General features: G+C 60.5%; 14 protein-coding genes across 24 annotated transcripts in view; 8 read left to right on the forward strand and 6 right to left on the reverse strand.

Moving 5' to 3' along the window:
• The window catches only part of SAMD1 (sterile alpha motif domain containing 1), a 4581-nt gene extending 430 nt beyond the window's left edge, over positions 1-4151 (forward strand). Inside the window, exons 1-5 of the mRNA XM_075026832.1 lie at positions 1-316; positions 1285-1558; positions 2204-2297; positions 2415-2526; positions 3416-4151. The exon at positions 1-316 is cut by the window's left edge and continues 430 nt beyond it. Coding sequence (XP_074882933.1) covers positions 1-316; positions 1285-1558; positions 2204-2297; positions 2415-2526; positions 3416-3580 — 961 coding nt within the window. The 3' untranslated portion in view covers positions 3581-4151. The remainder of the gene's footprint in view (positions 317-1284; positions 1559-2203; positions 2298-2414; positions 2527-3415) is intronic.
• Positions 4152-4792: 641 nt separating this feature from the next.
• On the forward strand, positions 4793-16573 carry MAP2K7 (mitogen-activated protein kinase kinase 7). 3 transcript variants are annotated; one of them, XM_075025223.1, is made up of 13 exons: positions 4797-5191; positions 7249-7296; positions 8617-8758; positions 10222-10288; positions 10380-10493; positions 10618-10737; positions 11014-11121; positions 11211-11390; positions 11815-11895; positions 12325-12467; positions 12564-12609; positions 13368-13501; positions 16512-16554. In XM_075025223.1, the coding sequence occupies exons 1-13, from the start codon at positions 5068-5070 to the stop codon at positions 16537-16539; spliced, it is 1335 nt and encodes a 444-aa protein (XP_074881324.1). In that variant the 5' UTR covers positions 4797-5067; the 3' UTR covers positions 16540-16554. The 3 variants fall into 3 exon arrangements, with proteins under 3 accessions (XP_074881326.1, XP_074881324.1, XP_074881325.1); XM_075025225.1 differs by lacking the exon at positions 7249-7296 and having other exon boundaries at positions 4793-5191; positions 16512-16573; XM_075025224.1 differs by lacking the exon at positions 16512-16554 and having other exon boundaries at positions 4800-5191; positions 13368-15458.
• Positions 16574-17004: 431 nt separating this feature from the next.
• TGFBR3L (transforming growth factor beta receptor 3 like) lies at positions 17005-20249 on the forward strand (the record flags this gene model as incomplete). Its single annotated transcript, XM_075025226.1, has 7 exons — positions 17005-17180; positions 17434-17782; positions 18131-18296; positions 18856-18945; positions 19081-19182; positions 19628-19692; positions 20096-20249. Coding segments are annotated over 7 exons (1005 nt in total), but the record flags the coding sequence as incomplete, so codon positions are not given.
• Positions 20250-22373: 2124 nt separating this feature from the next.
• Positions 22374-38868, reverse strand: EVI5L (ecotropic viral integration site 5 like). Of its 3 annotated transcripts, XM_075025227.1 has the most exons (20): positions 38723-38868; positions 34294-34493; positions 33206-33395; positions 32813-33037; positions 32311-32385; positions 31890-32015; positions 31199-31342; positions 30938-31027; positions 30313-30410; positions 30133-30193; positions 29214-29267; positions 28642-28674; positions 27655-27795; positions 27346-27474; positions 26697-26837; positions 25654-25806; positions 25235-25381; positions 24408-24503; positions 24203-24298; positions 22374-22577 (listed from the first exon to the last, which is right to left on the reverse strand). In XM_075025227.1, exons 2-20 carry the CDS (start codon positions 34440-34442, stop codon positions 22377-22379), a joined length of 2349 nt encoding a protein of 782 aa, XP_074881328.1. In that variant the 5' UTR covers positions 34443-34493; positions 38723-38868; the 3' UTR covers positions 22374-22376. The 3 variants fall into 3 exon arrangements, with proteins under 3 accessions (XP_074881328.1, XP_074881329.1, XP_074881330.1); XM_075025228.1 differs by lacking the exon at positions 28642-28674; XM_075025229.1 differs by lacking the exon at positions 24203-24298.
• A 2311-nt stretch (positions 38869-41179) lies between these two features.
• Positions 41180-51122, forward strand: CLEC4G (C-type lectin domain family 4 member G). Of its 4 annotated transcripts, none has more exons than XR_012650060.1 (10): positions 41180-41352; positions 41672-41767; positions 41952-42050; positions 42235-42285; positions 42392-42481; positions 42838-42951; positions 43045-43196; positions 43968-44077; positions 44696-45487; positions 46312-46339. XR_012650060.1 is itself a non-coding variant. In XM_075025231.1 (10 exons), exons 2-10 carry the CDS (start codon positions 46335-46337, stop codon positions 50142-50144), a joined length of 894 nt encoding a protein of 297 aa, XP_074881332.1. In that variant the 5' UTR covers positions 44828-45487; positions 46312-46334; the 3' UTR covers positions 50145-51122. The 4 variants fall into 4 exon arrangements, 3 of the variants coding, with proteins under 3 accessions (XP_074881332.1, XP_074881333.1, XP_074881331.1); XM_075025231.1 differs by lacking the exons at positions 41180-41352; positions 41672-41767; positions 41952-42050; ... (3 more) ...; positions 43045-43196; positions 43968-44077 and adding exons at positions 46937-47056; positions 47175-47225; positions 47334-47459; ... (3 more) ...; positions 49586-49695; positions 50009-51122 and having other exon boundaries at positions 44828-45487; positions 46312-46362; XM_075025230.1 differs by lacking the exons at positions 41180-41352; positions 41672-41767; positions 41952-42050; ... (4 more) ...; positions 43968-44077; positions 44696-45487 and adding exons at positions 45549-45951; positions 46937-47056; positions 47175-47225; ... (4 more) ...; positions 49586-49695; positions 50009-51122 and having other exon boundaries at positions 46312-46362.
• Positions 51123-52812: 1690 nt separating this feature from the next.
• Positions 52813-61366, reverse strand: LOC142030582 (adhesion G protein-coupled receptor E3-like). The gene is made up of 16 exons (XM_075026833.1): positions 61333-61366; positions 60609-60659; positions 60317-60460; positions 60025-60101; positions 59535-59627; positions 58727-58877; positions 58434-58547; positions 58174-58331; positions 56805-56978; positions 56485-56679; positions 55282-55517; positions 55034-55100; positions 54512-54603; positions 54237-54405; positions 54059-54154; positions 52813-53812 (listed from the first exon to the last, which is right to left on the reverse strand). Exons 1-16 carry the CDS (start codon positions 61364-61366, stop codon positions 53759-53761), a joined length of 1905 nt encoding a protein of 634 aa, XP_074882934.1. The 3' UTR covers positions 52813-53758.
• An 810-nt stretch (positions 61367-62176) lies between these two features.
• Positions 62177-74985, reverse strand: VAV1 (vav guanine nucleotide exchange factor 1). 2 transcript variants are annotated; one of them, XM_075025236.1, is made up of 27 exons: positions 74074-74985; positions 73082-73198; positions 72936-72994; positions 72771-72836; positions 71841-71949; positions 71664-71750; positions 70937-71005; positions 70414-70520; positions 69713-69809; positions 69356-69451; positions 68989-69057; positions 68307-68393; positions 67968-68053; positions 67392-67524; positions 66881-66990; positions 66667-66768; positions 66015-66112; positions 65674-65696; positions 65512-65557; positions 65257-65393; positions 64663-64728; positions 64461-64492; positions 63578-63694; positions 63412-63499; positions 63185-63299; positions 62464-62612; positions 62177-62377 (listed from the first exon to the last, which is right to left on the reverse strand). In XM_075025236.1, the coding sequence occupies exons 1-27, from the start codon at positions 74275-74277 to the stop codon at positions 62324-62326; spliced, it is 2523 nt and encodes an 840-aa protein (XP_074881337.1). In that variant the 5' UTR covers positions 74278-74985; the 3' UTR covers positions 62177-62323. The 2 variants fall into 2 exon arrangements, with proteins under 2 accessions (XP_074881337.1, XP_074881336.1); XM_075025235.1 differs by having other exon boundaries at positions 71664-71753.
• Positions 74986-76222: 1237 nt separating this feature from the next.
• On the forward strand, positions 76223-92796 carry C3 (complement C3). Its single transcript, XM_075026834.1, has 40 exons — positions 76223-76293; positions 77065-77257; positions 77793-77952; positions 78248-78318; positions 78399-78493; positions 78575-78657; positions 78742-78832; positions 79229-79331; positions 79531-79651; positions 79987-80102; positions 80372-80518; positions 81241-81453; positions 81550-81744; positions 82160-82321; positions 82398-82527; positions 82738-82809; positions 83545-83745; positions 84002-84113; positions 84446-84531; positions 84879-85018; positions 85101-85313; positions 85600-85666; positions 86026-86112; positions 86201-86404; positions 86656-86731; positions 86809-86968; positions 87123-87218; positions 87362-87512; positions 87625-87788; positions 88315-88473; positions 88991-89141; positions 89285-89336; positions 89567-89654; positions 90103-90192; positions 90682-90787; positions 91098-91187; positions 91449-91535; positions 91671-91754; positions 92110-92245; positions 92553-92796. Exons 1-40 carry the CDS (start codon positions 76223-76225, stop codon positions 92692-92694), a joined length of 4965 nt encoding a protein of 1654 aa, XP_074882935.1. The 3' UTR covers positions 92695-92796.
• A 2742-nt stretch (positions 92797-95538) lies between these two features.
• TNFSF14 (TNF superfamily member 14) lies at positions 95539-98148 on the forward strand. Its single transcript, XM_075026707.1, has 4 exons — positions 95539-95803; positions 96673-96712; positions 96933-96971; positions 97736-98148. The coding sequence occupies exons 1-4, from the start codon at positions 95567-95569 to the stop codon at positions 98146-98148; spliced, it is 729 nt and encodes a 242-aa protein (XP_074882808.1). The 5' UTR covers positions 95539-95566.
• Positions 98149-101416: 3268 nt separating this feature from the next.
• On the reverse strand, positions 101417-104919 carry LOC142030474 (uncharacterized). Its single transcript, XM_075026708.1, has 3 exons — positions 104713-104919; positions 102910-102943; positions 101417-101980 (listed from the first exon to the last, which is right to left on the reverse strand). The coding sequence occupies exons 1-3, from the start codon at positions 104917-104919 to the stop codon at positions 101562-101564; spliced, it is 660 nt and encodes a 219-aa protein (XP_074882809.1). The 3' UTR covers positions 101417-101561.
• Positions 104920-106780: 1861 nt separating this feature from the next.
• HACL2 (2-hydroxyacyl-CoA lyase 2) lies at positions 106781-114879 on the forward strand. Of its 2 annotated transcripts, none has more exons than XM_075025238.1 (17): positions 106781-106887; positions 107762-107799; positions 108801-108936; positions 109068-109269; positions 109763-109890; positions 109980-110118; positions 110332-110443; positions 110539-110638; positions 111254-111351; positions 112109-112245; positions 112321-112455; positions 112542-112656; positions 113390-113559; positions 113650-113720; positions 113809-113880; positions 113985-114090; positions 114545-114879. In XM_075025238.1, the coding sequence occupies exons 3-17, from the start codon at positions 108823-108825 to the stop codon at positions 114721-114723; spliced, it is 1878 nt and encodes a 625-aa protein (XP_074881339.1). In that variant the 5' UTR covers positions 106781-106887; positions 107762-107799; positions 108801-108822; the 3' UTR covers positions 114724-114879. The 2 variants fall into 2 exon arrangements, with proteins under 2 accessions (XP_074881339.1, XP_074881340.1); XM_075025239.1 differs by lacking the exon at positions 106781-106887 and adding an exon at positions 106978-106995.
• An 802-nt stretch (positions 114880-115681) lies between these two features.
• SYDE1 (synapse defective Rho GTPase homolog 1) lies at positions 115682-122287 on the reverse strand. The gene is made up of 8 exons (XM_075025237.1): positions 122169-122287; positions 119904-120584; positions 118487-119230; positions 118197-118411; positions 117983-118109; positions 117724-117881; positions 117062-117311; positions 115682-116640 (listed from the first exon to the last, which is right to left on the reverse strand). The coding sequence occupies exons 1-8, from the start codon at positions 122254-122256 to the stop codon at positions 116213-116215; spliced, it is 2691 nt and encodes an 896-aa protein (XP_074881338.1). The 5' UTR covers positions 122257-122287; the 3' UTR covers positions 115682-116212.
• A 295-nt stretch (positions 122288-122582) lies between these two features.
• The window catches only part of LOC142029960 (uncharacterized), a 10318-nt gene continuing 2440 nt past the window's right edge, over positions 122583-130460 (forward strand). The window contains exons 1-3 of the mRNA XM_075025241.1: positions 122583-122689; positions 124132-124233; positions 127447-127631. The gene's annotated coding sequence lies outside the window, so the exon portion shown is untranslated. The remainder of the gene's footprint in view (positions 122690-124131; positions 124234-127446; positions 127632-130460) is intronic.
• Positions 124153-128601, reverse strand: LOC142029961 (macrophage mannose receptor 1-like). 2 transcript variants are annotated; one of them, XM_075025244.1, is made up of 7 exons: positions 128513-128601; positions 127514-127810; positions 127208-127264; positions 126700-127092; positions 125723-125868; positions 124561-124670; positions 124153-124458 (listed from the first exon to the last, which is right to left on the reverse strand). In XM_075025244.1, exons 1-7 carry the CDS (start codon positions 128583-128585, stop codon positions 124332-124334), a joined length of 1203 nt encoding a protein of 400 aa, XP_074881345.1. In that variant the 5' UTR covers positions 128586-128601; the 3' UTR covers positions 124153-124331. The 2 variants fall into 2 exon arrangements, with proteins under 2 accessions (XP_074881345.1, XP_074881344.1); XM_075025243.1 differs by having other exon boundaries at positions 127514-127834.

Below are 130460 nucleotides of genomic sequence, written 5' to 3' on the forward strand. Positions count from 1 at the left end.
TTCCTCCTCCTCCTCCTCCTCCTCCTCCTCCCGCCGCGCCGAACCCCCCGTCAGCCTCCGCGACGCCGCCCGTTACCTCGGCGGCGACGGGCGATTAACCCGCGGACGCCTTCAAGGATCGGCTTTACCGACCGACGGGGGATTGGGAACAACCGGAGGAGGACCCGGGAGCGGTGGAGGTGGTGGCGGTTCGGGAACCGGCTCGGCGGCGGGAGCCGGCGGGAGCGGCGGGGGGCGGTTGGAACGAACCCGCCTCGCCACCATCGCCATGGCCCGCGCCGAGCGCGGACGTGGGGCCGCCGGCAGGGCCCGAAAGGTGAGGGAACGGGACACAACCGGGGCCCGAGGGGACCGGGGGGGGGGTGGGGGGCACCGGGAGACCGGGGAGGGGGAGAAGGGGGGGGGGGGAGCTGAGGGGAAGGGGAACGGGGCGGGGGGGGGAGCGCTGAGGGGACTGTGAGGGAATGGCGGGAACCGGGAGGGAGGCGGCTGAGGGGATCGGGGGGGCCTGAGGGGATCGGGGGGGGGTGAGGGGACCGGGGGGGGCCTGAGGGGACCGGGGGGGGGGTGAGGGGACCGGGAAGGGGCTGAGGGGACCGGGGCGGGGGCGATGACACACGACAACGGCTTGAGAGACTGGGGGGTTCCTGAGGGGACGAGGCCTGAGGGGACGATGAGGGGCCTGAGGGGATGGGGGGGGGTCATGAGGGAATGGGGGGGCCGGGGATGAGCCCTGAGGGGATTGGCGTGGGGAGGGTGTCACTGAGACCCGGGGGGGGGGGGCCGAAAGGTTGGGAGGGGGCCCCAGAACCTTGGGGGGGGGGCCCAGAACCTTGGCGGGGGGCTAAGGGGTCTTGGTTTTGGGTGGGGGGAATCTTTGGGGTTGTTTTGGGGGGGGGGAACTGGGGGCTAAGATTCCTGTTGGTCTTTTGGGGGGGGTACTGCAAAATTGGGGGGGTTCCTGGGTTTAGGGGGGGGCCCTGCAGGACTGGGGTGGGGGGGTGTTTTGGGGGGGTGGCCTGGGTTTTGGGGGGGGGGGGTCATGCAGCATTGGGGATGAGGTGTGGCTTTGGAGTCCTTGGTCTTTTTTGGGGGGGGCTGTGGGTTTTTAGGGGAGGCTGCAGATTTTGGGGGGGGGGCAGATTTAGGGCGACCCTATGGGATTAGGGTAGGGGTGCAGTTTTTGGATGGGGGGTTGTCTCAGATTTAGGGGGACCCTGTGAATTCATGGTAGGGCTGCATTTTTGGGGACACCCCCCTCTTATTCTATGCCCCCCCCCCCAGCCCCCCTGCAGCGGCACCGAGGCATCAGCAAGAGAGGAAGAGGAGGAAGAGGAGGATGAGGAGGAAGACGGGACGGGCTCGGAGGCCTCGGAGGACGGGGGGGGCCCCCGGCAGCTGAATGGTGATGGTCGGGGGGGCCCCCTGCTTCGCCCCCCTGGGCAGCCCCCCCCTGAGCGGCCCCCCCAGCCCAAGGCCTGCTCGCCGGGGGAGAGCGCCTGCCACCATCTGGCCCCCCTCAAAAAAGAGGGGGCCTTCGGGCAGCCTGACAGAGCAGGTAACCCCCCCGGGGGGGGTATCTTGGGGGGCTGTTTGGGGGAGAAGGTCCTGAGGAAGTTGGGGGGAATAGAGGCTGATGGGGAGGGCAGTTTGGGGGGGTTAAGGGCATTGGGGGGGCGGTTTGGGGCACTTAGGGAGCAGTTTGGGGGGGTCAGAGCACGGGGGGGAAGTTTGGGGGCCAAGGGAGGCAGTTGTGGGGATCACAGTTCTATGGGGTTAGTTTGGGGGAGCTGGGGGCAGTTTTGGAGGGGTCGGGGCAGTGGGAGGGTAGTTATGGGGCACTGGGGGGCAGTTGGAGGGTATCAGGGCTCGGAGGGGGCAGTTATGGGGCACTGGGGACAGCTTGGGAGGGGTCAGGGCTCGGGGGGGCAGTTTGGGGGTGCTGGGGGGGCAGTGGGGGGGTCAGGGTGTGGGGGGCAGTTTGGGGGTGCAAGGCGTGGGGAGGCAGTTAGGTGGCACTGGGGGACAGCTGAGGGGGGTTGTGGGGGCGGTTTGGGGACAGAGGGGGGCAGTTTGGGGGGCCAGGGTGCTGTGGGGGCAGTTTTGGGGGGGTGCAGGGATTTGGGGACAGTTTGGGGGGGCGGGGGGGGCCAGTTAGGGGGCAGCTGCGGGGTGAGGGCCCGACCCCGCTGTGTCCCCACAGTGTCCCCAGCCTTGGCGGGTGCGGAGCCCTCGGTGCCCCTGTCCCCAGGCCGGCCGGGACCCCAGGCCGCTGACGGGGCTCCCTTCAGCTGCACGTGAGTCTGGGGGGGCCCCATGTCCCCCCTCTATATGTCACACCCCCCCCCCCTCGGGGTGACACTGTGTCATCCTCCTCGCCCCCACCCTGGTGACACTGTCCCTTCTGTCCCCAGGGCCGGGAAGAAGGAGAAGGCATCCGACCCGGTGGAGTGGTCCGTGCGGGACGTGGTGGATTACTTCACGGAGGCCGGCTTCCCCGAGCAGGCCACCGCCTTCCAGGAGCAGGTGGGTCCCTGTGTCACCCGCCCTCCCACCCATCACACCCCCGCCCGTGTCACACCCCCCCCAGTGTCCCCTCTGTCCCCCGTGGGTGTCCCCGCAGCGTCCCCAGGAGTGTCCCTGCTTGCTCCATCCCTGTCCCCAGCTGATGCCCCCCATCTCTGGGTGTCCCACTTGCCCCTGTCCACTTGGGGAGGGGGGGTCACTGGAGGGGTCTCCCTGTCCCCACGAGTGTCCCCTTGTCCCCAGGGGTGTCCCCAAGAGCCCCCCCCATGTCTGCAGGGACATCTCCACAGGTGTCCCCACTGATGCCATCCCCAGGCTGGTGTCATATGTGTGTCCCCCCCCAATCTCTGGGTGTTCCTTGTATCCCCTTAGGGACACCCTCCACCCCAATTTCATGGGTCCCCCCCACACCAGGGGTGCCCCCAGGTGTCCCCCCCAGGTGTCCCACTGTCCCCATGAGTGTCCTCATGTCCCTATGTCCCTGGGGTGTCCTAAGAGGCCCCCCCCCCCCCCCCCCCCCCTATTCTTTCCCATCCCACTCACCACCATGCCTTGGTCCATCCTGGGTTAGACACCCCCCCAACCCCAACTCCATGGGCTCCCCCCCACCCCATGGGTGTGCCCCCAATCCAGGGTTGTCCCGCTGTCCCCATGAGTGTCCTCATGTCCCTTTGTCCTGGGGGTGTCCCCAAGAGCCCCCCCCCCCCATGCACCCCCCACTCCCTCCCTATCCCACTTCACCTCCATCCCTTGGGCCACCCTGGCTTTAGACACCGCTCCTCCCAATCCTCCACCCCCCAAACTCCATGGGTGCCCATGGCGTGTGGGGGGGTTCCCCACTCCCCCCCCATCATGTCCCTTTGTGTCCCCCCCCGCCTTCCTCCCCCAGGAGATCGACGGGAAGTCGCTGCTGCTGATGCAGCGGGCGGACGTGCTGACGGGGCTCTCCATCCGCCTCGGCCCCGCGCTCAAGATCTACGAGTACCACGTCAAACTGCTGCAGCGCAGCCACTTCCAGGAGGAGGAACCCCCCCCGGAACCCTTCCCCGCCTAGATGGAACCCCCCCCCCAAATTGGGGAAGGGGTGGGGGAAGAGGTACCACCCTCCCCCCCCCCCCCCAAAAAAAAAAAAAAAAAGAAATTGGGGTGGGGTGAGCACCCCGGTATCCGGGTGGGTTCCACCTTATCCCAAGGTTGGGGTATTGTCGCAACCCCCCCGGCCGCTGCGCACAGAGACTTTGGGGGGGGGGGTTGGGGGTGAGGGGGGCACCCCTCTTTTGGCAGGGGGGGCTGCCCCCTCTTTTGGGGGATCACCTCTTTTTTTTGTGGGGGGGGTACTCTCTTTGAGGGGTCTACCCCTTCTCTAGGGGTCCACCCCCTCTCTTTTGGGGGGGGTCACCCCTCTCTTTTGGGGGGCTACTCTCTTTGGGGGGCTCACCCCATTCTTTTGGAGGGTTCTCTCTTTGAGGGGGGCTCACCCCACTCTTTTGGGTGGCCAGTCTCTCTTTTGGGGGGGCCACCTCTCTTTTGGGAGGGGACCCCTCTCTTTGGGGGTCCACCCCCTTTTTTGGGGGGCCCTCTCTTTGGGGGGGTCACCCCCTCTTTTGGAGGGGGGTACTCTCTTGGGGGGGCACCTCTCTTTAGGGGGTACTCTAGGGGAGTCACCCCTCTCCTGGGGTGGGTACTCACTTTTGGGGGGGCCACCCTCTTGGGGGCACCCCTTTTTAAGGGGGGCCCCCCCTTTTCTTTCAGGGGGGGCGGGATTTTTATCGTGAGGGGATGGGTCGGGTTGGGGGGCGCTGCCCGGAGATGTTTTAACCTGCCCCAGCCTGTGCCCCCCCCTTCCCCCCCCCTTTACCCAAATTGGGGTGCAGCCCCCCCCTCCTTTGCCACGAGGGGGGGGTCTGCCCTCCCCCCACCCCCCCAATCGTGGTCTGTGCCCCTCCCCCCTTCCCCGGGCCTGGCTTGTTTTGGGGTTTTTTAAATAAAAATGGAAAAAAAGCAGAGAAAAAAAAACAAACAAGAAAGGTTATGGGGGGGGTTAAAAAAGGGTTGGGGGGGCTGGGGGCCCTTTGGGGGGGTGATGCCCCCCCCATTTGGAGGGGTCCTGCCTTTTTAGTGCCCACTTCCTCCATAAAGCCCCCTCCGGGGGTGGGGGGGGCCATGGGTGTTGGGGAGGGGGTCTGGGGGGGGGTGCCTAAGGTGTGTGGGGAGTCAGGGTGGTTTTTTTTGTGTGGGGGGGTGTCCTCTATAGGCCCCTGGTGGGGAGGGGGCTCCGTGCGCATGCGCCCCACCACCCCCCGCTAGGTGGCGCCAGCGCCGCCAGTCCCTCGCAGGTACCGCGCATGCGCGGTCTCCCACCCGAAGCGCTCGCCCCTACCCACCCGACGGGCAAGACGGTGGCCGGCGTTGCCCTGAAAGCCGTGAAAAGCGCGCTTCGCGCCGGACGGTAGCCCGGTGGGGTCAGGCCGCGCATGCGCCCTGCGCTGTTTGTGCATTCTGGCTGCGCGGCGGCGGCGGCGGGGCTGGCTGAGGGGGAAGATGGCGGCGTCCTCGCTGGAGCAGAAGCTCTCCCGGTTGGAGGCGAAGCTCAAGCAGGAGAACCGCGAAGCCCGCCGCCGGATCGACCTCAATCTCGACATCAGTCCTGCCCGGGCCCGGCCTAGTAAGGCGACCGCCGGGGGAAAGGCGGGGAGGCGGTGGGGGGTGGAACCAGGCCCAGGCCCGGGCGGGGGCGGCTGAGGCGATTTGAGGGGGGGGGGGGTTGCTGGGTTAGGGGTGCCCGCATTGTTGGTTCTTATTAAGGGGTCTGGGAGCTGCTTTAGGAGCTCGGGGAGGGGGAGCTTGAGGCCGTGCTGTGGGGAGTGGGGGGCTGTATTGGGTGGAGTGAGGGGGGGGGTGAGGCTGTTTGGAGGGTTTTGGGGGGTGGTGGAGGGCGTTTTAGGGGGTGTTGGGGGCGGGTGGGGCTGCTTGAGGAGCGCTGGGGGGCTGTGGAGGCCAAGATTGGAGTATTGGGGGGAGGCTGAGGTCAACTTCGGGGTATTGGGGGGGTGGCTGAGGCGGTCTTAAGATTATGGGTGGTAGTTACAGCATTTTGTTGGCTATTCGGGGGCATTTTAGGGGTGTCGGGGGACAGTTATGGCTGGTTTAGGAGCGCTGGGGTCTCCTGGGGGCAGTTATGGCTGCTTTAGGGGTACTGGGAGGTAGTTGTGTCTGGTTTAGGAACAGTGGGGATAGTTGAGGTGGGTTTTAGGGGTATTGGGGAGCAGTTGAGGCTGGTTTATGGGTATTGGCAGCTCTTGGGACAGTTGAGGTTGTTATAGGGGTCTTGGGGGGCTCTTGGGAGAGTTGAGGCTGGTTTAGGGGTATTGAGGGACAGTTGAGGCTGGTTTAGGGGTATTGGGGGGCTCTTGGGGACAGTCGAGGCTGGTTTATGGGTATTGGGGGGCTCTTGGGACAGTTGAGGCTGGTTTAGGAGTATTGGGGGGTAGTTGAGGCTAGTTTAGGTGTATTGAGGGCTCTTGGGGACAGTTGAGGCTGGTTTAGGGGTACTGGGGACAGTTGAGGCTGATTTATTGGTATTGGGAGGCTCATTGGGACAGTCGAGGCTGGTTTATGGGTACTGGGGGGCTCTTGGGGGAGTTGAGGCTGAGTTTAAGGGTACTGGGGGGCAGCTGAGGCTCTTTTAGGGGTATTGGGGAATGGTTGAGGCCATCTAATGGGTCCTGAGGGCAGTTAAGAACATATTAGGAATATTGGGGGGCAGCTGAGGCTCTTTTAGGGGTATTGGGAGCAGTTGAGGCCATATCGGGAGGATATTGGGGGGCAGTTCGGGCTGCTGTGGGGGTATTTGGGGGGAGCTGAGGCAGCGGGAGGGTTTCTGGGGGGCAGTTGAGGCTGTTTTAGGGGTGTTGGGGGCAGTTGAGGCTGTTTTAGTGGTGTTGGGGGGCAGCTGAGGCGCTGTGAGGGCACTGTGGTGTCATTGAGGGACTGTAGCAACATTGGGGGGCTGTTGAGGCTATATTATGCAAAACATGAGGGTATGGGGGGGCGTGGGGTGTATTTTGGGCTGTATTGGAGTTATATGAGGGCAGCTGAGGTGGGTTTGGGGGCATGAGCGCTTTAGTAGGTGAAATGGGGGGGGCACAAGGGCTTTACTGGGGGCAACAGGGCTGTACTGGGGACTGCTGGAGGCAGTGCAGGAGTTTGGGGGTTACCAGAGGCATTTGGGGTGCTGGGGGGCTTATTTGGGGCGGCAGGGAGGTCACCACCTCAATTAGCACCCTGAGGAGCTGCTTTGGGGGGGACCAACCCCTCCACACCAGGTAGGACCTTTATTTGGGGGGGGACGGGGACGGGACGGACAGACAGACATGGGACCCCTCAGTGCACCACAACTGCCAGGCATAGATTTTCCAGTGTTTCCCTACAATTTCACAAAATTAAAAAAAGGCACTTTTGGGGCCAGGGGGGGGTCTGGAGCCACCTGGCAGCCCCCCCACACCCCTTTTACCCCCCCTCCCACCCCCCTACCCCCTCCACAGTTTAAGTTCATTCTGGTTCTTTTCCCCCTGTTCTCCCCCACGGCGCCTTGAGTTTATTCCTGTTGTGATTTATGGTGTTTTTCTTTCTTTTTATTATTTTCTCCCCCCCCCCTTTTTTCCCCATTTTTTTATTTTCTCCATTCCCCCCCTCCATTCCCCCCGTCCCCCCCCAATCCAGTTATCGTGATCACCCTAAGCCCCGCTCCCGCTCCGTCCCAGCGAGCAGGTACCACCACATCTCGCCGCCGCTTGGGTTTCTCCTGCATCCCCCACTTCTAACGCTCCCCCCCGGCCCCCCCTGCCACCTCGCTGACACTCACCCTGTCCCCCACCTCGGGGACATCCCCGTGTGTTCCCCCCCCTCCCCCCCCCAGCGCCCACCCAAGGCAGGTTGGGCCCCCCGGGCACAACCTAAACCTGCCCGTGCCTCAGTTTCCCCACTCAGTGGAGCAGCTTTTCCCCATCGGCTTCTCCCCGCTCACCCTGTCGTCCCCCCCCTCCTTGAATGTCCCTATCCCCCCCCTCGAATGTCCCTGTGTGTCCCCCCCTCGCCGCGTGGCTGTCCTGCCTGTCGCATGGAGTGTGGCCCCCGGCCCGGCCCCCGCGGGGTGCATGGCCCGGCCCCGCAGCGCATGCGGCCGCGGCACGGCATGAGACGGGGCCGCGATGAAAATTGGGGGGGGGGGGGGGCAGTGGTGTGGGATGGGGGGGAGTGAGGGAACGGACACAAAATGGGTTGAATTGTGGCCAAAACGGGATTGGGAGAGCTGAGGTGGGAGGTGGATGAAACGGGGCAGGAATGGGCAAAACGGGGCTCAGCCAAAATGGGGCAGTAACAGGAAAACGGGCAAAATGGGGCTGAGCCGAAACAGGGCAGGAACGGGCAAAACAGAACTGAACCGAACTGGGGCAGGAGCAGCTGAATTGGGGCAGGAGCAGGCAAAATTGGACTGAGCCCAAACAGGGCAGGAATGGGCAAAACAGGCAGGAACAGGCAAAATAGGGTTGAGCCCAAACAGGGCAGGAACGGGCAAAACGGGGCAGGAATGGGCAAAATGGGGCTGAACCAAAATGGGGGGGCAGAGGCAGGAATGGGCAAAATGGGCAGGAATGGGCAAAATTGGGCTGAGCCCAAACAAGGCAGGAACAGGCAAAATGGGACTGAGCTGAAATGGGGCAGAAACAGACAAAATGGGGCTGAACCAAAATGGGGCAGGAGTGGCTGAAATGGGGCAGGAACGGGCAAAATGGGGTCTGAACTGAAACGGGACCAGAAAGCTCCAAACTGGGGCTGAGCCCACCCAGGGCTGGGCATCTCCCAGCAGACTGGGGGTGCGTGGGCTTGCCCCCCCACCCAACCTGTGTCACCCCGGGGTGCTGTGAGTGGGTTGGGGGGGGACGACACCCCCAGGGTGCTTCCCCTCCCCGGGCGCGAGTTGGGGTGGTGAGGTGGGTGTTTTGGGGGGGGGGGAAGCTGATGGGGTCTCTCTGTTGTGTGTCCCCCCCATGTTTGGGGGGGCTGACGGGGTCTCTCTGTCCCCCCCAGCTCTGCAGCTGCCGCTGGTGAGCGACGGCGGGGGCCGGGCCGTGCTCCCCGAGGGCACCCAGCACCCGCCGCCCCCCTCCCGCCCCCGCAACATGCTGGGGCTGCCCCAGCCGCCCTTCCTGGTGCCCCGCAGCATGGAGAGGTGAGACATCCCCCCCCCCGGGACCCCCCAAACGCTGCAGCTCGTTGGCTGGGTGGGCAAGAACGGGTGCCCTGATTGGCCAGCTGTCTGGGGAACCTCCTGGGCTGGGTGGCTGGTGTGCCATGATTGGACAAATGGGGAGGGGGAGTCTGTGTGCTGATTGGCCAGAGGTTCAAGGGATCACACATTCTCATTGGCCAGAGGTCCAGGGGGATCGTGCGTGCTGATTGGCCAGAGGTCCAGGGGGATCGTGCGTGCTGATTGCCCAGAGGTCCAAGGGATGGTGTGTGCTGATTGGCCAGAGGTCCAGGGGAAATTCTGTGTGCTGATTGGCCAGAGGTCCAGGGGGATCATGTGTGCTGATTGGCCAGAGGTCCAAGGAATCACATGTGCTGATTGGCCAGAGTTTGAGGGGAGATCGTGCGTGCTGATTGGCCAGAGGTCTGGGGCACTGATTGACCAGGCAGGAGAATTATTATGTGCAGATTGGCCAAATGTACAGGAGACTGTGTGTGCTAATTGGCTAGAGATCGAGAGGGAATAACGTGCACTGATTGGCTGGAGGTCTCGGGGGTTCCTGTGTGCCAATTGGCCAGGCAAGAGATTTGTGATACACTGATTGGCTGGTTATACAGGAGCCTGCATGTGCTGATTGGCCAGTTGGGCAGGAGACACATGGATGCTGATTGGCCAGGTGTGCAGGAGCCTGTGGGGGCTCATTGGCAAGAGATCTGGAGGATGCTGGGTGCTGATTGGCCAGGCAGGCAAGGGAGTCATGTGCTGATTGGTAGATGTGCAGTACCTACTGGTTGCTGATTGGTTAGACAGGGAGGAGATGCATGTGCTCATTGGCCAGAGTTGTAGGAGACCGTCGGTGCTGATTGGCCAGGCAGACAGGATTCCCTGTGTGCTGATTGGCTGGATAGCTGTGATTTTGCACATGCTGATTGGCCAGGCAGAGAGGAGAGTTCCTTGTGCTGATTGGTCAGATGACCAGAAGTCCATGGATGTTGATTGGCTAAGTAGGCATGTCCCTCTCAGTGCTGATTGGCTTAGAGACCCTTCCTTCTGTTGGTTGGCCACATGGGCACCCTCCTCACATGTTGATTGGCCAGCTGTCTCTTACAGAGATTGTTGGCCAGATGGGCGGATACCCCCAGCTGCATGCTGATTGGCCATGTGGGCACACCCCTCATTCCCCAGTGTGCTGATTGGTCAGGCTCTCCCCAGCCATGCTGATTGGTCAGGTGCCCCCCCATATTGACTTGGCCAGCCCCCCCCCCCCCCCCCCCCCCTGGTGCTGATTGGCCAGTTGTGTGGGTGAGTCCCCATGTGCTGGTTGGCCAGTCAGCTCCCACCCCTTGTGCTGATTGGCTAGTCACCCCTTGCCTTATGCTGATTGGCCAGACCTCCCCCTTGCCTCATGCTGATTGGCCACGGCCCCCCCCCTTTTTTCTCCCCAGCATCGAGATCGACCAGAAGCTGCAGGAGATCATGAAGCAGACAGGCTACCTCACCGTGGGGGGGCAGGTAAGCACAGAGGGGGGGCGGACAGGGGGGACCCTGACACCCCCCCCACACCCCCACCATGTCTGTGTCCATTCCTGTCCCCCCCTCGCAGCGCTACCAGGCGGAGATCAACGACCTGGAGAACCTGGGGGAGATCGGCAGCGGCACCTGCGGGCAGGTCTGGAAGATGCGCTTCCGCAAGACGGGCCACGTCATCGCCGTCAAGGTGAGGACCCCGCCCACCCCCCCTTAAATACCAGGGTCCTTCCCCTCCCCGCCCCACAGCGAGGCTGGGATCTGGCCCTGAAATCCACCCCCCCACCACCTTATTTTTTCTGTCCCCTCCCCAGCAAATGCGGCGCTCAGGAAACCGGGAGGAGAACAAACGGATCCTGATGGACCTGGATGTGGTGCTCAAGAGCCACGACTGCCCCTACATCGTCCAGTGCTTCGGCACCTTCATCACCAATGTGAGCCCCCCCCGCCCCGGCCCCTCCAGGGTCTGGATACGACCACAGCCACCCCCTCCCCAAAGTCTGGATCCAGCCACAAGGACCGGATCCCCCACCACCACCCCGGGGTGATCCAGCCATCGCCCTCTCTGTCCCCTGTCCCTGCCGGACTCTCTGTGTTGTCCCCATCGCCCCAGCCATGGCGGGAGGTGTTCCCAGTGTCCCTCCCTGGCTCTGTGTCTGCCCCCGCCCCCCCCCCCCCCCCGCCCACTGATCCCTTGTCTTCTTCCTCAGACCGACGTCTTCATCGCCATGGAGCTGATGGGCACCTGTGCCGAGAAGCTCAAGAAACGCATCCAAGGTCCCATCCCTGAGCGCATCCTGGGCAAGATGACAGTGGCGGTGAGTGGGGAGGAGACCCTGGGGGACACTTGGGGACACCACGAGGGTCCTGGTTGGGGGGCCACTGCTGCTGACACCCCTCCCTGTAGATCGTGAAGGCCCTTTTCTACCTGAAAGAGAAGCACGGGGTGATCCACCGTGACGTCAAACCCTCCAACATCTTGTTGGACGAGCGGGGTCAGGTCAAACTCTGCGACTTCGGCATCAGCGGCCGCCTCGTCGACTCCAAGGCCAAGACCCGCAGCGCCGGCTGTGCCGCCTACATGGCCGTAAGCACCCATGGGTGCTGCGGGGGGTGTGGAGGGGGGAATGCCTCGTGGGGGTGTGTTGCTGTGTGGAGGTGGGGGGGTGCCAGTGGGTCGTCCTGGGGTGGAAGTGGCAGGGGGGCTACATGTCATGAAGATGGGTGCTGGGGGTCTCGTTGGGCTGCAGGTCCCCTGGGGCTGTGGGTGCTGCACCGCAGGGGTAGGTGCTGCACCCCAGAGGTGGGTGCTGTGGGTCCTGCTCCCCCTAAGTGGGTTCCCCAGGGCTGTGAGTCTCCAGGATTGTGGGTCCTGCTCCCCAGAATTGGGTCCCCCAGGGTTGTGGGTCCCCCAGGAGCATGGGTGCTGTGGGTCCCCCAGGGCTGTGGGTGCTGTGGGTCCCAGACCCCTCAGTGCCCCCCAGCATCTGCAAGCCTCCCTTGTCCCCCAGCCCGAGCGCATCGACCCCCCCGACCCCACCAAGCCCGACTACGACATCCGCGCCGACGTCTGGAGCCTCGGCATCTCCCTGGTGAGCTGTGCCCCCACTGTGTCCCCAACCCCTCCCTGGGTCCCCACTGTGTCCCCAACCCGTCCCCGGCTCCCCACTGTGTCCACAGCATGTCCCTGGGTCCCCAACATGTCCCTAGCTCATTTCCAGGTCCCCCACCACATCCCCAGTGTGTCTCCAGCATGTCCCTGGGTTCTCACCATGTCCCCAGCACGTCCCTAACCTGTCCCCAGGTCCCACTGTGCCCCTACCATGTCCCCGCTGTGTCCCCACCATGTCCCCGCGATGCCACCGCATCCCCGCAATCCTGTATCTCCTCACCACATCCACCTCCATTGCTGCCACCGTGTCCTGCCACCGTGTCCCAGCCCCATCCCTGTGGCACAGCCACGTCCCTGTCCCATCTCCCCCCACTCTGGTGACAGCGGTGTCCCCATGGTGTCCCTGCAGGTGGAGCTGGCCACGGGGCAGTTCCCCTACCAGAACTGCAAGACGGATTTTGAGGTGCTGACGAAGGTGCTGCAGGAGGACCCCCCGTTGCTGCCCCCCGCCATGGGCTTCTCTGGGGACTTCCAGGCCTTCGTCAGGGACTGGTGGGTGACAAGCCACCCTCCCCGGGCTGGGGACACATCCCTGGGATGTCCCCAGGGTGTCCCTAGGGTGCTGACCCCCCCTTCCCTCTCCCACAGCCTCACCAAGGACCACAGGAAGAGACCAAAGTACAACAAGTTACTGGTGAGTCCCTGGGGCCACCTCCCGCTGGCTGTCCCCATCACACGTGTCCCCAGGGAGGGTCCCCATCTCCATCCCAGGGTCCACACGTGTCACCTGCCTGGGTGGGCACGTGCTGACATCCCTGGGGGGTGGTCCTTAGCCTCCCTGTCCCCGTCCCAAGTACCTGTCCCCATTCATGCCTATGACACTGGCAGGTGTCCTTGTCCCCGTCCCCGTGTCCTTATCTGTGTGTCCATGTCACTGTCCCCATACCCACGCATGTCTCTACTCCAGTGTCCGTGTCCCTGTGTCCGTGTCCCCGTGTCCGTGTCCCCATCCTTGTGTCCTTGCACATCCCCACTTCTGTGTCCTGGTGCCCATGTCCTTGTGTCCCTGTCCCCATGTCCACGTCCCTATGCCTGTGTCCCCATTCCTGTGTCCTGGTGCCCGTGTCCATGTCCTTATGCTTGTGTCCCCATGTCCCTGTCCCCACACCTCTGTCCTGGTGGCCATATCCACGTCCTGATGCTCCGTGTCCATCTCCCTGTGCCCCTGTGTCCCTGTCCTTGTGTCTCTGCACCCCCGTCCCCATACGTGTCCCCCACACCTCTGTCCTGGTGCCCATATCCATGTCCTGATGCTCGCTTCCATCTCCCTGTGCCCCCCGTGTCCCTGTCCTTGCGTTCCCGCCCCTGTCTCCATCTCCCCACGCCCCTGTCTCCCGTCCCTGCGTCCCCATGTCCCCACGTCCCCGCCACTCACCCCCTCCCGCCCCGCAGGAACACAACTTCATCAAGCGCTACGAGACGCTGGAGGTGGACGTGGCCTCCTGGTTCAAGGACGTCATGGCCAAGACAGAGTCCCCTCGCACTGGCGGTGGCCTCAGCCAGCACCACCTGCCCTTCTTCACCAGGTAGCACCCGCCGCCCGCCCCCGCCCGCGCCGGCCGTGACGCCCGCCGTGGCCGTGACGCCCTCCCTGACGCCCGCGGTGGCCGTGACGCCCGCGACGGCCACCGCGTGCCCCGGCAGCCACCGGACGCCCGCGGCACGACGTGTCCTGGCGCGTCCCAGCGTGTCCTGCCGCGTCCTGACGTGGCCCGGTGCGCTCTGGCGTGTCACGGCATGTCCAAGCCTGTCACGGTGTGTCCCAGTGTGTCCCCACGTGTCCCAGCACATCCCAGCGTGTCCTGGTGTGTCCCCCGTGTGTTCTGATGTGTGACAACACGTCTTGGCCTGTCCCAGCACATCCCAGTGTGTCCCAGTACGTCGTGGCACGTCTCAAGTGTGTCCCAGTATGTCCCGGTGCATCCTGGTGGAACCTGGCACGTGTCCTCATGGATTCCAGTGTGTCCCAACATGTCCCAGTGTCTCCTGGTGCATCTTGGCACATCCGCGTGTGTCCCCATGTGTCCCCCCCCAATGTCCCCATCCCCCTTACAATGCTGGGGCAGGGGGACGCCTGTGTCCCTTCCATGTCCCCCCTCTGGGTGGCCTGTGCCTCAGTTTCCCCCGGGGCCAGCAGCTCCTCGGCTTCCGAGCTCGGCTGCCGCTGTCCCTGTCCCCAACCCCGGTGCGGGGTCCCCGAGTAGGGACAGGGATGGGGACAGGACCTGGTGATGGGGCACTGGCAAGGGACGTCACCGGGACGTGGCACCAGGATGTGACACGAGGGTGTGACACGCTGGGACGTGACCCGGGGACGTGGCATGCTGGGATGTGACACGGGGATGCGGCACGCTGGGATGCGACACGGGACACAGCACAGCGGGATGTGGCGTGCAGATGTGGCACGGGGATACGGCATGCGGCACGGGGACGTGGTACACGGCGCAGGGATGTGACACAGGGGCACGGCTTGGGGACGTGACGGGGATGTGACATGGGGATGTGGGCACGGAGATGGCACGGGGATGTGGCACACGGATGTGACGGGACGGAGGACGATAACGGGACACTGGGGACGTGGCACGGAGAGACGGCACAAAGGGACGACGAGATGGCACAGGGACGTGGCACGGAGGTGTGATGTTGGCACGTGGCGTGGAGGTGGCACGGTGACACGGCGCAGAGATGTGACATGGGCACGTGGCACGGGAGATGGCACGGTGACATGGCACGGGAATGTGGCACAAGGACACGGCGCAGAGACGTGGGACGGGACAACATGGAGATCCAGCGTGGGGACGTGACACGGAGGGACAACGTGGGGACACGGCAGAGAGGTGACATGGAGGGATGGCACGGAGATGGCACTGGGATGTGACACGGGGACGCGGCACAGAGATGGCACCGGGATGTGACACGGGGATGCGGCGCTGAAGGATGACATGGAGAGGTGGCCTGGGGACACGGCGTGGGGACGTGGCACGAGGGATGACACGGAGCGGTGGCACAGATGGCTCGGGGACGTGGTGCAGAGGGACGCTGTGGGGACGTGCCGTGGGGACACGGCCCAGGGATACGGCGCGGATGTGGCACGGAGGGATGCCACGGGGCCACGGCCCAGGGACACGTCACGGGGACGTGACACAGAGGGACGACGTGGGGACGCGGCACGGGGACGCCATCCACGGAAGCCACCGGGGCGATGGTGGCGCTTGCGTGACGGTGACACGGGGCCGGCACGAGGCCACGCGGCGACAATCAGGGCTGGGGACAGGGCGTGGGGGCTGCCGCGGGGACACCTTGTGCGTGGTCCCTGCCTGTGTCCCCCTGTCCCCCCCGTGTCCCCCAGGGTGGCAGCAGGTGCAGTTTTAGTGCATTGTGGGCGCGGGCGGCGGCTCCCCCTCGTTATCGTCATTATTATTATTATTATATTATTATTATTATTATAATTATTATTATTATAAATGCGCATGTGGAACCTGAGGGGCCGCGTCGGCGTCAGGCTCTGGGGGACGTTGGGGGTTTGGGGGGGGTCATGGGACATCGAGGGGACGGGGGACACGTTGGGGTGTGGACGCGGGAAGATGGAGGATGGGGACATCACGATGGGGAACACGGGGACGGGATGATGGGCAACAGTGGGATGGGGACGCTGGTATGAGGGATAGTGGGAGGACGGGGATGGGGGACACTGGTGACACAGGGGGGGACAGGGAGATGGGGACACGGCAGAGGAAGACGTGGGAGAACGGGCATGGGGACAGTGGGGACAGGAGGATACAGGGAGTCCGGGGGGGACATTGGGGACGCTGGGGACAGAGGAAGGTGGGGGAGGACAGGGATGGGGACATCGCTGGGGGGGACGGCAGGGGGATAGTGGGGACACTATGGAGGGTTATGGGGGGAAATGGGGACACTGGGGACATGAGGAGTGGGACAGTGGGGATGTGGGGGGACATTGGGGGATAGAGGGGACATGGGGGGGACATCAGGGACACGGGGGGGGGGACACGTCAGGGACAGGCGGGGGTGCCCTCATGCCTGGTCCCTCCCCGGGGTGACGTCCCCGCAGCCCAAGGCCGAGTGGGTGTCACCGGGGAGACGGTGACCTCGGGGGGGGGGGGGTCCTCCCACGCGTGGGTGGGACCTGGGGACAGCACTGGGGACACGGCCGCGACCCGCGGGACCTGCCACCTCCTGGGGAGCCCCGGGGACACGCGTGAGGCCCCCCCGCAGCCCACTCTCCCCGGCATGGCGGCGTGCTGGAGCCCCCCCCTCTTCCTCCTCCTCCTGCTGCTGCCCGGGGGGGGTCCTGCAGGTGGGTGTGAGGGGGCACGGGGGGGTCCCAGGTGTCCTGGGGGGGGGACAGGGGATAGGGAGGTGTCCCAGGTATCTGGGGGAGGGACATGGGGGGGTCCTAAGTGTCTGGGGGTGGGTCACAGGGGGACCCAGGTGTCCTGGGGGGGACATGGGGGGGACCCAGGCGTCCGGGGGGGGGGGGGGGGGGGGAACATCCAGACGTGCCACCATCCGCAGGGCCCCCCCCGGGCTGGCCGTGGGGTGACACTGAGGATCCGGGGGGGCCCCCGAGCCCCCCGAGGCCGCGCTGCAGCGGGGAACGGCCCGGGGTGAGTGGGGTGGGGAGCACTGGGGGGGGGGGGAACTGGGTACTGGGGAGGAACTGGGAGCGCTGGAGAGTCACCGAGGGGGAACTGGGTACTGGGGGGGGGTAGTTGGGAGTACTGGGGGGTTACTGAGAGTACTGGGGGGGTATAACTGGGTACGGGGGGGGTAACTGGGAGCACGGGAGGGTCACCGAGGGGTAACTGGGTACTGGGGGGGGGAGTTGGGAGTACTGGGGGGTTACTGAGAGTACCGGGGGGTGTAACTGGGAGCACCCGGCAGTAACTGGGGGCACTGAGGGGGATAACTGGGAGCCCTGGGGGGGGCCTTGGGTGCATTGGGGGGGTGACTAAGTTCACGGGGAGGGGGGAGTAACTGGGAGCACTGGGAGGGGGAATGGGTGTGAGTGTCACTGGGGGTGACTGGGAGCACTGGGGGGGTCACTGGTGTGCCCGGCCGGTGCCGCAGCCCCGCTGCCCCCCCGGCCCCCCCCGCCTCCGCCTGGACGTTTCGGCCTCCCCCGAGTTCCCGCCCGCCCCGGGGCCGCGCACGGTGCCCGCGGGGGGGCGGGTCTTCGTGCAGGTGCGGGGGGGGCGGGGGGGGGTCCCCCGTGTCGTGTCCCCCCCCAGTGACACCCCCCCCGGTCCCTCCAATGCCCCCCCGACGATGCTCGGTGCCCCCGGTCTGTGCCCCCCCCCCCCCATCCTCCCCGTTACCCCCCGTCCCCCCCGGGACCCCATCACCCCCCCCGGCTCCCTACCCCCCTCCCGGTGCCCCCCCCGCCCCCCCCCGTGACCCCCTTCCCACCGCCTTCTCCCCCCCCCCCCCGTTCCAGGTCTCCCTCTCCCGTGCCCCCCCCGGGCTGGGTTTCTCCCTCCGCCGTTGCTTCGTGTCTCCACGTTCCTCGCCGGGGCCCCCCGACCCCCCATTCCCCGGTGCCGGTGCCGGTGCCGGTCCCAGCCCGCCCCCACGCCCACTCGTGGTGTTGCGGGGGGGGTTGCGCGGCTCCGGGGGCGGCGGCGGTGGTGGCGGGACCGGGGGGATCCGGAGGGGGGGGGAGACGGAGGTTGCTCCTTTCTTTTTTTCTGCCCCCCCGTTTCCCGGAGCCGCTGCAGTTCCTGCACTGCCGCCTCCGCCTCTGCCGCGCCGGGGGGGCCCGAGGCCACGGGGATGGGCTGCCGCCGGTACGGGGCTGGGGGGGGGGGGGGACCGGGGGGGGGACACACCGGGAATAGGGGATACCGCAACACGGGACCGGGGAGCGGGGGGGGGACACCGGACCCGGCCAGTCCCCGGTACCGGGAGGAGGGGGGGGGGCTCGGGAAAAGAACCGGGGGGGGGGGGGCAGTTGTGGGGGGAACTGGGGCCAGGGCGGGCACCGGGAGTGGGGCGGAATGGGTACGGCCAGTCCCAGTATGGGGGGGTTACTGGGAGTGGGGGGGGTGAACGGGGGGGCACCGGGATGGAGGTGAAGCGGTGCCCCCCCCCCCCCCGCCTTCCCCTCGCCTTCCCCTCGCCTTCCCCTCGCCCAGTGCCGGGCGGAGTCCTGTCCCCGCCGGAGGGGCGGGGCCTCCGGGGCAGGCTCCGCCCCCCGGCCCCGCCCGCGGCCCCACCCCGGCCCCGCCCGCGGCCGCTCCCTCCGCACCGTCACCCGCCCCATCGTGGTGACGCTCGGACCCGTCGGCACCGCCGCGCCAGGTCCGGCACCCCCAAACCCCGGGACCCCCAAATCCGGGCACCCCCCACCTCCCCGGACACCCCCAAACCCGCCCCCCCCCCCGGACCCCCAAACCCGGACACCACCCTCCCCGGGACCCCCAAACCCCGGGACCCTCCCCGGGGACCCCCAAACCCGGACACCCCCCCCCCCGGACCCCCAAACCCGGACCCCACCCTCCCCGGGACCCCCAAACCCCGGGACCCCCCCGGGACCCTCCCCAACCCCCAGGTCCCCCCAACCTCGGGACCCCTCGACCAGGACCCCCTGGGAACCACGGGACCCCCCCCCGAGGGAGACCCCCCCTAACCGGGACCCTCCGGGACAGGGACCCCCAAACTGGGACCCCCCCACCCCGGAATCCCCCTGGGAACCTGCAACCGGGACCCCCCCCCCTCGAAGAACCCACAACCAGCGCCCCAAATCGAGTCGCCCCCCCCCAACAGACCCTCCCCCCAATTTGCCCCCCCCAACAGTAGGGACACCCCATCCCCGGTGTCCCTTCCCCGTGACCCCCCCCATAACCGCCTCCCCCCCCAGGTGCCCCCCCGGTGCCGTTCCCACCGCCCCCCCCCCTTCTGCGACTCCCCCCGCCCCCCCAAAGGGACCGGCCCCGGCCCCCGCCCACGGGTGAGTGTTCAACTTATTTTTTTTGGGGGGGGGGGCACCCAGACACCTGGGTGTCCCCCTCCGGGGGGGGGCAGGGAGGTTTGGGGGGGGTGTCCCGGACGCCGGGGTCCCCCTGACCTTGCCCCCCCCCCCCAGAGCCCGCCGTGCCCCCCGGGGCCGTGGCCGCTGTTTCCTTCGGGGCCTTCGTGGTGGGGGCGGCCCTGGCGGGGGGGCTCTGGTTCGTCCACGGCCGCACAGGTGAGGGGACCCCCTCCCCGGTGACTCCCCCCCCCAAATAACCCCTCTCTCCCAATGGACACAATCACCCCCCCCAGACCCCCCCCCAGGGTGATGCCCGGTGGGGATTACCGCCCCCCGGACCCCTCCCACAGGGATGTCCCCCCCAAATGATACCCTACCCCCCCCCCGGGACCTCCATCATTGAGGACCCCCCCAGACACCCCACTGGGACTCCCCCCCCCCAAACATGCTCTTTAACCCCCCCAATCCACCTTGGACTCCCTTACCCCCCCATTCCTAACCAAGGACCCCCCCAATCCACCCAGTACCCCCCCAAAGCCCCCCCGCCCCTAAATCCACCTTGCCCCCCCCCAGCCTGCCCCCCCCCCCAATCCACCCCCCCAACCTGTGCTGCCCCCCCCTCATTGCTGACGGCCCCCCCTCCACCTCTGCCCTTCCTCAGCTGCCCCCCGGCCCCCCCCGGCTCCCCCCAGCTCCAGTGCTGCCCCCCAGCCCGGGGGGGGCCAGGTAGGGGAGGGCTGGGGGATACTGGGAACACTGGGAAGGGAGTACTGGGAGGGATGGGAGGGGGGGCACTGGGAGCTCAAGAGGGGGCGCTGGGGGGGGTGTAACTGGTGATACCGGGGGGCACGGGGGATACCGGGAGTACCAGGGAGGGCACTGGAAAGGGATACTGGGACCACTGCGGAGGGGGGGAACGGGGTAACTGGGAGGATGCTGGGGCACTGGGAGGGATGGGGAGGGGAAGCGGAAACACTGGGGGGGCACCGGGGATGGCACAGGGGATACTGGGAGTACTGGGGGGGCACTGGAAAGGTATACTGGGAGCATTGGGGAGGGGAACAGAGGGTAACTGGGAGCACTGGTGGGGATGGGGGGGGGGCACCAGCCTCTTCCCGCTCCCCCCCAGCTCAGGACCACCGACCCGAAGCCGCCTCCAGCCGGGACCCCCCTGGCAGCACCCTGAGCCTGGGACCCCCCCACCCAGGACACCCCCAATTGCCTGAGTCCCCCCAGGGACCCCCCTCTTTCCCAGGGGCGGGGGGGGGGCAAATAAAGGTGCTGCTGAACCCCCCCGTGTGGTTACTGGGGTCCCCTTGGGGGGGGCAGGCTACTTTGGGGTGAATTCCCGGGGTTTTGGGGTCCCAGGGGGCCATTTGGGGACCAGGCTCAGGGATTTGGGGGTCCTGGTAATTTGGGGGGGGGCAAATTCCAGGGATTTTTGGGGTCCCAGCAGATTTATTTGGGGTGGATTCCTGGGGTTTTGGGGTCCCAGGGGAGCCATTTTGGGGTCAGTCTCAGGGATTTTGGGGTCCCAGGAATTTTTCTGGGGGGAAGTCTTGGGATTCTGGGGCCAAACTCCAGAATTTGGTGGCCCCAGTATACTTTGGGGGGGGGGGCAAGTTTCACAGTTTTTGGGGTCCCAACAGATTTTTTGGGGGTGAATTCCTGGAGTTTTGGGGTCCCAGGGGCCCATTTTGGAGCCAATCTCAGGGACTTGGGGCCCCCAGATTTTTTGGGGGGTGAATTTTAGGGGTTTGGGGGCAAATCTCAGGGATTTTGGGAGTACCAGCTGATTTTTTGGGGTGAATTTGAGGCTTTTTGCTGCCCCATTTTGGGACCAGTCTCAGGGATTTTGGGGTTCCAGTAATTTTTTTGGGGTGGGCAAATTCCAGGGATTTGGGGCTCCCAGTAGATTTTTTGGGGGTAAATTTGAGGCTTTTTGGTGTCCCGTTGTTCCACAGCGTCTGTATTTCTCTGTACAGGATATAAACAGCGATGGGGGGATTACAGGGGGGTGCAGGATCCGGCCCTCTCCTGGGCCAGGCCACGTCAGGGTCGTGTCGTCCCCCCCCAAAATGTCCAGGATCTGGCCCTGCCGCTGGCCGTACCGGGGGTGTCGTCGTTCCCCCCCCATGTCCAGGATCCGGCCGGGGGCTCAGGGTTTTTTTTTGGGGGGGGGGGGGGGGGGGGGCGTGTTGGCTGGATCCAGGATCTGGCCACTGTCTGTGATCGCACCATATCCAGGATCCCTCCGTGTGCAGGATCTGGCCGTGTCCTGGGGATTTGGGGGGGTGGGCTGGGGGTGTGCAGGATCTGGCCGTGTCCTTGGGGGGGTGTCAGGGTTGGAGGGGGTGTCCCACTGCATCCACGGATCCAGGATCCGGCCGTGTCCCAGGATCCGGCTGTATCCAGGATCTGGCCTTGGGCTGTGTCCTGGGGGTCCCATCATGTCCTAGGGTCTGGCTGCGTGCAGGATCCAGCCACTCAGAGATCCAGTGGTGTTCTGGGATCCCTCGGTGCGCAGGATCCGGCCATACAGAGATCCAGCGGTGCCCCAGGATCCAGCAGTGCGCAGGATCTGGCCGTTCAGGAATCCAGTTGTGTCCTGGGATCCCTCTGTGTGCAGGATCCGGCCTTTCAGGGATCCAGTGGTGTCCTGGGATCCCTCTGTGTGCAGGATCCGTCCGTTCAGGGATCCAGCAGTGTCTTGGGATCCATCTCTGCACAGGATCTGGCTCTTCAGGAATCCAGGGGTGTCCTGGGATCCCTGCATGCGCAGGATCCAGCCATTCAGGAATCCAGCGCTGTCCTGGGATCCCCTCTGTGTGCAGGATCCAGCCACTCAGGGATCCAGTGGTGTCCCGGGATCCCTCTACGTGCAGGATCTGGCCGTTCAGGGATCCAGCGGTGTCCTGGGATCCAGCGGTGCCCCGGGATCCCTCCGTGCGCAAAATCCGGCCATGCTTGGACCTTCCCCCCCCCGGCCAGATCCTGCCCTGGGGTGCTGTGGGGCCCACGGGTGTCCCCTGGGTGTTGTGGGTGTCCCTTAGTGTCCTCTGGCTGTCCCCGAGTGTCCCCTGGGTGTCCCTCAGTGTCCCCTGGGACCCACGGGTGTCCCTTAGTGTCCTCTGGGTGTCCCTCAGTCTCTGCTGGGTGCCGTGGGTGTCCTCAGCGTCCCCCGGGGGACCCTCAATGTCCCCCAGGTGTCCCCAGGGTGCCGTGGGGCTGGCGGGTCCCCGATGTCCCCACGGGTCAGGGTCCCCGGGGTGGCCCCTTGGGCTCACCGTCACCGCTGTTCCCCACGTTCCCAACGTTCCCCCAGCGTCCCCGTGGATCAGGGCGCTACAGGTGCCCCCCTCGATCTCGCCGGTCGCTGTTGTCCCCCACGTCCCCGATGTCCCCGTGGGTCACGGTGCCGTAGGCGCCCCCTCGGTCTCGCTGTCGCTGCTGTCCCCCATGTCCCCGAGGTCCCCGAGGTCCCCGATGTCCCCGTGGGTCAGGGCGAAGGGTGGCAGCTCCTCGTCGGAGGAACCCAGCGAGTCCTCGTCCCCCAGGCGTGTCCCCAGCCCCACCGCCCCGAAGGCCAGCGGCCCCCGCAGCAGCCGGATCTGCGGGGACAGGGGACAAGGGGACAGGGGACAAGGGACATGGGAACACGATAGGTGATGGGACAAGGGGATGGGGACAAGGAGAGAGGGACAGGGGACATGGGACATGGGAACACGATAGGTGATGGGACAAGGGGATGGGGGACAAGGGGACAGGGAACAAGGGAATAGGGATGGGGCCGAGGGGACGGGGGACAAGGGGATGGGGACAAAGGGATGGGGACAAGGGGACAGGGACAAGGGGAGAGGGACAAGGGACATGGGATCATGATGGGTGATGAGATAAGAGGATGAGTGACAAGGGGACATGGGATAAGGGGACAGGGAACAAAGGGATAGGGATGGGGTCAAGGGGACAGGGACAAGGGGATGGGGACAAGGGGACATGGGGACAGGGAACAGAGAGATGGGGATAAGGGGACAGGGGATGGGACAGGGGACAAGGAGATGGGGGACAGGGACAAGGGGACAAGGGACGAGGGCATGTGGGGAATGGGACAGGGAAGAAGGGGATGGGCGACAAGGGAACAGGGACAAGGGGACATGGATGGGGGAAGAGGGGACACAGAGAGGGGACGAGGGGATGGGGACAGTGTTGAAGACAAGGGGACAGGGACAAGGGACAAAGAGACAGGGAAGGACCAGGTGACGGGTGGAGGACAAGACAGGCAGAGGGGTGGGGGACAGGAGGGGACAAAGGGACAGGAGAGGGGACAGGAGGGGACAAGGGACAGCAGAGAAGGGGAGGAGGGAGGAGAGATGGGGAGAGACATTGTCACCAGCTGTCCCGGTGCCACGTGGCTCTGCGGGGACGTCGCCAACAGCACCCAGGGGACGTCACCGATGGCACCAGCGCCCAGCACAGCCCTGCTCGGGGACTGTCCCCGATGTGTCCTGGCCTTGGGGACATCGGGGACCCTTCCCCGGGGGTGTGTGTGTGTGGGGGGGGTGACCCCACCATGCCAGGGACAGGGGATGATGTCCTCTGTCCCCAGTAGGCAGGGTGACCCCCCGCCCCAGGGAAGGGTCCCCGAGACATTGTGTGGGTGCTGGACCCTGTATGGGGGACCCACAGCACCCGTGGGTACAGGGTACAGATCCCCCAGCACCCGTGGGTGCAGGGCACGGATCCCCCAGCACTTGTGGGTGCAGGACGTGGGTCCCACAGCACCCGTGAGTGCAGGGTACAGGGTCCTGCGGCACCCGTGGGCGCAGGACATGGGTGCCACAGCACCCACGGGTACAGGGTGTGGGTCATCCCAGAACCCGTGGGTGCAGGGTACAGATCCCACAGCATCTGTGGGTGCAGGATATGGATCCCCCAGCACTCGTGGGTACAGGGTACAGATCCCCCAGCACCCGTGGGTGCAGGGTACGGATCCCCCAGCACTTGTGGGTGCAGGATGTGGGTCCCACAGCACCCACGGGTGCAGGGTACAGGTCTCCCAGCACCCGTGGGTGCAGGACGTGGGTCCCCAAGAACCCATGGGTGCAGCATACAGGATCCTGCAGCACCCGTGGGTGCAGGGTAGGGGGTCCTGCAGCACCCGTGGGTGCAGGGTACAGGGTCCTGCGGCACCCGTGAGCGCAGGACGTGGGTGCCGCAGCACCCATGGGTGCCTTACCTCGGCCTTGAGCTCGTCGATGTGGTCCTTGAGCTGGCGGATGTACTGGGCGGCGTCCGAGTGGTTGAGCTGCCCCTGGATCATGCCCTCCTCCCTCTGCGGGTGCGCGCGGGTCAGCGGGTGCCCGTCCCCCTCCTGTCACCCTGTCACCCCGTTTCCCCCCCCGCCTCGTCCCCCCCCACCCCGTCCCCTCGTCCCCGCTCACCTGGATCTCCAGCTCGGCGACGCGCTGTCGCATCTCGGCCAGGGCTGCCATGCTGTCGGCCTCGCGCAGCCGCACTGCCATCACCTCCTCCTTGCTCTGGGGACATCCGTGTCAGTCGGTGCCACACCAGTGCCACCCCTGTGTCACTCCCCGCAACCAGGGGAGGCTCCAGTCCCCCCCCCAGTCCCCAGGGACAAGGGAAGGCCGTTGGAGGGGACGTTGAGGGTGATGGGAGCCCGTTGGAGGGGACGTGGGGACACTATAGGAGGGGACACTGGCACCCCACAGGAGGGGACATGGGGTTCCTGTTGGAGGGGACATGGGGACCCCAAGGGAGGGGACACTGGCACCCCATTGGAGGGGATATGGGGACACCATGGGAGGGGACATCGAGACCCTCTCAGAGGTGACACATTGACCCCTTTTGAGGGGACGTGGGGACCCTGGTGGAGGAGACAAGGGGACACCATTGGAGGGGGTGATAGGACGCTGCTGGAGGGGACATGGGGACCCTGTGGGAGGTGACATTGGGACCCTCTCAGAGGGGATACACTGACCCCGTTGGAGGGGACATGGTGGCCCTCCAGAAGTGGACACGGTGACCCCAGGAGAAAGGCTGTTGGTGTCCCTGGGGAGGGGACAGCGGTGTCCCCACCAGGAGGGGACAAGGGAGGGTCTGCGGGTGTCCCTGAGGGGGGTCTGTGGGTGCCCCAGGGGAGGGGACAGGGATACCCCTGGGGAGGGGATGGTGAGCACCCACGGCTGCCCCCAGGGAGGTGACAGAAGAGGGCTCGGGGTTGTCCCCGAGGTGTCCCCAAGCGTCCCACCTTGCACTGGGCCTCGGCGTGTTTGCGGTGGCTCTCGCTGAGCTGCGCCTGCAGCCCCTTGCTCTGCGCCGCCGCCAGCCGCAGCTGCTCCCGCAGCCCCGCGCAGGTCTGCTCCGCCCGGCCCAGCACCGTGCGCTGGATCTGGCCCTGCAGGGAGGGGACAGGACTGTCACCACCCTCTCCCCGGTCCCTGTCACCCCCCTTGCCCTGCTCCCACCCCCCAGCTCCCATAGCTCCGCACGGGTCTGCTCTGCCTGGATCTGGCCCTGGGTGTGCAGGCACCCAGCACCCATGGACCCAGCACCCCTAGTCCAGCACCCACAACGCCAGCACCCCCCGGTTCAGCACCCCTAGGCCCCGTACCCCCCAGTTCAGCCCCCACCCCCAGCCCCCCATCAGGATGCGGCCCAGGCTCTGACCTGCGTCTCGAGCTGCAGCACCCGCTGGCGCAGCGCCCGCAGCTCAGCCTGGGCCTGGGCCTCCCGCAGCCGCGCTGCCACCACGGCCTCTTGCAGCGCGTTGGCGTTGCTCCGCCGCGGGGACTCCTTCCAGCGCCCGCCCGCCCGGCCCGCCTGCGCCCCACACCCATCAGGCACCCGCCAGGTGGATGGGGGGACCCGGATGGCCCCCGTGGGGACCCCGGGGTGGCAGGGTGAGGGACCCGGGTGGACGGGAAGGGACAGAGGCGTTGGGATGAGGGATACGGGTGGCAGGGAGGGGACACGGGCGTTGGGACAAGGGACCCAGGTGGACAGGAGGGGACCCAGGTGGACAGGGGGGGACCCAGATGTTGGAACAAGGGACCTAGGTGGCCAGGAGGGGACCCACATGTCTGGGAGGGGACCTGGTGTCAGGACAAGGGACCCAGGTGGCCAGGAAGGGACCTAGATGTTGGAACAAGGGACCTGGGTGGCAGGGTGAGGGACCTAGGCGGATGGGAGGGGATAGAGGCATTAGGATGAGGGACCCAGATGGCCAGGAGGGGACCCAGGCATCAGGACAAGGGATCCAGGTGGCCTGGAGGGGACCCATATGTGGGGACAAGGAACCTAGGTGGCCAGGAGGGGACACAGGTGTCAAGACAAAGGACCCAGGTGGACAGGAGGGGACCCAGATGTTGGAACAAGGGACCTAGGTGGCCAGGAGGAGACCCACGTGTCTAGGAGGAGACCTGGTATCAGGACAAGGGACCCAGGTGGCCAGGAGGGGACCCAGGAGGGACCCGGGTGTCAAGGTGAGGGAACCTGGTGTCCAGGAGGGGTCCCAGTGTCAGGACAAGGGACTCAGGTGACCGGGAAGGGACCCAGGTGGCTGGGAGAGGACCCAGGCATCTGGGGGGTGACCCAGGTGTCTGGGAGGGACCCAGGCATCGAGAAGGGACTCAGGCATCCAGGGGGGCACCCAGGTGTCTGGGGGGGACACCCAGGCATCCAGGAGGGGACCCAGGCATCCAGGTCCTTACCTGCCAGCTGTCACTGAGATCCTTCACCTGCTGCTGCAGCTCCGTCAGTGACTTGACGGCCTCGGCCTCGCGCAGCGCCAGCGCCTGCAGCTCCTCCTGCAGCCGCACCACATTGTCCTCGTCCGGCAGCAGGCTGTTCCTCTGTGGGGACACGGGGGACATCAGTGGGGACACCCAGGGGTGGGGGCAACCGAGGGCAAGGGCATCAGATTATCAGTGGGGGCAGCCCAGGGCAGGGACAATCCCAAGGGAGTGTCACTGGATGTCATCAGGGTCACCTTGGGGTGGTGGCACTGGTCATTGGTAGGGACACCCCAGGGTGGTGGCACTGGGGGCTTGTCCCCCTCTGCCAGGTGGAGGTGGGGACACTCATAAGGTGTTAGGGAGATGACGGAGGACACTGGGGACAAAGGATCCACCAGGGACATGTGGCACAGGGGATCCCCGGGCACAGGGGGAACCCTGGGGACACTTGTGTGGCACAGGGGATCCCCAGGGACAGGGGACACCAGGTCCAGGACCCCCCAAGACCCCTTGTGTGACAGACCCTGTCCCCAAGACCACTTGTGTGACACTCCCCAGGGCCACTCGTGGGACCATCCCTGTCCCTAGGGCCACCAGCATGACACCCGCGAGCTGTCCCCACCACCTTCTCCATGTCGAGGACTTTATCCTGCATCTCCTTGAGGGCGCTGAGGGTCTCGCTCTCCCGCAGCCGTGACTGCTCCAGCTCCGTCTCCAGGTGGGTGACAAACTCCTCGCTGAAGCGTGGATTCCCCTGCCACCGTCCCCAACGTGTCACCCATGGGGCACAACGCCTGTCCCCGCCTTGCCCACGGCGGTGGCACCCACCACCCGCACCCAAATCTGGGCTGCAGCAGGGCGCGAATTGAAAGGGGGATGTGTGGGGGCGATGGGCACGCTTGGGGACATCTGGGGACAATTTGGGGACACCGACCTGCTGGTCCTGCAGCTGCCGGATGGTGGTCTGGGCACGCTGCAGGTTCTCGGTGGCCGAGGTGCAGCGTTGCTTCACCACCGCCAGTTCCCGCTTGATGATGTAGTTCTCCTCTGCCTCCTGTGCCCGTGTCACTTGGCCCTGGGGACAGCGGGGACGTGTCACCACCATGGCATGGCGTGACCGGTTCTCCTCCCCGCAGCGTGTCACTGGGAGGGGTGTGGTGGCAGTGGAGGGGTGGTGGGGACAAGGGGGTGATGCTGGGGACATGAGGGGGTGACACCAGGGATGAGGAGTGACGCCAGTCCCACAGTGGGTGAGGCTGGGGACAAGGGAATGACACTGGGGACAAGGGGGTGATGCCAGCAATGAGGGGGTGACGCCAGCCCCCTCCGCAGAGGGTGACAGCAGGGACGAGGGGGTGACACCAGAGTGATGCTGGCCCTGTGGTGGGTGACACCAGCCTGGTAGTGGGTGACACTGGGGACAAGGGGGGTGACATCGGGGATGAAGGAGGTGACGCCAGCCCTGGGGGTGACACCAGCCCCACAGCAGGTGACATCAAGGACAAGGAGGTGACAGCAGCCCTGTGGGGACCTCCAGGGACATTTTGTCCCCTCTGAGCCTCTTTCACCCCACGACCCACAACCTTCCGCTCAAAATCCACCTATTTTGGTCAAACTCATCAAAATGGCAGCTTTTACCCCATCTTGGCCAAACCCCACCCTCATATGCCACCGCGCCACCCCCCACTTTCCACCGAGGCCCAAAATGGGCCAAACCCCCCAATTTTCACCAACCGCCCCCCATATCCTCCTTCCCCCCCACCCCCCAAAGCGGGGAAGGTGCGCGGGAGCCTCCAGAAAAGCAGGAAAAAGGGCAAATCTTCCCCAAATGAGCCAGACGCAGGCGGGCTGGGAAGCAAAAGGGGGAAGAAAAGGGTTAAAATGCAGCAGAAAAGAGAAAAACAGCTATTTTTGACGCTACCTGGATGAGCCTGTCGGCGAGAGCCGCGCTCTCCTGCGGCCGCCGGCGGAGAAGAGAGAGAAAGAGAGGAGAGACGTAACAAGATAAACGAAGGAGACGGAGGCAGCGAGAGAAGCCACGAAGCAGAGGCACCCGGCAACCTTCCCGCGCATCATCGGTTCCCGTTTTGGAGTGTTTTCCAAGGATTTTTAGCTCTTTTCCCTCCATGCCGGGGGGAAAACACAGCGATGGTGGCGTTTTGCACTAAAATGGAGCATTTCCCACCTCCTGGAGGGAGACTTTGTGTGGAAAAATGATGAAGTAGGCACTCGCTGGACTTAAATGTCCTATTTCTGCACCAAAATGGTGCTGGGAGGGGAGATTTTGGGGGTGTGGCCCATAAAAGGGGTGCTGGAGGTTACAAGGTTGCACCCATGGGTGCCATGATCTCTGGGCAGTGGCGGTATAGGTGCCTCAGGGGAGTTTGGGGTGCTCCGGGGGACATTTTGGGTGCTCCAGGGGGGGTTTGGGTGCCCCCAGCGGGGTTTTGGGGTGCTCCCGGGGGGGTCTGGGGTGCCGGACGTGGGGCTCACCTTCTCCAGGGTTTCAATGCGCTGTTTCAGCAGGCGGTTCTCGGTGCGGAGGCGCTGGGGGGCAAAAATGGGGAGGAATCAGCCCTGGGGTGGGTTTGATGTCCCCAGGGGGGTCACTGAGCCTGGGGACAGCTTGGGGGCAGGGGGACTCAAGGTAAAGTGACCCCGGGCATAGGCTAAGCTGTCCCTGAATGGCTCCAGTGGCCTCAGGTATGGGTCAAGTGGCCCTGGGATGGCTCAAACAACCCTGAAGATAGGACAAAGTGGCCCTGGGATGGCTTACATGGCCCTGGGGACAGCTTAAATGGCCACGGGATGGGTTATGGTGGCCCCAGGATGGCTTAGATGGTCCCAGGGATGGGCTAAACGTCCCCAAGGATGGGTGAAAGTGGCCCTGGGATGGCTCAAACTGCTCTGTGACAGGTCAAGTGGCCTTGGGGACACTTTAAATGGCCCTTGGGATAGGTCAAAGTGGCATCAGGATGACTTAAATGGCCCTGGGGATAGGCTAAGCTGCCCCAGGAGGGCTCAAGCTGCCCCAGGAGGGCTCAAGTGGCCCTAGTGACAAGTCAAGTGGTTCCAGGGAGAGGCTAAGCCACCCTGAGATGGCTCAAGTGGCCCCAGGAATGGGCTACATGGCCCCAGGATGGCTCAAAGTGACCCCAGGGATGAGTCAAAGTGGCCCTGGGATGGCTTAAATGGCCGTGGGGATGGGCTAAGCCATCCCAGGATGGCTCAGACAGCTCTGGGAATGGGTCAAGTGACCCTGGGATGAGCCAAAGTGGTCCTGGGATGGCTTAGATGGCCCCAGGGATGGGCTACACTATGTCAGGAGGGCTCAGCTGGCCCCAGGGATGGGCCAAGCGGCCATGAGGATGGCTCAAGCGGCCCCAGGATGCCAACACTTGACCCATCTCACCTTGATCTCGATCTGCTCCTCCATCTCTTTGTTCTTGATGGCAGCGTACTCCTTCTCCAGCCTGCTCGGGACATGGGGACAGGCTGGGACACGAGGATGGGGAGCAGACCCCCTGGCCCTGCGCCCCATGGTTGCTGGGGGGACCCCATCCAAGCGCAGGAACCCATCTCCCCCTCTTACCTCTTCATCTTCTTGGGGTTGTACTTGACCTGGAAGGCCCTGAGGATGAGCTTGTCGGGGCAACTGTCGAACTGGTGTGGGATCACCTTCTGGAAGTACTACGGGTGCAGAAACCAGCCATGAAACATGGCCCCAAAATACAGGCCATCACGTAAACCAGCCCCAAAGTAGGGTCCGTTGGGTAAAACCAGCCCCAAAATAGGGCCTGTTGGATAAATCTGCCTCAAAACACACCCTTGTTGCGTAAATTCACCCCAAAATACAACTTACTGCATAAACCACCCCCAAAATATGGCCCATCACGTAAACCTAAAATACAACCCATTGCACAAATCCACCACAAAATAAGGCCTCTTGCATAAACTGGTCCACAAACACATCCAGTTGGGAGAAACCTGCCCGGAAATACTAAATGTGGGGGTAAATCTGCCCCAAACTACATCCCCTTGGACAAATCTGCCCCAAAATACATCCCCTTGGATGCCCTGTTGTACAAATCCACCCCAAAATATGTCCTGTTGCCTAAATCCACCCCAAAACATGTCCCATTGGACAAATCTGTCCCCAAATACATCCTGTTGGACAAACCCACCCCCAAACATGTCCCATGTCCATGGGCACGTACCTGGGACATGCCCTCCATGTCGAGCTGGACGAGCTCGGCCTGGTTGAACTGCAGCAGCGCCATCCCCACGCGGAAGACAATCTCCAGCCCCTGTGGGAAGGGTCCACGCTTGACCCCACGCCATCACCTTTCCCACCCGGGGTTTGGGGTTTTTCTCCCCAAAACCAGACCAGCTGGCGCAGGGAGAACATTTCCACATCCAAGTGGAAAACATGGTTGTGGTCCCTTTGTGATTTATGGTGTTGGCCACGGCCCCATTACCTCGTACATGAAGATGTCGAAGACACGTGTGGCCACGGGAAGAGGGAAGGTGGTGAGGAAGAGGGTGAGGAACCAGGACGAGGCGTACATGGAGGTGAGGAAGCTCTGTGAGCGGAAGTGGATGTTCAGCTCCGGTAGCTGCTCCTGGACGTGAGAAATGGGGGAAATGAAGAGAAACAGGGAACAGTGAATGTTTTTAGGGGTCATTCATGGCTGTTGAGGTTTGAACAGGTCCATGAGGTCTTGTGGGGGTCTCATGGAAGGTCTCCTGGTGGGGGGGGGGCTCGTGGATGGTCACCAGGGGCTCATGGATGTCCCTCAGGGCATCTTGTGGATGGTCCCTGGGGTGTCTCATGGCCGGTTCCTTTGGGTGTCTCACTGGTGGGCCCCAGGGTCTCACAGATGGTGCCTGGGGCACCTCATGGAGTTGTCCTGGGGTCTCATGGATGCCCCCAGCATATGTTGTGGACATTCTTGGGGACTCACTGATGTCCCCCTTGAAAAATCATGGATGGTCCTCAGAGCATAGACATCCCCAGGATCTGTATCACTGGACACGAGCTCCACTGGAAGAACCCATTTCTCCCAAGAGCTGCCACCTCACTCCTACCTCTCCCTGTCCTCGTCCCCCAGATCCACCCACCGGTTCTTGCCACCCTGAGAGTTCTGGGGGGCATGGGGTGGTGCCTACCTGCAACATGTACTCAAACTGGTAGATGCAGAGCCCCAGCTCAGCCATACTGGGTTTGAAGAGCTCCCGTAAGCGGTATTCCTGCATCAGCCTCACAAACACGCAGAAGGCCTCCTCCTCAGGCATCTGGAGACCCAAAGGTACATGAATTCCCCCTTGAACCTCTGCTGGCAGCTCCAGATGCGGAGCCTCTTCCCATTAGGTGATGGGATGGGATGTGCCAGAACCCGTCCCTGGGTGAAGGGAAATGCGAATGGGGGATTTTAAACCCATCAGGAGTAAGTGGGATGGTGGAAATGAGCCCATTTTGCTCCTGAGGATCAAGAAAAAGGCTCCCACTTCCCAACCCCATTCTACCATGTCTCTGGAGGGTGTTGAAAACCCATCGGCAGCCCCTCCTCGCCCTGGAGTCATCACAAACCTGCATTAGCAGCAGTCCCACGATGAAGGCGCTACCCTGGCAGTATCCAACCTCCCGATCCACCAGTGAATAGGCCTGGAAGGAGGAAAAAAATTCAAAATAAATATACGTGTGAGCAGGGGGATTCGCGGGGCCACCATCCCTGCTTGCTGTGGGAGGCCAACAGTGGAGGGAAGCCTTGACCATGACATCAAAAATAGCTTTTTTTTGGTTGACAACACCTCCTGTGAGCACAATGTTGCTGCAAACTTGAATTTAGACCCCCAAATACTCAACTATTTGTTTCTTAATTCAGAGTAAAACTCAACAGGAAAAATGAGGTCTGGGGAATGAGGTCGCTTTGCAAGGAAAGACCTGTCACACTGCAAGAAGTGATGGTTCCAGGAGTTTGTGGTGGAAACCAAACCCATCAAAAATTAATATCCACTTAAAACAGCTTCAAAACCCAAAGCAGTGTCTGGGCTATGGCCAAGATCCATTGACGTTCGAGGAAAGACATTACCTTCATGACATTGAAGAGCACCTCCTGGCCCAGACTGTCCTGTCCCTTGAAGAACTCGTGCTCTGGGTAGGTACGGGCGATATCCCGTCGGATGAGCTTCTCACAGGGAGAGGACATCTTGAGCAGCTCCGAGTATTGGTTTTTGACGGGCATGTCGGTGGCACTGCAGAGCAGCTGCCAGACAATGGCACGGAAGTGGTGGGGGATCCCTTTGCGGATGAGCTCCTGTGCAAAAATGGGGCAAAAGCCTGAGAAAATGGGTTTCAAGAAGATGCGGAAACTCCTCGTGGATGGGGAGACATCGTCCTGTCCTGGCACGGGGAAGGTCATGCTGAGGCTGCAGATTTTTGCAGCGGGGTTAAAATAGAGTTAAAAATAAAGCAGTTTCCTCACCTTCAGCAGCTTCTCTTTCTTCTTCCGCCACTCGTCCCACTCGTTGACGATGCGGCCCCAGAGGATCCAGGTGTCCTCCTCGAGGTGGCTGAGGTTGGAGGAGGCTGAGGAGCTGGAGACCAAGGAGGAGCCGCTGTTCCTTCGTGAGCCATTCATGGAGCGCATCGACTTGGAGTCAGCCTCCAGTAGCCTGCGAGAGACCAAGATAGCCCCAAAAAAGCCCCAAAGGAGGAGACAGCCCCCAAAACTGCCCCAAACGAGGAGATATTCCTCCAAAACAGGACCCAAGGAGAAGAGATTCCCCCAAAATGGTCCCGAAAAAGGAGATACTCCCCCCAAACAGCCCCAAACGAGGAGATATTCCACCAAACAGCCACAAAGGAGAAGAGTCCCCCAAAACAGTCCCAAAAAAGAAGATATTCCCCCCCAAAAAAGCGAAAGGAGGAGAGATTCCCCCAAAACCATGCCAAAAGAAGAGAGATTCCCCCCAGAGCACCCCAAATAAGCAGATATTCCCCCAAAACCACCCCGAAGGAGGAGATATTCCCCCAAACCACCCCAGAACAGCACCTGGATGGGCTATTTGCCCCAGCCAGATGCTGACAGTTGCCCGGGAATGGTTTCTTTAATAATTTGCTTAAAAAACAGATTTCCAATGGTTTTTTTCCAAAGTAAATTTGCTTAAAAATGGCTTTGCAAGGAAATTTGCATTTTAGGGCTTGATTTTAACACCAGTTTAATGCCAGGGATGGAGCTTTTTGCCCAGTATTTCGGCAAAGTGAGCCTCAGGGCTCGTTTCCTGTCAAGAGCAGGTTTAAAACCCACCACCGAAGTGGGTGGGTTTATTATTTCCAAACAGCTGCCTCCTTCCAGAAAACCCCTTTGCCTGCCTGAACGAGCAAACCCTGCTGCTTTCAAAGAGAAAAATATAACCTTGAAAATAAGAAACTGGAGTGTTTTTATCCTGGCTGGAGCAATGCTTGGGGGAAATGGCTCGTTGTTGTCCAGTGCCTTTGATTTTAAGGGACATACTTGAAAGAAAAGGATGATAAAAAGGCCAAATGAGGCACATATCTGCTGGCACTCACCGATTTTGCTCCTCCAGCTTCGCCAGCAGCTCCAGTTCGTCGGGGCTGAGGTTTTCCGAGTCGGAGGTGGGAGAACACGCCGGTGCTGAGTTGACGGAGGAGAGGGCTTCGTGGGAGGACGAGTCGGGGCTGATGGCCGGCGACGCCATGGCGGCAGGGGCTGGCAGCGTGCCGAGCCCGCGGGGATTTCGGGGTCTCACCTGGAAAGCCGAGCACCAGCATGGGCGGGATGTGATCCTCCCATCTTTTCCTCCTCACCACATTGCTTCAAAACCCTTAAACCCCCCTGTTTTAGCTAATCTGATAGAAAACAGGATGTGAGCATTGCTCGGTTTGCAGCCTACCAAGATATTCACTTAATTCCCTAAAAGGATCCCATTTAAGCCCAGTTTTCATGTCAAGCTAGTTCTAAGCGCATCGTCCAGTGTTTGCCCTAAATTAGTTGAATTAAATTAGCCTAAAAACTGGAATTAAGCCCAATGTACCCTCATTTTGGGAAGGAACAGGCCAATATGGGAAGAGAGGATTTACAGAAAGCTGTCCTCATTGTGCTTTAGGGGTTGATGTCGCCCAGTTTGCCCACTTTGGTGGTGTTTTATGGAAAAACGCCTCCCTGGGGAAGAATGAGTCCCAGTTTGGGACTGCAGGGACCGGCAGAAATGGGGTAGAAAATGATGGATTGAGGAGTGCTGCAAAAAGAGAAGTTCAAGTGGTGCCTCCGGTGGGGATTTGCTGGAGGATGAACATGGACTGGGATCCCTCAAGGCAGCTCTGGCCTTTTTTGGGCCGAAAAACTTTCCTTTTGGTAAAAAAATGCTGCTGAAGATTGGCAAAATGAACGCTCAGTCGCTGCTGTGGCCAAAGGGGATGAAGAAAGTGGAGGAAAGAAATAAAAAGCAGCAGCGCCTGAAGGATGTGCTGTGACTGTGTGATTTACCTGATCTGGGCTTAGTTTACTCTCTGCGCAGATTAAGCTATAAATTGGGGAGGTTTTAACCAAAAAGCCACATTTCCAACCCCTTTTTTGGGAGGAAAAACTGGCCAGTGGAGCAAAACAAAAATCCCTCGCTGTTTGGTTAACAGTTTTCCAAAACCAGCAAAATTTAACAGAGCGGCTTCGGGGCAAGCGGGGAGAATCAGGTCAATCGTTAACGGGATCAGGCAGATTTGCTTATTAAGCAGGAAATTTTATAAAGGAGGGGAAAAAAAAGCCTCGATTATATTTGATTCAGGCCCATGCTGCTCGTCGTGGGACAGGGCTTGTCCAGCAGTGCCTTCATCTCCAGGAGAGCTGTTAATTTATTTTCTATAATTAATATTTCCCTGCAAGACCTTGCTGGCTGATATCACCCAAAATACTGTTTTAATGAAAAAAAATAGTGAGCGCCATCGGCGGCTTCGCTGCAAAATGCTAAGTTACCAGTCAAACAGTGGCCACAGCACAACCTGTCAGGGTTCAATGGGCTGCGAGAACGTCCTGAAATGGCTTTTTAGGAAAATGCTCATTTCCATGTCAATGTGTGCGGGGGGAATGAAAGCAACAACCACATGTGGATGAGCATGGGATGGCCAAAATGCATGATTTCAACCCAAAAATGAGGTAGGCAGATGGCAATATTGTTTATTAGACCCATAAAAAACAGGTGGAAATGGGAAAAGAGGAGAAAAGGCAAGCTGAAATTTTTCAGTGGGTTTTTTGGGGTGAAATCCTGTTGGTTTTCCAACATGGAGGGAAGGAGCTGGTGGCTGCCATCCTTCAGGGGTTCCTGTCATGCCAAGAGCTTTTTCCAGGGTGATGGGTATTGAATTTGGAGGAAAAAAAAAGTCTAAGGGGTTGTCAATGGTGCTGAGAAAATCTGGCGAAAAAAATGATGGAAATGGCCCTGGAAATGCCACCATGGTGCCTAGACTCTGTTTTTAGGAAACTGGCCCAAAAAGTGGCTCACACAATCCCAATTTCAGCCCATTTGTGATGGTGGGTTAATAAAAAATAACTTTCCAGGTGCAATGGGGCAGTGCAGAGTCCTCAAGGTCCCCATGTGTCCCCAAAGTCCCCACATCTCGCCATCATATCCGCTCATTTTCCCCCAAAATACCATTGCTCAATCAAAATGCTGTAAAAAAAGCCCAATTTCAGCAGGATGTCAAGATGCCGACCTTGAGCCAGAGTGTTTTGGGAGGAAAACGTTAAAATTTCCCCTTTGCACTTAAAATCTGCCAATTCGTAGCTTTTTCAACCCATTTTCGCAGCTTTTCAGTGGAGCTTCATACCGTTTCTGTGGTGTTTCGTGCCTTTTCTGCCCCCTTTTATGCCTTTTCTGTGTCATTTTATGCCTTTTCCACCCATTTTTGTAGTGTCTCTCAGTGCTGTTTTGCACCTTTCCCACCCCGTTTTCACAGTATTTTCTACACTGTTTTCTCAGCGTCTCTCAGTGCCGTTTTGCATCTTTTTTGCACCATTTTTGCCGTGTCTCCAAACTCTTTCTGCGATTTTTCTGTGTTGCTTTCGCCGCCTCTTAAAAGTTCATCAAAGCAGGGATTCACCCCCAGTTTCAGCAGCAATTTTTGGAGGCACCGGCTAGCGACGCTGACTTCACATCGAACACAAACCATCAAAAATCCACCAATTTGCCAGAAACCCCTATTATTAACATGCAAAAGGAACCGGATAAGGAAAAAAAAAATATTAAACCACAAATATTTCAGCGGGACATTCTCAAGCTTCACCAACATCTGCAGTTTGCAGAAAGAGGAGGAAAATGGATAAAAATAGGTTTAAACATCGCGGGTCTTGCCACCAGTGGGGATGAAGCAGGTGCAAATTTTAAGCTAAAATCCCACCAAAATGCCACCAGGTTTAAAACCGACCAAAACCCACACAAAAACAGGTGAAAATTTAATTCAGCACCAAAACAGAGCGAGGAAACTGCCCCCCCCCCCGATGCTGGCCACCAAAATGCATTTCCAAACGTGGCTTTTTGGGGAAAACCTACCCAAAATGCCACTCGGGTGGTGATTTTTATGTTTTGCGCAGTCCTAAAGTGGTTGAAATGCGCCCAAAACTGGGAGGGTTTGGGGTCTTTTGGGATTTTTCACCGAAATATGGTGGGTTTTTTTCCCCCCATCCAGGCTGCTGGTGGCAGCAGGTATTAAACACTGCCAGCAACGCTGCTGGTGAAGCCCCTATTGATGGAAAACCAGCAGAAAAAGGGAAAAAATCAAAAAGGGAGGATGAATCTGGGGGAAAAACCTGTAATTTGATAGGAAACCTGAGTCGTCCCAGCGTAGCTAAAATCTCTAGGTTTGAACCCAAAAGGAGAGGCGCGCCGGGGACGGCACAAAGCCGTGGCTCCAAGGGCTGCGGCCGTGGTTGCTCCATCTTCTAGGCGGCTGCGGGGGGTGTGTGTGTGTTTTGGGGGACATCCAGGGAGCCCCCCAAGCCTCCTCCCCAAGAATGGGGGGCACAGGGATGCTGGTGGAGAGGGTGGTTGTGCATTGACTAGGTGTGGAGGGTGATAAAAGCCTCCCTCCTCCCCAGTAAATGACATTTAGGGACCGCGGCTGTGATAGGGGGGAGCTCAGCTGCCTGCTGCAGACTCCCCCTCTCCTTTTTTTTTTAACCAAAACCTCATTATTTTACGGGGAAAAAGAAGCAAGGGACAACACCCTCTTTGCACACAGGAGCACAGCCCTCGGCAGGCTGCGATGGTGGGGGGCCCCAATAAAGGAGGAGAATAGGGGGACGCCCTCCCCAATGTCCTCCTCTATGGGGGGGAGCACCTCTAATGCCTCCCCATGGCGTGTTGGGGTACCCCCAATGCCCCCCTCCACAATACAGCCCTGAATTCTCCATGCTGTAGCAAGGTGGGGGGCACCCCCGTGGTTTCCTCTGGGGGGGGTAAACCCCCAATTACCCCCGAAAAGTGGGGAGGAACCCCATTTACCTCCTTAGCCTGGGGGGGAGAATCCTCCAGTTACCCTATAGTCCTGGGGGGGGGGTTTACCCCCAGCTACCCCCATAGTCAGGGGGAAGATTATCCCAATGCCCCCCCCATGGAGGGGACACCCCCAAAAGCATGGGAGGTACGCCCAATTACTCCCCAGCTGGGGGGGGGGGGTGGCAACCCCAATTAGTTCCCCCTCCATAGACTGGAGGGGGGGAATATTTACCCCAAATTACCCCCCCCACCATTACCCCCATAGACACCCCCTCCTCATAGCCTAGAGGGGGGCTTTACCCCCAATACCCCCCCCGGGGGGGGTCACCCCGGGGAGGGGGGATTACCCCCAATTCCCCCCCTACCCTTAATGGGGTGATTACCCCCGATCACCCCCCCACAGCCCCCCCGGGGGGGTCACCCCCCCCATTCCTGAGGGAGGGAGCCCCCCCCCCCGAAGGGGGCGGGCCGCTCCTCCCGGCCCCTCCTACCTGCGAAGCGCTGCCATGGCGACCGCCGGCTGCCTCCGAGGGGGGGGCCCGCGGCGTCCCCCCGCCGCCACCGCCGCTTGGAGCCGAGCGGGAGCCGCGGCCGCCGCGGGCCCCGCCGCTGCCATGGAGGGGGGGGGGGACCCGCCGCCGCCGCCGCCGCCGCCCTGACTGACACTGACTGACAGGTGGCCCCGCCCCTCAGCCAATCAACGCGCCGCCTCCGCGCCTTCGCCCGCCTCCCCGCGGCGCCACCACCAATCGCCGAGGTCCGCCCGGGAATGAGCCGCCGCGGGGGACCCGGCTACAAACCGCGCCTGCTGTGCGGTGAACCAATGGGCTGGATCGCCGGTGGTTGATGGGCAAGATGCCCTTCCAATGAGATTCAAGGAGATGCTTCCCCTCCGAGGGGGGGTGGGCACCGCCTTGCTGAGAGGCGAATGGCAGGCGCAGGTGGTGATGATAGATAGGTAGAGCGGCCAATCGGCTGCCACATCTCGCTTGGAGTGGCACCTGGCTGACAGAAGAGGACAACAAGCCCCGCCTGTTAGCTGAAGTGGTTGGATTTGATTGACAGGAAAATCTACCAATCGCTGGCGCAGGAGAAGGTGAGGCAGCCTATAGGGGCGCGGAGACTAAGCGGCATTCACCCCTCCAGCACAGGTGGCTGAACCCGCCTTTCTGGGGAGAGTTGCGGCTCTTATTGGCTAATGGGGATGATAGGCAAACGCCTCCACCTACGGGGCGTCGAATAGCTGATCGCAGGTCTGTGGTAAGGGGTGCAGAGTGGAGTTAACCCTCCGTTACCTCAGGGATGGTGCCCGGGTAGGGGGACTCGGGATGGGGGTCCCCAGTTCCCCAGGGACAAAGGTATCAGGCAACCCTGGTTACCCAAAGATGGGGGTGATGGGGGGGTCGCTCATTCCCACAGGGACCTGGGTATGAGGACCGTGGGGGTCCCCAGTTCCCCGGAGACAACGGTGTCAGGGTGACCAGCATCCCCCGTCCCACAGAGGTCCAGGGATGGGGACACTGGGAGCTCCTGGGATCTCCAGGGATGGGGAGAATAGGGACCCCAGCTCCCCAGAAATGGGGGTAACAGGGGTCCCACGTTTCTCAGGGATTCAGGGCTTGGGGCACTAGGGGTCCCCAGCGATCCCAGGGATGCAGGGACACTAGGGTCCCCAGTTCCCCAGGGATAGGGGTTTGGGGGGCATTGGGGATGTCCCTAAGGACAGGAGTGCTGGTGCACGGGGTATCCCCAGGGACAGGGATATGGGGACACTTAAAGAGCCCAGGGACGGGGGTGTGGGACACTGGGGGTGTCCCCAGGGCCTGGGGGTGCTGAGGTGCCACTGAGGATATTTTTAACAGTGCTGAGAAGTCTTTTTTTAGGAACTTAAAGGGATTTTCAACCACTCCGGCTTCAGTATTGTGCCACTGAGGATATTTTTAACAGTGCTGAGAAGTCTTTTTTTAGGAACTTAAAGGGATTTTCAACCACTCCGGCTTCAGTATTTAAAAAATAAAAAGATAAAAAACCCTAAAAAAAGGTTAAAGAGATAAGGATGGGGGAGGTTGAGGGGTGGGGTTTTGGTCCTCTCTTGACTTTTATCTCAGTTTTCAATTCTTTCAGCTTAAAAAGCACCAGGACAAACTGCATGCTGTCAGCAGAGAGGGGAACCACCATGAGAGCGCGTGGGCCAAATTCACAGCGTTGCAACCCAAACCCAACTCCATTGCCTCTTGGAAAGTGCTGGAGGCCCAAGGGCATGAGCGGCCACCCCAGGGAGAAGTTTGGCCTCGACTTCCCCTAAATTCGGGATCAAAAAAAGGGAAATTGGACAAAAGGAGGAAGCTGCTTGCCCCAAGAGCAGGGGAACCAGAGTGAGGGATGTTCAACTTTTGGCTGTGTTTGCTTTTCCCAGGGTGCCTCTGTGAAACTCAGCTGAAATCGGTCAATGGTGAAGTTATTCATAAGTTCTAACTTTCGTTTACTGTGGTAGCCAGCCCAGCGGACGCCTAGCTCGAAGGCCTGAGGGCATTCAGGCAATGAAAAGAATCTTCTGGAGAAGGAATGAGGGAAACGGTACTCAAAAAAATGAGGATTTTCAGAATGCTAAGTTTCTTGCATTAAAACCACAAGAAATCACAAAAATGCTGAACAAAATGCTAAAGAATTCCCACCAAACCAAAGAAAAAAAGTTAAATTTAGGTGCTCACCTTTGAGAATACCGGTCACCGTTTAGGCATGAAGCCTCCAAAAACTGCCTCCTCAGGCAGGTGCCGGCCTCATTTGAGAAGAGCAGAGTGTGTTTTTTAATGAATTCTTCTGAAAATCAAAAGGGAAATGGGCTGCAACACGTGGCAAGGGGCTGCCCAAGCGTATCAGCCGCTCCAAAGCTCCTGAGTGCGCAGATTTTTTTTTCTAGGAATCAGAATTATGAAACGCAAGCATTTCCTTCCCCTCAGGATGAGATGACATGTGTTCCCCTCCACATAAATTGGGGCGATATCAAAAGAAAAAGGATCAGAGATGTCACAAGGCGAAGATGCCGTTGGCACCTACGAGAAATGGGATTTTGCCGAGGGGACGGAGTTGGAGAAGGAAGAGCAGAGGAAACCTAAAGGAGGTATTGGGGCAAGGGAGTGGCTTTGGGGATCCAGAGACATGAAACTGGAGGGTTTCAGCTCTTCAAATCAGCCTTTTTCTGAAGTTATAGCCAAATTTCAACACCTGGTTCCTCCGTCAGGCCACAATCTAGGAAAAAGAGTTTTGAGCATGGAGAACAGGGGGTGGAGCCACTCAAGAGGTTGTTTTGGGGGGATCTCTCCTCTTTGTGCTCTTCTTTAAGAAAATACCCGTTGGGGGGCAAGAAAATACCCATTGGGGGGCAAGTTATTTGGGGCTGCCTCACCCCATTTCACCCCCGGCAATGCTGTCCATCCTAGCCTTGTCTCCTGAGAGAGCTGTTGTGCTGCTGTACGTGCTTCTGGCCCTCACCTTCGTGCTCTTCATGGCTCTCACCATCGTGAACCTCCAGAGAGGTGAGTCCGCTGTGTGCCCCTTGCTCTGATCGCCAAGCATGGGGCGGGCACAATTTGGGGGAAAACACCAGCAGATGGAGCAAAACGTGCCTCCAAGTTAGGATTGAAGGCTCTTTTGCAGCCTGTGAACTCTCCAGGGCCAGATCTAGAGTGAAAGCAAGTGCTCTCCTCTTCTCCTCTCCAGTATCTGCGGTGTGGGAGGTGTTGGAACAAGCCCGGATACGGAGCGAGAACAGCCACACGACGGCATGGCACAACCTCTCGGAGGTCCAGCGTGCCTTTGGTATGACATCACGCCCCACAATGGCTCCCTGGCACCCGCTGCATCCTTGATACCTGTATGGATTTTCCCCCTGGCGCTTCCCAGGGTGCTTTTTCCGGCAAAAAAAATGAACCGAAGCTGCCTTCCATCAGGACAGAGATGGTCAGGGCTTGTTTTGAGCTTTCTTCTCTTATTTTCCTCTTAGATAAACAGCTCTCTGGTGAGCTCAAGGCGATTCACGGCCAACTTCTGAATGGTACGCCAAGGAAAAGCTGGTTTTGGGGAAATTTGGGCAGAATCCTGAATACTGGGTGCAGGCAGTGGTGAGATGGGGTCAAAAGCAGAGTTTTTCCTCCTTCCAGTGTCGCAAGAAGTGGAGAACATGCGGTGGAAGATGACACAGTGCGAAGAGGAGTGCGGGAAGGAGCTGTTGGATCGCCTCCGTGTCCTGGGTGAGAGCCTGATTTTGATGGAAAACTGTTAAATTCCGTCCTTCTAGATGCTCCAAAGATTCCTAAAATGTGCACCAGGAGTGCATGAAGCCAATCTTAATGAGTCTGAGATAACATTAAGTGTACATTAAAGGAAAAAAAGTCTTTCTCAGCCTGTTGATAATAAAAAGCTCATTTAACGAAAGGGCTTTGAGGTTTTACTGCCTGAATTTGAGAGAACGGTAACTCGCACCAGGAAAACACACAGCTAAAGCCCTGGTGTAAGTTAGGATAGAAAGGAAAAGCGGAAAGGAGACAAAAATGGGTTTTTTAGATCTTTGCGGCAGCTAACTTACCTTTTATTCTCTCCCTGGCAGAGGAAAGGGATGGGCTGGAGCCAGTGCTGCGGCAGCTGGCAGAGGTGAAGCAGGAGCAGAGCCGCGCGTCGGCACTTCTTGACGCGGCGCTGGGGGAGACACGCAACCTCTCAGGTGAGGGGCAGCAGTTGGGCTGAGCCTGTGGGCGTCCCCCTGCGCTTGACTATGCATTCTCCTTTTTCTTTTTTTACCCCCATTTTCCCTCAGAAATTATCTGCACAAGGTGTCCCGCTGGCTGGCAGCAGTTTGACAAAACCTGCTATTTCTTCTCTTCCACCACCACACCTTGGCTGGCCGCTCAAGACTTCTGCGCCAACTTCAATAGCCATCTGGCCATCGTCAACACCGAGCAGGAAAATGTAAGCTGAGAAATCCTGTAAAAAGTGAAAAAAATCCCCAGATTTTATGAGTTTAGAAGAATATTAGACTCCAATTCCCCAAACAGAAAGCTGGAGGTTAAGCACAGGTGACTCAAGACTACCTGTGTAGGGGGGGAAATGTAACTGTTCAAGGTTCCTGCTTGGTTCTGAAGGGATTTGGCCAAATTGCATGAATCTGTCCCTAAAATGGCTGGGGTGATTTAAGGATTTTTTTGGGAAAAGCTGGGGGGAAGCGGCTGCCCTGCTAGGTTCTTGTGTGACTCCAGGGGCCTCCCAGGGTACGAGAGGTGCTCACCTGAGTTTGGGGTGGATACGCCATGGCTCCATGGTGATCCCTTCTTGTGATCATATAGAAATTACAGAAATTATTTAGAAATGACAGAAGTTATAGACTGAATTACAGAAATATAACCCAAACCCTGCACAAATTAGCATTTCTACCCCAATTTAGATGATCACTGGCCCCCATTCAGAGCGGTCCTTTCACCAACCCGGCTTTTAAAAAGCACATTGGGTCTGAAAAAAATCTTCTTTCTCCAGGTATTAGAAATTTCAGTACTTTTTTCCATTTGCAATGGGAAACATTGCATTTTTCGTCACACTTGTGGCACGTTATGGTTGTTCCCTGCAAGAGACGGGCTCCCTGATGTCACTGACTCCTGGTGCTGGCCTAGGTGCCACTGAATCCCTTTGCCGTCGCCTTCCGCTTCCGCTCATGATGCTTCATTTCCCCTCCCTCCCCGTTTGCAGAAATTTCTGGCAAATCACATCATGGACAATCGGGTGTTTTGGCTGGGCCTGACCGACATGCACACAGAAGGCCACTGGCAGTGGGTGGACGGCCGCATCCTCTCTCTCTCGTACGTTTTTAGCCTCATTGGAGGGTAAATTGCCCCCCCAAATCAACTTTGTTCTCCCTTGGCCCCTTTTTTACTCAAAAAAAGGCACCACACTCTGGTTTAGTGCTTGAAAAGCATGGAAATAAGTTTCATGCTGCCGCAGTACCTGAAAATGCCAGGTGGAGGGAAAGGTAAGAGGAGTCACCCTGCTGCAGGCAAGATTTTGGCTTCCCCGCCCCCCCCAAATTCACTTTGGTTTTGGGGCTGAAAACCCAGGTGGGAACATGCAAGGAGCCGCAGCACCTGCTTGGTTCCCCCTCCTCGGGATGGACTGAGACCCTGCACCGAGTCAAAGGGGTTATTTTGAACAGATCTCCTCATTCTTGGGATTTTGGGAAAAACACTGCGATCAAAGTGGAGCCATTGTCCTACATTAAATGGGGTGAAAAGGGGAAAATCACTGAAATTGCATTGCTACATTAAACGGGGGGAGCCTGTTGCCCTCCTCGAAAGATGTTGTGGGGCTGGTGTGTTCTCCACCTGACTCCCCCCTACATAACACCCCCCCCCCCAAAACCCAACAAATTCCCAAATGGAGAGCTTTCCACCCAAACCAGTGTGCCCCCCTGCTCCCCGCAGGTTCTGGAACAGCGGGGAACCCAACAACGTGGGCCACCAGGGCGAGGACTGTGCCACCATCTATTCCAGCGGCCACTGGAACGACGCTACCTGTTCCAACGCCGAGGCCTGGGTCTGTGAGCGCAGCTGCTAGTGGCTCCCCTCCCCGGGCTGCCTGCTTACCTTGCCGGGGCTTAAAAAATGGGAGAAAAAACAGTAAAAACCTGGCAAAACCAAGCACAGGGTGAAAACATGAGACTCTGGGGGGAAAAAGGTATCCAAAAATGGGTACCTCCACTTCCCAAAAGTGAGGTGCACTGCCTGAGGTGGGCACAGCGCTGGGGCGGAAGGGTTAAACGGTTTGAGAGGGTCACTTTTGGGGGGAGGTGAGGGGGTGGGTTTAGAGATTTTTGGGGTATTTGTTAACATTTTTTGAGCCGTTTACCTGTTGTGCTGAGGCTCAACGTATCGCTTGCCTTGTTAATCAGGAAAAACCACCTCATAAATAAAGTGCTTCAATTGTGATTTGAACCAAAACTCATGTCAATCGAGCCGACGTGGCGCCAAGGAGGGTTGGTGCGCACCTTTTTTCCCAGGGTTTACGTAAAAAAAAAACAAACCAAAAAGAGAAGAGAGACCAGTGAAGATGAGGCACAAGCATGTTTTCAGGGCGCGTATGCAAATCTCCAACTCGTGGGTGCTGAAGCGCGACGCCTGTTTTGCTGAAAGGCCTTGCCGCCGGATTCCCCTCCTGGTGCGGGCAGCAGCTCTGCTAGAAGATTTGGGATTTCACTGATGCGGTGTTTAATGCCTGTAAGTGCCACTGTGGCAGTTTTATTTATAATCCCTTAAAAAAACGCGCAAATCCATGTGGGAGCTGTCTTCAAATTCTCATTGGTGGCAGAGCTCTTATGGCGTCACCGTTCCTCCCCCCGAAACAAATCCGTCATCCCCAAAGTCACCAAATCCCACGGTCCACCGAAAAGATGTATTTTTTGCACGGGGAAGAGCGCAGTCTTGCCCTCCTTTCGCCGCTCATTTGCATGTCACCACCGCCCCGTCGCGGAGAAGGAACTGAAAGCTCAGGGCCTAACCACTGGCCAAAATGGGGTGCCGGAGGTGGTGAGGGGTGTGCCAGGACGTGTGCCGAGGGGTTTAGCTCTCCACTGGGCGCCTGCGCGGCTACTCTCCTCGGCAAAGCATGGCCCGGCAGGAGACCTACGGCAACTGGTTGGGTCCCCCACTGGCACCCGCCAAGCGGTTGGTGAGACAAGCAGGTAAAATTGGGGAGACCCCCCCTGCTCTCCATGTCCTCAGTGTGTCCTTGGCGTGTGTTTTCGGGGCTGGCGGGTGTCTCGGAGCAGCACGGCGGTGTCCAAATATGCCGGCGGGGCGCTGCTGTTGTACGGAGCCTTTGGGGCGCTCAGAGTCATGTGGGTCCCGTTCTGCGCTCGAGAGCCTCTAAATCTCCAGGTTTGGCCCCAATTTCAGGTGTAAACTCCACACCAGGCCTTAAAAAAAGTCATCGGCAACTTCCTTGCTGGTGGCAACAGGGTTGAAGAAGCACTAGTGGTGGTTTTGAAGATCCTCCCCTTATCCTCAATGCTCTTTTACTTTCCTTTTCTTTTTTGTGGCAGGAATTTACTCTGTTGCTGGGAAAATGACACCCGTGGGTGACTTCAGACCAGGTAAATCATTATTTTTTCACCTTGTCAGGCTTTTTTGTAGCGTGGATGGAAAGCAGAACTCCCCAAGGTGCGTCCCCAAGGCCGAACTGGGCTTTATTTTCAGCTCGGTTGGTCAAACGTCTCGCTATAACGCAGCATTTCTCTCCAGATTTGGTTCCTTCTGTCAAATGAGATCAAATAGCCCCCAAAATATCCTGAAAGTCCACGCTGGGGGATTGAGAGGGAATTTATCTCTCTATCCTCACTCTTGGAGCCAGTGTTTGCACCTTTGCAGGCTCAAATTCATCCCCTCCCACCATGGAGAGCTTCAGACTTCACCAGAATTGCTTGGGTTTGCAGCCGAGGGGAGAACTCGGCTCTGAAAGAGTGGAGCAATGTTATATACAAAAATGATAAAATCAATATAGATTGAGAAAAGGATGTAAAAATCTTGCCAGAGGTGCTGCAGATTTACCAAAGGGGAAAGGTGAATTGCCTTTTTTTATGCTTTCCAAAGAATCCAGCTGATCATTAAGGGACAGGATTCCCAGTTGGCCTAAAATCCCAATTGTCATCCATTTTTCTTTTTTCATAGCATCCCCAGACAGCTTCGAGGACGATTATGACGATGTGTCCCTGTCAGAGATGGATCGTGGCCACAAGACACCAGTGACTGATGAAGATCTGCAGAGCCAGAGGAGCAAAGGAGGGACAGGTAGCACCCACCTCTTCTCCCCACATCGCCTGTGTGCTTGAGGAATTCCGCAGAGCAGGATTTGGCCATAAAATGCCCCCAAAACATCACCCAGTGACTCCTGCCTTCCTCCCAATAGGGGTTTACATCCTTGCGGGGAAACCGGCGTCTCCAAATCCTTCCCAAAAAGGTGAGTAGCTCTTGACTGATGCTGCTAACCCACATCGGAGGCCTCAGCCAGATCCAGACAAGGGAAACTGGGATTCCTCCCCGATTTCTCCCATGCTGCTCTCCACAGGTCACTCGGACCCCAGAGGTGGCAGGGGACAGAGCCGCAGGGTGACGTCGGTGGCCATCCTCTACGTCCTGGTAGCACTGAGCTTTGCTGCGTGGGTGCTGCTTTTTGCACTGGCCATGGTGAAGCGTAAGTGTCCCCAGAAGGGTCCCCGCTGGGCCGGGAAGCAGCTGGTTTGGTTAAAACACCCCCAAAAAAGCATTTTCACTGTTAAAAATAACATGTGGCTTGTGCCCGTGATGCTTTAAGTGTCCGTCCACGTGGAAACTGGCTAAAGCCTGTCTGTCGTCACAATTTGTTTTTAATTCTACCTTGGTATGTGAATTCTAGGGTTTTATCCCCAAATTGCCCCCAGCGCGCTATATCTGGCTGCCGCCTCCTTCTGCCTGCACCAGCAGCACTCCCTGTTTGCTACAGGGTGTAAATCCAGAGTAAATCCACTCTGGAATTCCCCACTCAGCCCAAAAAAGCCATAAATTGGGCAAATTTAGGTGCCGCTTGAGATTCCTCGGTATGATCCATCCATGTTTTTTCTTTCATTTTCATTTCAGAGATGGAAATCATGGCGGAATTAAAGCTCTTGAGGTTAAACTACTCGGAGAATCAAGCCAACGGTAGGTCCTCGGACTCACATCCCCGCGGTGAAGTTTAACGGTGATTGGGAGACACTGATTTTTTGGTGTTTGGCTCTTTCCTGGCACCGGTTTTGCCTTTTGGTGGAAAATAAGGAAAAACTGAATTGTCTTTTTGAGCGGCTCCTGGTTCTGCTCCATCTCAAGCAACACCGACTTTGCCTTGTTTCTGATTTCTACCGGGAATTACACCGGGGTAACGGTGTGGATTGGACACTGACTGAGCTCATGCCCCAATCCTGAATGAATTAGCCCCAAAAGGGTGCAAGCAGGAGCAAATCAGCCTTTGGGATATCACAGGATTTATCCTGATTAGGATCTTACTGTGGAGAAAATCCACCCTGTTATCTCTCTTAAAGGTTATGGGAAGGGAAGGATGTAAATCCTACAGAAAATTCTGCAAAAGTCAAATATAATGGGCCAAATCCTTAACTGCTGCCAAATGAGTGATTAATTAAATCATATTATGGGTGATATTGCAGCAAAATGTCACCCAAATAGAAAAAAACCACGCAGCAAAGCTGGCAGCTGGTGATGTAAGAGCTTTTACAGCCCTGATTGAGATTTCTCCATGTGGAAAAGTAATAAATCCTGGGGGAAAAAGCTCAAGATTTGGGTAAACTGAACTGGGGAAGCAGGAAAAATCAAGGGGATGGGGCTGGCGGTGGTTGCTCACCCTGCTGCCTTTCCCAGTGCGGCAGGAGCTGTCAGAGATGCAAAGGGAACAGATGCGGATGCGGACTGGGATGCACAAATACTACGAGGAATTGCAGGACATCACAGGTAAAGCCGTGGTCACCGTCTTGATGGTCTCTCGTTGTGCACCAGGAGAGAAACCTCCTGGTTTTAACCCAGAAAGACCACAGTGGTCTTAGGGATGGAAAATTTGGGTGATTTATGCCAATTTTGAGATGTCACCCTACCAGGGAAGCCGTGGAGGTTTCCCCAGCAGAGAAAAACTGATTGTCACCTGCATTTGGGGGGGTTTCTCGTCCCTCCAGCGCTGATCTGCAGATCCGTCCTGGACAACAAGAAGTGCTCGGCCGGCTGGAAGATCTTTGAGAAAAGCTGCTACTCCTTCTCGACAGAGACGATGAGTTGGCTGGACGCAAAGGAGATCTGCGCCGACCAAGGTGCTCACCTGGTCATCATCAACTCGGAGCAGGAGCAGGTCAGTCAGCTGCTAGCAAGTGAAAAATAACCAGTTTCTTGGCTTACACAGTGCCTAAAATACCCCTTTTCTTGGAGAATTTCTACTCCAGCAAACACAGGAACTCTAAACTCTTTTGTTTTTTTGGCTCAAATTCACCAAGATTGGCCATCAGGCTCAGAGTTATTTGGAGGCGGAGAGAAGCACTGATGGCCAAGCTGAGTTCAGTCAACTATGACTTCCCGTTTTTAGGAAAAAGTGCTAAAAACAGAGCAAGAATGTCAACATCTCCTTTCCGGAGTGCTGTGTATGCACTTTTTGCTTCAATACACCCAAATTGTTCAATATTTACCAAAAAATACTGCTCAGGTATCGCAGCGATGACCTTACCTTAATTGCCAAAAGCCTCAAGATTCTCTGTCTTCCCTGGAATTATTGTTCTGGGGCTGTTTTAACTAATTCTGCTTTTTTAGAAGTTCCTGAAGGACAATATTAACAGCAGCAGCACGTACTGGCTGGGAGTGACGGATCAGTTGGAGGAAGGCACCTGGGTCTGGACTAATGGTGAACAAACAAGTATTAGGTAAAAACTCCCTCCAGAGATTCCCGCAAAATGGAAAATAATTAGAAAATAAACGGAAAAAGGTGAAGTTGACCCACTGAAACATTGGGTTTTGGTAGTTTTACATAAGTCAAAGGGTTTATGTTGGAAAAATGGTATTATCAGAGCGTTTTCTTGCTGGTGGTTTAAAAAAAAAAAAAAAAGGGAGTTTTTTAGTCGTTTCCTTCCCTCGAAATACATATTTTGCCTCTTCCTGAGAGAGCTCCACTGCTGTGGGGCTTGTTTTTATTTTTTTTCTTATTTTCTGTTTTCCTTTTTCTCCTTCTTTCTCCAGCTACTGGAACACGTGGTCGGAGAACAAAGACAAGGACCAGAAGGACTGCGGCAGCATCGGACCTGGCGGCATCTGGAACGACGACAGATGCTCCCACACCAACCACTGGATTTGTGAAAAGTCCTGGAACTGCTGACCAGCATTATTTTTTCCCGTTTCCAGACAATTTTCAGTGCGCCCATAAAAAAAAAGTACATTTCAAACTTCCCATGCAGGAGCTGGATGAATTTATGCGGCTTCTGGGGGGGAGCCTATTAATTGCCTATTAATGATGTGCAAATCCCTAAAAATCAGTAGAATCCCTGTGAACCCCAACCTTGCAAGCCTGACCCACAACCTATGAAAAAAGGGGATTTTTCAGTTAAAAATAATCACTGTAAAAAGGTTAAAAATCCACTCAACAGTGCAGAACCAGTCCCATTCCTCAGCGCCACTGAATTTCTTCTTTCCCTCCCAGCTCTGCTGCCATGTCGCGGTTTCTGCTTAACTCTCAGAAAAGACAATTTCAGTAAAATCTTTGTCTTTTTCCCATTTTCCAAATATTTTTTTCTATATTTATCCTTCTCTCCCCCAAATGCCAGCCCCTGTCTGTGTCCCACAGCCAAAAAAACCCCTCCAAATCCCAATTCTGCTCATTTATACATTTCTTAATTCAGCACACCACCACCCAATAAAACTCCCCCCCCAAGAAACGCAGCACGCGCCGTTTGGCCTTTTTTTGCCCCAAATAAATTAAACAGCCCCACCAGACTCATCCTGGTGCCTGAAAATTTCTGGAATCAAAGGAATCCCGTTTAAAATGGTGGTGTGACGTTAACTCTTGTTTTTTAAAGGGTAATAAGCTACAAAAATCAATGTTTTGGGGGAATTTATGCATTATCGATCAGTGGAAACGCAATGATTCATTACGGGTAATGAAATTCCCTCTCTGGGTTGAAAATTAACCATGGGAGCTCCCTTCCCTCCCCAAAATTAGGAAACTTGAGCCGGGCTTAAGAAATTTGCTGTAAAATCAATAAAAAAAGGACCCAGGGCAGAAAAATGAAACTGGTTTTAGGCTAGTTTGGGCTGGTTTTCAACACACAAAAAATCGATTGGTGACAGAACATGCACAGAGAGGCTTCTGTCCTCAATAAAAATTTCTTAATTTAACCAAAATACCCATTTCTAGCAGGGAAAGGGGCTGGGAGGGAGGTGATCCCTGCTGATCCCTGGGGGATCATTGGAGCTGTAGGCTCTGGTGATGGAGACTGGGGGTTACTGGGAGCACTGGGGCTGAGGGGTGCTGGGAGGGCAGTGGAAGCATGGCCTGGGGGTTACTGGGAAGGCACTGGGAGCTCAGGGCCAAGGAGGGTACTGGGAACACAGGAAGCACTGGGCTGGGATGTACTAGGAGGCTACTGGCAGTACTGGGGCAGGGAGATAGCCCAGTCCCAGCACTGGAGGGGTACTGGGAGGGAACTGGGGCAGGGACACAGCCCAGTCCCATCACCAGGAAGGTAGTGGGTGCACTGGGGCAGGGAGACAGCCCAGTCCCAGCACTGGGGGGGTACTGGGAGTACTGGGGCAGGGAGACAGCCCAGTCCCAGCACTGGGGGGGTACTGGGAGGGAACCACAGCAGGGAGACAGCCCAGTCCCAGCACTGGGGGGTACTGGGAGGGAACCACGGCAGGGAGACAGCCCAGTCCCAGCACTGGGGGGTACTGGGAGGGAACCACGGCAGGGAGACAGCCCAGTCCCAGCACTGGGGGGTACTGGGAGGGAACTGGGGCAGGGAGACAACCCAGTCCCAGCACTGGGGGGGCACTGGGAGTACTGGGGCAGGGAGACAGCCCAGTCCCATCACCAGGAAGGTAGTGGGAGCACTGGGGCAGGGAGACAGCCGAGTCCCAGCACTGGGGGGGTACTGGGAGTACTGGGGCAGGGAGACAGCCCAGTCCCAGCACTGGGGGGTACTGGGAGGGAACTGGGGCAGGGACACAGCCCAGTCCCATCACCAGGAAGGTAGTGGGAGTACTGGGGCAGGGAGACAGCCCAGTCCCAGCACTGGGGGGGTACTGGGAGTACTGGGGCAGGGAGACAGCCCAGTCCCAGCACTGCGGGTTACTGGGAGGGCACTGGGGCATGGACACAGCCCAGTCCCAGCACTGGGGGGGCACTGGAAGTGTAGGGGGGCAGTTCCCAGGGCCCCCCAAAGCCGCCATCTCCCCTCAGCTCTCCTCAGGAGCCTCAGAGGCCTTTCTCGACGCCCCATTGGCTGAGCCCTGCTGCCCATCTCAGCTCACAGCCAACCGCCACCTTCTCTGTGTGCTGGCAGGGGGGCGGCTTTTCCCCTTAGCACCACCTCACAGGCCAAGCGCTGCCCATTGGCTGGCACCACCGCCGTTCCGCCCACCCAACCGCACGATAGGCCCCCTTCTGCTCCCACCTCCTGGCACCGCCCAACTCCCTCCTCCCACCAATCAGGCACCTCTCTGGCTCTTGGGGGCGGGAAAGACACCCTCAGCACCCCTTGACTGCCATCCCCTGTCAATCAAGAGCTAGCCAGAAGCTAATTGGCCTCAGGGGGAAGTGAGGCGGGGCTTGACTGGCTCAAGACCCCACCCACTCTTGTCTCTAGGCCTCAGGGTTTGGGGGGTGCCCATGGCCCCTCCTTGGAGGGGACCCAGGGATCTGGGCCCCCCCTTCCCAGACCCCCAAGTGGGCCCATGCGTTCCCCCCACTGGCCGCATCCAGCTTGACTCCTCAGGGATGAGCCACATGCCTTTAATCAGCTTTTTTCAGCCCAAAAATAGCCGCTGGAGTTGCGGGGCGAAGGCAGCCGGAAAAGGCCAAAAAACGGAGCGATCCCATGGGAAAACACACTGGAGATGGGTCTTTCTGCAGGAAAAGGTCAGGACTGGGGCAAGCGTGAAGGGAAGCAGCTGGAAAAATGGGGCAAAACTGCTGGGAAAATGGTGAAAATGCATCGTTCCGTGGAAGAATGCTGGAAAGGGGTCAAGTGTCAGGAGAAGAATGCTGAAAATTAGGTGATCCTTGGAGAAAATGCTGGAAGTGGGTCAAATGTGCAGGAAAAATGCTGGAAACAGGACGTCCCACAGAAAAATGATGGGAATTGGTCGTTTCTTAGAGTAAATGCTGCAAGTGGATTAAAACCAACCAGTGGAACAACTCAGGAAGGGGGTTGTTCTGTGAAAAAATGCTGGAAATGGCTCAGTCGTGAGAGGAAATACTGGAAATTGGTTGTTTCTTTGGAGAAAATGCTGGAAGTGGGTCAAATCTGCAGGAACAATGCTGGAAATCAGTTTTTTCTTTGGAGAAAATGGTGGAAGTGGGTCAAATCTGCAGGAAAAATGCTGGAAAATGGTCATTCCACAGGAAAATGCAGGAAATGGGTTGATCCTGGAGGAGGAAGCAGCTGAATACGGATTGATTCCAGAAGAAAATGCTGGAAATGGGTCATTTCTTGGGGAAAATGCTGGGAAATGGGTTAGATATGTGGAAAGAATACTGTAAATGAGTTGTTCTGCAGGAAAATGCTGAAAACGGGTCGGACCTGTGAGGAAGATGCTAACAACGGGTTGTTCTGCAGGAAAAAAAATGCTGGAAATGGGTCAAATCAGCAGGAAAACTCGGAAAATGGGTTGGATCTGTAGGAAATATGCTGGAAGTGGGTCAGATGTGCTGGAAAATAGCTGGAAATGGGTTGGATGTGCTGGAAATGGGTTGATCCTGGGGGGCACCCGCTGTCACTTCTCCCACGTGCAGCCCTCAGTGCTGTGGCTCTGCGGCCTTTCCCCTTCCTGGGGACAAAAAGGGGCCATGCTGGGGTGAAACGAGGACAAAATGGGGCAGAGGTTCTGGTGGTTTCTTGCCAGACCCCCAAGGACCTTGGGGTCCAGGCAGCCTCCCCTGTGCGACCCCTGGCCCCCACCTCCTTTTGGTGGCAAGCAGAAGACCCAGATGTTTGGGTGCCCACCCAGCACCCCAGAGGGACCCAGGTGGCCACTCAGCACCCTCCAGGGACCCAGGTGATGGGGTGCCCTTACCATGACATAGGTGACATGTATCTCCGTGGTGGGCATCTCCTGGGGGTGTGCTCTTCGCCCCAGCGCCCTAAACCAGCGCTGGTACTGCTCCGTCACCTGTGGACGGGACCCACAGTTGTGTCCTGAGTGTCCCTGTCCCCTCTGATGGATCCCACACCTGGGTCCCCCCCCATGGTACCTGCCGGTTGAGGACGCAGTGCACAAGGAAGATGAAGGCTCCCTGCAGGCTGTTGACGATGGTGAAGATGAAGGGCACTGCTATATTGTCACCCTGTGCCTGCAGGAAGCCCAGACCCCACGTGCAGCCCAGGATACAGATGTGCGCCAGCGCCTTGAACGTCATCAGCCTGATGGAACACTCATTTTGCTCTTTTTTCCACCCCAAACCCATCCCAGATGCTCTTCATCCTCCCCCCAAAACCTGACACGCTTCCCACCAACGCAAAAACCCACCGGGTGTTTTTTAGAGCTGTGACATCAGCATTGAGGGAGGAGAGTTTGTCCCGCAGCGTCCAGAGGGTGGTGAGAAAAAATAGCAAATTAACCTGTGCAGAAAGCAGAAAACCATCATTTTGCAAGACAGGGTCCACGGGGTGTAAATTTGGGGTGGAAAAGGGTCAACGGTGCAAAACCGTGCACCGTGGCATGACCTTCACCGAGCACACCCAGCCCATGGGATGTTTGCTTAATACCGTCCTTAAACAAACACATGCATTTGTTCTTTTTATGCAAATCTTCAAAATTCCTCAATTTGGGGTCTATAGGGGAAGAGCCATGGCCATGATCGTAGATTTGGGGTGGAAAAGGGGCCAATGGTGCAAAAAACCATCATTAACACACTGTGGTGCAAACTCTGCCAAGTGCACCCAGCCCATAGGAGGTTTGCTTAATACTGTTCTTAAAGGTAAGTCTAAATTTGCTCTTTTTTCTCCCAATTTTTCCCCCTCCGCCTCCTTTCAGCAGCAAGACACCCACCAGGATGATGACACAGACAGGGCCGAGGAAACTCCAGAGGAAGCCTCCCTCCGTGCTCAACCAGCAGCTAAAAAAGGGAGAAAACAGGAAGAATAGTCCAAAAACCTGATTTTGGTGGCATGAAAGTACCCACGAGCTGGATGCCATGGCATCTTTTTTTGGGGTGATTTAGGCAAAACGCCCGATGTTCTCCATCTATGATCCCACCCCACTTGGTTGACCCGAGCCTTGGTGCTGGTGGGACTCACTAGCGCTCGGTGCCGTAGCCATCAGGATGGACGGCGGCAGAGACGGCCACCACGATGGCCGGCACGCCGTAGCCCACGGGGTAGATGTATCTTTTCCTGAAGCGATTGGCACTGGTGTAGTTGAGGACACGCAGGTTCCTGACAGTGAGGAAGAGATGCAAACCCTCCAGGAACATCCAGGCGAAGCAGGCAAGGAAGAGGTAATGGAGAAAGCCTGCCGTGATGGCGCACGCCAGCTGGATGGGGGAAATGGAGGCCATGCTGGGCTCCCTAGTGTGACCACAGTGTGGTCCAGGGAGGCGGTGACATCTCCAGCACTTCGAGATATTCCACACACCCCAACATGGCCTCAAGGAACCTCAAGGAGGTGGAGATGCTGAGGGCAGACAAGAGACATTCAAATGTCTCTTGCAAGCTGAGCTATCCTGTAGTTCAGTTGGCTCCACCCACTCAGAGGAAAAAGGGACCCAAGAGCCTTGAGGAACACCAGCTGGGTGGACCTGCTTTGAATTGGGGTTGGTCTGGAGACCTCCAAACATCCTGTTCAACCTTGGTTATCCTGTAATTCAGGTGCTTTCACTCACCTGGAGAGAGATGAGACCCAACAACTCTGAGGAACCTCAACTTGTTGGACCTACTTTGAATGGAGATTGGTCTGGAGACCTCCAAACATCCCATTCAACCTCATTTATCCCATAATTCAGGTGCTGACACCCACCTGGAGCAAGAAGGGGACCAAGAACCTTGAAGAATCTCAACTAATTGGACCTGCTTTGAGTTGGGGTTGGACCAAACCTTCCAAACTCAGTTATCCCATAATTGGGGTGCTTTCACCCACCCAGCATGAGATGGGACTCCCAGCAGAAGGTCTGCTGGAGCTATTAGGACAGAGGCTACAGCCAAGAGCCATGACCCTGGCTTCTTTTCCCCACAAGCTCCCCAAAGACCTTGAGGAGGTCCTGGGGAGCTTGAGGGAGCTCCAAAGATCTCGTGGAGACCCAGAGGAGCAAAGTAAGATGCTGAGGAGCCCCTGATGCCCCCAGATGCTCAAGGAGACCCTGAGGAGCATGTGGAGACCCCAAGGAGTATCAAGGAGCTGCTGAAGGCCCCAAGATGCTCAAGGAGACCCCAAGGAGCATGTGGAGACCCCAGGGAGCCCCTGAAGGCCCCAAGATGCTCAAGGAGACCCCAAGGAACCCATACCCTATTAGCAGTGTGGGGCACGGCCACGAGGAAGAGGAGGTTGGCAGCAAAGAGGCAGATGCTGAGCTGCAGGTGGAGGGTGATGCTGACACTCCAGAGTGAGTGGCACAGGAGGAAGGTGACGATGGCGAGGAAGAGGCAGACCAGCGACACCGACATCCCCACGTAGGTCACCACCGTCAGCGCGAAGCTGTCCTGTGGGTGACGTCACGCTCACGACATCATGCAAGTCCCGTCCGGCACGTGGCTGCGCACAGCCGTTTGGGAAGGAAGAAAACACCTCAAAAATGGGTATTTTAAGGGTGCAAATGGGATCTTACCGTGATGGGGTGGATGGCCATGAGGATGGCGAAGGCGGAGAAGTGGTTGCAGGCGCAGATGGAGTGGAGGTTGTCACCCCCGACACGGGCGCAGCCTGAGGGCGTCCAGTGGCCTTTGGTGCCCATCAGCTGCCAGGACATGCAGCGTGGCTCGTCACCCACCTGGAGCGCCTGCTGAGCACGGCCTGCTCAAGACATGTCCTGCGGCCCCAGGGAGGGGCTGCACCACCCCTTCCCACCATCAGTTTGGATGTGGAATGGGATGGGGATGTGCTGAGCTTGAATTTGCACCAGGATGGGGATGCGCTGACCCCAAAATTGCACAGGATCCAGATTTGCACTGGGATGAAGATGCACCGACCCCAAATTTGCACAGGATCTGGATTTGCACCTCGATAAGGATGCACCAAACCCAGATCTGCACGGGATCCAGATTTGCACCAGGGTTGGGATGCACTGATCCCAAATTTGCATTGTGATGGGGATGTAGTGACCCCAGATTTGCACAGGGTCCAAATTTGCACCAGGATGGAGATGCACCAAACCCAAATTTGCACTGTGATGGGGATGCAGTGACCCCAAATTTACATGGGATCCGGATTTGCACCAGGTTGGGGATGCACCGACCCTGAATTTGCACAGGATATGGATTTTCATGAGGATAGAGATGCAAACCAAATTTACATTAAGACAGGGATGAACCAAGCCCAAATTTGCACGTGATCCAAATTTGTACCAGGACAGAGATGCATCAGATCCAAATTTGCGCTGGGATGGAAATGCACTGAATCCCAGTTTGCACTGGATCCAAATTTGCACCATCATGAGGACGAGCTGAATCTTGCAGTGGGACAGGGATGCACTAAATGCAAATTGGCATCAGGGTTGGGATGTGCGAAATCCAAGTTTGCATCAGGGCAGGGATATATGGACCTGGATTTGCACAGGATCCAGATTTGCACAGGGATGGGGATGCACCAAATCCAAATTTGCATCAGGATGGGGATGCACCAAGTCTGGATTTACACTGCATCCAGATTTGTACCAAGACAGGGATGCACCAAATCCAAATTTGCACCGGAACAGGGATGCACCAACCCCAGATTTGCACAGGAGCCCAATTTGCACCGGAACCGGGATGCACTGACCCCAAATTTGCCCCGGGATGGGGATTCACCCCCAAATTCACCATCACCACACTCCAAATTTGCACCATCACGATGCCCCGTTGCCAGCCCCACCATAATTTGGACCAACGCACTTGATGGAACAAACGCTGTTGTCCTTCCTCGTGCAAATCCCGACCCCGCGCACCCCTCAGCAGACCCCCCCCTCCCCCCAAACCCCAGGGCAGCCCCCCAGCACCCACCGTGCTGTGCTGCAGGGTGATGTTGAAGGTGGTATCGAAGGTGACACCAGTTTTCCCCACGGTGCCGCTGACTACGTGGGAGTTGAGCTTTCCCTGGTGCAGCTCCGTGACGCTGCTCAGCAACTCCTTGTAGACGATGAAGGCCACCACGTGCTTGCCTGCCCAGAGAACTGGGTCAAAAAAACACCCCCAAAATACCAAATCTGTGTGTGTGTGTGTGTTTGAGCTTTTTGTTTCTTGCAGCAGTGTAGTAGCCGTACCTGCCTGGGTATGGCTCACCACCTCACGGCAGCTGATGGTCAGGTTCTCCTCACCCACCGCCAGCACCAGCGTGGTCTGGGGGCAGTTGTCACGCACCACCTCCACTGTGGCCTCTGATTTGGGGTGAAAAAAGGCTTTTTTAGGGTCTTTTGCTTGCCTTGGGTGCCACTTGTGCTCTTGCAGAGCTGCGGGGAAGGGATGCGGTGATGCCACCAGGCTGGTTCTTGGGGTGTTGCAATGCTTTTGGGGGCATTGCAATGCTTTTGGGGGGCACCCATGGGTGCTGGCGTACCCACGGTGGAGGTGTTGAATTTTTGGGTGCTGGAGCCAAGGCCTTTGAGGGCCATCTGCAGCACCACAGCTTCGGTGCTCTGCAGCAGCAGGTCCATGGCTAGGGCGGTGGAGTAGTTTTGCGTGACTCTCTTTATCTGCTCCTGCACGGCCTGGGGAGGGGACAAGGGAGGGCACACGCGTGTGTCAGGGGTGTGCAGGGATGCACACAGGGGAGGGAGATGCAGGGGAAGGATGCATAGGGGTGATGGAGGATGCACATGGGGATAGACACGTGTAGGGGACAGACACGGGACATGCACACATGTAGGGGATGCATATCTGTAGGGGAGGGACACGTGTGCAGGGCGTGCACACAGAGATACACACGAGAAGGGGTGCACATGTGATGGACACACGTAGGGGATGCATGCAGGGCACGGACACATGTAGAGGGTGAACATAGAAGTGCACACATGTAGGGGATGCACGTACAGGACAGACATAGGCCATGCACATATGTAGGAGATAGACACCGGGATGGACACGTGTAGGGGATACACGCTGAGGGGATTCACAGGAGGATGCACGTGTGTAGGGGCTGGACATGGGGTTGCACAGACACGTAGGGGACGGACACGGGATGCACATGTGTAGGGGTTGACACGGTGTTGCACACGTGTAGGTACATGGGAGTGCACACACGTATAGGGGCTGGACACGGGATGCACACATGTAGGGGATGCACACACGTGCAGCGGGTGGACGCACATGGGGACACACAGACACCCCCAGCCCCGGGCACACGCGTGTGCCCACCCCCGTGTCACCTGCAGGTTCTTCTCCGTGGCGTGGGTGCAGGCAGCGTTCAGGTGCTCCTGGGTGGCCTGCAGATGGGCGCAGCGGGTGGCCTCCAGCGGGGTCTGGGGTGTGGGGGTGCCAGCATCAACCCACGCCCCACAGCTGTCTGTCTGTCTGTCCCTCCCTGCCTCCAGCCCACCATCCCTCCCTCTTTCTGTCCGTCCATCCCTCCAAACATCCATATCCCTCCCTCCATTCCTCCACCCCTCGTCCATCTGTCTGTTCCTCAACCCCTCCCTCCATCTGTCCATTTATCTGTCTGTCCCTCCCTCCCCTTTACTATCTATCTGTCCATCCCTCCCTCTGTCCATCCATCCATCCATCCCTCCATCCCTCCCTCTGTCCCTCTGTCTGTTCCTCCATCTGCCTGCCCCTCCATCCATTCCTTCCTCCATCCATCTGTCTGTCTGTCCATCCATCCTCCCCTCCCTTTCCTTCCCCCCCCCCCCCAAACCCCACCTTGTTGTCCCTGCACGCCTTCCTGGCTTCCTCTAGACTGGGGATGGTACAGGTGGACTTCGGTTTGGGACCAGACTCTGTGGATTTGGGTCAGTTTGTGGCCTTTCAGGGAGGGGGGTGCCCCATCCTGCCCTGCCTGTGTGGCTCAGGGGGGGCTCAGCACCCCCAGAATGGGGGAAAAAAGGGGGTAAAGGGTTAAAAAAGGGGGATAAAGGATTAAAGGGGGGGGTAAAGGCTTAAAAAGGGGAGATAAAATGGGGAAGTGGTAGAAATGGGATGTTTGCCCCCTTACCCCGGCAGGAGATGGTTGAAGAGTTTTGGGGGGTGGGGGTCATGCCAGGGGGGCACCCACAAACCCAGGATTCCCCCTGGTCCCCCACTTGGTGATGACCCAGGCAGCAGCTGTTGATGGAGCAGAAGTGGGGACCACAGGACACTGTGGGGAACATGGAGGGGGGGGCGAGGGTGGGGACAGGACCCAGGTCTGAGCCTGACCCCCCCCGATCTCCCACTGTGACCCCCAGATTCCCCCCACCCTTCACCCCCCCCAAACCCCTTACAGCCCCCCAAACCCCCCCACTCACCTGTCTGGTCACCCTTGGTGGGGGGCAGGTGGCTCAGGAGGTGACACAGCACTGGGGACACACAAGGGGACATCAGGACCCCCCCTTCTTGAGGAGTGACCCCCCCCCCCAGGATCAACTCCCCCATAGGGCTCAAACGCCACTTTTGGGGGTCAAACCCCATATCAGTGCTCAAAATCCCCTTTTGGGGGTCAAACCTTCATTTTGGGGGCTCAGTCCCCCCTTTTGGGGCTCATTCTTCCCCCATCAGGGCTCAGTGCTCCCTTTTGGGGGTTAAACACCCCCTTTTTGGGCTTCACACCCCCATCAGGGTTCAAAATCTTTTTGGGGTGGGTCAAATCTCCCCTTTTTGGGTCAAAACCCTCCTTTTAGGGTTCATCCTACCCATATGAGAGCTCTGAACTCCCTTTTTGGGGCTCCACCCTCCCCCATCAGGGCTCAAACCCTTCTTTTGGGGGCTCAAGACCCCATTTTGGGGGCTCAACCTCCACCCCCCCTAGGCTCAAACCTATCATTTAGGGACTCAACCCCCCGTTTCAGGGCTTGACACCCCCCTCCTAGCTCCAGAAGCCCCATTTTGGGGCAATTTCAGGCCATTTGGGGCTGCTTTGCACTGCAGCTCTTACAGCCCTGACCTACTTCCGTCCCTGCCTCAGTTTCCCTTTTCCCATTTCCCTCCTTTTCACCCCAACCCCCCCCCCAGGGGGGCTGGCGCACAACTCACCCCAGACGCAGGTGGCAAGGAGGGGGCACCCCATGACAGGAGACAGGACGGGGGATGCAGTAGCCCCGCGGCGCCGGTGGCAGAGGGGAAGTAGCACCGGACAGCCCCGAAACCACCAAACGGCCCCACAAACCGCTTCCCCCCCCTCCCCATTCCTCCCTTCCGCCCCCTTCAGTGTGGGCTGAGGCCTGAGGCCGCTCATGGCACGTAACAGCAGTGATGGGGCTCCCCCACCCGGATATGTGGGTCTCTTCTTGGAGGGACTGACCCCATGGCCTCGTCCATGACCTCACCTTGGATGCCTGGGTTCCTTTTTGGAGATGTTGACCCCATGACCTTGCCCCAACCCGGATGCCTGGGTCCCTTCCTAGCAAAAGTGACCCTACGACCTCATCCATGTCCTCTGCCCGGATGCCTGGGTCCCTTCTTGGAGATGGTGACCCCATGGCCTCATCCCCACCTGGACAACTGGGTCCTTTCCTAGTGAAGGTGACCCTATGATCTTGTCCATGTCCCTTCTCTGGACACCTGGGTCCCCTCCTGGAGACATCAACCCCATGGTTTCATCCCTGCCCAGACACCTGGGTCCCCTCCTGGAGGCATCAATCCTGTGGTCTCATCCCTGCTTGGACATCCGAGTCCCTTCCCGGAGACATCAACCACGTGGTCTCATTCCTGCCCGGATGCCTGGGTCCGTTCCCAGAGAAACCGACTGCACAACCTTGACCTCATTGCCCGCCCGGACGCCCGGGTCCCTTCCCGGAAAAAACCAACCCCGTGACCTCATCCCCCACCCAGATGCCTGGGTCCCTTCCTGCACAATCTGACCCTGCAGCTGGTCCTCATCCTCATTTATTGTCCCTCCTGGGCGAGAAGAGGCATAAATTAATGGGGGCTGGGAAGGGTGAAGAGGGATGTGGTGGCCTCTGGGGTGGGGGGACACAGGTGGTGGGACACAAGGTGGTGGATGGGATGGGGTGGGGGTCCATGGTCAGCAATACTCCGAGTAATCTTCCTCCACGTAGTTTGCGGGGAACCATCCAACCTGGGAGAAGGAGGACACGTTCGGAAAAGGTGTGAGGAGCTCGGCGTGGGGGGGGGGAGGACCTTGGGGTGGGGAAGGTGCCATACCCGCCCGTAAATCTCTCCTTTCCACCAGCCTGGGTGGCCCTTCTTGCTGAGGACACGGATGATGTCGCCTTCCCGCAGTGTCAGCTCCGTTCGGTCCCGGGCGCAGAAGTCATAGCGGGCTTTGGCAGAACCAAAGCTGCGCACGGCTCCTGGGGAGGGGGAGGACGTGGACATGTACGAGTTCCCCAGGTTGTTCCCCAGGTCATCCCCCAGGGCTGCCCAAGTCCCCTCCATCTGGTCCATGTGGCCATTTGTGCCCCCTTGAGTGTTCCACAGTCCTTCCCTCAACCCACCCCTTGGCCATCTCCATTGACATGTCCCCAGAACCTAGCTGTCCCTCTTGGCCATTCATCCCTCCTTGACTCATCCCATCGCTGATCCCTCTACCCATCTCTTGGCCATCACCAATGACTTGACCCCAATGACTCAACCACCCGCCTCATCCCTGTCCCTTCAACTTATCCCCCTTGGCTATTTGTCCCCCTCAACCCATCCCATGGCTGCTCCTCTCCCTTGACCTCAACCATTCCCTTGACTCATCCCTTGGCCATTGCCCTTGTCCCATCCCTGTGACTCAGCTGTACCCCTTGGCCTGTCCTCTTCACCATGACCAAAAGAGGACCCCACCATGTCCATCCCGCCACCACTGCATCCACCCCACCACTCCTACTCTGGTGGGGGACCCCACCACCTCCATGCCACCCCATCTCTCAGGTCCTACCAGGAGGCCGGGGACCAGCCCGGCTCTCGGGCTCCTTGAAGGGCACCACAAGTGCCGTGTCAAGGGTTTTGAAGCAATCCTTGAGCGAGCTGTGCTGGTAGAACTCCACCAGCTCCTGTGGACATGGTCAAGCCTTGGGGTCACCACCGGCCCCCAAACTCAACGTGATGGGGACCCAGAGATCTGGGGCAGGGGGGGTTGGCAGAGAAGGGGGGTCCAATGCTCACCACCAGCCCCTTGAACGCCTTCTTCTCAGTGACGCGGTAGAGCCCCTCTGCTGTCATCACCTTGATGTGCTTCACCTCCCCGCGGTACCTGGACAGGGGAACATGGGGGGGCTGAGCCAGGGACCGTCTTGTGTCCCCCCACCTGGGAAGTGTCCCTGGTCCCTACTTGATGCTGATGGCGAATTCGCCGGCATCCTTCACCCGCTGTCGCACCAGGAAGGCGCCGTCGGAGCGGGGCATCAGGAGCTGCTCGGCTTCCCCCCGCTCCATGGGACCAGCGTACCTAGGGATTAAGGGATGGGGGTCCTGAGCCCCAAAACAAGCATCCCCTGCCCCTTCCCAGAGCAATTCGAGGGGATGGAGGGAGGGAGGGGGAGCTGGGGGCTATGGAGCAACCCAGATGAGGGATTTGGGGGAGACACGTGGAGGGTTGGGGGCCCCTGTGGCATGATTTGGGGGGGAGGGCCTGGGAGCTATGGGGTGATCACAGGAAGAATGGAGGGCTCAGAGGAAGATTTTGGGGGATCCTAATGCCTATGGGGCAACCCTTGGGGGGGGCAGGAAGGATGGAGAGCTCAGGGGAGGATTTGGGGTGACCCCAGGAGGGATGGGGGGCACGGGGAAAGGATTTGTGGGACTCTGAGGGAGGATTTGAGGGGCCCCAGGAAGGATAGAGGGCTCAGGGAGCATATGGGGGGAGGGGGGGAGGCACGGAGGAGAATTTAGGTGACCCCAAGAGGGATGGAGGACCACAGGAGGGATTTTGGGGGGCCCTAGGAGCAATGGGGTAACTGCAGGAAGGATGAAGGACTCCAGGAAGGGATCTGGGAGGTCCTGGAGGATATAGAGTGACCCCAAGAAGGATGGGGTGACCCTGGGGGGAGATTTGGGGTGACCCCAGGAAGAATAAAGCCCCCAGGGGATGTTTCATGGGGTCCTGGGGGCTACAGGGTGACCCTGGGGGAGGATTGGGGAGGTCCCCAGGGGTTATGGGAGCCCAGAGGAGGATTTGGGGTGCCCCAGGGGCAATGGAGAACCCCAACACCGACCAGGGGTAAACGGAGAGATCTGGCAGTGGCACCTGGGGGAGAGAAACAGAGTTGGGGATCAAGGGGGGACAGAAGGCAACTCCTCTGAGACCCCTGTGTATCCCACAGACACACCCCCAAATCCCAGGACACCCCAGATATCTTGGGGACATCAGGGTGGGTGCAGGGGCTCCTGGGGATGTTTTGGGGTCCCCATACTCACGCAGATGAAGGGTCTCACGGCGGCGCAAGGGAACCAGCCCAGGTCACCGTTGGCCACGTTCCTGCCCTAGGGATGAAGGACCAGGGGGGCCATGGGGCTCCAGCCCATCTCCATTGTGGGGGTTCAGCATGGCCACAGAGGTCCAGCCCCATCATGGGGGTCCAACCTTGTTGTGGGAATCTGGCCCGACCCCATCATGGGGGTCCAAGCCAACCGTGGCTTCCCAACTCATCAAGGTCTAGCCCATCACAGCCATTGTGGTCTGAGCTCACTATGGGGGTCCATCCCAGCTCATCGTGAGGGTCTATTCCAGCATGACCATAGTGGTCTGCCTCAATAGTAGAGGTCCTTCCCAGTATGGGCATGGGGGTCTGCCCCCATAGCAGAGGTCCACCCCAGTATGGCCATAGTGGTTTGCTTCCATAGTAGAGGTCCTTCCCAGCATGGCCATGAGGGTCTGCCCCATAGTGGAGGTTCATCCCAGCATGGCCATAGTGGTTTGCCTCCATAGTAGAGGTCCTTCCCAGTATGGCCATGGGGTCTGCCCCATAGCAGAAGTCCTTCCCAACATGACCATGAGGGTCCCATCCCCACCTGCCACCAGAGCTGCTCAGCCTCGGCCACGGTGACCTCCACAACGTCGCCAGGGCTGAGACGTAGGGCAGGACCCACGGCCCCCGGCGGTGGGGGGACACCGCTGTAGTGCTGGCTCGCCTCCATCTTGGGCAACCCTGGAAGGAGGACACATGATGGGGGGTGGTGGTGAACCCCGGCATCCAGGGCATGGTCACCCCCTCTGCCCCCTGAATATGCGGACCCAGGTGTCCGGGCCCCCCACGTTGTCCTCACCCAGGTCTCCCCTCTTCTTCTCAGTGCCCGGCCGCTGCGACTTGTTCTGGGGAGCAACGAGACCCCAGTTAGTCCCAGGGGGGTGGTACATGACACCCCCCAGGGCTTCTCCACTCCCAAATTCAGGGCATTTCAGCCCATTTTGACCCATTTTGCTGTTACCTTCCTTGTGCCAGAGCCTGGATCTGTAGGGTGGAAGAGGAAATACTTGTTAGTTGGGAGTATTCAACCCCTGCCCTGATTAACACTTTGTGCTAATTAGGCTCCTGTGGGGGTGGGTGGCCCTTGTTAGGGTGTCCCATAATGCTCTGCTCCACCTGGGCCACCCCTATCTCACAACACACTGCTCCATGTTGGCCATCTTGTATCCCACAATGCCCCACTCCCCATCCCACGGTGCCCCACTCCCCAAAGCCATGATGCTCTTCTCCCCATCCCACGATGCTCCCCCTTCCCACTATCCCACAATCCCCATCCCCTCGATATCCCATGATGCCTCTCACCGGCGCCAGCCCTGCCGCAGGTTCCCAGCCGCCCCAGACACTCCTTGTGCGCGGGGGCCCGGCACCGGCTGCAGCGGTAGCCTTGGTAGAACGTGCCCCTGGGGGAACACCAGGACATGGGGGGACACAGGGTCACGGTCAGCATGAGGGGACACCCATTGGCCCACCTGCACCCACCTACCTTGGCCCACCCAGGACTGACCCAATCCTAGACCCACCTGGGCTTTGGGCCAACCCAGTTCTTGACCCACCAGGTCCTTGGCCCATGTTGGTCTTGGCTCCACCGGGACCAACCCACCTTAGTTTCATCCCACCCTGGTCTTGACCCACCTTGGCCTCCACCCAACTCTTGGCCCACCTTGGCCTTGGGCCACTCAGGGCTTGACCCACCAGGTCCTTGACCCACCCAAGACTTGACCCATGTTGGCTTTGGCTTATCCAGGACTCAACCTACCCAATCCTTTACCAACTCAGACCTTGACCCACCTTAGCCTCAACTCACCCAGACCTTGACCCATCAAGACCTCGTACCACCTCCAGTCACCTAGACGGGGCCTCCCCTTCTCCCAGAGACTCCCAACCCCATCTCCCAGGTCACCCTGTCCCCCACTGTCTCCCCAGGAGAGTGGGGGACATAATTTTGGGGTCCTACCTCAGCAACATCTGGCAGGCCCTGCAGGATGTGGTGTCCTCAAAGGAGAACATCTGGAAGTCATGCCCGTCAGCCAGGGCGTGCTCAGGGAAGATGTTGGAGCTGGCGAGAGATGGAGGGACCTGGGTCTGGTGGGGGCAAATTGTCCCCCCCCGGAGGCCAGTCAGCCCTCAGTAGGGCAGGTCCCCCCACCCCTGGGTGCAGGGGCACCTACAGGGCCATCTCAAACTGCTCCAGCCACTTTTTCTTCAGCTCACGGGTCTTGAAGAAGAGCTCATAGCCCTGCAGCCCGGCCGTGTCGATGAGCAGGAAGGTGTGGGTCCACTGCGGGCATGGGTGGGACTCAGTGGCACCCAGATGCCTGGGTTCACTGCCACCCAGATGCCTGGGGCCACTGGGGACCACATTCCTGGGGCCACCAGGCTTCAGTGTGTCCGCTAAGGACCTGGACAACTAGGGCAGACCAAAAGCCTGGATGCTTGGGTCCACCAGACCTGGACAATTGTGTCCACCAAAGACCAGGATGCTGGGATCCACCAGGTTTGCACGCCTGGGTTCGTTGGGAAGAGGACACCTGGGGCCACTGGGAACCGGACATGTGGGTCCACCAGGCTTCAATAGGTCCACCAAGGACCTGGACACTTGGGTCCACCAGACCTGGATGCTTGGGACCACCAGTGACCTGGACACGTGGGTTCTTAGGGAACGCCTGGGTCCCAGGGTACCTTCTTGCCATCACGGGGGCCGAGGTCACCATCCCGCAGTTGGTGGCTTTGCAGGTCCACAATGTCTTTGGCCTCGTAAGAGTCCCCACGGCGCTTACAGATGATCAGGGCCTTGTCCAGGAGGAAGCCATACCTGGGGACAGGGATGGGGGTGGCACTGGGTTCCCAAGGCCACCATGAACCTTGGGGTGTTCCCACCACTGCCCTGGAGCGGCCCTTGCTCTGTCCCCCCTGCTCTGTGACAAGGGTGTCCCCAAGGTGTTCCCGTGTTCCCATCCTTATGTCCCTATGGGTGTCCCCATGGGGGTTCTTGGTTTCTGATGTCCTCTTGGTGTCCCTATGGTGTCTCCATGTCCCCAAGGGTGTCCCCACATCCCTGTTTTCCTCATGTCCACATGATGTTCCCGTGGTGGTCCCATGTCTCCATGGGTCTCACCGTTGTGTCCCCATGGTGTCCTTGTGGTGTTCCCATGTCCCCATGGATGTCCCTGCAGCATTCCCATGGGTGTCCCCATGTTCTTCTGATGTTCCCATGTCCCCATGGGTGTCCCCATGGTGCCCATTGCCCTGTCCCACCTGTCCACCTTGGAGCGCCGCTCGGTGCTGGAGACCTTCAGCTCTCCGTCGATTTTGGGGCGTCCAAACTGTGCCAGGGACTGTGGCTGTGCCAGACATCAGCAGGGATGTGGGGGATGTAGGGGGGATTTGGGGGGACATGGGGGGGTCCCAGGGATGCTAGAGAGGTTTGAGGGATCCCCACCATGTTATGGAGGCAGAGCTGGACACTTGGGAGGATTAGGGAGGGTCTGGGGGTGCAGGGGGAGCTGGGGCAGTTTGGGAGGTACCACAGGGTGGTTGGGGGGTCCCAGGGGAGGGTCGGGAGGGGTCGGGGGGGGAAATCGGGGGGGTCATCACCATGTTGTGGAGGCAGAGCTGGACACTCGTGAGCTGTTTCAGGGTCTCATTGTCCCGTTTGACCTCGTTCACGCACTGCGCCAGGTCCTGGGGAGACACCAGTCAGGCACCCCCAAACCCACAGATACCCCTGGGGACACCCCAATACCCTCCAGCCCCCCTTGACCCTCAAATACCCCCCTGACCCCAAAGAGCCCCTCAGGAACCCCCAAATAACCCCATAGGGCACCCACATTTCCCCCAGCACCCCCAGACCTCCCCGGGTACCCCAAGACCCACCCAGGACTCCCAGAACCCACAGGGAGCCCTTCAGGACCCCCCAGCCTCCCCAACTCCCCCTTCACCCCCTCAGGACCCACCCCAAGACCCCCAGGACCCCCTCAAGACCGCCCTAGACCCCCCAGGATCCCCTCAAGACCCCCCTGGACCCCTCTAAAACTCCCCAGGACCCCCTAAGATCCCCCAGGATCCCTCCAGGTCCCCCCGAATCCCCCCCAAGAGCTCCCTAGGACCCCTCTAAGACACCCCAGGAGCCCCTCAGGACCTCCCAAGGCCCTCCAGGATCCCCCAAGTCCCCTCCAAACGTCCCCAGGGCCCCTCTAGACCACTCCAAGACCCCCTAGGATCCCACCCAGCCCCCCAGGACCCCCCAGGGCCCCCCAGTACCCCCTCCCAGACCCACCCTCATAGCATCCAGGGCCACCCGCAACCTTTCCCTCTCGGCCGGTTCCGGGGTCAGCTTCACCAGCTCCTGGGGGGGTCAGGGCTTGTCCCCTCCCGGCAGGGACCCAGGCATCTGGGGCCCCCAAGGGACCCCAGGTACACCCCCTTGATGGGATCCAAGGCTCCCCTTCCCCAGGGGGGACCTAGATGTCCCCTGAGGGACCCAGGCAAGCCCCAGGGGACCCAGGTGTCCCCCCACCTCCCCAAGGGACCCAGGCATGCCCCAGGGGACCCAGATGTCCCCTGAGGGACCCAAGCATGCCCCAGGGGACCTGGGTGTCCCCCCATCTCCCCAGGGGACCCAGGCGTGCGCCCGGTGAGCAGACCTGGAGCAGGAGGTGGTACTTGAGCACCCGCTGCATCGGCACCATCAGGAGGTCCCGTAGGGAGAAGCGCCCGTTGTTGGCTCGTTGGGAGCACTCCTGGGGGTCATGGGGGTCAAAGAGGTCATGGGGGGTCACAGTGGGTCATGGGGGGTCATTGGGGTCACAGTGGGTCATGGGGATTGGGAGGGTCTAGGGGACATGGGGGTCACAGGAGGGAGTCAGAGGGGTCATGGGGGGACATAGGGTTATGAGGGATGGGGGGGTCCCAGGGGCGCTGGGAGGGTTCCAGGGGGACTACGGGGGTCTCAGGGGGGTGTCAGGGGGTCCCGTGGAGGGGAGTCAGGCATCTGGGTCCACCTGCAACTTCATGCGGAGGTCGGTGTTGGTTGCAAGCTGGTCGAGGCGCCGGGCGGCTGCTTCCACCTGGCTGCAGTAGCGGCCGTAGAGCAGGAACCTGCAGGGATGGAAACTACCCAAATCCACCTGAACGCGCCCAAAATACAGCCAGAATCTGCCCCAAAATCAAAGGTGACACCAGACCCAGAATCAGACCCAGAATGGATCCGCAATGGACCTGAAGTTGGACCCAAAATAGGCAGAATTGGCCCCAAAATGAACCTGAAGTTGGAGCCAAAATTCACAGGATTGGTGCTGATATCAGACCCAAAATGGACAGCGTTGACTCAAAAAGGATCTGAAATTGGACTTGGACAGATTTGACCCCCCCCCCCCCGAAATTGGAGCTGAAATGGAAGGAACTGCCCCCCAAATGGATTCAAAGTTAGACCAAAAATGGACAGAATTGGACCCCCAACCAGACCTGAAATTGGACTCAAAATAAACTCATATTGGACCAAAAATGGATCCAAAATTGGCCCCCAAATGGACCCTAAAATGGGCCTCCCCCCCTTTACACACATTGCCCCCCCCCCGGACCCTCCCAGGACCCCCAGTGCCCCCCAGGACCCCTCCAGGACCCCCCATCACCCCCTCCCCAGACCCTACTAGGACACCCCCCCAGGTCTTTCATTGCCTCCCGCCCCCTCAATGCCCCTCACCTCTCCTTGTAGGCGAGGAAGAGGGGGGGCAGCCCGCGGCCCCCCCCGGACACTGCCAGTGCCCCCCGCAGCTCCCCCAGGAAAAGCCGGTGCAGCTGTAGCAGCTCCTGTGGGGTGAAGAGGGGGTGTCATCCACTGAAAGAGGGGGACCCCCCCCTCCAGGACCCTCTTCAGATCCCCCAGACCCTTCCAGGACCCCCTACTGTAGTTACTGGGGGTTGCTGGGAGCACTGGGAAGGGTTACTGGGAGAACTGGGAGGGCTTACCAGGCATTTCTGGGAGCAGTAGGAGGGGTTGGTTGCTGGGAGGAATTACTGGGAGCTCTGGGGAGTTACTGGGAGGAGTGTGATGGGTTACTGGGCATTACTGGGAGCAGTGGAAAGAGTTACTGGGGGTTACTGGGAGCATTGAGAGGGGTTACTGGGAGCCCTGGAGGGTTACTGGGAGGAGTGGGATGGGTTACTGGGCATTACTGGGAACACTAGGAGGGGTTACTGGGAGCACTGGGGGTTACTGGGGTCACCTCGATGTTGATGAAGATGCTCTCGAGGTCTTGGGGCTGTAGGAAGTGCCGAAGCGGCCGCAGGAAGTGCTGTGGGCACTGGGGTTACTGGGAGCACTGGGAAGGGGTACTGAAGACACTGGAAGAACCTGTCCCAGTGCCCCATGTCCTTGTCCCTGTGTCCCTGTCCCCTGCATTGCCATCTCCATCCGTGTCCCACGTCCCCCAGTCCCCCCCATCTCCCATGTCCCCCCATGTCCCCTCGTGTCCCCAATGTCACCCATGTCTCCATATCCCCCATGTCCCCCTGTCCCGTTATTTCCCCAATGTCCCACATGTCCCTCCCTGTCCCCAATATCCCCTTATTTCCCCAATGTCCCCCCACATTCCCCCATGTCCCCCCATGTCCCCATACTTCCCCAATGTCCCCCCACATCCCTTCGTGTCTCACATATCCACCCATGTCCCTCCATGTCCCCCATATCCCCCATGTCCCCTTATTTCCCCAATGCCCCCCACACCCCCTACATCCCCCCTATTGCCACCTATCCCCATGTCCCCATAGTGCCCCAATATCCCCCCACATCTGCCCACGTCCCCCATATTCCCCCTTGTCCCCCAATGTCCTCCAGGTCCCCTTATTTCCCCAATATTCCCCCACATCCCCCCTATTCCCCCATGTCCCCCCATGTCCCCAGTGTCGTCCCCATGTCCCCAGTGTCGTCCCCCCTCCATGTCCCCATCCCACCTGGCAGATGGACTCGAGGGTCTCGGTGTACCTCTCCTCCGTCTGTCTCAACTCCTGGAGGCAGCAGAGCCTCCGGTCCACCTCCACCTTCTGGGGAGACAGTGGGATCCAGGTGTCCGGGGGGGGACGGGACCCAGGAATCCAGGAGGGGACCCAGGAATCCAGGAGGGGACCCACCGTAGCCTGGGGGGGCTCCACCCGCATCAGGTCCTCGTAGATGTCGTCTCCGTCATCCCCTTCGGCTTCGACGCAGTCATAGAGGTCATCGTCCTCCTCTGCCGTGTCGCTGCGTGGGGACAGCCCGGTACCCCCCTGCACCCCGAATCCCCCCCAGATCCTCCCCAATACCCCCTGGTGTTTCTCTAATGCCCCCCAATACCCCTGCTACTCCTTTAATACCCCCTAATACCTCCTAATGCCCCCCAATAACCCTCTAATGCACCCCCAAAACCCCTGGTACTCCCCTGATATCCTAATACTTCCTGGTACCCCTTAAATATCCCCAATCCCCCTCCACTACCCCTCTAGTACCCCCAGGTACCCCCCTAATACCCTTGATATCCCTCTATTGCCCCCCAGTACCCCCTGGTACCTCTCTAACACCCCAATACTCCCTAGTACCCTTCTAATACCCCCAAATGTCCCTTGAGACCCCTTATTAACCCCTTACACACCCAGGAACTCATTTAATCTCCCCCAATACCCCTGGTACCCTTCTATACCCCTTAATAATGCCCTAATGTCCCCTCTGCCCCCAGTACCCCCCAAAACTCCCCTAGTGCCCCCCCTAATGCCCCCCGGCACCCCAATACCCCCTAATACCTCCCTAGTGCCCCCCTAATGCCCCCTGGCACCCCCTAACCCCACCAGTACCTCCCAATACCCCCCTTAATACCTCCCATGACTCTTAATACCACCCTAATACCCCCAATATCCCCCTAATGCCCCCTATCCCCCCAGTACCCCCCAATATCCCCCTAGTGCCCCCCAATCCCCCCTCACACCCCCAAATCCCCCCAATCCCCCCTGTAAGAACCCCCCAAAACCCCTAACCTTCCCCAGTACTGCCCAATATGTCCCTAACACCCCCCAATCTGCCCCACTCACTCGATGAGGTCAGAGAGGCCGCTGTAGATGTCATCGTCCCCAATGCAGTCCTCGGTAGGGAAGGGCCTGGGGGGGGACACAGCCCAGATGCCTGGGTCCCTCAGGGACCTGATGCCTGGGTCCCTTTGGGGAGGGGGCCCAGACACCTGGGTCCTCTGCACTCACGTGAAGCCTTTGCTCTGGGCGATGGGGGTCCAGGAGAGCGTTGAGAGGGTGTCAATCACCTGGGGACAGACAGGGGACATTTTTGGGGCGGGTTGGAGCTGGACACCTGGGTGCCTCCAGGTCTGACCCAGACACCTGGGTCCCACCTTGCCGAAGTCTTGGACGTCAAAGAGGTCAAAAGCGCCGAAGAGCCGGTGCTTCGGGAGCCCAAACTTGTCGGCGCAGGCGGTCAGGAAGGTGCGGATGTTCCTCAGGCACAGGAACTGTGGTAGCACCGTATCACCATCACCATCACCAGCACCACCACCCCCCGTTGTCACCCCTATCGTCTCTATCACACCCATTGTCACCATCGCCATCATTGGCACCACCACTGTCATCCCCATCAGCACCATCAGCCCCATCATCTTCCGCCATTTGTGACCACCGTTGTCACCACCATTGACACTGGCACGTCCATCATCTCCGTCACCAACACTGTCATCATCTCTGTCACCCCCATCATCAACATCACCAACACTGTCACTGTCACTCCCATTAGCACCGTCACCACCATCATCACCATGATTGTCACTGTCACCAACACCATCGTCACTGTCCTCCTCACTGGCACCAGCACCATCATCATCACCACCATTGTGGTCATGGCCATCGTCACCCCCATGGTCACCGTCACCATCAACATCACACCCATCGACACCATCATGGTCACCCCCATCATCACAAACATCATCGTCACCACTGTCACCATCACTGTCATTCTCACCATCATCATCATCATCCCCATTGTCAACAGCATTGTCCATTGGTACCATCACCATTATCCCCATTTTCACCATCCGTCATTGTCACTATCAGCCCTGTTGTCAGTGTCATCATCGTCCCCATTGGCACCAGCATCACCACCGTCATCATCATCACCCCCACTGTCACCATCACCACCATCGACCCCGTCATCATTGCCATCACCCCCGTTGCCATCAACCTCATTCACACCAGCGCTGTCATTGTCACTGTCACCATCATTCCCACTGGAACCAGCACCCCCATACCCTTTCCTGGGGCAATTATCCCCCCCCCAGTTACCCCCCCCGGGGGCAGTTCCAATCCCCTGGTGAGTATTTGCCCCTGGTCGCACCTGTGACATCTGGGGACGGGGACAGATGTCGCGGGGGGGCACGGCGCGGGGCAGGAGGGCGTTGAGGAGGTGGCAGAGCAGCACCCCGTCCCGCAGCGCCTGTGCCAGGTCCCACACCTGCCCCGCGGGGCTGCTCGCCCGGTGCCCTGCGGGAAGGACCCGTGCCGCCACCAGCCAGTGGGCACACTGCCGCCATGCCTCCATGGCGCCTGCGGACTGGGGGAGACAATGGCGGTGGGGTGCCCGTGGGATGGTGACGAGGGAGGAACCAATGGAGATGGGTCCAGGTGGGACCACTTCTGGGGAGGAGACGATGGAGATGAGGTCCTCGTGGGACTGCTTCTGGGGAGGAGCAGCAGAAGATGAGGTCTTGCAGTGCAACCACTTCTGGGGAGGAGCCAGCGGAGATGGGTCCTGGTAGGACCACTCCTGGGGAGGAGAGGCAGAAAATGAAGTCCTGCAGTGCAACCGCTTCTCGGGAGGTTCCGATGGAGGTGAGGCCTTGGTGGGACCACGTCCGGTGAGGAGCTGACGGAGGTGAGGCCCTGGTGGGATGACTTCTGGTGAGGAGCTGATGGAGATGAGTCTTCGGCCACTTCTGGGGAGGCTCCTACAGCAAGGGGGGCCTTTCCCCGCCAAGAACCACCACGTCTGGGGAGGAGCTGGTGGTGATGGGGCCCCACGGCGCAGCCGCTGGCAGCGAGAAGCGGCTGGCGTCGGTCTCCTTCCCACTGCTGCCGTCACGCCTGGAGAAGACCGGGTGCCGATGGGCTCCTTTCCCCCCCGGCGCACCCACGTCTGGGGAGGGTCCGGTGGCCTTGGGGACCCCCAGGTACAGGCGGCGGCAGCAGCGGGACCCGGCCGAGCCTGGGGGTTCTCGGGGGTGCCGGAAGCCGGCAGTGCCGCGCCTGCGCCCTGGGGTGTCGCGGGGGACAATGGGAACGTCGGTGAGGCACCCGGATGCCGTGGTCCTTCCCGGCCCGGCGCCTGTGGCTGGGGAGGAGGTGCTGCCCCCGGGGGGGCCCTGTGGTCATGGCTTGCGGTGGGGAGAATGGGGGACCCATGGGGGGACCCACACTTCCGAGGCCTGCACCCACACTGAGGGTCCCGTGAGGGACCTAGGCATCGGGGCATGGTCACCCAATGGGTCCCATGAGGCACCCAGGTGTCCAGGTCCTTCCAAGGGTCCTGGAGGGGCACCCAGGTGTCCCGATCCTGCCAAGGGTCCAGGGGGCCACCCAGGTGTCCGGGTCCTTCCAAGGGTCCAGGAGGGGCACCCAGGTGTTTGGGTCCTGCCAAGGGGACCCAGGTGTCCCGATCCTGCCAAGGGTCCAGGGGCCCACCCAGGTGTCCGGGTCCTGCCAAGGGGACCCAAATGTCTGGGTCCTTCCAAGGGTCCCGGAGGGGCACCCAGGTGTCTGGGTCCTTCCAAGGGTCCAGGGGTCCACCCAGGCATCTGGGTCCTGCCAAGGGTCCTGGAGGGGACCCAGGTGTCCAGGTCATTCCAAGGGTCCCAGAGGGGCATCCAGGTGTCCGGGTCCTGCCAAGGGGACTCAAATGTCCGGGTCCTGCCAAGGGTCCCGGAGGGGACCCAGATGTCCAGGTCCTTCCAAGGGTCCCGGAGGGGCACCCAGGTGTCTGGGTCCTGCCCACCCCACAGCCCAGGAGGGTCATGGGTTTCCCCTGATGTCCCCCCATTCCCCGTCGCGTCCCCCCCTCTGGTGTCCCTCCCTCCTCGACACGGTGTCGCAACTCCCCGTGGCCCCCCGCCAGCCGCCTTCCCCGAAATGAGGAAGGACCCAAGTGTCCGGGCAACCCCTCCCCCATGCCCATGTGGGTGGACCCAGTCATCCTGTGGTTCCCAGCCCCCCCCCAGGTGGATCCAGGGGTCTGGGGACCCTCCATCAATGGGTCCCAGACTCTGTTGGCTTGGGTGGACCTAGGGCTCTGGGCAGACCCTCCCTAATCCCCCCACCCAGGTGGACCCAGACGTTTGCCCCCCCCCCCCCTTTCTATAGGGGTGGACCCTGGCGTCCAGGGCGCTGGTGTGGGTGGACCCAGTCGTCTGGGTGCTGGTTACCCATTAACCAGTGGCGCCACCATAAAGGGACCCCCCTGGACCCTCCCGTCTCCATCCCCCGCTACAGCCATGGGGGCTCCGGTGCTGCCCCTCTTCCTCGGCCTCCTGCTGCTGCATGCGGCACCCACCTATGCCAACATGTGAGTCACTGGGACCCCCCCACCTATGGGACACCCCCCCCAGCCTCGGGATCCCCTATGGGACCCCATCACCCATTGGACTCCTCTTCTTGCACCCCCCCGCCTTGGGGTGCACCCTGGGATCCCCCAACCCATTGGACCCCCTCTTCTGGGACACCCCCCCTACCCCACCCATGGGATCCCTGCACCCTGAGATCTCCTCACCCATGGGATCCCCACCCATAGGACCCCCCTGGCTGGGACCCCAATGGCTGAGACCCCCTCCCCAACCAAGACCCCCTGCCCCAGATGGAACACCCGTGGTGGACCCCCCCTCCACAGCCAGGACCCTCCACCCTAAATTGAGCCCCCCCCGTATCCAGGACCCCCAGAACAAAGACCCCTGTGTCTGGGACCCCTAACCTACTAGGACCTCCCTACCAGGGACCCCCAACCTACCAGGACCCCCCTGACCAGCACACCCCCCCCCCCCCGATGGGACCCCCCTTTCCAGGACAGCCCCCACCCAGGGTTGGGTGGTGGAGGGCAATGGGGGGGATATTGGGGTGCAGCGGAGGATTTGGGGTTGCTTCAGGCCCATGGGGCACATCGGGGGGGGGTCTCTGGGGTGCTGTGGGATCCCCAGGGTGCTGGGTGCTGTCAGGGACAGATCAGGGGGTCCCTAGGGTGCTGTAGGGACAGATTGGGGTGGGGTTCTGGGTGCTGTGAGGTCCCCAGGGTGCTGTGTGGGGGGGCTCTGTAACAGCTCTCCATGATGGCCGGTGTCCCCAGGGTGACGATGGTGACACCAGCGGTGCTGCGGCTGGAGACGGAGGAGCGGGTGGTTCTGGAGGCACCGGGGTTGACCACTGCCACGGAGGCCACCCTCACGGTGCAGGACTTTCCCCTCAAGCGCCACGTGCTCTACAAGGTCGGAGTGTCACTGAGCCCTGCCGAGGGCATGTTGGCCACCACCACCATCAAGGTATGTCACCACCACCACCCCCCCCCCCCCGTCACCTCCCTACCGGTCACTGCCCCCTCCTGCCTCAGGAAGTGTGGCCCATGAGGCTCAACCCTATACGAGATGCTGGAGAATCTCCACAGAGCTGGTGGGACCTAGGGGGGGATGGCCACCATGGAGTCTTTGGGGATGGCCACCACGGGGTCTTTAGGGATGATTGCTCTGAGGTCCTTGGGGACAGTCACCCGAGGTCCTTGGGAACAGTGACCCTGGGGTCCTTGGAGATGGTCACCCTGTGACTAGAGGATGGTCACCTGTGGGTCCATGGGAGTGGTCACCTCTGGATCTTTGGGGACAGTCACCCCAGGGTCCTTGGAGATGGTCACCCCATGATTAGAGGACGGCCATTCCTGGGTCTTTGATGATGGTCACCCTGGCGTCCCTGGGGACTGTCACCCCGCATCCTCCGCACCCTTCCCTGGGCATGGGTGCCATCTGGTGTCCCCTGCCCGGTCCCTGTGGTGCAGGTGCCACTCGGTGTCCTCTGTCACTGCAGGTGTCGGCCAAGGCACTGCCTCAGAGAACGGGGAAGCAGTTTGTCTCGGTGACGGCACAGGTGGCCACGGTGACCCTGGAGAAGGTGCTGCTGGTGTCACTCCAGAGTGGCTACATCTTCCTGCAGACCGACAAGCCCATCTACACCCCTAGCTCCGTCGGTGTGTTCTTGGGGTGCTGGGTCTCACCATGGCATGTTGGGGTGCTGGTAGCACCTTGGGATGTTGGGTGTCCCCCACAGCACCTTGGGATCTTGGTGGCATCTTGGGGTGTTGGGTCACCTCCACAGCACCTTGGGGTGCTGGTGTGATCTTGGGGTGCTGGGGTCTAGCACCCATTTGGGGACATTGCTCTGGCATCTCCACTGGGATCCAGCACCCATTTTGGGGTCCAGCACCCATTTCTAGATGTCCCTGCACCATCCCTGCTCACCTAGTCCCCCATGTCCCCTCCCAGTGCTCTGCCGCTTCTTCGCTCTGGGCCACCTCATGGAGCCACTGCCCAAGACAGTGATTGTGGAGATCAAGGTGGGTGCCCACTGGGGACGCAGGGACACAGGGACATAGCCACCCATGCCACTGTCCCCAACCACTCCATGTCCCTTCAGACACCTGATGGTATCATCATCAAGCAAGTGCCCGTGTCCTCGCCAATGAAGACTGGCATCTTCTCCCTCAACCACAACCTGCCTGAGGTCGTCAGGTGGGTGCCACCTCCCAGGGTGGCCTGGGGACATCTGTGGCCCCAGAATTGTCCCCTCACCCTGTACCCTGCCTTTTCCAGCCTGGGGACATGGACGATAACGGCCAAATTCGAAGATTCACCAGAACAGGTCTTCAGCACCCAATTTGAAGTCAAGGAGTATGGTAAGGTGGGGTGGGGGTCCCCAGGCACCTGGGTCCCTTGCACCTCTCCTGGATGCCTGGGTCCATTGGGTGTCCACCCCACAGTGCTGCCAAGCTTTGAGGTGGTCCTGGAGCCGGAGGAGAAGTTCCTCTACATTGACCAGAAGGAGGATTTCCGAGTGTCCATCACAGCCAGGTGCGATGGGGACCCCAAAACTGCTCATTTTGGGGGTCAAACCCCCATGGGCGATGGTGTGGGGTGAGATTCCTGCTCTGCTCCTGTGCAAAGTCCCCAGGGATGAGGGGGCGGCACGGGTGCAAGGTGACAGGTTTGAGGGTGATGGGGATGTGGGGAAATGGGATGATGAGAACAGGGGGTGAGGAGGACGCAGGGTGATGGTGATGGAAGTGGCAGGGCTTGGTGGGATGACGTGGACATGGGCGTGTGGAGGGACAGGGTGATAAGGACGTGGGGCAATGGGGTGACAGTGTTGCATGACAAGAGGATGTGGGGATGTGGGGTGACAGTGATGTGGATGTGATGGGGACACGAGGACAGGGTTTGATGGTGACAGTGGTGGCTTGTCCACAGGTACCTGTATGGGAAGCGCCTGCAGGGGACAGCCTTCGTCCTCTTCGGCGTTATGGTGGACGACGAGAAGAGGAGCATCCCCCAGTCCCTGCAGCGTGTCAAGGTGACCCTGTCCTTGTCCCTGTCCCCATCCCTTGCCCCTATTCCAGTCCCCCGTTGAGCTATGTCCCTTGCTGAACTCTGTCATCCCCATCCTCATCCCTGTCTCATCCTGAGCTTTGCCATCCCCTGTCCCCATTCCCATTCCTGTCCCCATCCTGGTCCCCGTGGCTGTCCCCTGTCCCACTAACTCCGTGCCACAGGTGAGCGATGGGGACGGGGAAGCCGTGCTGTCCATGGCCGTGCTGTGGCAGCGATTCGCCAACCCCCAGGAGCTGGTGGGACATTCACTCTACGTCTCCGTCACCGTACTCACGGAGTCAGGTGTGCAGGGGGATCGCAGGGGACACAGGGGACTTGGAGGGATAGGGACAGCAGGGATGCGTGAGGCCACGGGCTGTATGTCACTGTCACAGTTTTCAACAATTCGGGTGGGTGGGGGACACCTGGGCACATGTGGGGATATAGGGGGGTGGGGACAGCAGTGACACATGGGGCTGGGCACATCTGGGGTTGGGGACAGCAAAGGATGGGGAGACGTGGGGTTGGGGACTGCAAGGATGGGGACGCGTGGGGCCACCCGAGGTCAGACAGGGCTGTCCCTGGGGGGGACTGGACGCTGGTGCCGGGTGACATGGCCATTCTCATGGCCACTGCAGGCAGTGACATGGTGGAGGCACAGCGCAGTGGCATCCGCATCGTGACATCCCCGTACACCATCCACTTCACCCACACCCCCAAGTACTTCAAGCCAGGGATGCCCTTCGATCTGACGGTAATGGCATCTGGGGACGGGGATGGGGACGGCGGTGGCATTGGCCCAGGACCCCCATGGTACCAGGGTCCCCAGCATCGCGATGGGGATGGGGCAAGCCTGGGGGTTTGTGGGTGGAGGAGACTTGCGGACCAGGGTCTGTCCCCGTGTCACATCACTGTGACACCTGGAGAGGGCCTGGGGACCGTGGTCTGTCCCTGTGTCACCTGGATGGCACCAGATGCCATGTCCCCATGTAATGTCCTCACGTCACACCACATCCCCTGCAGGTCTATGTCACTAACCCAGATGAGTCCCCGGCTGCACGTGTCGCCGTCAAGGCTGATGGCTTCCAGGGTCTTGTCTCCACCCAGCGTGATGGCACAGCCAAGCTGGTCCTCAACATGCCGGCCAACAGGGACGCCGTCCCCATCACTGTGAGTGGTGATAGGTACTGGGGTGACCTTGGGACTGGGGTGGCCAAGGTGGCTGGGGACAGGGGTGGGTGAAGTGACCTGGGGACTGGGGAGACAACCAAGGTGGCTGTGGTGTCCAGAACGGCCAAGGGTCAGGGCCACCCCAGTCACCACTGACCAAGGACCAGGATGGCTGTGGTGATCAAGATGTCCAGAGTGACAAAGGACCATGGCCATCCTGGTCACCGTTGATCAAGGAGCAGGATGACTGGTGTCAGGGGAACCATGGTGGCCAACACAATTGGGTTGACCAAGATGTCTAGAGTGATCAAGGACCAGGATGGCCAGTGTCATGAGACTGGCAGAGCTGTCCATAGTGGCCAAGTTGTCCATGGTGGCCTGCAGCCAGGGTCAGCATGGTTCACCAGTGACCAAGAACCAGGATGGCCAAGGGCAAGAGGATGGGAGTGGCAAAGATGTTCAGGGTAGCCAAGGGCCAAGAGGGCCAATGTCAGGGAGACCAAGGTGGTTGAGTTGACCAGAGTGCCCAAGACATCCAGGGTAGCAGAGATGATCAGGTTGACCAGGGAGATGATCACCATTGTCCGAGGACCAGGGCACGAGGGGTCAGGGAGACCAGGACAGCCAAGACCTCTGCGGTGGCCAAGACCTCCATGCTGACCCCTGCCCACGTCCACGCCTCTCCTTTTTGACCAAATGCCACTGTGTCCCCTGTGTTGCAGGTGCGGACGAATCAGCCGGGGCTGCCTCCTGACCGCCAGGCCTCGCGGCAGATGACTGCCGAAGCTTACCGCAGCCAGGGTAATTCTGGCAACTACCTCCACCTGGCAGTGGGGGCCATCGAGCTGCAGCCCGGTGACAACCTTGCCGTGAACTTCCACCTCAAGAGCAACAACAATGCTGCCCGTGACTCCGTCTCGCACTTCACCTACCTGGTGAGCGTCCTTGGCCTCTGCCAAGCGACTGCCCCCCATCTTGTGGACCTAGGCGTCCAGATGCCCGCCAACCCTGCCTTTCCTTGCCTGCCGCAGATCATGAGCAAGGGACGCATTGTCCGTGTGGGGCGACAGCGGCACGAGGCGGGCCAGACCCTGGTCACCATGTCGTTGCCAGTGACAGCCGAGCTCATCCCCTCCTTCCGCATCGTGGCCTACTACTTCGTGTTGCCCAATGAGATTGTTGCCGACTCCATCTGGGTTGATGTCAAGGACACTTGCATGGGCACCGTGAGTGTGTCCCCGCTGTTCCAGGGGTCGGGGGGAGACCCTGGGGGCATTGGCTGGGCCTTGGTGGTGGCTTGAATGACCCTTGAGATGGCACTTGAGGGGCTTGGGGAGCCCTTGGAAGGGCTTAGGTGGTCCTTTAGGGGCTTGGGGGGCCCATGATGGGGACTGGGTGTCACTTAGGTGGTTTGGATGGTCCATGAGGGGCTTGGGCATCTCACGGGGGGTCTTGGGTGGCCCACTGATGGTCCAGGTGGTCCATGGTGGACACAGCCATCAGCTACCCCTAGAGGACTCCAACACCCTGTGGGGTTGGGGTACCCCTATGGGGCAGCTCCTGGGGGGTGTGGTGAAGGATTTTTGGGGGCATACCGTGGACATGACACCCACCCACCCCCCCCCCCCGTGTGCCCGGCAGCTGGTGGTGAAGGGAGCAACGGAGGCTGATAACCGGGTGCACGAACCAGGGACACCCATGCGGCTGCGCATCGAGGGTGACCACAAAGCCCACGTGGGGTTGGTGGCCGTGGACAAGGGCGTCTTCGTCCTCAGCAAGAAGAACAAGCTCACCCAGTCCAAGGTGGGTGCCCGGTCCCCATCCCCACTGTCCCCGGGTGGCAGCAGTGGCTGTCATGGCTGTCCCCTGTTGGCCACAGGTTTGGGACACAGTGGAGAAGAGTGACATCGGCTGCACCCCGGGCAGTGGGAGGGACAACGTGGGTGTCTTTGCTGACGCTGGCCTCAGCCTGGTCACCAGCACGAAGATCGCCACGCCACAGCGAGGGGGTAGGGGACACGCTGGGGACTGGGACAGCCTGGTGTGGCACCTTGGGGATGGGGATGTGGCACTTCAAGGATGGGGGAGTGTGACACCTCAGGGATGGGGGATGTGTCCCCTGAGCTTTGGGATGTGACAACCGATGTCAAGGGGACGTGACACCTGGGTTTGGGGCTGTGGCACTGTGGGGTCCTGACCTGTGTCCTTGCTGTCCCTAGAGGTCCAGTGTTCCCAGCCTGCGAAACGCAAGCGCCGCTCCCTGCAGCTCATCGAGTACAAAGGCACCAAGAGTAGGTGGCACTGGGATTGTCCCATGTCCCCAAGAACACCGGAATGTCCTGTGCCCCTGGGGACACCAGATTGTCCCATGTCCCTGAAGAAGCCAAAGTGTCCCATGTCCCCAAGGGACACCAGAGCGTCCCATGTCCCATTCAATACTGGTGTCCCATGTCCCCGAGGGACACCAGAGCATCCCATGTCCCATTCAGTATTGGTGTCCCATGTCCCCGAGGGACACCCTAGTGTCCCATGTCCCTGAGGGACACCAGAGCACCCCATGTCCCATTCAGTATTGGTGTCCCATGTCCCTGAGGGACACCAGAGCACCCCATGTCCCATTCAGTACTGGTGTCCCATGTCCCTGAGGGACACCAGAGCACCCCATGTCCCATTCAGTACTGGTGTCCCATGTCCCCAAGGGACACCAGAGCATCCCATTTCCCATTCAATATTGGTGTCCCATGTCCCTGAGGGACACCAGAGTGTCCCATGTCCCCGAGGGACGCCAGAGCATCCCATGTCCCATTCAATATTGGTGTCCCATGTCCCTGAGGGACACCAGAGTGTCCCATGTCCCTGAGGGACACCAGAGCATCCCATGTCCCATTCAATACCAGCGTCCCATGCCCCTGGTGATACCACAGCACCCCATATCCCAAAGGACACCAGAGTGTCCCGTGTCCCTGACAGCCCTCAGGCCGGGGGCTTTGGGACTGGGTGCCAGTCGTGTGCTTTGGTGCTGGCAGTGGCTGAGTACACGGACAAGATGCTGCGCAAGTGTTGTGAAGACGGCATGAAGGAAAACCCCATGGGTCACAGCTGCGAGCAGCGAACCAACTACATCCAGGATGGAGAAGCCTGCATCCGGGCCTTCCTCGACTGCTGCAACTACATCAAGGGCATCCGTGACCAGCAGCAGCGCGAGCTCCACCTCGAGCTGGCTCGAAGCAAGTGCTGGGCAATGGTGGGGTGGTGGTGGGGTTGGTGCTTGGGCGAAGCTTAATTGAAGCTTGAGCGAAGGCCGGGTGAACCTCAGGCATCGCTTGCGCTCTCCGTGGGCAATACTTGGATGAATTTTGGGTGAGAGTTGGGTGATGCCTAGACGATGCTTGGCCAAAACAAGGGTGATGCTGGGGTGATAGTGGCTCCGCCCAGGGGCTGGGGCCCTGAGGCCATGGTCGAGAGGGATGCTGCCACCCCCAGGCGAGGCGGACGATAGCTTCTTGTCTGACGAGGACATCACTTCACGGAGCCTCTTCCCGGAGAGCTGGCTGTGGCAGGTGGAGCCGCTGACGGAGCAGCCCAATGAGCTGGGGTGAGCCCTGTGCCCTTGTCCCACTACCCCTCCACCCCATGGCTCAACCTGGGAATCATTACCTCCTCCCTGTCCAGCCCTGGACACTGCCTTGCCCGGTCTGGAGACCAGCTGTGGTCCCCCCCAAGTCTAGACCAGGGCCACTTTGACCCACTGGTGCTGCGTCAGGACCAGCTGTGACACCCTGGTCCAGCTCAGGGGCCATCTACAACACCCTGGTCTAGCTTGGGGACCAGCTATGACCCCTGGTGCTCCAGCTTGGTGGCTAGTTATACCTCCCTAGCCTGGCTTGGGGCCGGCTCTGACCCCTTGGTCGTTCCCGTGCTCTCCAGAATCTCCACGAAGACTCTGCCTGTGTACCTGAAGGACTCCATCACCACGTGGGAGGTCCTGGCCGTCAGCCTCTCACAGACCAAGGGTACGTGATGGAGTAGGAAGGCGTCCCTGGGGATCCAAGGAATCCCCCCATACCTTGGGGGTGGTCCCTGGGACTTGAAGAGTCCCCTAAAGCCTGGCGGGTTTCCTTGGGGTTTGAGGGATCTCCAAAATCTTAGAGGGGTGCATACCACTGGACAGGTGTCCCAAACTTTGGGGAAATCCCCCAAAGCTTGGTGGCAGTCCTTGGGACTTGAGGGATCTCCTAAGCCTTGGGAGGACTCCATGGGACTTGAAGGATCTCAGAAAGCCTTGGGGATGTCCCTGGGACATGAGGGGCCCAGCAAGCCCCTAAGCCTGAACCTGGCGTCCCTGGGGGTCACCCCGCAGGTCTGTGCGTGGCTGACCCCTATGAGATCACGGTGATGAAGGAGTTCTTCATCGACCTGCGCCTGCCCTACTCCGTGGTGAGGAACGAGCAGGTGGAGATCCGTGCCATCCTCTACAACTACTGGACGGACGAAATCACGGTTGGCAGGGGACCCACGCCCAGGCTTTTGGGGGGTTCTGTGGCCACCTGAACCCCACGGCCAACGTCTCTGTGCCCTGCAGGTGCGCGTGGAGCTAATGCACAACCCAGCCCTGTGCAGCGCCTCCACCTCCAAGACGCGCTACCAGCAGATCGTCCGCCTGAAAGCCCAGTCATCGTGGGCCGTGCCCTTCGTCATCGTGCCCTTGCAGCTGGGGCTGCATGACGTCGAGGTGAAGGCAGCCGTTCGGGGCAAGTTCGTGGCTGATGGTGTCAAGAAGAAGCTCAAAGTTGTGGTGAGTGGCCACCGCTGCTCATGGCGTCTCTACCACGTGGTGCCACCTCCATCCCTGAGATGTCACTAGCATGGTAACCCTGTGACATCCGTTTCTCCACTTTCATCCTGGTGTTAGTACCCAAGGGTGAAGAATCCTCCCCCCAGGATTCTCAGGTGGGGTCTCCTGGGCTTCTCCCAGTTTGTCCCATGACCTGGGGGTGCTGGTTTCCTGGACAACCCAGAAAGGCTGGGGAGGGAGGTCCAAAACCAGCCCAACCTTTAGCATTGGACTCTCATCTCTGCAGCCCGAAGGGATGAGGTTGGAGAAGACGGTGAAGATAGTTGAGCTGGACCCGAAGGCAAAGGGGATCAGTGAGTGGCCCTGGCTGGTCTTGGGGATGTCTCAGCCCCACGGAGATGTCCCACTGAGGGAAGGATCTGGGGCATCTCAGGGGACAAGGGAAATCCCACTGTGGGTCTGGGACATCTTGGGGGGGTGAAGGATGGACCAGCAAGGGTAGGACTGGGGCATCCTTGGGGACAAGGGACATCCTACTATGGAGCTGGGGCATCTCAAGGGAGGAGGGACATCCTAATATGGCTCTGGAGCATCCTGAGGGACAAGGGACATTCTACAGCATGTGTGGGGCAGGGCTGGGTCACCTCAGGGTGGAGGGGGACGTGAAGGATTTGGGGTCACCCATCTCCATCCTCGCCTCCCTGCCCTGCAGATGGTGTACAGGAAGAGAAGGTGAAGGCAGGAAACCTCTCTGACATTGTCCCCAACACTGAGTCGGAGACCAAAGTCAGCATCCAAGGTGAGAGCAGGGAAAGGGACAGACATGGGGACAAGCTGGGCGGGGGTGGGACACTCCTGGCTTGACATCTCCCATTCTTCTGGTCCAGGCAACCCTGTGTCCATCATGGTGGAGAAAGCCATCGACGGGGACAAGCTGAAGCACCTCATCGTGACGCCTTCGGGCTGCGGGGAGCAGAACATGATCGGGTTGACGCCCACCGTCATTGCCACCCACTACCTGGACAGCACGTTGCAGTGGGAAAGCCTTGGTGTTCAGCGCCGCACTGAGGCCATTGAGTTGATTAGAAAGGGTAGGAGCATCCCCCAAAGGGTGGGAGCGTCCCCCAGTTTCCTCTCTCGGGGGGGGAAAAATGTCGCCATCATCCAAGGTGCGGAAGCAACTTCCACCTTTGAAGAAGACAAGGGTTGGGTGCTACCAGTTTGCGGATTTCTAGAGCTACTGGTTTGCACTGGAATGTGCTGCGGAGCGGGTTGGTGGCCTGAAGCTATCTCAGCTTGGCTGGGTGCTCCTTGTGTTGGCCAACCACCATCTCCTCACCAGGTTACACCCAACAACTTGCTTTCCGGAAACCCGACAACTCCTATGCCGCCTTCAAGGACCGCCCACCAAGCACCTGGTGAGGGTCACATTGCCACCACCACGTGGGTCTGGGTGACAGGGTTGGACATGACGCTAAGGTCCTCCTGTCCCCAGGTTGACAGCCTACGTGGCCAAAGTCTTTGCCATGGCCATCAAGCTGGTAGACATTGACCCCGAGGTGATTTGTGGTGCCGTGAAATGGCTCATCCTGGAGAAGCAGAAGCCGGATGGGATTTTCCAAGAAGACGCTCCTGTCATCCATAAGGAGATGGTGGTATGGGGGGATCCAAACCCTGTCCCTGCTGATGGCCGAGGCCCTGTTGGCTCTTCTGGAATGAGCTGTGGGGAAAGGACTATCTTGGGAGGACAGAGCTTGCTGTGAAAACCACGATCCTGAGGTTTTTTTCCCCCTCCATTTTGTTATGCAGGGTGGCTACCAGGGTGCCGAGCCCGAGGTGTCACTGACAGCCTTTGTACTCATTGCGCTGCAAGAGTCCCGGGAGGTCTGCAAGGACCACGTCAACGTGAGTGGCCCAGTCCTCAACCCCACATGGGGAGAGGGGGTACAACTGGCACCCGTCACGTAGAAGGACAGTGCTTCAAGACGAGGTGCCCTACCTTTATAGCAGCCACCTGAGAATCCAAACTTACCATCCTTTCTACCCAGAGCTTGGATGGGAGCATCACCAAAGCCGCCGACTACCTTGCCCGGAGGTACCAGTGGCTGACCCGACCCTACACGGTGGCACTGACCTCCTATGCCTTGGCCCTGACAGGGAAACTCAAAAGCGAGAAAGTTCTCATGAAGTTTTCCAAAGGTGACGTCTCACCAGGGGGGACAAAACTGGGGGGTGGGGGAGGTAATTATGGGTTACCTGATGGGGGGAGAAATCATCCCTAGAGGGTGCTGAGGGACCCATGTCACCCCAGAGAGCAAACGCTGGGAGGAACGCAACGCCCGTACCTACAACATCGAGGGGACATCCTATGCGTTGATGGCCTTGCTGCAAATGGAGAAGCCGGAGCTGACAGGGCCGGTGGCCCGCTGGCTTGCCCAGCAGAACTACTTTGGTGGTGGCTACGGATCCACTCAGGTGGGCTACGGACCCCTCTGGCACCCATAGGTGCGGTCCTGGCACCTTCTGCCATGGGGAAGGGGGACAGGGACATAGGGGTTGGGGGCTCTGTTGGGGGTCGAGGGGTCACCGTGTGGCCCTGGGGACTCCAGGGACATGGCATGTCTCCTGGGGGACACCTCTGGTCCCATGGGACCCCTCAGGGCTTGGGGTCACCTCAGGGCCCTTGGGATGCCCAGGGACATGGCATGTCCTTGGGGAACACCCCTGGTCCCACAGGATCTAAAGGGCTTTGTAAAACCCAAAAGGTCTGTCCCTGGGGGACACTCTAGTCCCTGGGGACACCTCCAGATGCTGGGGACCCTCAGGGACACATCCTGTCCTTGGGGGACACCTCTGCTCCATAAGACCCCCAAGGGTATGTTCTAGGTGATATCAGGTGGCCCCAGGACTTGGGGTCACCCTGGGCTCAGGGCCACCCAGGGGACTTTGGGGATGCTCCAGATGGTGTCCCCAAGCCCTGGTGACACAGATGTCCCTGCAGGCCACCATCCTGGTATTCCAAGCGTTGGCCTACTATGAAGTGGCAACTCCACGGCAGCTCGACCTCAACCTTGATGTGTCGGTGCTGCTGCCGCGCCGTGCCAGCGCCATCACCTACCGCATCGAGAACCGCAACGCCCTGGTGGCACGCTCCGCTGAGGTACCGGCACCCTGGTCACTGTTGTCACTGTCGCCATCAGGATGATGGGGATGCAGCACTGCTCGCCCTGCTTTTGATGTCCACGGGATGTCCCTGTCCCTTCTGTGTCTCTTCATGTCCCAGGACAATCTTGTCCCCTTGCTATGGCCTCGGGTGTCCCTGTCCCTTCCATGTTCCCTCCACGTCCTGTCCCCTCTGCGTCCTTCCGAGGCTTGGGAAGTCCCTGCCATGTCCTTCCATGTCCCAGGCTGATCTTGTCCCCTCCGTTGCTGGAATGTCCCTGTCCCCTTCATGTCCCTCCATGCCCTCTGATTTCCTTGTGCCCTCCATATCCTTCAATGTCCCTGTCCCCTTTCTGTCTTGCAGTGCTGTTGTCCCCACCTTGTCCTGGGATGTCCCTGTCCCTTCTACACCCCTCCATGTTCCCACATGCCTCCATGGCCCAGGATGCTCCATTCCTTCCGTGTCCCTCCCAGGGGATGTCCCTGTCCCTCCCCAGCGTCCCCTCTTCTTGCAGACCAAGTTCAACGAGGACTTCACGGTGAAAGCTGAGGGCACAGGCAAGGGGACAATGACAGTGGTGACCATCTACAATGCCAAGGTCCCCGATAAGGACAACAAGTGTGACAATTTCGACCTGCAGGTGCAGGTGGAGGATGTGAACAGAGGTGAGTCCCCCACATGTCCCCCCCACGTCCTTACTATGTCCATCTCTATCCCTCCCCATGTCCTCGATGAGTACCCTCCATGGCACCCCATGTCCCCTTCGATGCCCCCAATGTCCCCTCATTGTCCCCATGTCCCCCCACAGGCAAGGAACAGGAGGGCATCCTCCGCTCCATCAAGATCACCATCTGCACCAGGTAGGACAGGCTGGGGACGTTGGGGACATCAGGGACATTGGAGATAGGAAGAGGAATGGGGATACTGGGGACAGAGACATCAGGGAAAAGGATGGGGAATTTGGGGACAAACGGGGCTCAGCCCCACCTTGTCCCAGAGGGATCCTTGGGAACAGGGACATCAGGGATGGGGATGCTGGGGACAATAAGGCAGTTGGGTCAGGCGGGTGGCCTCAGCCCTGTCCCCACAGGTACCTGGACAACGTGGATGCCACCATGTCCATTCTTGACGTCACCATGCTCACAGGCTTCTCACCTGACCTCCAGGACCTGAAAAGGGTGAGCGCGGGGACATGGGGACACATGGTGGGACCTGGCAGAGACACAGGACCTTGCATCTTTGTGCCATCGTGTCTCACCGTGTCTCCACATCTCCCTAACCCCCATGTGTCCCCTCCATGTCCTTGTGTCCCCACATCCCTACGTGTCACTGTGTCCCCGTATTCCCCTGTGCCACTGCATCCCTGTGTCCCTGCCTTTCCCTCCATGGCTGTGTGTCCCCATGTCCCCTGGTGTCACTGTCCCTGCATCCCCGTGTCCCCCCGTGTCCCCAAATCTCTGCAAGTCCCCTGCATCCTGCCACGGCCATGTGTCCCTGCGTGTCCCATGTGGCCAGCAGCACCGTGTCCCTGTGTGCCCGTACATCCCTGTATCCTGATGCGGTTGCGTGTCGCCACGTGTCCCTGCGTGTCCTGCATGCCCAGTGTCACCGTGTCCCTGTCCCCAGCTCACAGATGGGGTGGACAGGTACATCTCCAAGTTTGAGATTGACCAAGCACAGTCGGACCGCAGCAACCTCGTCATCTACCTCGACAAGGTGGGGATGTGGGGGGCATGGGGACAGCGACAAGATGGGGCAGGGATGGGGACATGATGGGACAGGGACAAGATGGGACAGGGACGGGGACATGATGGGACAGGGATGGAACAGGGAGAGGGACAACGATGGGCAGAGGATGGAGTTGGGGACATGGGCAGGGACAGGATGAGGACGGGGATGAGGATGAAGCTGGGGACACGGGTGGGGACAGGACTGGGACAGGGGTGGGGATGCAGGTGGGGTTGGGGACATGGATAGGGACTGGAACAGGGACAGAGATGGGAATGAAGTTGGGGACATGGATGGGGGCAGAGGTGGGGACAGGAAAAGGGGTTGGGGACAAGGACAGAGACGGGTCCAGGTCATGGATAGGGACAGCATGGGGACATGGCTGGGGACAGGGCCAGGCTGGGGGTTGGGACGCTGACTCCCAGCCTGGCTGACTGCCATCCCTGCGTCCCCGTGTCCCCATGTCCCCGTGCGCAGATCTCACACAAGGCCGAGGAGTGTTTCTCCTTCAGGGCCCACCAGCGATTCCAGGTGGGCTTGATCCAGCCCGCGGCCGTCACCGTCTACAGCTACTACAAGATCGGTGCGCCTCGTGTCCCCTTGTGTCACCCTCAGGTCCCCTCCACCCCCGCACTCTCCTCTGTGCCCCCCCTGCTTCCACAAATTCTCACCTGTGTCCTCCCTCTGTGTCCCCTCCTGTCCCTTTGTCCTACCATGTCCCTGCTGATCTTCTCCCCATGCTTGTGTCCCCATGTCCCCCTAGGTCCCCTTGCATCCCCTGCTGACCCTCTCCCCCCACATGTCACCGCTCTGTCCCCATGTCTCCCACTGGTCCTTTCCCCTTGTGTCCGCCCCCAGCCTCGTGTCCCCCTCATGTCCCTGTGTCCCTGCAGATGACCGCTGTACCCGTTTCTACCATCCGGACAAGAACGGCGGGCAACTGAGCAAGATCTGCTACGGGGACGTGTGCCGCTGCGCCGAAGGTGACATGGGGACACAGGGACATGGGGACAGACTGGGTCAACACTCCTACCATGATGGGACCCATGATTGCCGTGATGGGACCCATGATTGCCATGATGGGACGTGTCATGGCCGTGATGGGACGTGTCATGGCCCTGATGGGACATGTCATTGACAAGATGAGCTGTGTCATGACTGTGGTGGAGACATGTCCCTGCCATGATGGGACATGCCGCTACCGCAGTAGACCTTGTCATGGCCGTGTCCCCGTGTCCCTGCAGAAAACTGCTTCGTACAGCACAAGCAAGACGTCCCCATCACCGTCAACCAACGCATTAAGCGCGCCTGCGAGCCAGGAGTTGACTACGGTGGGACATGGGGATTTAGAGGGACATGAGGAGGAAGGGGGGAGGACAGAGGGGCCCCCCACATGTGGAGGGGCCACCCTGGAGTGAGGGTGCTGTCTAGGGGTGGGGGTGACATGGTGATGTCCCCCTCTCCAGTGTACAAAGTGAAGCTGATGGCAATGGAGCCGTCGCCGACCCATGACAACTACATCATGACCATTCTCTCTGTCATCAAGATGGGTACGAGCACCCCGGGGGTAGGGGACAAAGCCACCCTGAGGGATGTGGTGGGGGTCACCTAGGGATGGGGACAGCCAAGGGGAGGGACACCCAGGTGGGTTGGTGTCACTAGGGTGGCTTGGGGACGCCCAGGTGGGTTGGCATCAACCAGCGGTGCTGGGGACACCCAAATGGGTTGGTGTCACCCAAGGGTGCTGGGGAGACCTGAAGAGAACTGGTGTCATCCGTGGCTGATGATGCCACCAAGGCTGCCAGCAGCTCCCTGGAGATTGTGAGTCCCCACTGCGGGACGTGGGTGTCCCTGTTGTGTTGGGGTGGAGGTGACCTGTCACCGGTGTGTCCTCTCTTGGGACAGGCACCGACGAGGACCCAGCAGGAAGCAACCGGACCTTCGTGAGCCACTGGCAGTGCCGAGACTCTCTGAGGCTCCAGATCGGCCAGGACTACCTGCTCTGGGGGCTGGCAACCGACTTGTGGGCCACCGGCAGCCGGTAGGGACGTGGGGACACGTGTGGGGACACGGATGGGGCTGCATCTGTGGGGACATGGGAGCACAGGAACACAAGACGTGGGACATTAGGGACATGAGTGAATGGGACATGGGGACACAGAGACACATGGACAAGGTGACACTGACACCTGAGTACACAGGCGCATTCCCCCCCCCCCCAAGCCCAAGATTCTCCAGCGTCTCGTACAGGGTTGTGCATCCCATTGTCCATCCCTGTGTGTCATCCCTCCCCTCAGGGTGCCACCCCCTTCTGACCCATGTCCCCTCTGTCCCCTCGCTGTCTCCAGCTTCTCCTACCTCATCGGCAAGGACACGTGGCTGGAGGCATGGCCCTCGGAGGCGGCGTGCCAGGAGGCCGACCTGCAACCCCTCTGCCAGGACTTTGTTGAGTTCGCCGAGGCCATGACCATGTTTGGGTGTCCATCCTGAGCGCGTACCCCCCACCCATGGGTGCCTGCCCCCCCCCCCCCCCGGCTGCTCCCTGTTGCCCCCTCTCTTTTTTTTTTGGGTTAAAAAAAGTCCTTTCTGACAGCCTGGCTCTGGATCTGCATGGTGAGGGTGTCAGGGGGATGTGGGGACTCTGTAGGGGACAATGGGTCATGGGGACATCATAGGGGACACCAGGGTGGTGAGGCCTTCGTAGTTGTTGTGGGGACTTTGTAGGGGACAAGAGGGTGGCGGGGGGGACTCCATAGGAGATGATGGGGCCATGGGGACACCACAGGGGCCATGGGGACTCTGTAGAGGATGACGGGTCTATGGGGATCCTGTAAGGGATGATGGGATCATGGGGACCCCGTAGGGGACAATGGGGTTCTGAAGACTCTGTAGGGGACAACAGAGTTGTGGGGACTCCATAGGGGTCATGGAGACTCTGTGGGTGACAACTGAGTTGTAAGGACCCCATAGAGGACGTGGGGACTCCGTAGGGGATGATGGTGTCATGGAGACTCTTTGTGGGTGTGAGGACCCTGTAAGGGATGACAGAGCCGTGGGGACACTGTAGGGGACAGCGGGGCTGTGGAGACTTCATAGGTGTCGTGGGGACTTCGTGGGGGACAACAGGATCATTTGGGCTCTATGGGGGACATGGGTACCCCATAGGGGACAACAGGGTCTTGGAGGTACCGTGGGGGATGCGGGGACTCCGTAGGTGATGACAGGGCTGTGGGAACCCTGTGAGGGATGACGGGGACTCCGTAGGGAACGACGAGATTGTGGGCACCCCATAGGGGACAACAGGGTTGGGAAAACTCCGTAAGGAACCACAGGATTATGGGGAATGATGTGGTTGTGGGGGTTCCATAGGTGACCGTGCACTCTTGGGAACTCCATAGGGGACCGTGGGGTCAGGAGTCCGTGTGGGGCCATATAGGCCTCTCTGGGACCATATGGGCACCTATGGGACTGTATGGGGCCATACGGGGGGCTGGATGAGACCCTCAGGGTTCAGTCCACGGCGCTCGCCGCGCAGTGCAGCGCCCGGCGTTGCACACCCCTCGGCGCATAGTCCTTGGTGCACGGTGCTGCACGGTTCCCACGGCCTGAACCTCGCTGCAGGGTGCTGCAGGAAACTCGGCGCGCGGCCTCGCCGCGTGGTGCTGCTTGGCGCACGGTGCTGCTCGGCGCGCAGCCCTCGGCGCCGCACGACACTTGGTGCACGGCTCTCGGCGCTCAGCCCTCGGCGCACGGCGCGGTGCACGGTGCGGCACGCCTCGCGGTGCGCGGTGCTGCGTGGCATTTGGTGCGTGGTGCACGGCGCTGCACGCTGCTGCGCGGCGTTCGGTGCAGGGTGCTGCTGGGCACCCGGTGCTCAGCACCCAAGCCCAGCACCCGGTCGTGGTAGGCAGGGTGCCGCAGCCGGTGGTTTCCTGCCTTCCCAGTAAGGCCTCACACGGGCGGCGTTTTCCGGTGACTTATCTGGCGTCCGCAGCCGGAGCAGCCCCGGGCACAGCGGTGCACACGCGTGGGGCGCGCACGTGGGCGCACACGTGGGTGCAAACGTGTGGGCGCACGCCTAAGCGGGGCCGCATGCCTCCCTGCGGCTGCAAACGCGCGTGCACAGGCATGTAGCAGGGGAGCACGAGCGCTCGCACAAGCGTGTGCGCACAGCGCTGGTAGCACGAGCATGGGTGCATGAGCGCGTGGTGCAAGCGTGCGACGGCACAAGTGCGCGTGCACGCTGCAAGCGTGCATTAGCATGCGTTTGCGCGCTAGCACGAGTGTGTGCGCACGCGTGCACAAGTGTGTTCGTGCATGGTGCGAGAGTGCAATAGCCCAAGTGCACGTGCACAAGCGTGAGTGTGCGTGACACAAGCGTGTGCGCGCACGACAGGCGTGTGCGCAAGCATGCGCGTGCCTGATGCCCGCCTGCAACGGCACAAGCATGCGTGAACCGGCCTGTGCGCGGCGCGACTGTGTTGCACGCGCGCGTGAACGCCCGCACAAGCGTCTGCCAGCGTGGCAATCGGCCAAGCGTGCGTCCCCCTCGGCTCCACGGTGTCCCCAGTGCTGGGGACAAGGTGTGTGTGTGGGTGGGTGGCCGGGAGCCCGTGTGTGCGTGGCGGAGGGTGTCACCCCCCCACCCCGTGTCACCCCATGTCCTGCCGACGTCCTGCCGCTTTCCGCATCGGCCTCGCCGTGGGGACACGTGACAGCTGGGAGCGTCCCCAAGCTGTCCCCAGCTTTCCCCAGGCTGTCCTCAGCTTGTCCCTCCGGAGCATCCCCAAATTGTCCCCAGCATCCCAGGGCCGCCGTGGGGACAGGGTGACAGTGGGGTCCCTGATGCCCCCAGCTGCAGTAGTTGCTGGGGATGGGGACCCCCCCCCCCCCCAGTAGCACTGGGGACACCGGTGACCCTCAGGACATCCCCAGTCCCGGTGACACCCGTGGGGTCGCCGATGTCCCCAAAAGTGGGGTGATGCGGTGGCACCTCTGTGGTCCCCATGGGGAAAGTGCAGGGGACACCACAGGGGGGCCACAGCGTTGGGGATGTGGTGGGGGGGGGGGACAGGGGACAGAGACCCCCCCGGGGACACAAAGGGGGTGACACCGTGGGGACGCTGCGGTGGAGGGGACAAGGACCCTTTAGGACAGCGGTGGCACTGGGAGGGTGGGCGATGCCACGTGGCCATGTCCCATCCGTTCCCCCCCCCCCGCCGTGTCCCCATGACAGGGGGAGCCACCCCGGGGTGGTGACACCGACGGGTGACGTGGGCCCCGTTTCCTCCGCGCCCCATAAAGCGGGTGCAGGTCCCCAGGACGGCGGGTGACACGGCGGGTGACACACCGGGGGTGGCCCATGGGGGACGGCGTCTTCGCCCTGGCGGGGCCCTGGCCACCGTTACCCCCCCCCAGGGCACCCACGGGTGCTGCCACCCCCCCCGTCCCGGCGTGGCGGCGGCGAGTCCGGGGGGGGGCTTGGGGACGCTGGGTACTGGGGACACTGGTGGCCCTGGCACTGGTGGCGGTGGCGGTGCAGGGCTGGGTGCTGGCGGGGGTCCGGGGGGAGCTGCAGAGGGTGACAGCGCGGCTGCAGGTGAGAGGGGACGTGGGGACGTGGGGGGGGGGACGGACACACGCATGGGGGGGGGCTTGGGGGACGTGGGAGTGGGGGGGGGACATGGGGCGTATGGGGACACAGGGACGTGGGGGGATATAGGGGCATAGGGGGACATGGGGGATGTTGGGGACATACAGGGACACAGGGGCATGCGGGGGACATGGGGGATGTTGGGGACATGGGGGGATCTGGGGGGATGGGGGACATAGGGGGACATGGGGGATGTTGGGGACATGGGGACATGGGCAACATAGGGAATATGGGGGGACATGGGGGTTATGGGCATATACAGGGACACAGGGACATGGGGGGACATGGGGACATGTGGGGGGATATAGGGACATAGGGGGACATGGGGGATGTTGGGGACACGGGGACATGTGGGGGGATATAGGGACATAGGGGGACATGGGGGATGTTGGGGACATGGGGGACATAGGGCATATGGGGGGACGTGGGGGTCATGGGCATATACAGGGATACAGGGACATGCGGGGGACGTGGGGACACGAGGACACGGGGGACACCGTGATAGAGGGAGACACGGGGACGACGGGGATGGGGACAGTGTGGGGACACCTCGTCTGTGGGCAAGACACGGCTGGAGGGACACGCGTGTGCGGGTGGCAGTGGGTGACACCATGTGTGTGTGGGAGGGGGCCGTGGCGGTGCACATGCATGTCCCTGTGTGTCCCCTTGTGTGTCCCGGTGTCCCCTTTTCCATCCCTGTGTATCCCGGTGTGAGTGTCCCCGTGTCCCTGTGTCCCCGTGTCCCCGTGTCCCCTCATGTCCCCTCGGTGCCCTCGTGTCCCCATGTGTCCCCTGACCCATGTGGGTGTCCGCAGGCGAGCGGGGACCGGCCGCTGTCGGAGAAGGTGCAGCAAGGTGGGTCCCCAAAACTGGGTCCTGGGGTACATGGGTGCCACCACCCTGGGGATGTGGGTGCCACCACCCTGGGGACATGAGTGCCACCATCCTGGGACCATGGGTGCCACCACCCCAGGGCCATGGGACCCCCCCCCCGAGGACGTGGGTACCACCACCCTGGGGACATGGGTGCCACCACTTTGGGGACACTGGACCTCATCTTGGGTTCCCTTTGCAGATCGCCCCCCAACTAAGAAGCCAGCAGCTCATCTGATAGGTAAGGGGGGGGCAGAGGGGGGGGGCCCAGACACCCAGGTCCCCAACCAGCAGGTGGGAGTGGGTGGCCCAGACGCCTGGGTCCCTCTGTGGGGGTGGAAAAATGTGGGGGGTGCTGGAAGTTTCCGATGGGGGGGTGGGGGTGGGGAGCCAGGATGCCTGGGTCGCTCGGGGGGGGGAGTTTCACTGGGGGGGAGTGGGGACCCAGATGCCTGGGTGCCCCTATATATAATGGGGGGTGCTGGAAGGTTTGGGGGGGGTCAGCACCCTGGATGCTCCTATAGATAGGTGGCTGTTGGAAGGTTTGGGGGGGGTCAGCACCCCAGATGCCTGGGTGGGTGCTCCTATAGATAGGTGGGTGCTGGAAAGCTTGGGGGGGAGTCAGCACCCTGGATGCTCCTATAGATAGATGGGTGCTGGAAGGTTTGGGGGGGTCAGCACCCCAGATGCCTGGGTGCCCCTATAGATAATGGGGGGTGCTGGAAGGTTTGGGGGGGTCAGCACCCTGGGTGCCCCTATAGATAGATGGGTGCTGGAAGGTTTGGGGGGGTCAGCACCTCAGATGCCTGGGTGGGTGCTCCTATAGATAGGTGGGTGCTGGAAAGTTGGGGGGGGTCAGCACCCCAGATGCCTGAGTGCCCCTATAGATAGGTGGGTGCTGGAAGGTTTGGGGGGGTCAGCACCCTGGATGCTCCTATAGATAGATGGGTGCTGGAAGGTTTGGGGGTGCTCAGCCCCCCTGACCCCTCACCTTCCTCCCCACAGCCAGCGCCGACGTCTCCTCCCAACCTAACGGGTCCCTTTGGTGGGAACCCGGCAAATCGTGGGCCTTCATCCGAGGTCTGGGCTACCGCGGCGGCTCCCTCGTTTGCCGCCAGCCCGGGCTCTACTTCGTCTACGCCAAGGTGCAGCTGGGTGCTCCCGGGTGCCCAGCGCGTGCCGCCACCCTCCACGGCATCCACAAGCGAACGCCCCGTTATCCCCGCGTCCTCGATCTCCTGGTGAATAAGGTGGTTTATTGTCCCCAAGCCCACCAGGTCCCCTGGGCCCGGAACAGCTTTTTGGGGGGACTCGTGCGCCTCGAAACGGGGGACGAGGTTTTCACCCGGGTGCAGGCACCCGAGCTGGTGCGGGCAGTGGATGGCACCCGTTCCTATTTTGGGATGTTTATGGTGTAAATTTGGGGGGGGGGGGTGAGGGGGGGTATTGGTGGTCTGGTGGGACCTTGGTTGTCACCCCCGGCATTCCTGAGATGCAGGGGGGGCGGTGGGGGGAGGAGGGGGGGGATTCTCCAGTGGCTCGTATAGGGTTGGGCATGGGGTGTCAGTGAGCTGTTACGCCAAAACCTGACCCATCCAGATGCCTGGGTTGATTTTTGGAAGCCTCCTGGAATCCCACTTATCCCTTCTGAGATCCCTGAGGTCTGGGAAGAGGGGTGTGGGTGGGTGTGGATTCTCCAGTGGCTCGTATAGGGTTGGGCATGGGGTGTCAGTGGGCTGATGCCCCCCCCCCCCCCCAACTCCAACCTGACCCATCCGGATGCCTGGGTTGATTTTTGGAAGCCTGCTGGAATCCCATTGATCCCTCCTGAGATCCCTGAGGTCTGGGGCGGGGGGGGGGGGAGGGGGGCAGAAACCGTGCTGTGGAGTCTCCAGTGGCTCCTATAGGATTGTGCATGGGAGGCCGATGACCTGGACTCTCCAGACTTGGACCCTGACCCACCTGGACCACTGGGTCCCTCACTGGAATCCTGAGGAGACCCCTTTGACCGCCCCCCCAACATCCCTGAGGCTCAGGACTGGAGCGCAGTGGGGATTCTCCAGTGGCTCGTATAGGGTTGCGCATGGGTTTGTTGACGACCCGGACCCTCCAGACCTGGACTCTGACCCACCCGATGCCTGGGTCCTTCTCCGGACCCCCAAGACCCTTTTTGCTGCCCCCCCCCCCGCTGAAGTCCCTGAGACTCTGGACTGGAGAACAGTGTGGATTCTCCAATGGCTCATATAAGGTTGTGCATGGGGGGGGTACCGATACTGAGAACAGCCCCCCCACCACCCCCCCAGACCTCTGGGACATCTTTTTACCTATTTATTTGTGGAGGGCTTTAACCCTGATATTCAGGGGGGCCCCCCCAAATCCCGATCCCATCCCCAGGATTGCCCCCCGACATGTGCCTGGGTCCCTCACCCAGCATCATCTCTGCTGTGTCCCAGTTTCACCCCAGGTGGGGCCAGGCAGGGGTTGGGGGACCCCCCCCAAATTGGGGGACACCCCCCGGGGAGTCCCCCACCCTGACCCCCCCCCCCCCTTCTGAGCTAAAAATAAAAGTGAAGAGAAATTGTTGGGTGCCAGAATTTGATGAAGGGGTGGTGCAGGGGCAAATTGGGGGGGGGGGGCAAGGGCAAATTTGGGGGGGGGTCTGAGGTATATTAGGGGGGGCCTGGGGAAAATTGTGGGGGTCTGGGGTAAATGTTGGGAGGGCAGGGGCAGATTGGGGTAGTCTAGGGAAAATCTGGGGGGCAGGCTGGGGTATATTGGGGGGGCTGGGGCAAATTGGGGGGGCTGGGGCAAATGTTGGGGGTGCGGGAGTAAACTGGGGGATGTCAAGGAAAATTGGGGGTGCAGGGGCAAATTGGAGGGGGGCTGGGGTGTATTGGAAGGGTCTGGGATAAATTGGGGGGGTCTGGGGCAAATATTGGTGTTCAGGGGCAGATTGGGGCAGTCTAGGGCAAATCTGGGGGTGTAGGGGCAAAGTGGGGGGGCTAGGGCAAATTTGGGGTGTCTGGGGCATTTGGGGGTAAATATTGGGGGTCAGGGCAAATCTGGGGGTGCAGGCGCAAATTGGGGGGGGGACTGGAGTATATTGGGGGGGTCCGGGGCAGATTTGGGGGTGCAGGGGCAAATCTAGGAGTCTGGGAGGGGCAATGGGTGGGAAAATGGAGGTTAGGAGAAATTCGGGGGGGCTCAAGGGCAAATTTGGGGGGATCAGGGGCTATTTGGGGGGGGGGGGGGGGATTGGGCCAAACCAGCCCTTCCCAATTCCCAAGCGCCCTTTACCTTTTGAAGTGGAGATTCTCTGCTGGCTGCTATGAGGTTGTGCCCCCCCTTTTCTCCCTGCTCGGGGTGTGTGTGTGTGTGTGTGAATCCAGGATTTGGGGGGGACACTTGAACCCCAAGATGTGTGTCGTCATCCCCCCCCCCAGGACCTGGGTCCCTTCCACCTCCTCGTGCAAGCAGTGCACGGTCCTCATGCGAGGGTGACACGGGGAGGATTTCCTGCTGCTGGAGGCCACAGCGGTGGGGGGGGAACTGGGACCGGGGGGGACCGTGGGGGTTGGGGCCCCCCCTTGCAAAACCCAGACGCTTGGGTTTTGGTTTTTTGGTTTGTTTTTTTTGGTTTTTTTTTTTTTCCTCTAAACAGCGGGACTGCAGCACCTAAGAAAGTGGGGCATGAGGCGGGGATTGCCCACGCGTGTGCTTATGCACACGTATGTAGATGGGCGTTTGCAGGTGTACTTGCGTTTGCACACATCTGGGCGTGCACACACGTATGCGTATTTGCATTTGCACACGCATGTGCATTGCACACCTATTTGCATTTGCACATGCACGCGCATTGCACACGTATTTGCATACACGCGCGCGTGGCACACGCATGTGCACGCGCACACGTATGTGCGTTTGCCAACGTTCTTGCTTTTGCGCGTGCCTGTGCGTGCGCACCTGGCCGTATGCTTACGTATGTGTGTTTGCATGCGCACACGTCTGTGCGTGGACATGTATGTGCGCGTGTATTTGCGCGCGCACACACGCAATGCTCTGCACGAACGTGTGGCAACCCAGGCGGCCAGGCCAGTGACACCCCTGGGAGGAGGGTGGCTCCGGGGGGTGTCCCACTTTTTGGGGGGCAATTAAGGCCATTTTGGGACACTGGAAATCATAAATAAATTTATTAAACAATAAATAAAGCGCCTCCGAGCGCCAGATAATAATTTAGGGGGGGAGGGGTGCCCCCAGGCCGGCTGGGGGGGGGGGACCAGCAGGGACCCCCCATGTCTCTGGGCACGGGGGTCTCCACGGTCCCCAGTGTCCCCAAAATGGGGTCTGTGAAGTTCCTTGGTGTCCCCAAGTGTCCAGCATTGGGGTCCCTGAATGGCCAGCATGGGGGTGTCCAAGGTCCCTTGATGTCCCCAGGTCTCCAGCATGAGGCTCTGCAAAGTCCCTTGATGTCCCCAACCTCCAAGCGGGGAGGGGTTTGGCACCCAAATCTCCAGACACGGAGGTCAGCAGTGTCCCCACATGTCCCCAAATCTCTGGTCATGGGGGGTCTTGGGACCCAAATCTCCAGGCATGGAGGCCAGAAATGTCCCTTGATGTCCCCAGATCTCTGGTCATGGGGGTCTTGGGACCCAAATCTCCAGACACGGAGGTCAGCAGTGTCCCCACATGTCCCCAAATCTCTGGTCATGGGGGTCTTGGGACCCAAATCTCCAGACATGGAGGTCAGCAATGTCCCCAGATGTCCCCAACCTCCAACCAGGAGGGTGACCAGCCTCGTACCCCACCGGTCACCCCCTCGCCACCCCACGCGTCACTCCCCGGCGATACGCAGCAGCCCCACAAAATTGCTTTCCCTCTTGTCCTGTGCCAGCTGCCACCCGTCCCCAGACAGGTTCCCAGTCAGGTTGAGGTGGAGGACGTCCCCGCGCTGGAGTTGCCCCACGGCTTGGGCCAAACCAGAACGTGCCGGATGGGATCCCGCGTCGTCAGGTAGCGCCAACGGCACGGCGAGCAGTGGGGGCTCTGAACCAGTGCGCTGGAGCTGGAGGGTGACGGTGCCGGGGGCACAGGTAGATGCCGTGCAGGTGACGGCAAATTGGCCGTAGAAGAGGTAGAGGCCACCCGTTGTCACCCGCAGCCGCCCGTCTGTCACCTGTACGTCACTGCTGAGGAAGACGCCGTTGATGCCTTCCTCGTAGCGCCAACCGAGTCTTCCAACCTCCAAGGAGCCTGGGGGGGAGAAGAAGGGAGAGGGGTGGTGGGTGACCCTGGTCGGTGATGGGTGCTCCTGATGGGAGACGGGTGCCCCAAGGGGAGATTGGAGGTCCTTGATGGAATATGGGGTGGCCCTGATGGGACACGGGATGTCTCTGATGGGAAATGGGTGCTCCTCCTTGGTAGTGGGTGCCCCCAACGGGAGATGGGTGCTGCAGCCCTCCTCGATGCCCCCGAGGCACTGCAGCCCACCCAGGGGTACCTGGGATGGCACCGGGGGATGACAGGGACAGAAGATGCTCTGTGAGACCCTGGGGACAGGGGATGCTCTGTGACACTGCAGGGAGGGAGGATGCTCCGTGACACCCTGGGGACCACAGGGACAGAAGATGCTCCGTGACACCCCGGGGACCACAGGGATGGAGGATGCTCCATGACACCCCGGGTACCACAAGGACGGAGGATGCTCCATGACACCCCGGGTACCACAGGGAGGGAGGATGGGCCATGACACCCCGGGTACCACAGGGACGGAGGATGCTCCGTGACACCCCGGGGACCACACGGACAGAAGATGGGCCATGACACCCTGGGGACCACAGGGACGGAGGATGCTCCGTGACACCCTGGGTACCACAGGGACAGAAGATGCTCCGTGACACCCTGGGTACCACAAGGACACAGGATGCTCCGTGACACCCCGGGGACACTCCATGACGCCCTGGGCACCGCGGCCGCCCTGTGACACCCCCAGATGCTCCAGGCCAGGGATGACGTTTCCTCTCCGAGGGCGGAAGGAGGAACCCGCGCGACGTTTTCGAGATGACTGGGCGAGCCGCCTATGGAAGGACTAACCCCCCCCTCCCTCTCTCGTGTCCTGTCCCCCCGCCGCCACCGCTTTCCCTGGAGCCCCTCACCGTGGCCTCAGGCCTGGGGGGACTTACCAGCACTCAGCAGCATGTGGGCGGCCGTAGCAACCTGCAAGGAAGAGGAAAGAGAGCGTCAGGGGGACGGGAAGGAGTCGAGCATCCTCATCTCCATGAGTCGTCGTGCCCCCCCCGCCCCGGTGAAGGGGAAGTTAGGTGTCGCATCGGGATTTGGGGACTTTCCAGCACCCCGTCGGGTATTTTGGGGGGTCCCCAGGGGAGGGGGCAACCCCTGGATTTGGGGGTGGGGGAGGATTTGGCGCCTTTGGGGATGGGAAACTGAGGCACGGGGGTTGGGGGGGGTGTTGGATGCCTGATGCATCTTCCTTACTCCCCCCCCCCCCCCAAGCCAGGTGGATTGACACCCCGCGGGTCCCTGGGGACAGACGGACACCAGCAGGATGTGCAGCCCGGATGGACGCCCGGACACGCGGAGGAACGGACACCCAGAAGGATGGGGGGGAGTGGGGGGAAGCCGGGATGGACAGACACCCGGGTGGATGGACATCCAGAGGGATGGGCGGATACCTGGACAGACACCCAGATGGACAGACGGACACTCAGACAGATGGACACCCAGAGGGACACTTGGACAGATGGACGGACCCCTGGGCAGACAGCTGGACACCCAGGTGGATGGACACCAGTGGAGACACCAGGACAGAGTGACACCGGAACAGTGGGATGGACACCCGGGCAGACAGACAGGTACACAGACATGTGGATGGACGGACAGCCGGATGGATGGACACCTGGGCACCTGGAAAGACAGACATGTGGACAGACGCCTGGACCGATGGACACGCAGACAGACAGACGGACAGACCCCTGGGCAAGAGGAACACCCAGATGGATGGACACCTGGATGGACATCTGGACAGCCACCTAGATGCACATCCTGACAGACAGACAGACAACTGGACGCCCAGGTAGACACCGGGATGGGTGGATAGATGGACACCCAGACTGATAACTGGACACCCAGACAGATGGACAGATGGACACCTGGACGAACACCTGGACAGACAGGCGACCGGACACTTGGATGGATGGACACCGAGACAGATGGACACCCAGAGTGATGGACAGACAGACTGATGGACACCGGGACGGACAGATAGACAGACACCAGGACGGATAGACACTGGGCCAGATGGACATCTGGACAAGATGGACACCTGGACAAGACGGACACCTGGACAACCGGACAGATGGATGGATGGAGACCAGGACAGACAGTTGGACAACCAGAGAGATGGACAACCAGATAGATGGACACCTGGACAGATGGACAGGCAGGCGCCAGGACAACTGGACAGATGGACACCGGGACAGACAGACACTTGGACAACCAGAGAGATGGACAGATGGACACCAGAACTACTGGACAGACACCTGGACACCTGGACAGACGGAGACTTGGACAACTGGACAGACAGACAACCAGACAGACGGACACCCAGACACCTGGACAGAGAGAAACCTGGACAACCAGACAGATGGACAACTGGACAGACAGACAACCAGACAGATGGACACCCAGACACCTGGACAGAGAGAAACCTGGACAACCAGACAGATGGACACCTGTACAGAAGGACACTTGGACAACCAGACAGATGGACACCCAGACGGACGGACACCAGGACAACCGGACAGACAGACCCCCCGGACAACCGGACACCCGGACACTTGGGACAACCGGACAGACGCCCGGCCACCAGGACAGACAGACGGACACCCGGCCAACCGGACGCCTGGCCAACCGGACAGCCGGCCAGACGGCCGGCCGGACCCCCAGCCCCCCTTCCCGGTGCCCACCTGCGGCGGGGTCCCCCCGGGGCTGACCCCCAGGACGAGGGTGACCGTGGCGGCGACGGCGGCTCCGAGAGCGGCGGCTCCGAGAGCGGCGAGGACCGGGAGGAGGAGGCAACGGCACCGGCTCCGGTACCGGCACCGGCACCGGGACGGACACCGGCACGGGCAGGGAGGCAGCGGGGGGGTCTCGGGGTCGCCGAGCGGTGGCATCGTGGCGGGGACCGAACGGCGGAGCCGCCTTATAGAGGGACGGGGAGGGACCGGGGCGGGGGGGGGGGGGGACGGGACGGGGACACCGGGGAGGGGACGGGGACACCGGGGGGAGGGACAGGGGAGGGACAGACCGACACCGGGGAGGGACAGACCGACACCGGGGGAGGGACAGACTGACACCGGGGGGGGGACAGACTGACACCGGGGGAGGGACAGACTGACACTGGGGGGGGACAGACTGACACTGGGGAGGGACAGACTGACACCGGGGGGGGGACAAATTGACACCGGGAAGGGACAGATTGACACCGGGGGGGGACAGACTGACACGGGGGGGACGACAAACTGACACCGGGGAGGGACAGATTGACACGGGGGGGGGCAGATTGACACGGGGGGGACAAATTGACACCGGGGGGGGGACAGATTGACACCAGGGAGGGACAGATTGACACGGGGGGGGGGCAGATTGACACCCGGGGGGGCTGATTGACACTGGGAAGGGACAGATTGACACGGGGGGGACACAAATTGACACCGGGGGGGGCTGACTGACACCGGGGGGGAGACACTGGGTGGGACCGGGGCGGGTCCGGGTGACAGCGGGGAGGGGCGGGGGGGTAGGGACAGACCGGCACCGGGGGTGGGGACAGACCGGGGAGGAACCGGGGGCGGGGGGAGCCCGGGGGACACCGGGGGGGGGGGCGGGCTGGAATTGGGACCCAGGGGTCCGGGGACCGCCCAGCCCCCCCCATCGTTGGGTGCCCCGACACTTGGGTGCCTTTAGCACCCTAGGGAGCAATTTTTATTTTGGGGGGGGGTGTTGGGTGCCCGGCGGTGACGTCACGGCGGAGGGGAAGTGCCCCCCCCCCCGCCTACCCCTCCCCACGGGGATTTCGCCTCCCCCGGTCGTGACGGAGCCACGGAGTTTCCTGCCGCGGAGCCGGGCCGGAATTTCTGCCCCCCCCCCCCCCCAACCCCCGGGTGGGGAACGGGACCGGGACCGGGAAGGGGTTTTGGAGGGTGAGGCAGGTTCCCGGAGGGAATGTGAAGATGTGCCCACGCGTGTTTCTGCAGGCGGTTGTGAGCACTCGTGTGGGGTAAAGTCTGAGACCCCCACCCAAGGGGGACACCCACTCCCCCATGAAGACCCGTGGGAGACCACCCCCTTTGTTAGCCCCCCCCCCATGAGAGACCCCCACGGGAAACTCCGTGGGAGACCCGCCCCATGTGAAACCTCCCAAGTGGGACACCCCCACCAAGAGAGACCCCCGTGGGTGACCCCCCCCAAGTGAGACCTGCAAGCAACACCCCCCCCATGGGAGACCCCCCCAAGTGAGACCCCCAAATGAGCCCCTCATGTTAACCCCCCCCGAAATGGGACCCCCATGGGAGACCACACCCATGGGAGACCCCTCAAGTGAGCCCCCCACAAATGAGCCCCCCCATGTTAACCCCCCCAAAATGGGACCCCCATGGGAGACCCCCCATGGGAGACCCCCCATGGGAGACCCCCCCAAATGAGCCCCCACATGTTAAACCCCCCCCAAGAAATGGGACCCCCATGGGAGACCCCCACCCCCCATGGGAGACCCCTGAGCCCCCCCATGTTACTCCCCCCTCCCACGCGAGACCTCTACCTAAAAGCCCCCCAGGGGGGTTCCCCCATGGGAGACTCCCCTGCCAGGCCCCGCCTTCCGCCCCGCCCCTTCCTCTGGCCCCGCCCCTCGCTAGCCCCGCCCGGTCCCCCCCATGGACGAGAGTGGCCCCGCCCCTCCCCGCGACCCGCCAATCAGCGCCCCCCGCTGCGGGGAGGCGGTGAGGGCGCCGCGCGGACGAGTGACGCCAGCGCGCCCGCGGGGGGACGGGCGGGGCCGGAAGGGGGCGTCACGTGACTCAGGCGCCGGGGAACGCTGGGAGGCGGCGGGTTTACACCCTCCCCCCCTCCCCCTCCCTCCTCCGAAGGTATGGGGGCGTGGTCAAGGGTGGGGATCGGGGCGTGGCTTTGGAATTGTGGGCGGGGTCGACAGGTGTGGGCGGGGTTGTGAGGCGCCGCGCTTCCGGGAAGGGCAGGTGGCTGCGGGGGAGGGGGGGGTGATCCCAGACCCGGGGTGGGTTATTGGGGGGGACAGGGGGTTCCCTTGGTGGGGGGGGGTCCCCCTTGGTGGAGGGGAGTGTCCCGAGGCCCTGGGGGGAGTAATAACGTGGGGGGGGGGGTGTCTGGGGTCGGGGGGGGCACAGTAATGGGGGGACTGGGGTGAGCAAGGGGTTTGGGGGGGCGTCTCTGGGGTGTCACAGGTCTGGGGGGGTACACACACTAGGGACAGGGGTGGCTGTAGGGGTGGGACAGGGCAGGGTGGACGTGGACGGGCGGGGGGTGACAGCAAGGTGGGGGTGGTCATGGGGGGGGTGACAGCGAGGGGGGGGTGGTCATGGGGGGGGGGGACGGACAGCAAGGACAGGGTGACCACAGGGACAGGAGTGACCTGAGAGGTGGCCGTGGAAAGGGGGGACACACACACACTGCAAGGGTGGGGTGGCCACAGGTTCAGGGTGACCATAAGGACAAGGGGGGACACACACACACTAAGGATGGGGGGAGGTCAGGTGGGACGGGGTGGCCGTGGGGACAGGGGGGACAAGCGGGATGGGGTGGCCACAGTGTTGGGGTGACCATAAGGAGAAGGGGGACACCAAGAATGGGGGGGGGGGACACACGACGTAGTTGGGACAAGGGTGGCCACAGGGATGGAGGGACAATGGGGTGGCCTTGGGGACAGAGGGAACCACCAAAACGGGGTAAAAAACCCCAGGATTGAGCTTGTCCCCTTTGTCACAGGGACCCGTCGTTACCTCGCCGCCATCATCACCCAGCAGGTACCGCCATCCTGGGTGGGAGGGGGGCAACACACACCGAACCCCAAAACCGCCCCCCCAAATGGGATTATTTTGCCCAATTTGAGCCTTTTTTTGCCCCATTCCGCTCTTGCGTTTGCCGCTGGTGAGCTGCAACACCCACACGCCTTTTTTTAAGCCCCAAAAGGGGGAAATTGGGGTTTAAGGAGAAAATCCGGCGTCTGAATCTGCTCGGGGTGTGGGAAGTGGCTAAACCCGTGTGTATTTTGGGGAAAATTAGGCTGGGTTTGGTATCATCCGCCTCTTCCCTTTGGGTCATTACGCCCGCGCCAAGAATTGCGGCAGACTGACGCCAGGGCGCTGCTTCCGCCACCACCTTTGTTAGGGGGTAATTATGCAAACGAGCTGGGTTTGGGCTGGCGCCCAGGTTGAGCTGGAGAAGTGGTACTGGGTTCAATTAAACGGTTCAATTAAACTGGATCCAATTCACTGGGTTCAATTAAACTGTGTTCAGTTCATTGGGTTTAGTTAAACCGGGCTTGATTAAATGGGGTGGAGTGAGTCAGGTTCGATTAAACCGGGTTCAATTAAACCAGGTTCATTTAAACTGGGTTCAATTTACTGGGTTCAGTTAAACTGGGTTTACTGGGTTCAATTAAACTGCGTTCAGTCAAACTGGGTTCAATTAAACTTGGTTTCATTAAACTGGGTTCAGCTGAGCAAGTTCAGTTCATTAGGTTCAATTAAACTGAGTTCAGTTCACCAAGTTTGATTAAACTGGGCTCAGTGAAACCAGGTTCAATTCACTGGGCTCAGTTAAACCGGGCTCAGTTAAACTGGGTTCAATTAAACCAGGTTCAATTAATTCTGTTCAATTAAACCAGGTTCAGTTAATCCGGGTTCAGTTCACCAGGGTCTGGGGATGGTGGCACCGTGCCGCGGTGGTTTTGGCACATCCCCAGTCGGTGCAACCCCATCTCATGGGTTTGTTTTTTTGCCTCCATCCTGGCAACATTTTCCAGCTCCCGGCACACCGGCATCCCCATGGATCTCCTCGCCGGCATCGGCTACGCCTGTGCCGGGCTCCTGGCGGTGCTGGCAGCGGTGCTGTTGGGGATGGCGTATCGCTTGGGGCTCCTCTACCAGCTCTGGCATAAGGTAGGATGAAACGGGTGAGAACACCGTGGTTTTGCCAAAAAACGCCTATTTTTGAAGCGATCCCAGCCGGTGGCTCGGCAAAGGGATGGCGACACCGTGTACACCTTCCCGGTGATCTCCTCACCGTGCAGGTAGACCCCCGAAGCCCCCGGCACGGTGGTGAGTTGGTGGCGGAGGTGCTGAAGGCACACGGCGTCCGTTTCCTCTTCGCCTTGGCTGGTGGCCACATCTCACCCATCTTGGTGGCCAGCGAGAAGGTGGGCATCCGTGTGGTGGACACCCGGCATGAGGCCACCGCCGTCTTCGCCGCCGATGCTGTCTCCAGGCTCTCTGGTGCGGATATGGACGGGGATCCCATGGCCAGCACCTTCTCCTGCCCCAACAGATGGAGGATTTTGGGGTGTCCCAGCTTGGTGGGGTTCTGGTTGAGCGGAGAAGAGTTCAAAGACTTTGTGGGTGTCCAGGGTCCTTCCGTGGTGGGTTTTGTCCCCATTTATCTCTCCTGCCGGAGCTAATTTGGCAGCTCTGGTGAGGACAGGATGAGGAGAAGGTGACCCCACGGCCAGCACCTTCTCCTGCCCCAACGGATGGAGGATTTTGGGGTGTCCCAGCTTGGTGGCGTTCTGGTTGAGCCAAGGAGGGTTCAAAGACTTTGTGGGTGTCCAGGGTCACTCCATGGTGGGTTTTGTCCCCATTCTTCCCCCCCCAGAGCTAATTCAGCCGTTTGCGTGCCAACGAGATGAGCAACCAGACATGCCCGGAATCACTGGCCAAAAATCGGGTGCAGAGGGATCCACTTCCACGCCCCCCCCCCATTTCCCCACAGGTCGCATTGGTGTTGCTGCCGTCACCGCCGGTCCCGGCGTCACCAACGCGGTGACGGCCATCAAGAACGCCCAGATGGCCGAGTCACCGTTGCTGCTCATCGGGGGAGCAGCCGCCTCGCTGCAGAAGGTGAGGGAGACCAAAGAAATTCCCTCTCGGACCCATTTCTTGGGGGTGTTCCCCCGTTTTTGGGGGTTCAAGGCTCATTTTTCTCGCAGGGTCGGGGAGCGCTGCAGGACATCGACCAGCTCTCGCTCTTCAAGACGCTCTGCAAAGCGTGCGTCTCGGTGCGCGCCGTCCGTGACATCGTCCCCACCCTCCGCAAAGCCATCGCCACCGCGCAGTCGGGGACCCCTGGTAAAAAATTGGAGGGGTCCCCCCCAAAACACCCCCAGAATGCTTGGGCGATGGGTTTCCTTCCCTACCACGGGTCACCCGGGGTGGTTTACAGTGGTGTTTTGGGGTGGTGGTGTTTTGGGGTGCCACTGTTTGAATTGGGAGGGGGGGTTTAGCCCCCCCAAACGGTTTCGGGGTGACACTGGGGGCACCGTCTGCACCCCAATTTTATAGGACCCGTCTTCATGGAGCTCCCCATCGATGTGCTTTACCCCTTCCACGTGGTCGAGAAGGAGATCGGTGGCACCAAGAACGCCCGGGGGCTGCAGGGAAAAGTGGTCCAGTGGTGAGTTGCAGCCCCCCGCCCCCAGCACCCTAGGGTGCTGCTGGCACCCCAAGGGGCCCCAGCACCCCAATATCCACCCCCCCCTCCCCCGGTAGGTACCTCCAAAACTACATCCGTAACCTCTTCGCGGGTGCCTGGGAGCCCCGGGATGTGTCCCCGTTGCCCGTGCAGGTGCCGCTGGCCACCGAGGATGAGGTGGGTTTTGGGGGGGATTGGGATGGGTTTGGGGGCTGGTTGGGGCAGGTTTGGGGTAAGGCAGAGCTGGGGTTTGGGCTGAAAACAGCTGGTTTTGGGGTTCAGCTGACCCAGTTTGGGGGCTAAACTGGGCTGATTTTAGGGCTTAGTTGAGCCAGTTTTGGGGGATCAGCTGAGCTGGTTTTTGGGGCTGAGCCAGTTTTGGGGCTCAGCAGAGCTGATATTGGGGCTTAGCTGAGCTGGTTTTTGGGGCTGACTGAGCCAGTTTTGGGGCTCAGCTGAGCTGGTTTTTGGGGCTGACTTGAGCCAGTTTTGGGGCTCAGCAGAGCTGATTTTGGGATCAGCTGAGCCAGTTTTGGGGTTTAGCTGAGCCAGTTTCAGGGCCCAACTGAACTGGTTTTGGGGCTCAGCTAAGCCAGTTTTGGGGTTCAATAGGGCTGGATTTTGGGGCTAACCTTGCCAGGTTTGGTGCCCAACTGAGCCAGTTTTGGTGCTTACTGAGCTGGATTTTTGGTGCCCAAATAGGGCTGGTTTTGGGGCTGACCGAGCTGGTTTTTGGCGCCCGACCGAAGCGTTTTTTTGGGGCTAATCGAGGTGGTTTTGGGTCGCACACAGGTGCAGCGATGTGCGGAGCTGGTGAGCCGGGCCACGAAGCCGCTGGTGCTGGTGGGCAGCCAGGCCATGCTGCCACCCACACCGGCCGAGGAGCTGCGGTGAGATGTTTTGGGGATGGATGAACTGGTTTGGGGATGGATGAACCGGTCTGGGGATGGTGGAGCCAATTTGGGGGCTGCTGAGCTAGTTTGGGGATGGACGAACCGGTTTGGGGACAGTTGAGCTGGGTTTGGGGACTGATCAGCCAATCTGGGGGCTGGTGTAATGATTTGGGGACAGCTGAACCAGTTTGGGGGATGGATGAGCTGGTTTGGGGGATGGATGAGCTGGTTTGGGGACAGTTGAGCTGGGTTTGGGAATGGTTCAGCCAATTTGGGGTCTGGTGAGATGATTTGGGGACGGATGGCTGAGCAGGTTTGGGGACAGTTCAGCCAATTTGGGGTCTGGTGAGATGATTCGGGGACAGAGGGCTGAGCAGGTTTGGGGACAGATCAGCCAATTTGGGGTCAGATGAGCTGCTTTAGGGATCAACCAGCCAGTGTGGGCACAGATGAGCCAGATTTGGGTCTGACTGAACGAGTTCTTGGGCTCAACTGAGCCAAGTTTTGGGGCCAAACCAAGCTGGTCTTGGGCCAAACTGAGCCAGTTTTGGGGCTCTGACAGAGGTGGTTTTGGGGCCAAACTGAGCCAGTTTGGGGCCCTGACTGAGTTGGTTTTGGGGCCAAACCAAGGCAGTATGGGTCTCCAACTAAGCTAGTTTGGGACCCTAACCGAGCTGGTTTTGGGGCTAAACCGAGCCATTTTGGAGCCCGACCGAGCCGGTTTTGGTGCGTGCTGATGCCCACCTACCTGCAGCACGGCGCTGGAGGCCCTGGGCATCCCCTGCTACCTTGGGGGAGCAGCACGGGGGCTTCTCCCCCCCGGCAGCCCCCTCCTCCTGCGCCAGAACCGCCGCGACGCCCTCCGCGATGCCGACCTGGTGCTGCTGGCAGGTACTGGGGTGGGACACGCACGCGACACCCGCCGCTTCCCCATCCCCATCCTGACACCCTGTGTGTGTCCCCAAGGCGCCGTCTGTGATTTTCGCCTCTCCTACGGGCGCCTTTTCAGTCGCCGCGCCGTCATCGTGGCCGTTAACCGGGACCGGGCGCAGCTCCTCCGTAATTCCGATGTCTTCTGGAAACCCCGGCTCGCCGTGCAAGGTGAGACCCTTAACCCCAGCCCTGGGTCCCCAGCCCCTGCCTGAAATGGGTGGCGTGGGGTGCGATGAGTTGGGCGTTCTCGGCAGGAGACGCAGCCTCCTTCGTGGTGCGGTTGGCGCGGAGCCTGCGGGGCTACGCCTGCCCCGGTGAGTGGCTGGAGGGGCTGCGTGAAGCCGATCGGAAAAAGGAGCAGGCTAACCGGTGAGCATGCATGGGACGGGGACAGGGATGGGGATGAGGATGAGGCTGAGGACAGGGATGGGGACAGGGGTAGGGACAGGCTCAGGGACAGGCACGGAGATGGGGACAGGCATGGGGACGGGGACGGGAACAGGCACAGAGATGGGGACAGGGATGGGGACAACCACAGGGACAGGCAAGGAGATGGGGACAGGCATGGGGACAGTGGTAGGCATGGGGACGGGGACGAGCATGGGAACAGGGACAGGCACAGATGGAGACAGGGATGGGGACAGGCAGGAGGATGGGAACGGGGACAGGGAGAGGCTCAGGGACTGGGACGGGGACAGGGATAGGGATGGGCATGGGGACAAGCATGGGGACACAGGGATGAGGACAGGGATGGGCACAAGAACAGGGATGGTGTTGGATAGGGATGGGCATGGGGACAGGGACGGGCACAAGAATAAGGGTGGCGTCAGGGCTGGGGACAGGGACTGGGCTGGGGACAGGGAGGGGTATGGATTGGTGGCCTGTTTGGGTGGGGGGATCCCAGCCCCTTTCTGGGGGCTCCCCATTTCCAGTTTTGGGGGATCTCAACCCATTTTCAACTTGGGGGGTGGGCATTCCCAGTCCTTGGGGGATCCCAACCCATTTCCAACTGGGATGGGGGAGCCCCCATCCCCATTCTTCGAGGATCCCACCCACCTCTTCCTTGCCCGGGGGGGGGGTGTGGGGTGTCTCCCCCCAACAGGGAGAAGGCAGCAACCCCCACCCCGCAACACCTGAACCCCCTGGACCTGCTGCACCGCCTGGATGCGCTGCTGCCCCCTGAGAGCCTCCTCGTAGCCGACGGGGGGGACTTTGTGGGTACCGCCGCCTACATCGTCCGTCCCCGACGTCCCCTCGCCTGGCTGGACCCCGGTAAGAACCCCCCACCCCCACCAGCCCCAGGCACGCTGTCACCGTAGCGGGGCCACACACGGGTGACACCGCCGGCTGTCATCTCCGCAGGAGCTTTCGGCACATTGGGAGTCGGCGGAGGGTTCGCGCTCGGCGCCAAGCTCTGCCGTCCCGACGCGGAGGTACGGGGCTGCGGTGGCCCATGGGGACGGCGATCACCGCGCCACCTACTATGTGGCCTCATGGTGTTTGTCCCCTCCCCGGCGCCAGGTTTGGGTCCTCTACGGTGACGGCTCGCTGGGCTACAGCTTGATGGAGTTCGACACCTTTGTGCGGCACAAGGTCAGATGGTGCCAAAAATGGGGTGAGGTCGGGGGGAAATGGGGTCTTGTCACCATCCCGGGGTGTCACCGGGGCGCGGTGGCCCTGTGCTTTGTCCCCTACAGACGCCTGTCATCGCGCTGGTGGGCAATGACGCGTGCTGGAGCCAGATTTCCCGGGAGCAAGTGGCTTTGCTGGGAAGCAACGTGGCGTGTGGCCTCGAGTACCTGGGTGAGTACTGTCCCCACCCTGCTTTGTCCCCACATTTGGGGGACACCTGGGTTGACCCCATGTCATCTTAGGGTAGATTGAGCCATGCCTGGTGTCACCACGTCACCCTGGGGTGGATGGAGCCATGCCTGGTGGCATCATGTCACCTTGGATCGAGCCATGCCCAGTGGCACCGTGTCACCCTGGGGTAGATTGAGCTGTGCTGGGGGTCACCACATCACTCTGGGGAGGACCAGGCCATGCCTGGTGGCATCACATAGCTTTGGGGACCGTCACCTCCAGGGACAATTGGACTGTGCCTGGTGGACCTGTGTCACCCTTGGGAAGATCTGGCCATGCCTGGTGGCACCGTGTCACCCTGGGTCAAGCCATGCCCAGTGGCCCTGTATCACCCCAATTATCAAGCCAGTCCCATGGAGGTGACAAGGCCACCACCGCTGTCCCCTCCCTACAGACTACCATGCAGTGGCCGAAGCTCTGGGTGGCAAAGGCTTCGTGGTGGGTCGCCAGGACCGTGAGCGGCTGGATGCCATCCTCCGTGCTGCGCAGGACACGTGTCGCCAAGGCCATCCCGTCCTCATCAACGCCCTCATCGGCAAGACCAACTTCCGTGACGGTTCCATCTCCGTCTAGGGACAGTGTCCCCAAAATGTCCTGGCCATGCCCCCGGCGGGGCAGGAGGGACCAAGGAAAGGGGTGGGTTTGGGTGACACCGGTGCCGCACACCCAACCCAGGGGACAGCTGCATGTCCCCCCTCCTCGGCAATAAAGCAGCACTGTCTGCCCCCACCCACCGTCCTGTGCCATCAATTTGGGTGCCGACACCCTAGGACACCCTAAGTGACACTTTGGGGACTGTCACCCCCCCACCACCCCCCATCGAGACAGCATCACACCAACACACGCAGAAGGCCTGGCAGCGAGTGCAGCTTGTGTCATTTATTGCTGGTGAGGGTGACAAGGCAGTGGCAGGGCAAGGGGGGGTCAGGCCACCCCGGGGGGGGGGGGTCAGGGGACAGCTTTGTCACCCCTACCCCCCCCAGGCCTGCCTGCACCCCTTGCCCGGGCGCTTTAACACTGGTGGCTCAGCCCGGCCGGGCCGGTGGTTTCACATTCAGCTGGTTCCTTTAAGGCTAATACTGAGTGAGGCTGGTTTTGGGGAGGGGGGTGTGTGTGTATTTTGGGGACCCCCTCTCCCCATTGTAACACTGGCAGTGGGTTTATTTTGGGCGTAAAAAGGGGGTTTTGTTTGGGTTTATTTTGTTGCAGGCTGTGGTGACAGCGTCTGCCGTCCATCCACGCGTACACACGCACACAAAGCTCGAGTAATAAATAAAGCTCAGTGCTCCCGTACCAGTAGCCCCCACCTTGGGGCGGGGGGGGGGGCTAGAAAATGGGGGGGGCTCAGTGAAGGTGGGGGTCCCCACTGCCACCCAGGCTGGGCATGGGTGCCAGGAGGGAGCCCCATCACCCTCCCTGGGGTGCACATGCAGCAGGGAAGAGGGTTTGGGGGAGCATGGAGGGTGGCATCCCCCCCGCCCCAGCCTGAGCGATGGAGGTCATAGACCCTTGTCAATATTTCTTAATACTGGTTTTGGTTTTTTTTTGGGGGGGGGGGGGGGCAGCCTGAGGGGGCCACCAGGGAAGGGAGAAGGGGGTGAACAGGCACTTGAGGGTAAAATTTGGCCATATAAAATAAAAAAAAAGCCGAGCAAGAGGCAGCGAGCCCCACATCCCCCCCCCTCCAAAAAAAAAAAGCAATGGGGGCGGAATTGGAGCTGGGGCTGTTTGGGGGGGCCCTCACCTCACCGAAGGTGACATCACCCTCGCCGTTGGGGTCCCTCCTACTCGGCACTGTGCAAATCGAAGGCAACTAGAGGCAAGTGCTGCTTTTTTTTTGGTCGCTCTCGCACCGGTGGCGGCATCGGCACCGGCGTCGGTATCGGCATTGGTACCAGTTTCGGCATCAGTACTGGTATCGGCATCGGTCTCTGCATTGGCACCGGTGTTGGCATCGTCACTGGTATCAGCATCAGCACCGGTATCAGCATCAGCACCAGTGTCAGCATCGTCACCGGTGTCGGCGTTGGCGTTGGCACTGGCACTGGCCTTGGCGCCGGTCTCACAGGCAGACGTTGATCTGCTTGGCAAGCTCCCGCTCGAGGTCGAGGATGAGCGCGTCAAAGTCCTTGAGGTTGAGGCGGGGGCCGAAGGGCGCCTCGGGCTCCTCACCCAGGGCGAAATCAGCCACGAAGAGGGTCCGCCGGTGCGGGGTCCGCCGCGCCGGCACCCCGGTCTCACCATCACCGGCTGCCACCTCGTCGTAGTCGGCATCACTGGCCGTGCCAGGTACCAGTAGGAATTGGTGGTCGCAGATGCTCCAGTCACCGGCGTAGCGGTTGCTGGGGGGGCTCTCCGGTCCTCGGGGACGGTGACGGGCCACCACCGTGCTCTCCAGTAGGTCCAGTCGCAGCGGTGGCCCCCGTTGCTGCTGCGGGCAACTGGGCTGTGCTCCCTCCCGAAATTGGGGGGCTGAGGCCAAGCGGGGGGCTGCAGAGAGAGCGGTAAAGGTGGGGGGCTGTCACCAGGAGGTTTGTTGGTGTTGGCGGGGCCACAGAACTTCTGCTGGGATTGGGGGGGGGGGGGGTGCAGACCAGCAAGAAACTGGGAGACCCCAGGAGAGGTGTTGGATGGCTGGGGGGGCATTGACCAGCTACTGGGAATGGAGGCGGGGGGGGGCCCATGGCAGCAATATGGGGGTCACAGACCACTGGAGCAGCTGCTGGGGATGGTGACACATGGCGGGGGGGGCACAGATGCCTTCCAGAGCCAGGAGGCCCCCCCAAGAGCAATGATATGGGGGTCACAGACCCCTGGAGCTGCTGCCATCAATGGTGGCCCAGGTAGTCGCTGTGCAAAAAGCCCCCCCAAAATGGGTGGGGGGTGCAGGTGTCCCCCCTACACTGCTCACCCGGCCAGGCCTGCAGCAGGTAATGCAACACCTCGATGTGCCTCTTGAAGTCAACGGCGCTGGCGATGTCCTCGCTGTGGGCATAGCTGCGGTTGCCGGTGCCGGTACCGGTGCCAGAGCGCCGGGGCTCCTGGTTCTGGGTGAGCAGGACGGGCCCGAAGCAGACGGCGATGTTCTGCGAGTTCATGCGGTTGAAATCGTGGAAGGAGGCCACCAGGCTGAGGTGGTCCAGGAGCCGCGTCAGCGTGGCCTGGGGGACAAGGTGGCATCAACAGGGATGTCCTCTGATGCCACCCCGTTGTCCCACACCCTCCCAAAACAGACCAAAGGGGAATCGCCCCAGGGGACTTGGCTGCGGATGGTCCCTGGGGCCGAGTCACACAGTGAATGCAGAGGTGGAAATAAATACTTAAATATCAGAGGAATGTGAAGACCTGCTCCCCCCCCAAAAAAATCTTGGGGGGGTCCTGAGTAGGGAGTTGACACAGGGACGTGCCCCATGTCACAGGTCAAGAAATAAGGACTGTCTGCAGTGGCGAGTTGGGATGGGGGGAGACCACGGGGCTGAGCAGCAACGGGATCCCCCCCCGTAATCCCTCACCACAACTGGGCACCCCCTTTTTTGGTGCTGGGCACCCATCTTTTCGGCACTGGGCACTCACCTTCTCAACGTCGGGCAGGCAGTCGAGCAGTGTGACAGCATCCCTCTCTCCTGGGGGCGTCCGGGGGGGTCGCTTGGCCATGGCCTCCAGCACAACGTGGTAGAGTGTGGGGGTGATGAGCGGCGTGGGCAGCTCCCGCAGGTAATCCTTGAGGATCCCTGCAGGTGACAGGACGCAGGGGGGGACGGGACATCAAGCGTGGTCCCGTGGGGTGCACAGGAACCTGCAGGGGCACCCCCACCCCAGAACGAGCACCCACCCGTGATGACGTTGATGTCGGGGTAGAGCTGCTCTGAGAGCGTCACGGCCGCGCTGTCCCTCTCAAAGGCATCACGAAGCTCTTTCTTGACAGCGGCTGAGCCGCAGAGCCGGTACAATCCCACCACCTGCAAACGGGGACACCGTCACCGTGGTTTTGGGGGGGGTTCATCCACTGCAGCCCCCTACAGCCGTCACCATAAGTCCCTGCTCACCTTCAGCCCTCGTTTCTCTATCTCAGCCACGCATTTCTGGATGAGCAGAGGCACTTTGGTGGCCGTCTTCTCCCTCTCCACCAGCTGGCCCAGCTCCACGCCGAAGACACGGGGTTCCCGATCACCAGGACTGTCCCACTGCTCCACCAAAGTGAATTTGGAGTAGAGGATACCGCGAGGTTGCAGCCGCACCGCCAGCTGCTGGGCCCGGCAACCTGTGGAGCCGAGCGGTGCCATCAACAGGGTGCCAAGTCACCAAAACCCAAACCGACCCCACCACCCGGCCGTACCTCTGAAGATGTGGGGCAGGACCACAGTGCCGTGGCAGCAGAGACGGTTGCGGCAGGAGGTGGGATCCCAGGAGAAGACGATCACCTTGAGGTGCCGGGCACCCTCCAGCTCCAGGTTGAAGGTGTGGTTGAGGCCGAGGAACGCCGTCTTGCAGGGCAGCAAAGCCGTGCGAGCCCGGTTGGCCGCGTCCACCTGCAAGACGCAGAAAACCTCCCGGGCTTCGGCCCGTGGTGGCTTCAGGTCCTGCACGCCGTGGAGGTGGACGCTCACCAGCCCCGAGATGTGTTGCCCGCACCGTGGCGGCATCTCCCCGCAGCTGTAGGGGCGGAAAGCGCCCACATCCAGCCCGTTTTCCCCATCCTCCGGTTCGGCACGCACCCCGGCTTTAGCCGGCAGCTCCGGGGAGTCGCCGTCACTCAAGTAGCCGCCTTTGCCAGCCGCTTTGGCTCGTGGCAGCCCTGGCCGTGAAGCCACGCTGCTGTCTAGGTGGTAGCGGCTGATGACGTTGCTGGATTCCTTGCGGCTTTCGGAGGGTGAGGTGCCACCCTCTTGGCCCCGGGGACGGGGGCTGCGTAGGCTCAGCTTCCTCCGTAGCTCCGGCAGCTTCTTCATCTTCATGGAGAGACGACGTACGGTACCTGGGGACTTCACCTTGTTGAGGGAACGGCCCTTCTTGGGGCTGGCAGGGGGCGAGGGGGTGGTCAGCCCTGTCCCCGAGCTCACACATGGGATCGGCATCTTCACTGTGGGGGGGGAAAAAGGGGTGAGTGGGTCCTGGGGGGGTGCACTGGGAAGCCTGGGTGGGACAGGGCTGCTCCCCGGAAACTGCCGTGGGGTGGAGGGAGGGTCCCATGGGATGGGGTGGCGGGGGGACGGGACAGGCACAATGTCCTGGGGGACAGGGAAGGGATAGGGACTACAGGGTCTGGGGGACACTTCCCTGGGGGGGGTCAGGGACTGTGGGGTCCGGAGAACGGTCTCCTGGGGGATGGGGAAGGGATGGGGACTGTAGGGTCCAGGAGACATCCTTGGGGACAGGGATGGTGAGGTCCCTTCTGGGAAGGGACAGGAACCACTGGCCTGGGGATAGGGAAGGGATGGGGACCAAGGGATCAGGATGATGCTGTCCTAGGGGACAGGGACCATGGGGTCCGGGGACACGGACCATTGGGTCTGGGGACCATGGGGTACAGGGGACACCAGGAACAGGGACTATCAGGTTTAGGGACCACAGGGTCCAGGAAACCTCATGGGGGACAGAGAAAGGACAAAGACCACAGGGTACTGCAGATGGAGACAGGACCATGTCCAGGGGACACTCTCCTGGAGGGGTGACAGGAGGACAAGGGCTTTGGGGGACCGGGGGCCACCACTGTCCCACCTCTCCCTGACCCGTAGTCACGTGCCGCCCCTCACCACAAGCCTGGGTCCTGCTGGCTCCCGACTCCTCTCCTCGGCCAGCCGTGGACAGCGCTGAGGCCGTGCCGCTGCGAGGTCCGGAACTCTCTGCCATCCCCAAACTACCACGGGGGGGGTCTTCCCTACCCGTCTTCGGGGGTGACTCCCCACCATGGCCCCTCTCGATGTCACGACTCCCTCCGCTCCATGTCTTCCAGGAGCTCCCAGGCTGGGGGTCCTCATCTTCAGGGATGGGATTGTACCAAATCTCGCCCTCACTGCCAGCAGTGCCGGCATCCACCTCAGCTCCACCGCCCGGCTCATCCAGGCCTGGTCCCTTCACCGATGACAGCACCCAGTGCCGGCTGCTCCGCTCCAAGCTCTGCAGGTAGGCACCGTGCCCAGGGCTCCTACTGAGACCACCCAGCTCCCCAGAGCCGTTCACCGCCTCGGCTTCCTCCGCCGGCTCCACGTCTTCCTCGCTGGGCTGCTCGATGCCGGGCCGGGGACTGCTAGCAGCAGGGTCCGGCTTGCCGGCATCTGCCGGATCTGGTGCGGCTTTGGGAGGCAGTAGCTGCCTCTCATCGCGGCCGCCGCAGGAAAACCGGGCCCAGTTTTGCTTGCGGGATGCTGCCGGCACCGGCTCCACCGATGCCGCCTCAGGGTCCACCGGAGAATCGGGGCTTGGCGGAGGATGCTCTGCGGGAGGAAGGAAAAGAGCTGGGCTGAGTACGGGGGTTCCCAAAACACCAACGGGGAGCCCACCGGGACACAAGGACCTCTTTCTCTCGTCCCGTCCCCACCAAGCATTTCGCCACACCACCCACCATCCTCAACCCGAATCCGTTGCCGTCCCGAATGGGACCCCCCTTCCCCATGCCGGCTCTGCCGGGGCGGCGGGCAGGCGCAGGCAGCTGCGCGTAGCCCCTTGCCAAGCGGGATTTCCGGTTGTTTACTGCTGGCCGGACCCGTGGCCGTGCTCCCACCGCCCTGGTGTGGGCAAGGGGAGCCCCGGCAAGGAAATGGGGGGGGGGGGGGGGGCACGGCTGAACCCCTCTGCACCCCAATAGGGACAGGGCTGCACCCCAATAGGGATGGGGGTGGCTCTGCCTGTGTCCCTTGGCTCTGTGCCGCAAGGCAGGGTCCTGTCCCCCCTGCCTCACACACACACACACAGGGGGGGTCACCCCAATAGTGCACCCCCATTCCCTGCACACCCCCCCCAGTTCATTTGTGGCCCCCCCCCACGTTGTCTGCATCCCTCCAACTTGTGCATCCCAATCTCCCCTCGCACCCCTTTACCCTGTGCAGCCCAATCCCCCTGCACCCACAGCCCCCCCACCGTGGCACCCCATGGACCCCCACAATCCCCAGAATCCCCCCCCGAGCCCCATGACACCATGGCTTGGTGTGGGGCTCCTCCAGAGATGTGTGGTGGGGGCAGGAGGGACCTGGGTGGGGGACACCCCCAATTGCTGTAGGGTACTGAGGGAGCTGGGGTGATGGGTGCCCCTTCCTTGGGGGGCAGGAGGGAAAATTGGGACATGGGGGGGGGGGGGCTTGCTGGGGGAACAGGACCCCAGGGTAATGGGAGACCCTTTCTGGGGGGGGTGGGAGATATCCCTTCGGGGGGGGGGGAGCAGAAGGGACCCCAGGGTGATGGGGGTCCCTTCCATGGGGGGCAGGAGGGACCCTGGGTGATGGGGGACCCTTCCTTGAGGGGTCCCTTCTTGGGGGGGGGCAAAAGGGACCCCAGAGTGATGGGGGCTCTCTTCTTTGGGGTATATAACCCCGAAGCGATGGGGTATCTTCCTTGGGGGGGGGTCCCTTCCTTTTTTGGGGGGGGGGGGGCTGGGGATGGGCAGGAGTGACCCCAGGGTGATGGGACAGGCCTCTTCTTTAGGGTACAGGACCCCAGAGTGATGGAGGACCCTTCCTTGGAGGGGGGGGACGGGACGGGACGCAGGAGGGACCCCAGGGTGATGGGGGGGGTCCCTTCCTTGGGGGGGGGGTCCCTTCCTCTGGGGGGTGTCCCCTCCTTGAGGGGGGCTCCCTTCCCTGGGGGGGGGTCCCTTCCTTGGGGGGGGGTCCCCTCTTTGAGGGGGTGGTCCCTTCCTCTGGGGGGGTCCCTTCCTTGAGGGGGGGGGTCCCTTCCTTGAGGTGGGGGGTCGCTTCCCTGGGGGGGGTCCCTTCCTTTGGGGGGGTGTCCCTTCCTTGAGGTGGGGGGTGTCGAAGGGAGCCTGGGGTAATGTTTGGGGAGGGGGGGGGTGCTGTTGTCCGTACCTCTGTCCTTGGCGTCCGCCTTCTTGCCCCGCGGGCGGTCGCGGCCCCTCAGGCGGGAGAAGGTCCGCCGCAGCAACGGCTCCGCCATCTCCCGCCCCGCTCCCCCCTCACCGGGGTCCCCTCACACCCCTGGGCGACCCCCGGCCCCTCCACCTCCTCGGCCTCGCCCAGGTCCCCTTTCAGCCCCTCTCGGTCCCCTCAACCCAACCCCGGTCCCCCCTCAGGCCCTTCGTCGCCGTCGCCCTCCCCCGCCTTCTCCCCTCCTCACAGCGGCGGGGCCTGCAGCGGCGGCGGCGCCGCCATCCCGCGGCGCGAATTCCTGGGATGCCGCCGGCAGCGCTGCCGGGAGCTGTAGTCCGGAACCACCGCGACCACCCCCCCGCTACAGAGACAGCCCCCCCCCCAAAGCTTGAACCGGGAACAACCCCTCTGAACCGACGGGGACCCCCCCAGGAGCGGGGAGAGCCCCCCCAGAAGGAGAGAGATCTACCCCCCCCCAGATCCCGGCCCACAGCCAAAGGGTGAGGGGATGTGGGGAGGTTTGGGGGGGTCTGGGGGGGGGTATTTGGAGGGCTGGAGGGTATTTAAGGGGGGCTGGGGGGGTATTTAGGGGAGTCTTAGGGGGTATTTGGGGTCTGGGGAGTATTTGGGGGGAGGGGGGTGTCTGGGGGTCTGGAGGGAGATTTGGGGGGGTGTCTGGGGGTCTGGAGGGGGATTTGGGGGAGATTTGGGGGTCTAAAGGGGGGCTTGGGGCGTATTTGGTCGTCTAGAGGGGGATTTCGGGGGTATTTGGGGGTCTAGAGGGGGGTTTAGAGGAGTCTGGAGGGTATTTAGGGAGGTCTGGGGGGTACTTGGGGGAGCTGTGGGGTGGGGTGTTTGGGGGTCTGGAGGGCATTTTAGAGGGGTCTGGGGATATTTGGGGGAGACCTGGAGGGTGTTTGGGGGTCTGTGAGGCATTTAGGGGGGGTCTAGGGGAATTTGGGGGTCTGGAGGGGGATTTAGGGGAGTCTGGGGGTGTATTTAGGGAGGTCTGGGGAGTACTTGGGGAGCTGTGGGGTGGGGTATTTGGGGGTCTGGAGGGCATTTTAGAGGGGTCTGGGGATATTTGGGGGAGACCTGGAGGGTGTTTGGGGGTCTGTGAGGCATTTAGGGGGGGTCTAGGGGAATTTGGGGGTCTGGAGGGGGATTTAGGGGAGTCTGGGGGGGTAATTGGGGATCCTGGGGGGTACTTGGGGGAGCTCTGGAGGGGGGTATTTGGGAGAGCTCTGGGGGAGTTTTAGAGGGGTCTGAGGATATTTGGGGGAGACATGGCTGGTATTTGGGGGTCTGTGAGGCACTTAGGGCAGAGGGATATTTGGGGGTCTAGAGGGGGATTTAGGGGAGTCTGGGGGTATTTGGGGGAGACCTGGCAGGTATTTGATGGTCTGTGAGGCATTTAGGGGGGTCTGGAGGTATTTGGGGGAGCCCTGGGGGCTATTTGGGAGTCTGGGGGTGTTTGGGGGAGACCTGGGTGGTATTTGGGGGTCTGGGAGATATTTAAGGGGGTCTGGGGGGTATTTGGAGGGTCCTGGGGGAGTTATTTGGGGGTCAGGGAGGTATTAAAGAAAGTCTAGGGGGGCATTTGGGGGAGGCCTGAGGAGTATTTGGGGGTCTAGAGGGGGATTTAGGGGGTCTGGGGAGTACTTGGGGATCTGGGGGATATTTTGGGGAGCCTGAAGGTAATTAAAGGGATCATGGAGGATTGTGGGGAGCCTGGAGGCCCAAGACCCTCCCGCCCCAATCCTCCATGTGGCATCACCCCCGAAACCACCACTGCTCTGCTGAGTGACCCCAAAACCCAGAGCCAGGAGCTGCCCTGCACCCATCCACCACACACCATCAGGGGTCCCCCATCCCACGCAGCCACCCCCACCCCATCACCAGAGCAAGGCCTCACTCTGCATACGTGTTTATTGCCCTGCAGGGAACCCCACTCCACCCCGTACCCCAAATTTTCCCCGGAGATCCATCCATGGACCCCAAACGGATGTGCTGAAGGTCAGGGCTACATCCTGGAGTGCTGCAGGTTAGATGTGGCAAGTGGAAAGGGGTCGGGGGGAGCCCCCGGAGGGGGTGGTGGGTGCTGGTTGGGGGGTCAGGGGTCTTGGGGTGTCCCTCGCACGCTCAGGGGTGTCCCTTGCACACCCAGGGGAGTTGACTTGTGCAGGGGTAGTCGTACCACTCGCCATCCTCCCTCACCACTGCGCAGTTCTCCTGGTGCCCGCCGTTGGGCTCATTCCTGTGCCAAAAGCTGCAACGAGATGGGGGGGGGGGGGAATCGGGACAGCTTAGGTGTGTCCCCCTGCGTCCCTAAGCCCCCATCCCCTTGTCCCCAGTGCCCGCTGGGCTGTACCTGCTTTCCCGGGGTAGGATAGTCCCGTTCGCCCGCTTCCAGGTACCCTCGACCTCCTCATCCCTGATGCTGAGCCAGGAGGAGGTTTGCAGTATGGTCCGGATGTGATCCTGGGGGCAAAGGCAGCGTCACCCCCATGGCAGAGCTCCCCCACGGCCCCCTGCCCACCCTCGGGGACAGTGGGGGACAGCAGGTCCCGGTGGCAGGTAGGACCTGATGCCATATCCCCCCCCTCAATACCCCACATCTCCCCAATGCTGACACAACCTCTGCCCTGGAGTGGGGGGATGTGGGGGGGAGTTTGGGGTTTTTTTATTGGTATCGGGGGACAGTTCAGAGGAGATTTGGGGTCGGGGACGGCAGGGTGAGGGTCCATGGGACACTAGGGCTGGGGTTAAGTTCGGGTTATACACATGTTTGGGGTCGCAGTTATGAAAAATGAGGGTTAGAGTTCAAGTTAGAGCCTCATTGGGGTCTGGACTATCTTAGGGTTGGTTTAAGTCCTATATATTTAGGGTTAGGGCTGGGTTAGAGCCTCATTGGGGTCTGGAGGATCTTAGGGTTAGCTTAAGTCCTGTGTATTTAGGGTTAGGGCTGGGCTAGGGCCCTGGTGGGGTTTGGGCTGGCTTAGGGTTAAGTCAAGTCCTATAAATACATGTTAGGTTTAGGATAGGGATAGGATTACAGTTATGGATAATCAGATTAGGGTTGTGGTTAGGGACAGGGTTAAGGTCAGGGTTACCGTTAGGGTTAGGGTCAGGGTCAGGGTTATGGTGAGGTTTAGGATTAGGCTTAGGGTTAGGGATAGAGTTAGGGATAGGTTTCAGATGGATTTGGTTCAGTTAAATTAGGGTTATGGCTCTCTTAGGAGTGGGGTTGGGCTTAATTGCAGAAATATTAGGTCCTAGAGTGTAAATTTTGGGTTAAAAGGACAAAATTTGGGTAAAGCTTAGGGTGAGGGCTCAGCAGCACCCACCTGTGGGAAAAGTGAGGTGTGGGGTGACCCCAAACCTGTCGTAGGGTTCAGGACAGGGTTTAAGGGCTTTCAGCTGCTGCCCATCCCACAGAAGATCATAACCTCCCCACAAAGCCCACCTCAGGCACCACAGTGTCCCCCCTCCCCATCCCCTTTCCCGGATGCCTGGATCCGTCCCCCCTTCACCTTCTCCTCGGGGCTGTCCACCTCCAGGAGCTGCATGCCCAGGACTGAGCAGAAGTGCTGGGCCTTCTCCCAGGAACTCACCGTCTTGGAGTAGAAATAGCAGGACTTCCCAAAATGGGTCCAGCCTTTGGAGCAAGGGGGACAGCCTGGGAAGGGGGGACACAGAAAAGTGGGGGGGTCACCCCTCAGCTGGGGCTGCGAGACCCCATAAATTGGGGACAGCCCTGGCCGGAGCCACGACCCCAGCTGCTGAGCATCGCCACTGGGTTAGCATCACAGCTGGGTTAGGGTTAGAGCGCTGCTGGAGTTTGGGTTAAATCCTATATATTGAGAGTTAGGACTGGGTTAGGGTCCCATTGGGGTTTGGGTTTAGCTTTAGTCCTATATGTTTAGGGTTACAGCTGGGTTGGGGTTAGGACCATGCTGAATTTTGGGCCAAATTAGGGTTATCTTAAATCCTAGATATTTAGGAGTTAGAGTTATGACCCCACTGGGATTAGGGCTTCTTTAGGGTTAATTTAAATCCTATATATTTAGGGTTAGGCTGGGTTCGGATTATTGAGGTTTGGGCTAGATCAGGGTTAGTTTAAATCCTACATATTTAGGATTACAAATGGTTTATGCTTAAGGCCCTGCTGGGGTTTGGGCTAGATTAGGTTTAAGTTAAGTCACATGTATTTAGGGTTAAGTCTGCATCAGGGTTAGAGTCCCATTAGGGTTTGGGCTCAGTTAGGGTTAGGTTAAGTCACCTAAGTCACCCTAAAGGTAGGGTTAGGGTCCCATTAGGGTTTGGGCTCAGTTAGGGTTAGGTTAAAAGTCACCTAAGTCACCCTAAAGGTAGGGTTAGGTCAGGTTTAGGGCCTTGTTGCAGTTTGAGTTTAGTTTAAGCTGTATCTGTGCCAGGTTAGGGCTGAACTTCATCCAGTGTAGGGTTAGGCGAAGCACTAAGTATTTGGGATAAAGGTGCCAGGACTGACAGGAGCGGGAACAGACGTCGTCCTTGCTCCCGTGGACGACCCAGCGGCTCCACTCGCGGTTCCCGGTGTAAAGCATCACCGTGTGCTGCGGGTGGTTGCCGTAATTGAAGTAGAGATCGTAGCCGACGAGTGCCAACAGCCCGCCGTCACGGCACTCCCACCGCTGCAGCTCGCCGTCGTCCCGGCACGGCTCCAGCCCCACGACTGCCCAGCTTTGCCCACGGGTTGCCGTAATGCAGTGCTGGCTCCCCCAGCCCCGTAGCCGGCCCCCTTGTAACCACTGGAACCGTTGTGCCGTGGCATCGGGCTGGCACTTCGTCACCATCAGTTGTTGCCCCCTGGCCTCCACGCACTTGCGGTGGTCTTCGTTGTACAGCAGGAAGGAGCAGGAGGCTGTGGAGAGGTTCCCGGTGAACCAGGGGGGGACACATGGAGATTGAGGACACGTCTGTGGGTGTCACTGCAGAAAGGAAGGGGAGGTGGGGGGACACACGGCATGGACACGCACCCACATTCGGCACCTTCTTCACCTTTTCTGCCTCCAGCGCCTCCGTCAGGGCTGCAACTGCGGGGGGGGACACACGGGGACACACACACACAGAGGTCACCCTGTCACTGCAAGGCACAGGGTGTCCCAGAGCCGTTGCTGTGGCAGGGGTGGGAGAGGGGCTGGTGTTGAGGGGTGCTGAGGACTTGCACCCCCCTGGAGACCCCCAACACCCCAATAACCTTAACTCTGCCCCCCAGCAGCCCCGGCATCGTCTCCCCAGGTGGAAGGGGGCTCCCCCGAGCCCTGCAGAGCCCCGCTACTCACTGTGCTGTGAGCCGACAGCGAGAAAGATCACGTTCATCAGCACCGAGACACCCAGCGCCACGGTGCCCACCAGCACCAGCTTCTCCCTGGAGCAGCACCCTGACACTGAGGAGGGTGGGTGAGTGACGGCCAGCCCCTCGTTTGGGCAGAGCTGGGTGGCACCGGCTTTAACCGCAGCGTGGTTTTGTCCTTTTGACGATGCTCTCGCCCTTGCCCATGCCGTACCTGGGGGGTCAGGCACGTGCTTCTGGCTTGGCACGGTGTTGGCGGAGTCCAAGGGCTCGTACGGGTTCTCCTCTGTGGAGCACAGGTCGCTGCAGGCTGGGGAGGGGATAGTGGTGAGGGGATCTCCCCCTCCCAGTGCCACCATGATCCCTGGGGACTCCCCTCGAGCACGAGGGTGAGGGATTTGCCCTGGTGCCACTTCTCTGAGGACCCCCCCCAGGTGTCTCCGACCTCCCTAGGGATCACCCTTGGGCACCAAGGATGGAAATGGGGGTCCCCTCCAGTGCCACTGTCTGCCTTGGGGACCCCCTTCTTGGACACTGGGGGTGGGAGAGTCTCCCCAGGGGTCACCAACCATCCCAGGGATGCCCCCTTGGACACCAGGCACAGGGACGGGGATCCCCCTCAGTGCCACTGCCCACCCTGGGGGCACCCTTCAGGGACCAGGGCTGGAGATGGGGGGTCCCCTTCGGTGCCCTCTTGGGTGCCTTCTAGGTGCCACCACTTTCCCCGGGACCCCAGTTGGGCACCAGGGATGGAGATGGGGATCCCTCCCTGGTACCACAGTCCATCCTGGGGACCCCCCCTCAGTCACCAGGGATGGGGGAACCCCCCCCGGGTGCCACCACCCACCCTAGGATCCTCCCTTGGGTACTGGGGACAGAGACAGGGAATGCCCCCCAACACTGTGAGACCCCAAAAGTGACATGGGGTGTGCATTAGGGACTGCTGGGCTCGCCCCCACCCCATCCAGCACCCTGGGGTGCTCCCTACCTTCCCCGCCGCTGAGCTCCAGCTCCCACATTTGCCCCTGCCCGGCTTGGCTGGACTCAATGTTGCCGTACATTGTCCCTGCGGCGCTGAAAAGCTGTCCCCAGTGGGTGTCCCCGCTGATAAATCCGCCGGGAAGCGGGTGAGGGGGGGGTGCCGGATGCACCCTCACCCCGGGGATGGGCCTCGAAGGGGCCCCTGAGCATCCGGCAGCTCCCTCCTTGCACCCCAAAGCTTGGCTGGAGGTGGCACCACCAGTGACAGTCCCCAGTGGGTGCTGGCAAAGACCCCGGTGTCCTTAGGGTCTCGGTGCAGGAAGGCCCTGTTGGGGGGGGGCAAGGGTGCTGCCTGGTTGAGGGGCTGGGTGCTGGGTGGCATGTGGAGGACTCGGGGAGAGCAAGGGCCGGGTGTCCCCATGGCAGAGGTGTCCCCGTGGCAGTGCCTGGGGTGTCCCCATGCCCAGGGTGCCCCCACCATGCCCACGCTCAGCAGATGCCAGTGTCCCTGTGGCAGTGCCCGTGGTGTCCCTGTCACCAGGGTGTCCCAATGCCCGGCACATCCCTGGCGTCTGCCCACACCTGGGTGCCCCCACATCCATCCCAGCACCCGTGGGAGAGCCGGGTGGCCCCGAGCCGGGTGCTGGCCCCATGCTGGCTCTGGCCACGCAGGAAGAACTGGGTGCTATCAGCACCCACCAGCCCCGGCCACGGCTCCCCGGCCACCCGCCGGCACCCGGCTTATCGCATCCGGTGAGAGCGGGCACCCAATGCCGTGGGGCGGGCACAGGGCTGCAGGGCTGGCCGTGAGGCCGTGGCAGAGCCAGCTGTGCCGTGGTGGTCATGGGTGTCCCGTGGTGGTGCCGGGCGTGTCGTGGTAGGGTTGGGTGTGTTGTGGTGGTATCAGGTGTGCCATGGCTCTGCCGGGTGTCCCGTGGTGGTGCTGGGTGTCCTGTGGTGATGCCAGATGTCCCACTGTGGTGCTGGTTGTCCTGTGGTGATGCTGGGTGTGCCATGGTTGTACTGCCTGTATCGTGGTGTTGCCAGGTGTCCTGTGGTTGTGCCAGGTGTGCCACAGTGATGCTGGCCATCCCATGGTTGTGTTAGGTGTGCCGGATGTGCCATCATGGTGCTGGCTGTCCCAAAGTGGTGCCAGGTAGCCCATGGTGGTGCCGGGTGTCCCATGGTGGTACTGAGTGTCCCATGGTGGTGCCAGCTGTCCCATTGCGGTGCAGGCTGTCCCATGCCTGTGCCAGGTGTCCTGTGGTTGTGCCAGGTGTGCCACAGTGATGCTGGCTGTCCCGTGGTGGTGTCAGGTGTGCCGTAGTGCTGCTGGCTGTGCCAGGTGACCCATGGTGGTGCCAAGTGTCCCATGGCTGTACTGGGTGTCCCATGGTGGTGCCAGCTGTGCCATGGTGATGCCGGGTGTCCCATGGCTGTACTGGGTGTCCTGTGCCATGGTGATGCCGGGTGTCCCATGGCTGTACTGGGTGTCCCATGTCAGTGCCAGGCGGCCCATGGTGATGTCAGCTGTCCCACGGCGGTGCCGGCTGTGCCAGGGCTGCGCCGGCTGTCCTGCGGTGGTGCCAGGTGTGTGGTAGCAGTGCCGGCTGTCCCGTGGCGGTGCCGGCTGTCCCGTGGCCATGTCAAGTGTCCCCTGGTTGTGCCAGGTGTGCCACGGTGATGCCGGCTGTCCCACGGTGGTGTCAGGTGTGCCGTGGTGGTGCCGGCTGTCCCCCCACGGTGACAGTTGTGCCGGGTGCCCCCACGGGTCCCCCCCACCTATCCCCGTCCTCGCAGGACCCCCCCCCCACCCCTCCCGTTCCCCCGTGTGTCCCCAGAGGTGTGTGTCGTCGTCCCCCCGCAGGGGTCCCCACGCGTGTCTCCGTCCCTCCCCACGCGTGTGTCCCCCTCCGCGGCCGCCAGGTGGCGCCGTCACGCCCGGAGGGGCGGGG

This window comes from Buteo buteo, chromosome 4 (genome assembly GCF_964188355.1).
Source record: "Buteo buteo chromosome 4, bButBut1.hap1.1, whole genome shotgun sequence".
Lineage (NCBI taxonomy): Eukaryota > Metazoa > Chordata > Aves > Accipitriformes > Accipitridae > Buteo > Buteo buteo.

Bases quoted from the DNA above. Each gene is read 5' to 3' on its own strand.
- MAP2K7 (XM_075025223.1), top strand. From the start codon at position 5,068: ATGGCGGCGTCCTCGCTGGAGCAGAAGCTCTCCCGGTTGGAGGCGAAG. The intron at 5,192-7,248 runs GTAAGGCGACCG...CCCCCAATCCAG, and splicing joins TCCTGCCCGGGCCCGGCCTA to TTATCGTGATCACCCTAAGC. The intron at 11,391-11,814 runs GTAAGCACCCAT...CTTGTCCCCCAG, and splicing joins GCTGTGCCGCCTACATGGCC to CCCGAGCGCATCGACCCCCC.
- EVI5L (XM_075025227.1), bottom strand. From the start codon at position 34,442: ATGGCGTCGCCGGCCATCAGCCCCGACTCGTCCTCCCACGAAGCCCTC. The intron at 30,411-30,937 runs GTACGTGCCCAT...CTGCACCCGTAG, and splicing joins ACATGGAGGGCATGTCCCAG to TACTTCCAGAAGGTGATCCC. The intron at 28,675-29,213 runs GTGAGCCCCACG...CGGCGGCCGCAG, and splicing joins GCATTGAAACCCTGGAGAAG to GAGAGCGCGGCTCTCGCCGA.
- CLEC4G (XM_075025230.1), top strand. From the start codon at position 45,876: ATGGCCCGGCAGGAGACCTACGGCAACTGGTTGGGTCCCCCACTGGCA. The intron at 47,057-47,174 runs GTAGCACCCACC...TCCTCCCAATAG, and splicing joins GAGGAGCAAAGGAGGGACAG to GGGTTTACATCCTTGCGGGG. The intron at 47,945-48,655 runs GTAGGTCCTCGG...TGCCTTTCCCAG, and splicing joins CTCGGAGAATCAAGCCAACG to TGCGGCAGGAGCTGTCAGAG.
- LOC142030582 (XM_075026833.1), bottom strand. From the start codon at position 61,366: ATGGGGTGCCCCCTCCTTGCCACCTGCGTCTGGG. The intron at 58,548-58,726 runs GTACGCCAGCAC...ACCCCAAATCAG, and splicing joins ATTCAACACCTCCACCGTGG to AGGCCACAGTGGAGGTGGTG. The intron at 56,979-58,173 runs GTGGGTGCTGGG...GGCCGTGCTCAG, and splicing joins TCACCCTGCAGCACAGCACG to CAGGCGCTCCAGGTGGGTGA.
- VAV1 (XM_075025235.1), bottom strand. From the start codon at position 74,277: ATGGAGGCATGGCGGCAGTGTGCCCACTGGCTGGTGGCGGCACGGGTC. The intron at 68,054-68,306 runs GTGATGACCCCC...TGTCTGGCACAG, and splicing joins AGCTCTGCCTCCACAACATG to CCACAGTCCCTGGCACAGTT. The intron at 63,300-63,411 runs GTGAGCATTGGA...CCATGTCCACAG, and splicing joins AGGCGTTCAAGGGGCTGGTG to GAGCTGGTGGAGTTCTACCA.
- C3 (XM_075026834.1), top strand. From the start codon at position 76,223: ATGGGGGCTCCGGTGCTGCCCCTCTTCCTCGGCCTCCTGCTGCTGCAT. The intron at 78,494-78,574 runs GTGGGTGCCACC...TGCCTTTTCCAG, and splicing joins AACCTGCCTGAGGTCGTCAG to CCTGGGGACATGGACGATAA. The intron at 91,536-91,670 runs GTGGGACATGGG...CCCCCTCTCCAG, and splicing joins CGAGCCAGGAGTTGACTACG to TGTACAAAGTGAAGCTGATG.
- TNFSF14 (XM_075026707.1), top strand. From the start codon at position 95,567: ATGGGGGACGGCGTCTTCGCCCTGGCGGGGCCCTGGCCACCGTTACCC. The intron at 96,713-96,932 runs GTGGGTCCCCAA...TTCCCTTTGCAG, and splicing joins GTCGGAGAAGGTGCAGCAAG to ATCGCCCCCCAACTAAGAAG. The intron at 96,972-97,735 runs GTAAGGGGGGGG...TCCTCCCCACAG, and splicing joins GCCAGCAGCTCATCTGATAG to CCAGCGCCGACGTCTCCTCC.
- LOC142030474 (XM_075026708.1), bottom strand. From the start codon at position 104,919: ATGCCACCGCTCGGCGACCCCGAGACCCCCCCGCTGCCTCCCTGCCCG. The intron at 102,944-104,712 runs GTGGGCACCGGG...TCTTCCTTGCAG, and splicing joins CCGGGGGGACCCCGCCGCAG to GTTGCTACGGCCGCCCACAT. The intron at 101,981-102,909 runs GTAAGTCCCCCC...TCTCCCCCCCAG, and splicing joins CCACATGCTGCTGAGTGCTG to GCTCCTTGGAGGTTGGAAGA.
- HACL2 (XM_075025238.1), top strand. From the start codon at position 108,823: ATGGATCTCCTCGCCGGCATCGGCTACGCCTGTGCCGGGCTCCTGGCG. The intron at 110,119-110,331 runs GTAAAAAATTGG...CCAATTTTATAG, and splicing joins CGCGCAGTCGGGGACCCCTG to GACCCGTCTTCATGGAGCTC. The intron at 112,456-112,541 runs GTGAGACCCTTA...CGTTCTCGGCAG, and splicing joins ACCCCGGCTCGCCGTGCAAG to GAGACGCAGCCTCCTTCGTG.
- SYDE1 (XM_075025237.1), bottom strand. From the start codon at position 122,256: ATGGCGGAGCCGTTGCTGCGGCGGACCTTCTCCCGCCTGAGGGGCCGC. The intron at 119,231-119,903 runs GTGAGGGGCGGC...CCCCCCCCACAG, and splicing joins CAGCAGGACCCAGGCTTGTG to TGAAGATGCCGATCCCATGT. The intron at 116,641-117,061 runs GTGAGCAGTGTA...CTCTCTCTGCAG, and splicing joins CCTGCTGCAGGCCTGGCCGG to CCCCCCGCTTGGCCTCAGCC.
- LOC142029961 (XM_075025243.1), bottom strand. From the start codon at position 128,585: ATGTACGGCAACATTGAGTCCAGCCAAGCCGGGCAGGGGCAAATGTGG. The intron at 127,265-127,513 runs GTGAGTAGCGGG...CCCCCCCCGCAG, and splicing joins CGCTGTCGGCTCACAGCACA to TTGCAGCCCTGACGGAGGCG. The intron at 124,671-125,722 runs GTGAAGGGGGGA...CTTTGCCCCCAG, and splicing joins TGGACAGCCCCGAGGAGAAG to GATCACATCCGGACCATACT.